The 144,179-nt window shown below is 32.2% G+C and overlaps 2 protein-coding genes and 1 long non-coding RNA gene across 3 annotated transcripts; 2 read left to right on the top strand and 1 right to left on the bottom strand.

Moving 5' to 3' along the window:
- Nucleotides 1–33,592: 33,592 nt before the first annotated feature.
- LOC127706287 (uncharacterized) lies at nt 33,593–42,888 on the bottom strand. Its single transcript, XR_007984355.1, has 4 exons — nt 42,765–42,888; nt 37,612–37,751; nt 35,760–35,876; nt 33,593–33,908 (listed from the first exon to the last, which is right to left on the bottom strand). It is a non-coding gene; the product is annotated as an uncharacterized LOC127706287 (long non-coding RNA).
- Nucleotides 42,889–52,335: 9,447 nt separating this feature from the next.
- On the top strand, nt 52,336–86,358 carry LOC127705529 (putative ankyrin repeat protein RBE_0317). Its single transcript, XM_052209856.1, has 5 exons — nt 52,336–52,395; nt 63,915–64,055; nt 66,312–66,413; nt 67,212–67,316; nt 86,215–86,358. Exons 1-5 carry the CDS (start codon nt 52,336–52,338, stop codon nt 86,356–86,358), a joined length of 552 nt encoding a protein of 183 aa, XP_052065816.1.
- Nucleotides 86,359–100,759: 14,401 nt separating this feature from the next.
- On the top strand, nt 100,760–126,974 carry LOC127705541 (uncharacterized). The gene is made up of 7 exons (XM_052209866.1): nt 100,760–101,160; nt 102,350–102,456; nt 109,801–111,063; nt 114,235–114,268; nt 117,748–118,025; nt 119,828–119,870; nt 126,661–126,974. Exons 1-7 carry the CDS (start codon nt 100,896–100,898, stop codon nt 126,942–126,944), a joined length of 2,274 nt encoding a protein of 757 aa, XP_052065826.1. The 5' UTR covers nt 100,760–100,895; the 3' UTR covers nt 126,945–126,974.
- Nucleotides 126,975–144,179: the final 17,205 nt, after the last annotated feature.

Here is a 144,179-nt window from a genome sequence, read left to right as displayed (position 1 = left end):
TAGACTTGTTTTTCATTTCTAAGTTGTTTTGTTGTTTTGTCATGGTGTTGTCAGTTTCTATTTGACTTATTAGTTTGTCCCGTTGTTTAATTCCTACACTTTTTATAAACTACATTTTGGATGATCAGCCGCCTTTGGATATTTTGACTCGTTCACCTGCTGTTGTCTTTATTTCTCATAGTGAAGATAAAATAAACATTTATAACACGCGTTGATATAATTTCGAATTGAGATCCTGTCATTTAAACAATGATATCGTAGCACACTTGTCAGGCGTTGTGTTTACTTGAATCATTGGCTTTAATGCATATGCTGCAAACGTAAGACATTTCTCAAACAGATGAAAGTTTACAAAAAAGATGTATTTTAACCTGTCCAAAAATTGTGAACACAATAGACAAGTGACCAAAATGGCTATGTGAAGAATAGATATATAGGGTTTATTATCAGACAGATTCAAGATATAATTGACTATTCTGATAAATTCAATGTTGATGGAGCAATCTTTTTTCTTGACTTTTCTAAAGCGTTTGAATCCTTAGAATAGGAGTTTACGTACTGTGCATTAAGAAAATTTGGTCTACAAAATTCCATTATAAATTGGATACAGACTTTATATACAAATATTAAAGGGTGCGTAACAAATAATGGTTGGATCTCTGCGCCCTTTGACATTTATAGGGGGATTAAACAAGGCTATCCGGTCAGCGTTATTATTTTCGTGATTGCAGTAGAAATCTTAGCATGTTGATTAAGACAAAACAACAATATTAAAAAGGCACACAAATCAAATTAGATAATAAAACACATAGTTTAAAGTTAAGTCAACTAGAAGATGACACAATAATTTTTGTTGGATCTAAACAAGAAATTAAAGTATCCCTTAATATAATAGAGATATTTGGTTCTTTACCTGGTCTTAAACTGAATAGAGATAAAACAGAAGGTATTTGGCTAGGAAATCTGATAAGCCAGTAGAGATAAATATGAAAATATAAACTGGTCAACAAACCCAATAAAATGCTTAGGAGTATACTTTGGGCATAACAAGATTGAATGTGAAAAACTAAACTTAGAAAAACCGAGTAATCAATATTAGTAAAGACTACATACATGTATCAAAATTAAAAAAAAATAATATTTAACTTTATCTGGGACAATAAAAGAGAATCGGTTAAATGATCTGTCGTTTGTACAAATTATGCTAAAGGAGGATTGAACATGATTGATATAGACAAATATATTGAATCATTAAAAATAAATTGGATTAAAAGACAAGTTAACAATGATGATATGTTACCGAATTAGAAAGTTATTCCTCAGTTCTACTTTGATAAAATAGGAAACAATTACTTAATTTTCTATATGAACATAGATAAAACACAAGATATAGAGAATTCAAAAAAATAATGTAACTCCCTTTTACTTAGAAATGATTAAAACTATTGTAAAATTGAAAAACAGTAGAATAGAAAAAAATCCATATAATTTTATTGAAATAAGAAAACAAATAATATGGGGAAGCAAATATATAAAATTAAATGGTAAATCTCTAGTCTATAAACAATGGAGTAGGAATAATATAATATATATGAATGACATCCTGGATGGAGATATTTCTCAAAATTTGATATTAAAAAAAACTATCATCTCATTGTAATTGGTTCTCAGAATATACAAAATTAAAAAGGCAGTACCAAAACAATGGTTAAATTTACTTAAGGATGAAAAATCAAAGGAAACAACAGTTTACTTTTACAAAAAATTGGAAATAGTATGTTATAATCATAAAATATATGAGTTACAAAAGGTAACAACAAACGATAGATATAATATACTCATACAATATAACATAGAAACTCCAATAGGTTTTGTAAAGAGGAAACATATTTTGCAAGTTGAAGATAATAATTTGAAAATGAAATACAATATACTGTTTATATTAAAATACTTAAAAGATAATAAATTGAAAATATTGAGGTAGAAATTTTTACATTGAATACTGCCCTGTAAACAAATATTAGAAACATGGAAAATAGTAGATACTCCTTTATGTAATATATGCAATGTTAGAGAGAATTATGAACTTTTCTTTATCACCTGCAAATATTTAAAAAAAATGTGGGAAAGTATTAGATTAATTCTTAATAAACTCAAAATTGGATATCACATTATAGGCTTAGAACACCGTATACTTGGATATAAAATAACTGATGAAAATATTATGAAATTATTTTTTTTATAACAATAGTATTATTTAGTATAAATAAAGCATACTACTTATCAAATAGAAAAGAAAAAGAAGTAAATGTGTTCTCTATTTTTAAGTATGAATTTCTGTCAAAAGTAAACCACTACAAAGCAATGAAACAGGAAGTAAGCTTTACGCTACAGCAAATTGTAAGTATTTGAAAAAAAATCTCCTTTTCCTTCTTAGATAAAACTAGTATAACTATTAAATACATGTTTCAGTGACATTGAACAGCAATAGTCAAAATCAATGGTTATATACCCACAAATTGTAAAATTAAATCCCAACAAAATGTTCTTGTTTATATAGTATTATTATATGGGACGATTTATTAGTCAATTAAAATATACTGAAACGCGCTGTTATATTTCCGAAAAATTGTAAATTGTAATTTATACTTATGTTTATAGTATTGGTATCAATAGGTAACCTTGAACCTATTATGTATAGTAATTAGGGCTTCTAAGGAAAAAGCTGTATCCTTCAAAAATGTATACACAGCTTTAATGAAATAAAGTATAATATGTTTAAAAAAAAAGAAAGTCTATTGATAAGGTAAGCAGATTGTGAATTGGATACCAATTGATGTACAGGTGAATTGTTTGAAATGTAATAGTAATTTTGTTTGCGAGCAAATACCGTGTTACTCTGAACATCTTGTTATGATCTTGTAATTATTATATTTATTTATCGTGGCCTAATTTATTTTGTGTGTCCTTGTAGTTGTTTACATAATAATCTTTTAACTGTGCAGTTTTGAAGGCACTGGAACAATCATAGATACTGATGGAATTATTAGAACTTTATATTTTACTTACATAACGATCCCAGAATGATCATACTAAAAGATGCGTAATTTAAACTTCTACATTGTTCTAGAAGAGTCCGTTCTACATTTTTTTAGGAGTTTCCTTTCTACAGTGTTCTAGAAGTTTCCGTGACAACTATATATACAGGTACCGAAATTACAGATTAGACATTAATAGACATCAATATTCTCAAAAGTTCTCTCAGTTGGATTTACACTTTTATTTACGTTAACTACAACATACAAGATTGTGAATTATTGGACATAATATTCTGTTTGGATTTTCGCGAAGAATTCCGGTTAAAGAAAAGAAAAAAAATCGGACATATATTTTGACATTTAGGTTGACATTTGTATTTGTGTAATACTTCTTGTGAACTTGTGTACAATACATGTACAATACATCTTGTTAAATTTTATTATTGATTTGTGTCTTTCGTTGGCTATAATGGAAAAGTGATTTCTGGCCATGACAGAAATTGGGGGCTCCTCCAGGATCTTGTTAATATCAGATTAAATTTTTTTCAGTATTTTTTTTTAATTAGAATTAGCCAACAAATATCTACAAAATGGCATTTGCCGGAAAATGTTTGAAAACGCAAGACCTGAAAAGGGTTTGATAAACTAAAGAAAGAAGAATTAATGTTGCTTTTTAAATATCCTCAAATGGATTTTAGAGTATCTATGAGAAAACAAATTATAAAAAATTTGGTAATGGATAATTTAGTTGACGCACAAATGTTGGTAAAGAGGCTTTTGAATTGAAGGTCGAAAATGTTGATACTATCAAATTAAAACAGCTGGAATTAGAACATGAACTTAAATTAAACAATTAGAAAAGGAAGATGAATCAAAATTAAAACCAATGGAAAACAATTGGAAAACGTAGTTAAAATAAAACAATTGGAAAAAGAAAAAGAAGAAAGACAGGCAGAACTTGAAATGAAGGAAAAGTCAGAGATGGAGAAGATGAAAGAAAAAGAAAAAGAAGATGACTTTAAATTAAAACAGGCAAAACTTGAAATGAGGGAAAGGTTAGAGATGCAGAAAATAAAAATTGAAATGGTCAAAGAAGATTTGATTTTGATTTGATTTTTAGTGTTTTAACGCCACTTTTAAGCAGTTTTTATTGGTGGAGGAAGCCGGATTGCCCGGAGAAAACCACCGACCTTTGATAGGAAAACTGACAATCCTAGTCAATTAAGATTGGAGTCGAGTGCACCCGCACGAGCGGGTTCGACCTCACAACCTCAGTGTTGACTGGCTAGTGATTACAGTAGTAACTACTCAGACCACTCGGCCACCGAGGCCCCGTGGTCAAAGAAGAATGCGACACTAAAGTACTGTCAAAATCAGAATATTTTGATGCAGCAAAAAGTATACGTCTGGTTCCCAAATTGTGTGAAAAAAAAGTTGATAAATTTTTTTCCACAGTTTAAGAAAATTGCTCAAAATTTTAAATGGCCAAAGCCTTATTGAACTACAATATTGCAAAGTGTTTTTGAGGGCAAGGTCGCTGAAATTTACGCAGCACTTTCATCAGAAAAAAGTTCTGATTATGACACGGTAAAACAGGAAGTTTGGAAAGCTTATGAGCTAGTGCCAGAAGCATATAGACATAAATTTAGGTCTCATAAAAAGTTTGATTCACAAACCCATGTTGAATTTGCTTGGGAAAAATATGATCTATTTGATAAATAGCTTACGTGAAAGAAAATAGAAAACAATTTTGATAATATAAGACAATTAATGTTATTAGAAGAGTTCAAGCAGTGTGTTCATTTAGACTTAAAAACACAATTAGATAACAAAACTGTTGAGACATTAAAAGATGCAGCTGTTATTTCTGATAATAATACACTTTCACATAAAAGAAGTTTCAAAGGTCAAAATTCAAATACTTCGAGCGGAAATTACAAAAATCAAAGTACTGAGCGTACTGATAGTTAGCCTGAATAACAGTCAGTCTAGTTATAATATGTCTAGTTCAACATTTGATACTTTTGAGAAAAAAGTCACTGACTTCTGCTTATTACAAGAAGAATAGTGACCTGATGGCTGATTTTTCTAGACTCCAGAAGAAGAATGAAAGAGATAATAAGCCCAAGTCCAGTGCTTGTACGACACCCCTTGTTACCAATAAGTTGGAATGTCCTGCGAGTAAGGCTTGCAAGTCCAGTTTTTGTGATTACATGGAGAATTATAAACCCTTTATATCTGATGGGTTTGTTTTGTATCGTTGTTTATACTACTCCTCAGCCTATTAATATTTTACGGGACCCTGGAGCTTGTCGGACATTATTGTTAGAAGGTATGTTGCCTTTGTCCGAGGAGACTTCTGTTGGTGCCTCCGTTTTGTTACAAGGTGTGGAGTTAGGTTGTATAGATGTTCCCTCCATCGTATTTATCAGAAGTCAGATTTAATTACTGGACCAGTTATTGTGGTATTCGTCCTAATCTCCATGTTGAGTGTGTTTCGTTATTGCTAGGAAATGATATAGCTAGGAACAAAGTGTTTGCTGAACCAACTGTAACCAATGAACTGGTGATGGATGTTTAATCACCGGAAGATGATGCTAAACTGTATCCAGCTTTTGTTGTTACTAGGGCGATGGCAAGAAAACAACAAAATGAGGATTTATAAGAAGACCAGGATGATTATATGGACCTTTCTGGCACTTTCCTTGCCGACGTTGAAGGTCCCGGTAGTTCAGAAAATTACATAGTAAGACCACCTAGTACTAACAAGCATGTAATTATGTCATGGCCAGACGTGAACAGCCATTCATTAGACATAAGAAAGACGTGGAAGAACAAATTTAAGACCCTAAGGTTCTTCAGCTCCGCAAGAGGGCTCTACCACAGGAGGAAGCAGACGAAGTGGCCAAATGCTACTACCATCAAGATGACATTTTAATGCGGAAATGTAGGCCCCCTGATGCTACCCTAAGGAGGAATGGAGAGTGGTATACCAAGTGGTGGTGCCTAAAATATATAGGCAAGAAATTATTGGTTTTGCCCATGACACCCCCTTTGCTGGACATTTAGGTATAAGGAAGACTTTCCTTGAGATTTTGCAACATTTCTACTGGCCAAGACTTAGAAATGATATCATAGAATACTGCAAATCATGCCATATATGCCAAGTTGTTGGTAAGTCTAACCAGAAAATACTTCCACCAGCACTTTTGCCAATTCCAGCCTTTGAAGAACCTTGCAGCCGAGTACTCATTGATTAGTTGGACCTTTACCGAAGACCAAGACTGGAAATGCATATTTATTGACGATCATGTGTGCATCCACTCGCTTTCTGGAGGCTATTCCGTTAAGGTATATCAAGACACATACTATTGTCAACGCTCTTATCAAATTTTTCACGTTAGAAGGACTTCTTACGTCCATACAGTCCGACCAGGTTTCAAATTTCATGTCAGGTTTATTTCAGCATATCGTTTATAAGTTAGGGATTACTCAGTATAGGTCAAGTGCTTATCATCCAGAAGCTCAAGGTGCCTTAGAAAGATTTCATCAAACATTGAAGAACATGATGAGAACTTTTGTCTTCAATTTGACAGAGACTGGGATGATGGTTTTCACTTTCTACTTTTTGCAGTCCGAGAGGCTGTTCAAGAATTCCTTTGTTTTAGTCCCTTTGAGTTGGTGTTTGGTCACTGTAAGGGGACCTTTGAAATCGGTTAAAGAAAAATGGTTTACTGAACACACTGACTTGAATATTTGAGACTGAGTATCTAGACTTAAAGAAAAAATGTATACTGCCTGTCAAATTGCTTGGAACAATTAAAAATCTTCAGCATAAGATGAAAATATGGTATGATTAAGATGCCAGGGACAGAGTTTTTGAGCCTGATAATAAGGTACTTGTATTTTTGCCAGTCCCTGGACATCCTTTACAGGCTAAATATTGTGGTCCTTATACCATAGAGAGTAAAATTAATGATTTGAATTATATTGTAAAAACACCAGGTCGGCGTAAACAAAATAGAGTGTGTCACATTAATATGTTAAAATCATATTTTAAGCGTATTAATGAAGGTGAGAGCAAACCTGTTGCTACTTTAGCCATAGTTAAATTGGAGAACAATCATGACAAACCAGATATAATTAAACCACCTTTTGATTATAAGACTATGGAACAAACTGTTAGATTGAAAAATGCAGAAATTTTGTCAAATTTAGAATCAAAACTTGCACATCTGACTTTCGATCGCAGAGAAAAATTAAAAACTTTGACATTTTCTTTTAAAAATCTTTTCCCAGATGTGCCAAACAAAACCACTGTTGTTTTCATGATGTTGATGTAGGCGATGCTTCTCCAATTAAGCAACGTCCTTACCGGCTCAATCCACTGAAAATTGATTTTATGAGACAAGAAAGTAAATATATGCTTGACAATGATATTATTGAGCCGAGTAACAGTGAATGGAGCTCTCCTTGTCTCCCTGTGCCCAAACCAGTTAAAACCTTTCGTTTCGTGACTGATTTGCAAAGTAAATTCAGTTTCAAAATTTGATTTCTATCCGACTCCAAGGATAGACGATTGTATTGACATTATTAGGCAAGCAAAATTTGTGAGCAAATTTGATTTATTGAAAGGTTACTGGCAGGTACCATTGACAAAGAGAGCTCGGGAAATATCAGCTTTTGTCACACCAGACGGTTTATTTCAATAAACTGTCATGCCGTTTGGTATGAAAGTGCTCCAGTTACATTTCAAAGAATGATCAATAATGTTATAAAGGTTTAGACTGTCGTTATGCTTATATTGATGATCTTATTGTATGCAGTGATAGCTGGGAAGAGATAGATTGTCACAATCAAATTTGACTGTTAATCTTGGTAAAAGTCAATTTTGTCAGGCCACTATTGATTATTTAGGCCACACAATTGGCGAAGGTCAAGTGAAACCTATTATGGCTACAGTGGATGCAATTTCCAAATTTCCTCCTCCTACAAATAAAAATCAACTTATGGGCATGATTGGATTTTTTTAGGAAATTCTGTTCAAATTTTGCTACTGTTGTTCAACCATTGACTCATCTTTTTCGGAAAGATTCTAAATTCATCTGGAGTGATAATTGTCAAAATGCATTTGAAAATAGCAAATCACTTTAAATTAATAGTCCAGTTCTGATCACTCCAGACTTTGAAAAACAATTAAAACTTGCCGTTGGCGCAAGTGAGGTAGAAGTTGGAGCCGTTTTATAATAAGAAACTGATAATAATGTTGAAAAACCTTATATCATATTTTTCTTAGAAATTAGATAAACATCAGAAAAATTATTCAACTATTGAAAAAGAGTGTTTTGCACTGTTGTCTGCACTTCAACATTTTGATGTATATCTAAATCCCACTATGCATCCTATTCTTGTTTACACTGATCATAATCTTCTCACCTTCATACATACAATGAGAAACTAGAACCAGAGGTTGACTAGGTTGAGTTGATTGTTACAGGAATATGATGTTATTGTAAAACATATTAAAGGAAAAGATAATGTAATAGCAGATGCTTTATCTAGATCGTATTAACACACTGTATGCATACTATGTATTTTTGCATATATTGTTCATGAAAAGTTCTTGTTACACTCAAACATTTTTTAAAAGGGAGGTTGATATTGTAATTATTATATTCATTTATCTTGGCCTAATTTTTTTTGTGTGGCCTTGTAGTTGTTTACAAAATAATATTTTAACTGTGCAGTTTCGAAGTCACTGGAACAATCATAGGTACTGATGGAATTATTAGAACTTTATATTTTACTAACATAACGATTCCAGAATGATCATACTATAAGATGCGTAATTTAAACTTCTATATTGTTCTAGTTTCCGTTCTACAGTTTTCTATGAGTCCTTTCTATAGTGTTATAGAAGTTTCCGTGACAACTATATATAAAGATACCGAAATTTCAGATTAGACATTAATCAATATTCTCAGAAGTTCTCTCAGTTGGATTTACACTTTTATTTACGTTAACTATAACATACAAGATTGTGACTTATTGGACATAATATTCTGTTTGGATTCCCGCGAAAAATTCCGGTCAAAGAAAAGACAAAAGATCGGACATATATTTTGACAGTTAAGTTGACATTTGCATTTGTGTAATACTTCTTGTGAACTTGTGTATAATAAATCTTGTTAATTTTTATTATTGATTTGTGTCTTTTGTTGGCTATAATTTTAAAGTGATTTCTGGCCATAACAATCTATAGTGTGGGATAAAGTATAAAATGCCATATCTGTCAAGATGAAAATAAATGCTCTACGTTTAGGTAGTCTATACTATTTATAAGAAAGACCAGTAAAAATATCGGAAAATATTGCATTTGTATTAACAAAGATTTAAACAAAATATATTTGATACTATTGTACAAAAACAATTATTCTGAATTAAGAATACTGGTTAAATGAAATATACCTGGTTTGTTTTTCTAACAGGATCTCCGTGACGCAGCTAAAGCGGGAGATTTAGAAAAGGTCAGGAAATGTCTTGTCAGAGGTGCAGATATTAACGATGGAGACCGGGTGAGCATAATATGATAGACAGCTTAATAAATCAACTAAACTGTATTGCACGATAACAAGCTAACAAGCAATCGACGTAGAATGAATATAGTATTAATCTTCATTTTTCCCATTAATTCATCTATACTTCTCTCTTTTCTTTTTAAATTTTGATATTCTTGTGATCAAATAGAGAGTGAATATGATAACGGTCATGACTTGCAACAGTCGCTTGTGAGCGTAAATGGTGTACAGAACCAGATTTTAGTTCATTCAGAATAGCAAAACAATTGTTCTTATTGTTTCTCTATTTTTTAAGAATCAATATTGACTGAGGTTATCTTTAACTAACTAACAAGTTACTACACAAAAATGAATGTCAAATCCAGGAGTTGGATTTTACTGCGTTCTCCTCAATGACAATAAGTATTCGTCACCACAATTGTCTTTTTTATATATCTTAGTCAATTTTACTATCGACTTCATCAACAAATTTGTTGGCGTCTTTGCTAGATATATTCGTATGTTTGTTTGAATTTTCAGTCAGTTGCTTTATGTGTCTGTGATGTATGTTTACACTGTCGTGCTGGGTCCTAATTATTGTCACATTAACCAAATATGTATGTTTGGGGTGCCCAATCATTTTTTTTCAATATAATGCAACTGTTAACAACTGTCATACAATAAGGATGTTTTGCCAGCCATTATCTTAGGAAAATGCCTCTACCAAGTCAGGAATATGACAGTTCTTTTTTATACTCGTTCCTTTGGTTGATTGCGTTTGAGTTTGTCATTTTTATGTGCTTTCCCCTTTTTGAATTAAGTTCGGTATTGTTTCTATACTTTTTTCTATAAATATATTGTGTTACATACAAACATTATTCTTCAAACCGATGTTTTAATGCGTATTATTAAAGTTTTTACCAATTTGTTGAAAGATGCAGAAATGACAAAATGTAGCTTCTTTATTTGGCGGTAATGAGGTATACAGATGTTTGTGTTTATTTTATTTTGAATAATTTAATGTAACATATTTTATCCGACGGTGATAGTCTCTTTTCTTTTCATAGATGGATAGATTTTAGTATAAGAACTTAATTTGAATTGCTACAAAATGCATAGTAAATTCTGTTAAGAAAAGTTGATATGTGTTGTTAATTTGTTTTCAATTCTTATCAGGAATTATGCTTGCTGTTCTGGTTGACTAATATAAATGTACCGTTACCATTCCTGGCTACGTTGTTAACATCAAAGTTAATCGATCAGAGCATACTCTACGTAGTGATCAGTGATATGTAAAACATTTCCATTGATCTGGCAGTTTGATTCCAATAATTCTAGAACGACAAGCCAAACAATTTCATAATGAACCAAAAACCAACAAACAAGAGTGCACCTGCTTAAATGTCTAGCTGCTGTTATCATCCCGATTAAATTTCAAAGTATAGGCAAAGTTTTACTACAGGTATCATAAGCAGTGATAATTGGTAATGAGGTCATGGTCTGATCAAAACTACCACACTGACACATACACCTTTTAATGTTCCCATAAAATTAATATAGTTGGCCTATAGCTAATAGTATCAGAGCGAAACAGTCGTTTAAAAGCAGGAACATCTAATATTGACCCATGGACATGAAAATGAGGTCAAGGTCATATAAACATGTAACTTTAATATCATATACAACATATAGCGTACGAACTGTTGCTGGTTGTTTCTGAAATAGTCATACACAATTAAAAGTAAATATTAACCACTGAATAATGACAATGAGGTCAAGGAGAGATGAACCATGGTAGACGAACAGGCACACTTTACTTTCATTCGAGGGAACAAAAAAAGTGATCTATTGCTTACAGTGTGAAAAACAGACCTAACATGCAAACTTAACATTGATCAATGAACAATGATCATGAGGTCACATAGCAATATGCCTTCAATTCATTCGTTCGTTTGATGTGTTTGATATTTTAATTTTGATATTTAATAAGGTACGTTCTGTTTTGAATTTTCCTTGGAGTTCTGTATTTTTGCTATTTTATATTTTAAATCTTTTTCCAACAAACAAACATGCTTATATTTGAAATGTTAATTCCTTATATTAGGTATAATGAGTTCATTGAAACAGATTCCTCTGTTGATACATTGGATCTGTAACAATTGTTCGTGTTTAATTGAAACGAGCTTGCGTCTGCAAAAAAGAGTAGTGTTAGATTCGAAGCGTAGACTCTAATGGAAACTTAATTTATATAAATTATCATTATTCGTACTTGTATATAGTAATTTACTATACATGGATTGCAACATGTCAAATAGCATAATGTATGTGTATAAAATCATAATTGGAAAAAAAAAGGGTTTTGGTAACTTTAGCCTCAAACACGTATGTATATATAAAAATGCATACAGAACTAATGTTATATGTTGCAAAGATCAGTGTGTTATTTCTATATGCAATACAAGAATAACACACGAGTATCTTCTAAAAAATGAAGTTAAATCGTGCTTTGAATGCAAAATAAAGGCAACAGGAGTATACCGATGTTCAATAGTCATAAATAGATTAGTCAAAAACAAATCCGGGTTACAAACTAAAACGGAGGGAAACACATCAACTATAAGGGAAAAACAATAGAACAACAGAAACACTGAACTGCAACAAAAACAAACGCCAACCTACATAGATGGTTCATTTTTGAAAGAAACTGGAATATATTACATATACTACAAATATGTTGTTTCAGTTTAAAATGATAAAAAATTTTATCACGTTGTTTTAGTTTTGAATTTTATTTGTAAATACGTAATTTTGCTTTAAACTTGGGATATAGTATATGAAAGGCCTTATGTCTAATTTTAAAAACTACTCGGCAGAAATATTTGAATTGGCTCTAGAAACGATATAGTCTTTTTGTGCTGAGGTTGAGTAAAGGAAACTATAGTTAATCAATCAATATGTCATGCTCTATCAAGGCATTGTCCGTTTAATAGACCAACAGCAGTGAAGACGGATCTAACCACATGATAATTGTAAATAATTTGTAGGTGGAATAAATGCTAAGATTTACCAGGAGGTTGTCGGTATTCCTATGGGTACCAACTGTGCGCCTCTCCTTCTTAACCTTTTCTAAATTTTATATAAGTCAGAGTTTCTGCAGACACTTGTAAAAAACAAGTAGATCAGACAAGCTACATTTTCTAATTTCATATACCTGTATATTGATGATGTTCTCTCAATTAACAATTCATTTTTGTTTCTAATTAGATCACATTAATATGTAGTTCTGAATTAGATATTTTAAAAACTACAGACACAGCTTCCTGTAGCTCATATTTTGACATATACTTCGAAAGTGACTACGCTGGTCATCTCAGTACCAGAGCCAATGACATACAAGAAGATTACGATTCTGAAATTATATATTTCCTTCATCGTAGCATGCTTAGCAGCAAATATATCACATTTAACCGCGTATGGAGTTTACATTTCTCAACTAATACGATTTTCAAGAGTTTTTAGCTGCTATTCAGACTTTTTAAAACGTCATTGGTGTCTTATCAAAACATTTATGAGCCATGGTCTCAAAAGGTTCCTCGAAACGTACCATGATCTTAAAGACAAATATTCGGTGTCAACCTCACAAATAACAGAGGACGATCTTGAGTTATTAATTTTAGGTGTTGACGTTGTGTATCATGTCATGACTTTTACAGTTGTCTGTTTATTTGTATTCTTACTATTATGTCCCTTATAGTCTTATGACTCCTGACGTGACTATGTATATGTCGATACGGCTTTCGTGTTTTAGATTTTTTGGCTTTACTGATTGTGCTGGATCTAGAGGGGTTACTCGGACGCATGACATTTATATAGCGTAATTTGATTTTGTTTTCCCTCGTATTTCTATTTTACTTAAATTATACTGTATCGGGAACGTGTGTATATGTCGCGTTGTTTTATGTTTGATTATAATGTACTTCATTATGTAAATTACAAACGCTTTTTTGTTTGTTGACGTCTTTGGTAGATGTAACTGTTTGTTTGTCTGGATTTAAAAAAATATTTAGTCATATTGAATATATATGATGTATGTATACAATATGTGCTGCCGGGTCCCATATGATTGTCACGTCAACCAATTTAGCCTGTTTGGATTGATCTCGCAGCATTGTCATATAACTGGAAGGTTCAGCGAGCTATAAAACCACATTAACGCCACAATTGTCTTCGGAAAATGCCTATATCAAGTCAGGAATATGACAGTTGCTGTCAGGTCTTTCCATTGGTTAATAAAGTCGAGCAGATGGTTTTGTCAGTTTTTACGGACTTCACCTTTTTGATTTTACCGTGGAGTTCGATATTTGCGTAAGAACATTCTTTGTATCTAATAATCATAAAGCATGATTTCATGGACAATGAAAATGTCAGTTATCTGTATTGGTATTTGCAAACTACTGCCAATTTACAATACTCCATTAAACATTTTTCAGGCATAGGTCTGTATTTGTTTGTTAATGCTTGGTTATGGTATAGGTTGGTGTGTGTACTGTTCCTATTTTTACGTTATTGGTTTAATTAATATTTTATTTGACAAAACTTTTAAGAATTTTAGTCCTCAATGCTCTTCAACTTCGTACTTTATTTGGCCTTTTTAACTTATTTTGATTTGAGCGTCACTGATGAGTCTTCTGTAGACGAAACGCGCGTCTGGCGCAGATACAAAATGTCAATCCTGGTATCTATGAAGAGTTAATTTAAACATCTGCGGTCATTAACCGTTTTGATCGTCAGATTGTTTTACAATACGAAAAGGCTGTATAAACAAGATCACTTCGTCTTGTTATACCTACAGCAGATACATTTGATTTCCGGATTCTTTAAAAACGAATAAATGTAAACATATAACCTTCATATTTAAGTTGCTTATATTTAAGTAGTATTTAATTAGTTAAGCCTCGTATATTCCAACGTATGTTCGTATTAGGTTTAAACACGTTAACATCTCTATTCATTTTATGACTGCGACTTTGTTTTACAAATACATATAGCTGTTGAAAATAGAAAAGGAGAACTGACAATAATCCAATTGTTACAAGGAAATACACGTTGAATAATTTGCTTTCAAATATTCTGCTTTGGGCGTTCTTGATGAAGGAAAATTCAGAAATTCGCTTCGGACGTAAGCAAATTTAGAAAGGATCGCCTTCTTTTTTTTCTGACTGTACATAAGGTTTGAAAAAAAAGTTAAGTTAAAAAAGAAAATTGATGTTAAAGTAAACACATATTCTTATCTTTATGAATATAAGATATGATATGATTGCCAATGAAACAACTTTCCACTACGTTACAAATGTCGTATCTGTTAGCAAGTTGTTTGTTTTGCTATATAATTTTGACAGCTTTAACTATATCTTATCTTATTTCGATTGCCTTGACTCAGACCTCTTTCTTGCAATCTGCCCGTAATGATACCAACGGTTATACTATGAGTGTGATACAACTTACCATGATATAGCTGGTTATTTGTTAGGAAGAACAATGATAATAAAATTACACGTAAACTGATATATATGGAATAAAAGAAAATGTGATATAATGGCCAATGAGACAACTTTCAACTACGTAACAAATGACGTAGACTTTAGCAGATTGTCTGTTTCTGCTAGTTGTATTTATATTATATGTTTCTCTGTAAACTTGTATTTAGTTTTTAGAGAATAAAGTATCTATCTATCTATCTATCTATCTATCTATCTATCTATCTATCTATCTATCTATCTGTCTATCTATCTATCTAATTTTGACAACTTTTAACATCATATCTTATTTCGATTGCCTTGACTGAGACCTCTTTCTTTAAATCTGTCCGTAATTATATCAATTGTTATACTATAAGTGTGATACAACTTACCATACTATTTTTCGTTTGTATGTTTGTTGGAGTATAAAGCTTCGTTCCATGATATTGGTTATACCATGGCGACCACTTTTTGTTGGTGGAAGAAACTGGAGTAAACAGACAGAACAACCAACTTTCGGGAAAACTGGCAATTTGTCAATTAAAATGGGATTCGAATACACATACCCATGAACATGTTTTATGTACACAAGTTATTAACTTAATCATTATTTACAGTTTCATTAAAAATGCAATTTATAAAAACCGTTTTGAAATTCATTAATCTCGAATTGTTGGCCAATGTTATTTTTTGTACTCTTATCATTTGTATGACATTTTTTTTTTATATTTCTGTAAGATAATATGAACATTGCAAGCTTTTTATTTCAGTATGATGGTACTCCCTTACATGCAGCTGCTAGAGGTGGATTCATCAACATTGTTAAATTGTTATTAGAAAGAGCAGATTTAGATCCAAATAAACAAAATGAGGTACGGGATGACGTTATTTACAGGATTGTCCAACTTTGTTAAATCTACCATGGAATTCAAAGAAGACAAATAAAAAAAGATTGGGTAAAATAGATTGGTCGGATGATATAATTGGTAAATCTTTTGAGACATCAAACAAAAAAAGAAAAATTATGTTAACATTACACATATCCTGAAATATATGGAAAACAAGAAAATGTGATATTATTGCCAATGAGACAACTTTGAACTACGTAACAAATGACGTAGATGTAAGCAGATTGTCAATTTCTGCTATATAATTTTGACAGCTTTTAACGTCATATCTTATTTCGATTGCCTTGACTGAGACCTCTTTCTTGAAATCTGCGCGTAATGATACCAACTGTTATACTATAAGTGTAATGCATAAAGGCAACAGAAGTATACCGCTGCTCAATAGTAATCAATCGATTCATCTGAAACAAATCCGGGTCACAAATCAAAACAGAGGGAAACAACGGAACAACATAAACACTGAACTGCTACAAAAGTAAACGCCAACATACATAGAAACGGACTATTTGATAATAACTGCCATATTCCTGACGAGGTACATGACATTTTAAGAAAATACAACGTGCCATGATATTGTTCGTGTATTTGTTTGTTGGAGTATAAAGCTTCGTTCGGTGACATTGGTTATACCATGGCGACCAGTTTTTGTTGGTGAAGGAAATTGGAATAAACACACAGAACATCCGACTTTATTGAAACTGGCAATCTTTGTCAATTTAAAAGGAATTCTAATACACATCACCATAAGGATGTTTTATGTACACAAGTTATTAAATTAATCCATATGTACAGTTGCATCAAAAATGCGATTTATGAAAACGGTTTTGAAATTCATTTATCTCGAAATGTTGGCCAATGCTTTTTTTTGTACTCTAATCGTTTGAGATCGAATAAAAGAAAAAAAAATGATGTTAAAATTTCAAAAATCCAAGGCGACCAGGTTTTGTTTTTGGAGGAAGTTGGAATAAACACACAGGACAACAGAACTTCTGGAAAACAGGCAATCTTTGTCAAAAAAATAGGATTCGAATACACATCACAATGACCAGGTTTTATGTACACATGTTATTAACCTAATCCACAATTACAGTTTCATCAAAATTGCGATAAACAAAAACGGTTTGAAGTTCATTAACTTCTCGAAATGTTGACTGGTGTAATTTGTTGTACTGTAATCATATGTATGAATTGTTTTTGTTAGCTTTCATATGATGCAATGAGCAGTGCAAACTTTTTAGTTTCAGTATAATGGTGATACTCCCTTGCACTTAGCTGCTAGTGGTGGACATCTCGACATAGTGCAATTGTTATTAGAAAGAGCAGATATAGATCCCAATAGAGAAAATAAGGTACGAGTTGACGTTTTGTACATACTTGTCAAACTTTGTTGAATCTTTCATCAAAATCAATGTCAACATAATTTTGCTTATAAAATCTATACACATCTTGGCAAACTACGTTAATCTTCAGAGTAAAAAAAGCGTTATATATCCAAAATGTTCGAAATGCCAAGACACACTTATACCAAAATCATTGAGATTGTTTTTTTGTGATATCCATTTGACGTGACTCTGTACTTATGTATCTCGTCATACTTTGAACGACAAAATTATTTTTTTATATTAATATTACTTTTGCTGTTAAATTTTTTTTTGTGATATCCATTTGACGTGACTCCGTACTTATGTATCCCGTCATACTTTGAATGACAAAATTATTTTATATCTACCTGTGTGGCGTCAAACGCGCGATTCTACGCCAATACTTAAAACCTTCCATCCTTAATGGGTGGATTTTACATAGATAAATAAAATCGTATAATAAAAAAGCAAAATGAGGATGTTAAATTTTTTGTGCTTTATTGTTACATTTATTTGTTTTTATAGTGATTAAGATGATAACACAATGTTGACGGCTGTACCCCTATTTTTGACATTTTTACCTATTGTGTCTGTTTGTTTTGTTCACGCATCGTTGTCAATATAATGGAATTTGATGCGACTGTCATACAAGTGAGAGGTTTAGCTAGCTATAAAACAAGGTTCAATCCACCATTTTCTACAAAAGAAAAAGCCTGTGCCAAGTCAGGAATATGACAGTTGTTATCCATTCGTTTGATGTGTTCTATTCATCGAATGTTTGACCTAAATTGTTGTTGCTTTCCAGGAAATGAAATATGTTAGTCTGATGACAAAACTATATGACCTAGATGATTCATTGTTTTACATCTTGAAAGTATCATTTATATTTTATAATTTTCACACCTGTTGAATTACTGCTAATTAATATTATAAATTCTAATTCTCATACGGAAGGTTCTATCTAAATGTCATTTTACATCTATCACTTTTATATATATACATTATATGGTATATAATCAAATGCTTTTTAAACCTGATTAGATTAGATTTTATGATATTTTTAGATTACCTCAGACTTTATTTAACGTCAGCAGCAAGTTGATGAACTAGGGTTATGTAAAAGAACATATCGTCCCTTTTCTAAAAAAAATCATCGGAAGATACCAAGACCTTGTTGATAAATATTCCGTATGAACAAATAATACATGATGGTCTTGAAGTATAGAATTTAGGTACTGACATTATTTATCATCTTAACTACGTGTTATATTGTTGATTGACTATTTTCCTGTCTAGATATGTTTTTTGGGGTGGAAAGACCTTAGATTATTCTCTAACACTTGGTTTTGAATTATTTTTTTTTCTTCCGCCAAATTTTTTTCTTGCACAGTATTGTTGTTTCAAAAGTTGTCGCTTAGATATTTGGTAAATGATATCGAACAGTTTATACGCTTTTTAATCTGACACTGTTTAACCGAACCCTTTATTTTGTAAGAGTTATCTCCCCGAACACTGTTTTTTCTTGTTCGGACTACTCCTTCGCAACCGTAAAAGATTAAGACAAATTTATTTTACCAAATTGCTCGTTATATCCTAAGGGAATGGAGAATAATTTTGACCTTAGAAAGCCGGAGACTCCATATGAGAGTTATTTGATATAAGTGATATGTATGTGTTACCGGTAAACCATACGCGATAATTAAGTTAGTAAGTAAGTAAATTTTATTTCAAGACGGCATATATATATACATAATAACATATAAAACACGAGCTCTTGTGAGCTCTTTAACCGACTATCATATAAAAATCATGCAGTTTCATGTAAATACTAATAAATAAAAATAAAAAAAAATGCAAATATAATGAAAGCCAATTAATATTGATTTCTGAATCTCCAGGGTCAATCGTTATGCGGCAAACACCTCTATGTGCATTGAATGAGGAAACCAGCAATCACTGAAATATCATAAACTACTAACAAACTAAAAAGCATAATTAAATAAATAAATTAAGCACTGTCATTTAATAGCAGCTATATAATAATGCATAAAAAAGCAGAGCAAAAGCCCCCCCCCCCCCCCCCCAAAAAAAAAAAAAAAAGAAAAGAAAGAAATTTCAGCTATGAGGCTGCACTGGATGGAAACGGCATGAACTGCTGTTGCATTTTTGACCTCCACACCAGGAATTTATATAATTCCTAAATTGTTCAAAAGAGATCATAGTTCTAGCCTCATTTGGAAGGTAATTCCATACTTGTGCTGCCTCAAATCTAAAAGATCTTTTACCATAACTCGAGGTTGTTGGTCTAGGTCCCTCAGCAGTGTTCACATACCTGAAATTACATGAATTGAGCGTATTCTACTGGTATTTCGTACGCGTTCTGATGGTCTTCATAAATGAAACAAATCAATCGCTCTTGTATTTTTCTATTTTTATTGTATTTTGTCCCCCACAGAAATGACAGGTCAAAGGGCAGTAACTAAAGTTTGACACAACACATGAGTAATAAATTTTAAGTTTACTCAGTGAGTTTAGGTGTTTCCCCAATTCTTTTCCGAACATTTAATTGCATTGCAGCCTTTTTAGAAATATTTGAAATATGTAAATTGAAGTTTAATTTAAAATCAATTGTACCTCCAAGTAGTTTTACCTAATCCTCACATGATATAGAAATACCATCCAAATAAAACACAATCTTGTTATCAAGTGTGTTTTTGCCAAAAGAGATAGCTTGAAATTTCTCTGGGTTGGCCTGCATTTTAATTGAAGAAAACCACTGTACAGTATTACATTATTGATGTCTTCCTCAAGGGCAGAAATTACATCTTGTAAGGAATTTTCAGACTTTGACAAAGTATTGTCATCAGCATAATTATATAAAGAAAAAATCATTTATAAAAATATTAAATAGGATGGGTCCAAAGATGGAACCTTTTGGTGCCTCTTTAAATATGTCAAGCATACCACTTAAATTTTGGTGTACTTTCACACACTGTTTTTTTCTTTGTAAATTAACTATATAACATATCAAGTGAGGATTTTGAAAGACCATAAGCTTTTAGTTTCAGTAGCAGTAAGTCATAGGAGAGATATTCAAAAGCTTTTGACAAGTCCATCAGGATAGCTGCAAGGTATTTTTATTGGTCTTGGGCTAATTTTCAATCTTCAGTCACTCTTAATAAAGTTGATTGACATTCAAAGCCTGATCTAAAAGCTTCCAAAATGGATTGAAGATGTTATTAAAGTACTGTACTATTTGTACTTCTATGGCATTGTCTAAAAGTTTAGAAATGGGCGGTAACATACTTTCCGGTCTATTATATCTTTTTTCTAATACACTATTATTTTTGTGAATATGTGCAACTTGAGCTTTCTTAATATGCTCAGGGAAGGTTGATGATGATAATGATAAATAAACAATATCTGTAAGAGGTTTTACAATAGCAGGCTTAGCAAAATGTAGTAATTTGGGTGACATACCATCTATTCCAGTGGCTTTTTAAACATTAATTTTACGTAATCGTTCCTCAACAAAGTCTTGATCAATAGGGGAAGAGGTAAAACTGTTTTAGTCAAGATCGGGAAGATTATCTTTAATGGCCAAAATACTCGGGTGATCATCATCAACCTTTATTTGATTGCTTCCTTTATACTTGTCAACATTTACAAAATAGTTATTATCTTGTTTTGCAATTAAAACATTATTTTCAGAGAGGACATGTACAGTTTCCTTTTGGTGTACATTACCTTTATTTGTAAGAAAAGGTTTCACTGTTGGACAGAAATTTTAAGATTTTGGGCCCATAGCACAAAATATTGGTTAATAAACTTATTTGTTTTAGTTTTGTAACATAGTTGCGTTGACGTCTATATGCTTCCCAGTTCTTACTACCACTGAATTTTGTTCTATAAATGTCATATTTTGTCAATAGTTTTGGTACAATCTGTTTTGAAATGGTCATTTGACATACTAGGAGTCTCATATATCCCACAAAAGAACCATTTTTTGTGTTTCCAATAGCTACCTCTATACCAATAGATTCAACATCTGAGAATTATAGTTGAATTTTTCTATCAGCTGCAAGATCAGATCCAGCATATGCAATAAGACCTCCACCATGTTGATTTCTATCAGCACGCCATGTTGTAAAATTATCGACAAAAAACTGGGCATCAGGAAAAGATTCATCAAGTTTAGTTTCTGATAAATAGAGAATAATTACGAGATTTCGATGTAATAAGTTTTTAATGGGTTCAAATTTATAACTAAGGCTATTGATATTCAAATACCCACACATTAAGTTGCTGATGTTATGGCTCCAAACTTTCTTTAGCTCTTCAAAAAGATCTTCATGCATGTTGTCATTAGCATGATTTCCCAATGTTTACATCTATCGATTCGGAAAACGTGGTTGAATGACAGGGGAGATAATTCATATCAGCTATTTCCTCGTTGATTGACAGCTCGAAAAATGAATTCGTAAAGTTTGGTAATATGCATGATTTGCAGAATCATGTTATTGGATAGGTCATTATATTCGCATATAGGCATGTTAATACATTTTATGTGGTGCCATAACAGACAATCTTCAGATAATAACCCGCTGATTTTTCTTTGTTGGTTTACAGCATATCCACATGGTTATTTTATTGGGCCTGGATTTTGTGCAATATCACCGCTCATGAGGATAAGTAAGATAAAACCGCATTGTAAAAAGATATTTGTTGCTTTTGTTGCTTGTATGGCATTCTTGATGTCGGTCATTTTATGTTCTGCGACATGGTCAGGGGCAAAAGTTTTTCAGGATTAAGTCACATTTCGTCAAAAAGGATATATTTGTACATGCGTAATATCCCAATTCTTCAGGTTTACATCTATTATCGGTCAGTATATCTGATTTAGGTGGTTTTAAACGTACTAAAAGTCCAAAAACTAGCAGTGTCCAAACGAGTACTTCTTGCCCTGTCGCCATCCTCAATATCTCAGGGTCTTTTGATTTGAGGTCCTTGGTCCATCAAAATGAAAATAAGGTCAAGGTCAAAGGTCAAGATCATGTTATACATTTTAATTTTTGCTTATTATCACTTATCATAAGAAACCGTAAAAGCTAGCGACAAATAATTTTTACTAAATTGTAAGTTACGACACGTGGTTAATCATACATTTTTGGTTGAAAGGGTACGTTGACATTTAATGGGAGTTTTCTCCCCTTTTGTATTTATAATTAGCTGTATGTTGTTATAACTCATTAACCAAATACAGTAGGGACATTGGGTCTTTTGATTTGAGGTCCTTGCTTTATGACATTGAAATTGATGTCAAGGTTAAAGTTAAATTTGACGTTCTAAATTTTGCACGACTATTAGAATCCTTCATGTGATTTATATGTATCATCTTAAAATGTGATGCTTCGTTATGAAAGTGCTAACCTGTCTGCACTGAACATGAAACACTGTGAAAGGTTGAACTGCGATTAGCTATTGAACTAATGATTATTGCCTTAGGAAATTCAGAACATAGCTGAAATATTCTTCTGGTTGTAAATCCCACAATACCTTATGATTTTATACGGTTGATGTTTGTTTCAATTTTCTTACAGATAATGATAATTAAACGAATGAATAAGATTTTTTCCTCCGGTTTTCTTCGCTTATCTGAACGCTGATGACAAACCGTTTTCATTTCACTTCGGACAGTTGTATTCTCATATAATATTTAGATCTGAAATTGAAGAAAAATATATCACCCTTTGATTATTTACTGAATTATTTCATGAGTAGGGTTAGAATCTGATATTTTAAAAACCTACTTGAATTGAATATTTATGATACCCTTGAAATTATAATTTAGTGCATATATATCTATCAAAATTTACTGACACTTTTAAATATTTAGATGCTATATTGGCTATCAATAATGACGACTTCAGTATATACACTAAAGAGATTTATCCTGCTGAACTGATTTTAAATAAAGCTAATACTAACAATGTACACTGTCCTTTCTTGGATATTGATATCTATATCTAACACGGGAAACTTCATATCAAATTAACAATAAAATATATGATTTTTCATTTCCTATTGTTAACTATCCATTCTTAAAATGGTGATGTTCCTTCGGCACCATCTTATGGTGTTTATATATCTCAACTTGTTAGATTCTTTCGTGTATGTAACAATGTTTTTGATGTTAACCAAAGAAATCTCTGTATTACTAAAAACATATTACACCAGGGTTTTCAATATCACAAACTTGTCAAACATTTACCAAATTTTATCACCGGTGCAAGGACATAATTCATTAAAATAAATCAACATGCAGACTTTCAGTTATTTGACATCCCATCTTGTATGGTAATATTCAATTTAAAGCGCAAACATGTCGTCATTCACCTCAAAAGCTAACCAAACCTTTAAACAGACTTATTCAGAGGGGATATCGTTACAATACTGTCATTAAAGATCATATTTTGAATTAAATTGATACACTCATAAGGTATTTTCATCGGAAATAAACATATTTATTATAAAACCAGTTGTTGGCTTGATACGGGTTATGTTCTCCTCGTATATTTTATAATGGAATGAAATTTAACCCCTTACGGGAGGGATTGTGCTTGTTTTCATATCATGAATACATAATCTTTCTATCAGTTTATTTGAGGTCTGGAGCTGGCATGGCAGTAACTGCTAGTAGTCCTTTGTTAATTAATTTTGATCATTGTCATTTTGCTTAGTTTCCTCTGTTACCTATTCTAACATCGGACTCGATTTTCTTTTAAACTGAGTTTTACTATGCGTATTTCTGTGTGTTTGTTTATTCGAAATTGGCTAGAGGTATAGGGGCAGAGTTGAGATCTCACAAAACATGTTTAATCTTACAGTATTTTTGCGCCTGACCCAAATCAGGAACCTCTGGCCTTTGTTAGTCTTGTACGTTTTTTAAATTTTGGTTCAGTTATATGTTTCGGATTTTAGTGTGACGTCCTTTTTTTGCTGAACTAGTATATATTATTGTTTAGGGCCAACTGAAGCCAAACTCCGGGTGTGGGACTTTTTCGCTGTGTTGATAACACATTGGTAGCCTTAGGCTGTCTTTTGCTCTTTAGTTGGGTTTTTGTCTCTTTGACATATTCCCCGTTTCCATTTTCTATTTTATTCAAAATGTTATTAAGCGATATTCATTGTTGTCGATGATACCATAAACTAACTTTTAGATGTTTTTTCTTCATTGAAAAAAATCTTTAATTTGTATTTGAAAGATAAAACACGCCCTAAATAATTTAGTTTTGTAAAGAAGACATTAACCATTCTCCATGTTTGCGGTAAATACTCATATTTGCGCAGCCGCAGCTTTGATCCATTATTTGTTAATATGTTAAGAAACACCCCTTAATGTTGTTTGATACTGTAAATTTGAAAAACGTTTTGAAGTTGACCCTGAAATTAAATATATTTTAGTTAATGTGTCTCAACCTTTTTCAATATATATCAACATGAAAAATCTACTTAATTTGCATTATATATAGATGAAAGTGCAGATTCGTTTTCAAACAATTCATCTGAATCAATTGCTGAATATATCTATGACATTTAAAAAATAAAGAAACTGTTCATACGCATTGGCTCCATATTGCATGTTCAAATTTTGAACTTTAAAATTAATAAATGAAAGTCAAGTGAATGCACATATGTTAATTATATTTAGTTCTATTCATCCGAGACATTTACAGTTATATGTCCTTACAATGACATATGTATAAAAGAAGATGTGTATATTATAGAGAAACTTGCGTAACAACAATAACTTACCAAATAAACAAACAATCAAACAACATGGATTTGGAGCTGAATCAATGTAACAACTGATGTGTTATAACTCGTTGTCTTGATTAGAGTGTGTTAACTATCAAATGTCGTTATTATTATATTGAAGTTTTGTACTCTTTCCTTGTATGTCACTTAAGTACTATGATATCTTATCGGTGGTCTCGTGGTTTTTATATATTCCTCATTTTAAATATAAAATGGGTTGGTAATACGTTTTCCCATTGTTTTTTTTTTGTTTCTTTCTTTTGGAAATTTTTGCTTGTAACATCGTTTAATTCAAACCAACATATCTTGACTCTAAACACGACACTTGTATACTAGAAATGTCTTTACTTTCAAACAATATTTGATTATTTGTATGTTTTGCTCTTCAGAGCTATCATTTCAACTTACCTTCACTAAAGTTGTTTTGCAACAGATTTTTGTGTAAGTCTGTTTGCAGGTTAATTTCAAATCATGTGAACAAAAGTTCATTAATAGTCTTAAACATAGTTTTCATATGATACAGGCAAGTTAATGATGAGGTGATATAGGACAGGTATAATAAAAGTTTATGAAGAGGTGATTTAGAATAAGTTTAAATATTTTTTTTATCTTTTTATCTATTACTGATTGGTTTCTTTTTTACCATTTTTAAATCAGATCGTTAGCCGGTAAAACTAATTAATTTTATCCATATCAACATACATAATATATATTGTGGCTCACTATAAATATTTAATGTGACATAAGAATCATATTTTTCAATTAATACCAAGCTCTGAATTTGTTGTATACAATTTTATTCAGCTAAAGCTTCCCTCAAGGATTTTGGACCTTTTTTTCAAAATTAAAATTGTTTCATTACCGAATGTGATTACGTATTCTATATCGGTGTGTCGTTTCTATCTGTACTATTATTATTCAATTCATTATATTCTATATCAAGGAACTTATTTGATCACTTTATTCGATCACTTTTTTATAATTTTCTATATTTGGTTTTGAATTTAATAAACAGTGTTAATGTTCTTTCCACAATATTTTGGAGTTTCTATATTCAGATTTGTTTCCAAAACAAAGTGGCTGTATAAACAAGTGTTCCAAAAACTCAATCTGTGTATATTTTCAGTAGAAATTTTAGCATTCCAGTTGTCAAATCAGATTAAGCAAATATTTGATTTCTTCTGTATGCTGTAGTATAAATCTACTGTTTTCCAGTATCTAAACAATCGGATCTAAATGAATTAATCCGTGGAAGTAATTACCTCTTTGTATTTTTTGTGTTTACATTAAAGGTCTCTACATGTATTATGTGTATGTCACCGTCTAATTCCGCTTGATAATTTATTAAAAATTAAAATGTAAATCTCAAAGTTTATCTGTAATCACTAACTTTAACTCTATACCAATTTTTTAATAAAGTTGACCTCATTTGAAATATCGAATTAGTTAGTTATGTTTTTCCCAATCATTCCGTTCTGAGTATAATATTTTGAAAGCTTGTTCTGAATCAATGGTTTGTGTTCACAAATTATCAACCTTATTGCCATAATCAGTTTCAGAGTAATTGTGATTAATAAAAAAAAGGGATCTTCAAATTCAGAAGTTGACTTTGCGTATTGTTGGCTGAGAGTGAATAGTTTTTTTCATAATTAAACTATTTCTGAAAAATCGCTCATTTTTATATGATTGTATAAATACTATGAACATATCAACCTTTATATGTCAGTCCGGTTAAACTCTCTTACATTGTTCTGTAAAAGATGGACACATCGTCATAGTCCATTTGTTATTAGGAAACACATATATAGATCCAAACAAAGTAGATCAGGTATGGAATGTTGTTCTTACCAGGAATATCTACGTTCGTTTATTCGGATCAGACAACACGAATGCAATGTTTTTGGAATACAGTCACGTCGACCTGGCACATTTTGAGGGATCTGACACATTTGAGGGGAAGGAAACATTTCTAGGTGTTAAACGCTATTAGAACTTCAGCTTCCGTCATTACAATCAAGACGTCAACGGCAACGACTGATTTTCTTTTTCAAAGTGGTTGAGGGGAAGATACCAGCGCTCCCTCCGGACGACCTTATTAACTTCCACAGATCTAAACAACAAATCAGAGGAACAACATACAATAACTTTGTTACTAAGAACATTATAGACCAACAAGTCCGTAACAACAAACGAGCGGTCATAGTTCCAAATAGTAAGACCGACCAGTTCGAAAACTCTATATTTGTGCGCACTGCAGTAGATTGGAACCAGCTGGAGGACTCAATAGTGTGCGTCAGTACAACCGAGGAGTTTAAATCAGCACTCCTCAGCAAGCGCGACTAACTTGTGCGCAGACCAACCCGTCACACAATAGACGAAAGGAATCTGTGACGTACCCATCCATACTCAGAAGTGGGAAAGACAGATACAGAACAATTAACAACGATTCATTTTAAAATATCATAATGAGACAAAGTAATATGAGTTCAAAAATATTGACATGAAAATATTCACATGGATAGTTTTCATTTTGATTAATAAAATGTTTAATGCACAGAAGAAATCTTTAAATCATTTATTTTTTATGCATGCAACGTACTTGGTTTCGATTAGGCAATATAAAGACGAGGTTATTTGAGATTGACAATATTGTAATTCAACCTTTTATAATATAAGATTAATAGCATTTTTGATTTGTGAAACTATTTCATTATATGCAATGATTTTACCCAAAACAAAAAAACAAAAAATACCCAATATTTTATACATTATTTTAGCAGAGGATACATTGCTGTGTTGACTTAAATTATATTTCCTATATTTCTTATTACAAATCCAAACTTCTTGTTTTTTTGTTTTTTTCAAATTGATAGCAAGACGTGGACTGTATTTGTTGTCGATTTTGTAAATATACATATAAATATGAACAACTGTCATGACATACAGTACTTGAAACCTTAGGCGTTACTGTTAGACGGGAACTTGACTGATCGGTGAATGATCGGTGACGGATGTTTGACTGATCGATGAATGATTGGTGATCGATGACCTATAGAATCCATCAGATACGTCAAATAAGCTATGTGAGAGTAACCATGACAACGGCCAGCGATCGATCAGCAAATTAATTATATGCAAGGATCGACGGATACGTATACAACTAAAATTCTTATGTAAAACGAACTCCACCGTATTTAAATGTGATAAACGCGGACCTCTACGAAGACACCTTTACTCGTTAATTTGTAATCAACATATGATAGTCTTAGAGTTTAAGATTTCAAACATATACATTATCTTAGCTTCCTTGAACATATATGCATTCCCAATTGTTTTATCGTTTGCATTTGCACAAATTGTACAGAGCACGTCTGCTGGATCACGGTGTTTTTATTTTTAAATTTATGTCTTAAACTTTGTTTAAAAATTAAGAATTTTACCCTCTTACTTATTCATGTAAATATAAGGGGTGTTCCTTAGATAGGAAGCTTATACATAAGAAAGGAAGAAAGAAAGAAGAATCAACTTGGTCGCAATAACACATAAAAAAAATATATAAATTACTTTTCACGCATTATATGGTTTTTTTTTCTTTTCTGCCAAATAAATTACATAAGTGCAGAATAATGTCATGCTCAGAATGTTTCTCAGTTCTGTATCACTAAAAGGAGATAAAATTAAGTAGCAATTATGCATTTTAATGTCACTAGATGATGAAAATGAAAATCATAATTTATACCAGTAAAGATACTTAAAGCTAGGGTTTGATAGATTACGAGTGAAATCATTTCTTAGATTAAAAGATTAGCAGAGCAAAGATAGTAAATTGTTGTTCGCATAGTTTGAAATTACCAATATTTCTTCTTTTCATCAAACATAATGCAATGTTATTTGTAACTGGTTATATCAATGGCATCAAGATAAGTTTATTTTGATATATGCAATCATTTCTTTATATGAATAGAAATTATTGACCGCCATTATTTTTGTGTACTTTTTGTACATTAGAAAAGGTTGTTTTTCACAAAATTAAATAAATATCAGAGAAAAGATAATAAAATATTGTTCACATAGTTTGAAATTAGCAATATTGTGTTGAATAAGAATGCAATTATTTCTTCATTTCAATGATGTCATTGTTTAGAAATACTAATATTTCTTCTTTTTATCAAAATTAATGCACTGTTGTAAGCAATCACATATTTTAATTGAATTTGGATAAGTTACTTTTTATATATTTTAATAATATTGAAATTAAGATATTTAAACTCTTTTTTGTGTTGAATAAGAGTTCATTTTTTTTCATTTCATGAAGATTTAATTAAATAAAAACCATCATTGGATAAAATAAATTTTTGTTGGGTTGTTCCCCAAAAAATATGTTGAATTTTGAGGGAAAATATACTTTATATTTTGTTTGCATTATTTTCGAGTGTCCAACATGCATAATTTTGTATTTTATTGAAAATGATACAACGAAATTTTAATGAATGATCATTTCATCTAATTTTTTAGAGCATTTTCGGAAAATTTATTAAAAAGTCGCGATAAACACCGTCTAACCACTCATCGAGTTTGAAAAAAATAGCCTAGATATAAACGACAATCATAATTCTTTAATAATGTCTTAATTTAGTTTTATCTGCATATTAATCTTCTCTTTTAATTCTTATAACTTTGCTGAATAAATAATAATAAAATGTCGAGCTTCTGTACTTGAACGTTTCGTATTTTACCTTGGCGCCATTTTAATTAAATAAAACGAAAATAAGATTCCGTAATTTGTATGAGTTCAACATGTGACGTAGTAGAGTTCAATCCGTCAGAAAGGTCAATCCGTCCGATCCATCCGATTAGTTTAAGATTTCTACTATAAGTCGGACGGATTGGTGACGTGAGTTTGACGCGAACTTTACTGATCGGTGACTGATCGATGACCGCTGATTGATCGCTAAAATAGTAACGCCTAAGGTGGCAAGTACTGTAGGATGTTTAGCTAGTTATCAAACAAGGTTACACCAACTTTTTGTCGAAAAATGTCCGTGCCAAGTCAGGAATATGAAGGTTGCTTACCAAACTATACTCACCTTGGTCAAGTTGAAGTAAAATTGTAATTCTATGAAGACATAAGATAACACTGGAGGTGTTATATGAGGTAGTAAATGCGCAACTGCAACCTCGATATTTATAATGAAAACAAAAAATGTTGACAAAGTACATCTACCCATGAAAAATATTCCTTGTATATTATCTGAGCATAATTTCCTGCTTCGTAGCCAATCATTATCCTTTTCAGCCCTTTTATGAAGGATGACCATTATATTGTTGGGGTCTCCCTTTCCACACGATCAATATGCCGAATCGGTATCACATCCTCCTCCTAAATTATGTTCAATTTATCAAGCATGTGTTCTATTTGTGTTTCTGGACATTTTGTTGCATTTATTTGCGTAGTGCTTAGTTTGAATTCCATGTTACTTAACTTTCACGGAAATTTATGTTCGTATTGTTAATTTCAAATTCTTTTTTGTTGATGAGTTAATGTGGATTAACACAGTTAAATAGAATTTCACCAGCAACACTGTTCATTTTACTTGAATAAGATTTGATAGTTAAACAGAAAATGAAAACTGTCCACTTAAACCATAAAGAGGTTATACCTGTGATTTATTAATCTGTATTTGATTTATATTTTTACCAAAACAGAGAACTTCTTTTATTATTGTAGAAAACTTCTTAACATTTACAGGGATTATAAGAAATCACGGGTCATTTTCATGGATTATATATGATACTAATGTTTTAGTGATTATGCAAATTCCCTGAAAAATCAGGGTTTCTACATCATCCCTGATTATACAAATGCAGTGTAACATATACTGTTCAATGAAAGTTAGTACATATACGTCATAACTTAAATTATAATGGCCTATGTCTCACTGCAAAAATAATCTTTAAAATAAATGACCATGTTGTCGAGTTTGTTGAACACATATTTAGACTATGAAAAAAAGTAAGGGGAGATCACTAGTGGAACATGCATTAAGTTGTGTCTGTTCGTCTTGTGATGTACGTTTGTACATGAAAATGTAGGACGTTATATTGTAAATCAACTTATTTTCGCGAGCGATTTTTTTCATGACTTTCGCGAAAAGAAAAATAACGCGAATATAAATCGTTGCAAATATGTAAAACCTGGATCTTTCCTTATTTAAGAAAATTTGAAAATAACGGAATTTGATGTCCGTGAAATGGGCTTGTAATGGCTAAACGCGAAATAAAGTATCCGCGAAAATATGTTGGTTTACAGTATCAAAAATGAACCAGAAGGATTTTATACTGCTTTATTGATGAGTGATGCAAAACATTTACAAATTTCGTGTCAAATTGTATGCTACGCATGGTGTTTTGTATTGAAATGTAAAAAAGCATTAATCCTTTTTTGATATTTGTGTTACTTTGAAACAAGTATATTTAGAAGATTTATTTGCAATTCAGACGTAGCTTAGTGATAAAGTACTCAGCCACCCATGGCGCTGAGTAAGTGATAGTATCAAAATGTTCAAGTTTAGTTCGCATATTGTTTGATAAGATTGTCAAATTATTTTGATAAAGTAGTCCAATTTTATACTTTGTAATACTTTTGATTTTTCCTCCTCCTTGGCAAAAAGTACAATTGAAAGTATAAAAAAGGCTACTTTTATTTCAACATGTATGTGTACACCTATGATGATATATTCTACATCATTTGGAAATTTCTGTCTAGTCGTTAAATCTGAATAGAAATCACATTTCATTTAACCTCATAATTTTGTAATGGCCATAGCCAAATAGGCACAACTTTTTTGGGATTGGTGGTTTTTTAAGCAGTGTTTGTCAACTTCGTTAGGCCTTCCAACTATTTTGATTCCAGCGCCACTTATGAATCGTATGTAGACGAAATGCGCAACTGGTCAAATTATAAGCCTAATATCTTTTCTGGGGTTAACATACGAAATGCTTTGCAACGTACAAAGAGCCTAAGTATTTTAACATCTTTAGGTCAAGAGTCTACACAGACAAATTTTGTTCACGTGAATTTAATGTGAAATTAACGTGAATTTCACGTGAAAAAATTCACGTGAATTTCACGTTAATCGAGCTTATACGCGTAATTCACGTGAAATATTTCACGTGAATTTCACGTTAAACTCATGTGATTTTCACGTGAAATACTGATTCACGTGAAATTCACGTGAAATTTTGCATGTGAAATTCACGTGAATTGAGCCTTCACGTGAAATTCACGTGAACTTTTCACATGAAATTAACATGAATCGAGCTTCTTTTTTTTAATGAAATTAAAGTGAATTCAGCCTCAATCACACTAATTTCACAGGATTTGAGCTTATTTATGTAAGTCAATTCTAATCTAATACAAATTCTGTTTTGATATATATATAAACATGAAAAATATTCTTCTTGGTCTGGACCATGTGTTCATACTTCCATTCTGTTTTACTTTCTTTGTTTCCAAAATTTTTTGGTCTTAAACAAAGAAGGCAAGCAAATGCATCACAGGATATAAATTATATCCAGGGCACCTTAGTTCACTCCTAGAACTTTTTTGGTTGTGTTGAGTCTCAATCCTTTTTTGTAAATGATTTATGGACTGTGGTCATTTATAGAAGTTGATTTCACTGATGTATATTTCATTTGAGTTGATTTTTATTATGTTTGTATAAGTCATATTGTGTGGTCATCAGTTTTGACATAAACCAATCACATTATGGAAAAGACCTACTTGCAAAAGATGCCAATTCTCTTTAAGAAGGTTTTGAAGAAAAAAAACTAGTTCACCTCGCCACATATTCATGTACCTGCTTAAAGCCAGAAATCTTTTCAGTGGTTGTCAAAAATCTCGTCTTAATAAAAAAAAAATATTCAGAGAATTTGGTGTTGATGGCTATTCTTGATTCATATTGTAATTTTTTTTATAGCCTCTGGTCAATTAAATAGATCATGGCATATCTTTTAGACACCTCTCTTTTGTTGAGGACTGCATGTTAGCACCTTAATGCCTTTCAGGTGTTTTTGTTGTTATATTGCTGGCTGATTGATGTATACCTCATGTCTCATTGTACTAATAAACTAAAATAGAAAGTTCTGTGAAATATAGCTGATATACAAATGTACCATATTGAAAGGCTCTCTGTAATTTACAACCATTTACTTCTTATTTCATATATGCAAAAATAGTTTTTTTCTCATTTTAACACTGATCTTAAGGTTAAGGCAAAATGTTGACAAACAACGGGCATATACCATTAAAAGATCTCAAAGTTTGGCTGCACAATAAGCTAAAAATTCTTGTTATTTCATTTTTTTATATAAAATTCATTTTAAAACATGCATTTTCATTTTTTTACTGTAACTTGTATGTTGACACAATAATTTGAATTTGAATTGTATTATATTCTGAAAGTACTTGTGGTTGAAAAAATATACACAATTGTTAATTCCAGTTGGTTTACGTTTCTTGAAAACACCACTACTATGACTACATGTCTGTTAATAATGTTTAAGAGTCCTCTTCTGCATATAATTGCTATTTGTACCCAAGGATTCCTTCATACATTTGCACTTCTCCTCCTAAGATGTTGCTCCAATGATAAAATCCTGTAATGCATACTTAGCAATCAGACTCTTTGAATACTTCCTACAGTTCCTGTAATATAATAAAATCAGCATGTTTGTTTCTGTAGTCAAGCAAAAAAGATAACACCAATTTAATCTTCAATGATTTACCAAACTTATAATTAGGAGATAACTGTTTTGTATTTTAAGCTCAGACATGATCAATTGGTGATTTGATGGTGATTTACCCAGTAAAACCCAGTAATTCCCACTGGGCTGGGCAATACTCATAAAACCCAGGTTTTTGCCAACCCTGTTTCAGGACATTTTGTAGCTCGCTATGCCGTATCAGTTTTGCTCATTGTTGAAAGCTGTACATATGATCATTTATAGTTGTCAATATTCAGTCATTTGGACTCTGGTGGATAGTTGTCTCATTGGCAATCATACCATGTCAAATTTTATAATAAATTACTTATGAAAACAAACCATATTCATGTATGTGTACTACACATTACCTGTATATATAAGTATACTTAGTGCCTATAGAAACACAACTCATCATTTTCAAGCTCCCTTCTTACAATCTTAGCCCCATTTAAATTACAATACTAACACAGTATGTTTATGGCTCTATGCATTCTGGAAACATCTGGTTACCTGATACTTTTCCAGTTAAGAAATTTGTGATTAGCTTCTATAGGGGTATAAATCAAAACTCCAAATGCTCTGAAAATTGATAATCTTGCAGACTGTACATTTTTTAATTACCTCTGCAACGGAGGTGTGGCGGTTCATTATGGTTGAACTTTGCCATGTTAACAAGTTGTACCTCCAAAACTGTAGGAGGAGATAGCCAGACAAACAAAGTATCCTCATCCGGACGGACAGGGGTAAATTGATATTATTCCCCCTCGACTGTTGCTGGGCATAACTACATGTGCTGTAGCATGTGTTAGGGGACCAGAATTGTGTTTTTATTGGCACTCAGTATAAATTTATATAAAATAGATATCACAAGAGACGAGTAAACACGCTGAAATGTCTTGCATGTTTTACTATTCATGATATATTTCATGTTGATTGTTCTAAACATGCTAAAGATATAATTTTACTATAAGTATATATGATATATAAACTTAACATAACCAATGATCCATGAAAAAAATACTGTCAAGCAAATAATGCCAAGGTCAGAAAAACCAAGCCAGACAGACATGTGCACCTTACAATCATTGCCTACCCCAAATATAGCTGATCTGTTAATTGATTATAGCTTGTATAGTATACAACAAACACAGTGGCAAATCCAGAAATTTTCATAAGTGGGGGCCCACTGACTGCCTAAGAAGGGGCCCGCTCTGGTCAAGCTTCAGTGATTCCCTATATAATCAACCAAATTTTTCCCAGAACAGGGAAGGGGGGAGGCCCCCTGCCCCCCTAAATCCGCCTCTGCAAACAGACCAAAATATGAAACTTATTATTGACTAATGAACTATGAATATCAGGTCATGGTAAGATGAACCCTGCCCAGACAGACATGTACACTATACAATCAGTTGCAGACGAGACAAAAATGGCCTAATTCATGATAGCAGTTATTGTTTAATCTTGGTCAAGCTATTTTGATAATTTTCCTCAAACTACAAGCATAACATATATACACATGGGAATATTAATATGAAATAAGAATTGAAATCTAAGGAAATCCAGAATATAAAATTCTATTCTCATAAATTTACATGGACTGAAAAGGGGTAAACAAATCTAACTACATGCCTATTCCATACATGTATATATAGCAGATTAACTTTTCCCTTGATCTGTTGATTGATAGTGTTTTTTTATTTTGTCAGTTTGCGTGGACTCCTTTTTAAATTTGCACAGGATTCAGCATTTTTGTTATACAATTTTGACAGCAAATACTGTAACAAATACATACCAGTTACATGTACTGTATCTATAGGGTCTCCACTACATGTATATCTAATCAAGTCATTCATTTCATCGAAACATATCATGTATAACTTCACTTCCACTTACATCTGGGGAGCTAATTCTGAAAATTTAAGTTCCAGTGATTTATTATAAATATAAGACCTGAACCTGATCATGCTGATGAACTGTTTTCCAAATAAAAAATGGCAATACAACTGAAAATTCATTTAGATATATGTCAAATTCACACAGGCAATTGTTTTAAATAAATGTTGATAGTGTCCACATGAGGACACAGATGATGCCCCTGCTTGCATATCATATAGTTATAAAGGGACATAACTGAAGAACGGTAAAAGTGATGCTACCCAAATTTGAACTTGATCTGAGTTTTGTGGTAATAAGCATTGTATGTAAGTCTCATAACATTCGGTTGAGGCTAACTTAAGTAGAAAACAGAAACTAAAAATTCAGCAATTTTTCTATTTGTAAACACGCATAACTCTAGAACGATTGTGTATAAGTTTCATAACATTTGGTTGAGGCAAACTTAAGTTAGAGAATGGAAACTAAAACTTTTGCAATTTTTCCATTTCTAAAGAGCATAACTCTAGAACGGTTAAAGTGACGCCACCAAAATTCACCCTTGATCTGTGTTTTTTGGTAATAAGAATTGTGTACAATTTTCATAACATTTGGTTGAGGCAAACCTAAGTTAGAGAACGGAAACTAAAAATTTTGCAATTTTTCCATTTATAAAGGGGCATAACTCTAGAACGGTTAAAGTGACGCCACCAAAATTAATTCAAACTTGATCTGTGTTTTCTGGTAATAAGCATTGTGTATAAGTTTCAAAACATTTGGTTGAGGCAAACTCAAGTTAGAGAACGGAAACCAATTTTGGGACGTACGTACAGACGGACAAGGGTAAAACTTAATGCCCCCACCGCTACGGCAGGGGCATAAAAATATTCACCAAGAGAGAAAACAATTAATTTTTCTTTTAACCAATAAGTGAACATCACTAGCAAAATGACTAGTACTAAATTTCTAGATTGAACTGTTGCGCATTTTGTCAGGATCTTTAACAGCTGAGTAAACAGTATTGTTCTGTTCATTGTTGAAGGTCTTAAAGTGGCCTAAAACTGCTTACATCCCCTTCATTTTGACCATGGCTGATCATGATAGTTTTCTTATTGGCAATTCTACCACATCTCCTTATTTTCAAATTACTAAAAATTATCAATCTGCAACAATTAAATTCTATTTATATACACAGCTACTTTTGCATAGGTACTATTTCTGTACCAAACATATGTAGTACTGGAAATCTACTTTTAATATTCAGTACTATTTTGTAATTTAAAATTAGTGCAATATTTAGGAAACTTTATTTTACAGTAGCAGTGTACATGTACATTGTATATATATTGATTAAAGGTAATCTGATCATCACTATGAAGCAATGTTCAAAACACTCTGTCATTATCAGATATCAAATTTATTTAAAGTCCAATGACAAAGTATATGTGCAAAACACTCAAAACTTTTTTTAAGTACCACAATCTGACAGAATTCATACATATACACAATCAGTGAGGCATAAAATGAAGGTCAAAAAGATATACTTTTTGTTGGATGCTGCATCATCATTATTAGTTAATTGAATGCAAGACATTGAGTACATGTAGTTACTAGTACATAATATTTGAACTTAAAATAAAGGATAATCTGATTTTTATCAGTCTCTGATCAGAAATAAAGCCACACAACAGCGAAATATATGTATCAGAGATGCACATACAATCATTGAATATATGTTTAAGATTAATACTTAGCATTGGCTGTCAACGTACATTTTTTGGTACATGTAAAAATGGACTGTCTGATAGGCAAACTCCACATAGAGATTGGACACTACATGTAGGTTACTTCATTAATTCCAGTATCAGTCATTATCAATAGTCAACTCCTCTGCCCATACCTTGTAATACTGCTGAAAGGGAGAAAACAGTACATTTGTGGACGCAATACTATTCAAAGAGTTTTGCAAACAATTAGCTTATAATATACATGTATTTCTTGCTATATGTATTTATATTAAACTTAGAATTGTACTATCAAATATCAACTAGAGGCTCTCAAGAGCCTGTGTCACTCACCTGTATCCACTGTTGTTTTGAAAATCATAATTAATAGTATTAGATACCCTTTTAATGATTTTATTAAATTTGGTCCAGTAGTTTAAACTAAAAGCAGGTCATCCCATTGTAGTCTTACAACAGTAACTGAAGACCCCTTGTCATTATTAAATTAGTTTTCAAGTTGTAACCATTTGAAATTGATTGTTTACAATTTCCCCTTAGACTGTATGGGATTTGCTCATTGTTGAAGGATGAACTGTGACCTGTAGTTTATGTTAACTTCTACATGTATGTCATTTAATCTTGGGTGAAGGGAAATTATACCATATCTTCTTTTATCTATATATTAGTTCAGGTGTATGAACATATACAAATGATGTACAATGTATATTATTCAAGACTTAAATGTATGGAAACCAGAAAATCCTTCTTTTTTTTTGGCCCCAAATTATTAAATGGTTTACATGGTTTAGTCTGTTACCCCAAAAATTAATCCAAACCTTCTTTTGAGGTATGGAACCTACAAATGACCTATTAAGTAGTACAATTTTATAGTTATCCTACACTTATACACAATTTATTGCCATGAAACATGAAAAATGCTTGTTTTGGACCATAATTCCTACATTTGTCCTCAACAGTTTCAGCTATAAAAAAAAATCATCTGAACTGAAACAAAATTTGAACTTGATATGCAACTTGTCATGGTAATAAAATTGAGAATGGAAATGGGGAATGTGTCAAAGAGACAACAACCCGACCATAGAACAGACAACAGCAGAAGGTAACTAACTAATGCAGCGAGAAATTCCCGCACCCGGAGGCGTCCTTCAGCTGGCCCCTAAACAAATATATATACTAGTTCAGTGATAATGAACGCCATACTAAACTCCAAATTGTACACAAGAAACTAAAATTAAAAATAATACAAGACTAACAAAGGCTAGAGGCTCCTGACTTGGGACAGGCGCAAAAATGCGGCGGGGTTAAACATGTTTATGAGATCTCAACCCTCCCCCTATACCTCTAGCCAATGTAGAAAAGTAAACGCATAACAATACGCACATTAAAATTCAGTTCAAAAACTACATGTATACAATAATCATGAAAATTATCAGATCAATATCTTCAAGCATATATAACAATAAAATGCTCTGCTGGGCGCAGCTTGATACGACCGCAGATGTCGAACCCTGAACAGTTGGAGCAAGTATGGACACAACATTCAAGCTTGATACAGCTTTGGATTGTGATTAAATATTTGACACAGCATAGGTTTCTGACACAGAATGAATGTGGTCAAAGAACTTAAAAATTTTTAATTTACCTATTATGGTCCAATATCTAAAATCTAAATACATACACGGTTAGATTCAGCATATCAAAGAACCCCAAGAATTCAATTTTTGTTAAAATCAAACTAAGTTTCATTTTGGACCCTTTGGACCCTAATGTAGACTAATTTGAACAAGAGGCTGTCAGAGAGACAGCAAACAGGATTTTCCTGCAGAGGTCGAACCCTGAATAGTTGAGCAAGTATGGACACTACATTTAAACTTAAAACAGCTCTGAATTTGGATTGTGATTGAATATTTGACACATCATAGGTTTGTGACACAAAATGAATGTAGTCAAAGAACTGATATATTTCAAATTGGACATTTAAATACCTATTATGGTCCAATATCCAAAATCTAAGTACATATTAGAATCAGCATATCAAAGAACCCCAAGAATTCAATTTTTGATGAAATCAGACAAAAGTTTAATCTAGGACCCTTTGGACCCTGATTTGGACCAACTTGAAAACTGGGCCTAAAAATCTAATATCTAAATAGAGTTTAAATTCAGCATTTGAAAGAACCCTATATATATATCTAATTTATGTTGAAATGAAACACAGGTTAATTTTATCCATAATATTTTCTGTGCAAATGGAAATAACTCAAACTGGATAAATAGTTCTCTAAAATAAGATATGATGCATTTTTTCAAATTATAATCAATAATATAATAACAACTACCAGTGATGACTAATTAATATAAGTTCTCTAAAATTAGATATGATTTAACACTCAAACATTGTTAGAATCAGCATATCAAAGAACCAAAGAATTCAATTTTTGATGAAATTGAACAAAAGTTTAATTTAGGACCCTTTAGACCTCAATGTGGTATTATCTTATTAATAATGAAAAGCTCGACCGTTTACAAGTTCTTAAACAGGAGGGGGGTGGGGGTGACCCATAGGGACTCGCCTTATACCGCCATGGATTTCATTTGATTTGTTTTATTGTCCCATACAAGAATATATATGGTTTCGGGGTGGAGATCTTGACCCTTTACAAGTTTTCAAAAAGAAGGGGGTGGGGGTGACCCCAGGGGACTCGCCTAAAATTTTGAGGCAATTACCCCCAAAATCAATCCCAGCATTCCCTTTGTGATATGGAACCTTGTGGTACAATGTCAGAGAGATCCATACACTAACACACAAGTTATTGTCTGGAAGTTACAAAAATGCTTATTTTTGGCCCCTATTTGGCCCCTTATTCCATAACTCTTGGTACCATAACCCCCAAAATCAATCCCAACCTTCCTTTCGTGATATTGAACCTTATGGTAAAATTTCATGGAGATCCATTCACTTAAACTTAAGTTAGAGTGCGAAAAGCAATGTGTCTTCGGACGACGATGACGACGACGACGCCAACGTCATACCAATATATGACCAAATTTTTTTTAATTTTTGCGGTCGTATAAAAAGGAAACTTATTTTAATTATTTTTCTGTTAATGTAAAGTTTACGGAGAGCTGTCTCATTGGCACTCATACCACATCTTCTTACATTTACAAAATTTATAAAAAAAAAAATTGTATATTGTACATGTATTTGCAGAATTTGAAATTTTTAATTTATCAAATGAATAAGATAATTGGAATCGTTAAAATTCAGAAATATACTTGAAAACAGATGCCTGCGACCCCTGTTGTTTCGATTAGCATGTTTTCTAAAGATATCCGTGTGAAGTTCACAAATTTCACCATGTATTTGATTTGGTCACCTGGTGTGAATTTCAGATAAAATTGTCAAGTTCAAATCTGTGGTTAAAACTTTCCTTTACATATCAGTTATATTATTATCTGGGCAGGGTACCCCCCCCCCCCCCTTTTTTTTATATTATACTCTGAACATTATTGTATACACTTTTTCTGTGGGACTTTCTTTATGTAAAACAAGATAAAAATCTACGTTGTCTCATATTCGGATTTACATCGAAATAAAGGTTTAAGATATATCAAAATCGAACACAACATCGTGTGAACATTTCTATTGATGACTATAGTGAATCATTTTTCGATTATGTATTTTGTTATTACATGAATTACATCTATCCATATTTTGATTGTCAACTCATTGCATACTTCTCTAAAAATGATGTTACTGAAATCAAGAATATTATATCTAATATAATATAACCTCACAATTACAACCCTCTTGCTTTTGAAATTGTTAAAGAACAATTTTAATTTTATGTAAGTGCTTTTATAAACTATAACAAGCCAACGATTTAATGATAGATATATATACATGTATATATGTTTGGTTATCATAATCTTGTATTTGTCCTTTTTCGACTTTTTATTTTGTGTGTTTGATATTCGGTAAAATCGAATTTTATCTTTTGGAAATAAAGTCAGTTTATACAACTCGTATTCATGCGGAACCTAGCATGCTACAATGTCATATGGTTATAACATTGTTTACTTAGTGTTGTCAAATTATTAACGAGTGTCAACATTGTCTTTACAAACTCAGCATGTTGTCTTGATAAGATATCACACACAGAAAAGACTGATCAGACGGATAAGAAATTAAAATCATGCGCGATAACTTGTACTGGCTTACACTGAGGATAATAGTTGGCCATGCTGTACAGTGACCTGTAGCATTCTCATTGGCAATCATTCCACATCTTCTTTTTTATACTGTATCGTTTTGTTGTCATTATTGATTCATACCATTTGTAGTTTTCTGTAATCTAAATATGCTGGAATAAAAAAAATTGACACAATTCAAGTCAATTGTGTTGCTTCTGATATGACGTTAAATCTAATGTCAAAGTGAGGTACAGCCACGTGACCAGTATTAGAGTGTACATTTTGTACAACAGATTAGGTACATTGTATTTGATCTGGCTTTCAGTTACTGCTAGCAAGTCCGGAAACTTGTCAGTGATTGTCTTGTGTCATGTATGTGATAACTGCAAGTCAGCCAAGTGTTTGTTATCTATATAACTTTTGAGTTAATCATAGATAAGATAGTAATACGTATGATTTGAATCATACACAAATAAAAAAAGAAGTGACAAATTTATACTGTATAGACTCAGTCAGAATTTGACATATCCATCTCCATTATTCATAAATATTTTTTAATCTGCTATTATCTGGGAAGTTGCGACACTTAAAGAATTCGATATGAGAAACTAAATCATGAATGCGTCTTAAAAGATTTAAGTATCCATATGAACATTGAAAAATTATAAGCAGGTAATGAACTAATAAGTTGGTATAGTTTAACTTTAGTTTGTTCAAATTGTTAAAAAAAATCGATAGCTTAAGACCCCTTGACTTCGTGAATAACAGAATGCAAGCTACGTTACTGTATACAAATAATAAAATAACTTACAATTCAACTGGAATTTGAAATTAGATGCGTTAGGTCCTATGGGGGCGAACGTGTATAAAAATTATTTGGGAGCGAACGAAAACGATACAGCAAAATCGAAGATGAAAACCATTCTCATTCAGTCATTGCAGATTTCTGTTTATTCCTGCACTATTAAATCATTTGTTTTAGTTACCTGTAGTACATCCTCGAGTATTCATTGATTCATAGCTCCTTGGTATTGTTTGTCTTGTTAAATTAACTGAAACAAGTACTGTTGTTGACAATCGGCTGACAGCGTTCTTCTCTTTAAGACGCGTCATAATCTGTATCTTTCAAGCGTTTTAAAAAAACCCGACTCCGGACGAGAGATTCACGGATATTGTCCTGATCTGATGTTCAAAGTATTTCTCCATGTGAAAAGTGAAAAATATGTACCTGCTAGTTCCCCCATTCCTACTATACAAATCCTTGGAACATATAACAAATTATTTTGTTAATAAGCATCCTTTACATAGGAGCACCTCCACATGGAGCTGTTAGTTAATTAAACCCTTACAACTATTTAATATATATATTTATAAAATCTGGGACTATTATACTAACTTAGTATAATAGTCCCAGATAAAATATAATAAATATAATTTCAATTATGACTGTGATTTCATTGTGTAAAAGAATATATATCTATACAAAAGTAAAATGTTTAACCTTAATTCAATGAGCAAGCCTTGTCTAATTGGCAATCATTTACCACACATTTATTAAAGCTTAAAGAATGTAAGTTTTTTTTTTAATAATAAAGTGTAAATGTAACCAAGGAATTGTATATTTAAATATACAATTCCTTGATGTAACCATTCATTTTTTCTGAATAAAAGCATTAATCTAAGAATACAGGGACGTAAAATTGTTTTGTAATTTTAAAATGTGTCCCAGTGCAACAATTGATCATGCAATCTTTCAATTTCAAAGATTATAAACAAAATTTGCTTCTTGTATAGATGTCATGTTATAAAAAGCAATACAAAAAATTTTATACTGCACTTTCAATATACTTAAAAAATTGATAAACATTCAAATTTACATTTATTGACAAAATTTAGTACATATAAAATTCTTTTCTGTATTCTTACTAGTTTTTATTCATATATGTCCTAATGTTAAACTTATGTGCGATTCAATGCTCACAAATTTTCTTGACTTATAAGTTTGAGGAAAAGTTTTATGCACAGTAAAAAAGGGAGATAACTCATGTTTGGAAGTTAATGATATATATATGATATATATTATCCTTTTTTTCTTTGCAATAATGGGAAGTAAAGAATCTATTACAGTAACAGTAATCTATTTCATAAGTTGGAGTTACCTCCCACATTTTTTAAAAGTATAAAAGTAAAGAAGACATAAGATGTGTGAAAGTAATTAAATTTACTACTTAATAATTATAGAAATATTACTAGTAAATCAATTGGTCCATCAATATAATATAGGCATCTAGGAATTTGAAATAAGAGATACACATGCATACAAAATTCCATCCTAATGACTCTACTAGAGATAAATATAAACAGTGATAGAAAATATAATTCAAAACCAACATGTTTTTGTAGTTGCATCTAACCCACTATCAAGGGAGATAATTCATGCTTAACAAAAAGATAAATATTTATCATTTACAATGATTGTATGTCCAAATGTGTAAATCTTGAGAGACAAAGAATAACAGTTTTGAAATGATTCAATTTTGCAAAAAGAAAATTGGAATGAATAATAGCAAAATTCAGGTGAATTTGTTTCTCATGTTACAAAAACTTAACTCAATAAAGTTAAATTTCTCTTATGAATTCATGGTTTAATTCAGATAAAATGAAACATAACATTTTCACATGAGTTTTGATTCATGTTAATTTCATGTGAAATTGTTCACGTGAATTTAACGTGAAATTTTTCATGTGAATATATCATGAAATATTCACATGAATTTAACGTGAAATATTCACGTGAATTTCACGTGAAATACTCACGTGAATTTCACGTGAAAATAGAATTTTTCAAATTAAATTAAGATTTCCATGGAATATATGATACATATAATACAAGATATTAGAGGTTGACAAAATGTTTGATTTTCGGTTATTTTTTTTTAACTTAGACACCATTTATATTTTTTCACGTGAAATTCACATGAAATGTTTTACGTGAAATTCACGTGAAATTCATGTGAAATTCACGTGAAATGAGATTCACGTGAAATTCACGTGAGCAAAAATATGTGCTGTAGTTTTCCATTCAACATTTATGGTAAATACACGGTTTTACCCGAACCTAGACTTATATCCTATTATTTGCCTAATTGAAACTACAATAATGTAAATCATCTCTCACAAGTAAATTAATACACATTTTTAGTCCCTAAAACTATTAAAAACAAACGATTACGGAATAAATGAATTGAAAAGTGTATAAACAGATATGCTCAGAACTTTACAGCAAGGTTTGCGAGAAAACAATATATATTTCATAATTTTTTTTTAAATATTAGTAAATTATTGTGACTGTAACTTGGAAGTCGACAAATTGTCATTTTGGTAAACAAGTACATTGTAATTTATAAATACAAACTTTTTGAACAAGCTTACTATTCAAAACTTTCTAAAAAGTTATAGTATCCAGCGCAAAAAGTTTTGGCATAAAATATCTCAGCTTTATTTTGTATTTCAAAATCCAAAATAATCAAACAATATTATTAGACCTAAACATATTGCATATAGATCTTGTTCAGGTTAAGTTTTCTTTAAGGCTGCTGACAGTCGCTCCTTCCCGTTATATTATTGACAGTAAAAATTATCTCAGCCTCCTTTTAAACATATCTATTATCACGTTAATCATTGGGCTCCGTCTATTGGTGTTCATATTCAAATTTCATTAACATTTTATCTTGCATGTAATATGTGCAACTGGACTTTAGTCAATAATCTGTAACAAGTAGCAAAGGGTCCATTTGAAAAATGTCAATTACTTCTGTCTCATATGACACACAATCGATATTATATCTGAAACATCTAGACAATTATTAACAACGACTTATATCACAATGATAACATTTTATTTTCATATTTAATACTACAAGTGCATATTTTTGTATGAACAAAGAGGCAAAAGATACCAAAGGGACATTCAAAACTCATTAGTCGAAGAAAAACTGACACTGTCAAGGTAAAACACGGAAAAAAGAGGAAAGACGAACAAGTCCACAAAACACTGAACAGCGGTATACTACTGTTGCCTTTATATAGAAAAAACAAGAATGAGCAACACGAACATCACCAAAGAAATGAGGTTGAAATCATGTGCTCCTTAAGGATGAATAACTTCAGCTCCACATGTTTATCATCCACCAGAATATACTTGTTATACATTTAGTTCCACCGTTATCTTTCTAACAATATCCACTCGTATTGTTTTCTTCTTGATCAATACTTACATCCCTTGCATATTATACAAACATAGTTTATTATGGTATCTGTGTTGTTTAACAGATAAACGCCCCTTAAATTCAGTATGCTTTCTTGAATTTTGTGTTTTAATTTAGTTTGCTTGAAAACGAAATATTTCAAATCTTGAAATACCAGATACCCATTTTAGATCTTATATTGGAGATAATGTTGTAATAAATAGAAAAAAAAACGTGGACTAAATGGAAGGATATTAAATAACATAACATAAAACAAAGAGAAGCAAAGCTTTGAATGTTTTTATATCAAGCAAAGATCATTGTGTTATTTCTATAACCCGTATCGATCATACTAGAATAATACACAAGTATCTTCTGTAAAATGAAGTTCAATCAATTGCTTCGATTGCAACTATACTATTAAACATGTTTGTTTCTACATTGGCTAGAGGTATAGGGGGAGGGTTGCCTTCAGTTGTTTTCTACTCTTTGGTCGGGTTGTTGTCTCTTTGACGCGTTATCAATATTATTTACTGGAATGTATTGACCTTACTAATATTCTTTTAGAATTTGTATATCAATAATATGTATGATTTATTTGATGATATTCCTGTTACAAAAATGGTTCATTTTTATAAGAAATTTGAATATATTATATATAATACAAATAGGTTGGTTCAGTGTAAAATGATATTTTATATTTTCATCACGTCGTCGTAGTGTTGATCTTAATTTGTTTTAATCTTCAGTTATAGAATATGAAGGACTTAATGTCTGGTTTAAAGAAATATACCTTAGCAACAATATTTGAATTAGGTCTCGCCGCGATATAGTCTTTTTGAGCGGAAGCGGCGTAAAGCAAAAACAAATAAACTAATCAATCAATCAATCATGTTCTACCAAGGGAACATTTGTTTAATCGGCCAACAGTTTGTCCACAATGAAAAAGGATTTGACAAATACTCTGAGATTGTTAACTCGTGTAGTAGAAGTAACGAAAGGGTAAAGTACTTAAAAGTAGAATGAACGCTGGACATTTCCTACGGGTTGTCGGCATACTTATGGGAACCAACTGTGCGCCTCTCCTTGTGGACCATCTTAGCAGCAATTTATCAGACTAACCCTCATATGGAGTGTAGATTTCTCAACCCATAAGATTTGTTAGAGCTTTTATATAACATTTTTTTTCATTGGCTAAAAGTTGCCATCAAATCCACAGTTGACATGTCGTAACTTAGGAGGGACCCTCCATTTTGAATTGCTTGGATCAACAAATGTTCGATTACTACAATATTATGGAAAATAAAACAACACCAATCTAAAAATAATTCATGAAGTTTCTCGGAATTTAAGTTTATCTAAAATTTCTACATTTTTTCAAGCTCTAACGTATGATTTCTTTTTGCAATGCACTAGAATCGGAATAACAGTACAGTATTTGAAGAGCTGCTACCGTCAAATCGTTAATTGACGGTGGCAACTCTTCAACTACAGTCTTAATATTCCTTAATTAACGCCATCATTTTTCCTTGGAAAATGTCCATACTAAGTCAGGAATTTGACAGCTGTTTTCAATTCGTTCCAGTGGTTAATAAAGTCGAGCGTTTGGTGTTGTCAGTTTTTACAGACTTCACCTTTTTGATTTCATCGTGGAGTTCGATATATGCGTTAGTACATTCTTTGTATATAATAATCATAAAAACATGATGTCATGGACACCGAAAATCTCAGTTATCTGTATGAGTATTTGCAAAATACTGCCTATTTACAATACTCCATGGAACAATTTATTTAGGCATAGGTCTATGTTTGTTAATGTCTGGTTATGGTATAGGTTGGTGGATATATTGTTCCTATTTTTACGTGATTTAGTTAATCAATATTGTACACATCTGCAGTCATTAACGGTTTCTATCGTCAGATTGTTTTACAATAAGAAAAGGCTGTATACCTACAGCAGACACGTTTGGTTTCCGGATTCTGTAAAAACGAATAAAAGTAAAAATGTAACCTTCCTATCTAAGTTTTTTTTATATTTAATAGTATTAAATTAATTATATATGTGAAGTACTCTTACTTTAAAAAGTGAATAACTACAGTATATCATTAAGGTTCGAATATTTCAATGTATGTTTGTATTAGCTTAAAACATGTTAATATTTCTATTCATTTTTTGACTGCGACTTTGTTTTACACAAACGTATTACAGCTGTTGAAAATAGAATAGGAGAACACTGACAATAGTCCAATTATTACAAGGAAATACAAGTTTAATAATTGGCTTTCAATTATTCGGCTTTGAGCGTTCTTGATGAAGGAAAATCAAGAAATTCGCATCGGACGCATTGAAATTTAGAAAGTATCGCTTTCCTTTTTTTCTTACTATACATAAGGTTTGAAACAAAATTTAAGTTAAAACAGAAAAATGATGTTAAAGTGAATACATAGTCTTCTCTTTATGAATATAAGATGTGATATGATTGCCAATGAGAGACATTTCCACTACGTTAAAAATATCGTAGATGTTAGCTTATTGTTTGTTTTTGCAATATTATTTTGACAGCTTTAACTATATCTTATCTTATTTCAATTGCCTTGAGTGAGACCTCTTTCTTGAAATCTGCCTGCAATGAGATCATTTGTTATACTATGAGTGTGATACAACTCACCATGATAATGTTCGTGTATTTGTTTGTTGAGTTAAACGCCACATATAAATATAATGGTTATACCAAGGCGACCAGTTTTTGTTAGTGCAAGAATTTGGAGTAAACAGACAAAACAACCGACTTCCTCGAAAACTGGAAATCTGTCAATTTAAATGAGATTCGAATAGAATACACATCACCATGGAAATGTTTTATGTACACAAGTTTTTAACATAATCCTCATTTATTTAACAGTTTAACAAACATGCGATTTATAGAGTTTAATGCCACGTTCAGTGATATTGGTTATACCATGGGGGCAAGTTTTTATGTTGGTGGAGGAAGCTGAAGAATACAGCCAGAACAACCAACTTTCGCCTGAAAAACTGGCTATCTTTGTCAATTTAAAAGGGATTCCATTACTCATCACGCAGCGATGTTAAGGCAATTTCGATAAGATTTTGTCAGGGGCAGATAACCCCGTAAGGACCTCATTATGTATTCATTTATTCATTAATGGCGAAAAATCCGTAAGCAGCGTCTATCGATGAAACTGTATGAAATCAAATTACATACATGCCTGTCAACTAAAAACGGGTATTCATATGATGTAATTTGTGTATCGAAACACGAATATTGTATGTTTGTGCTTTAATTATTATGGCAAACAGTTGCAATTGCTGTTTGTCTTGACGAGATTGTCGGCTTTTGGACCCCGCCTCCTTTTGCAGATTAACCAATCAGTGAACGATCGCCGTCAAATAGATGTTTGTAGTTTGCAGAAAGGAAAGAACCTTGCAGCGAAAATTATTTTCACTTCTACGTGAAAATCTAACCAGAAAAGTAAGTGAAAACCACCAAATATGTATTATTTATGAAACATACGTTGCTTGTGTTGTTAATCATTCGCTTCAGAAAGCGAAAAACTGTATACTATTAGATAAAAACGAGTTCAGTGTTGGCAAGCATGATATACACGTGATCAAAACGAAACTATTAGCATGCAAGATTGGTGATGACAAAAAAAGCGATACACTCGAATACACTTTATTGATATTTTGCATTATGCTTGGGAATTCAATGCTGTTTAGTTATGGATATCTTAGCGCATGCGTCAAGCGTAATAGACACGAAAATTTTACTGGGCAAAATGTTTAGTTTTTTAGTCAATTTTTGACTGTTTTTATATTCATTTTGAAATAATTTTTACATCTTATTCTTATCTTGATTAACCCCCATAGTTTTCGTCATAATTTAGCTGGATCTGACGTATTTTAGCCGTTGACTGGAATTTTCTTTTCTTTGACATTTTACCGGGAAACCGTCATTTTTAGCCATTGTTTACCTGGACTACCAAATTTTACGAACTTTTACATATTACATTGTGGAACATATTTTATTCACTGGATATATATTTTTACTGGAAGTTTTACACTGTGCCAACCATAATTTTACCTTCGTTCGGATTTATTGTTGTGCAGTCAAGATAAAAATAGAACTGTTTTCCGACTGTTTAGGTGAGTTTATCTTATCAGAGTCGGTAGACAAGAAGACATATCTTGAAATACAACATGAATCCCAAATACATAATGGGTATAGCTAAGGTTTTGTTACTCTGTGGAAAATGGATGGATGAAGACACAGGAACATCGTCTATCCAAGATCACCCTACAAAAAGGTCTGTGTTTGCCACTGTTCTGCAGATACAAAGGTATGTACATCTTTACCTTAACACCACACACCATGGTAGTAAAAAACACTGGAACATCGCGTTCATACAAAAACCACCATTTCACCTTCAAATTCGTATTCTACTGATAATATCAGGAATTGAACAAAACCCAGGTCCTGTTCAAAACAGCTGCGGGATATGTTGTAAATTAGTCAAAAGAACTGACAAAGCAATACAATGCGATGAATGTGATTAATGGATCCATACACGATGTACATCTGTTGACAATACAACGTACGCTAAATTACAGAACACAACTGATCAATGGTTCTGCCAAAACTGCGTTGCATCATGCGGAATTTGCTCAGGCAACATACATAACTGTGACCCAGCAATTGAATGTGACAGATGTAAAACATGGATTCATAACTCCTGTGCAATAGTGTCAAATGATGAATAAAAAAACATACAAGCAACAAATTGTACATGGATTTGCCCATTATGTGATGAAAAAAACTTATCAACATCCTACTCAAGTACTTCATCAGGCATAGAAACCAACAATATCGTTGATACTCTCACAAACAACAAAGAGACACTTAGTAATTCAAAATGTACTTCAGATAAAAACAGACACTTTTATACCAGTAAGATCAGAATGGTTTCCATCAACATCAACGGTTTAAGAGGGAAAAAACTTAAACTGCAGGCATATTTACAAACTGAAAACCCCGATATATTAGCGCAGCAAGAGACCTAAATCAACAACAGCATTGCAACCAATGAATTGATTCCAGACACATTGGGCTATGATATATACCGCAACGACAGAACAGGCAGTGGGTGAGGCACAATGTTACTCATCAAAACACACCTAGACTCAGCGCCTGTGAAGATCCTCGAAAACGGATCAGAATCTATTTGGAGCAAAATAGTCTTGCAAGGAAAACATCATTACATAGGAAGCTGGTATAGACCACCTGATGCCCCTTTGGACCAAATACAACTACTAAAGGACCAATTGGATAAAATCAAGAAATTAGGAAAAGCAAAGAAACAACCATGCATTCACGTCTTGGGTGATTTTAATTACCGTAAAATAAACTGGCAGACAAAGCTAAATAAAGATACCAACACATGTCTAAACGGTAGTGAAGGCCAAGCGTTAATAGATATACTAAATGAGGCTAGTGCTGAACAACTCATCCTGTTTCCAACCAGGGAAAGTAATACACTAGACCTTATAATTACAACATTACCAGGGCAGTTCACAGATATCCACTCACCTGATCGGTTAAGCGACCACGACATTGTCATGGGTACTCTGCGATGCACAATTCAAAGAAGAACGAGACCAGAAAGGACCTTCTTCCAATATTCAAAGGGAAACTACAATCAAATGAGAGATGACTCAATGGACTTCACCAGAGACAGATACTTCAATGGCCATCACAACAACAGGAATGTAGAAGAAAACTGGAACATGATAAAAGAATTTATACTAGGAACCACAAAAATAAATGTACCAACTAAAACATCAAAAGGAAAACAGTCAATACCATGGATAAATAATAATATCAAGGCCATGATCAAACGAAAAGACAGAACACACGCTAACTATAAAAGAAACAACGGCATGAGAATAAAACGAAAATTAAGACGCACAATTAACAAGGAAATTGAAACAGCCCACAACAACTGCGTCAACAACTTAATAGGCGATATAATACAAGATTCTAAACCATTTTGGAAATATATTAACAACCAGAAGGCAGACAAACAGGGAATACCACCACTTAAGACTGATGATAATAAGACCGCCGATTCAGACCAAAAGAAAGCAGAGGCATTGAATACGCAGTTAACAAGCGTTTATACCGAGACAGTATATGAATCTATTCCATACCAAACTCCTCATGTAGACAAAATGAGAAACATCATAGTAACAACCAAAAGAGTGGAGAAGATACTAAAAAATGTATCAAAAGCGATGGACCCTGATGGTATACATCCCAGAGTACTTAAAGAATTGGCACCTAACATATCAGAGGTAATGGCTTACTTTTTCCAACAATCCATCAACAGAGGAACCATCCCAGATGAATGGAAAAGTGCTAACATATGCCCATTATTCAAGAAGAACGACACAACCATCCCAAGTAATTACAGACCAGTATCCCTAACATGTTTCACTTGCAAACTACTAGAACATGTCATTTGCTCGAACCTAATGCAGCACTTTGAAGATCACAACATCCTAAATAGCCGACAACATGCATTTAGAAGAAGACACAGCTGTGAAACCCAACTTATCAACGTAATACATGACTGGGCAACTGCCATTGACAACAAGAAACAAACGGATATATTTATTTTGGATTTTGAAAAAGCATTTGACACCGTACCGCACGAACTATTAAAAAGTAAACTTCACAAATATGGCGTGCCGAAAAACATCTTTAATTGGATTAACGCATTTCTATCTACAAGATCTCAGTGTGTGATAGTGAATGGGACTAAGTCCAAAACATCGACAGTCCTATCAGGTGTACCTCAAGGAACGGTTCTTGGTCCCATCCTATTTCTGGTCCGTATCAATGACATAGCAGAAAATGTAACATCAGAAATAAGGCTGTTCGCAGACGACTGTGTATGCTACAGAGAAATTAAAAATGAAGATGACTGTGCAGAACTACAGAAAGATATAGATACCCTTGGTAACTGGGCGACTATTTGGGGTATGAGATTTCAACCAATTAAATGCAACATGATGACATTGAGTCGCAAAAAGAAAATTACATCATTTAAATACACTCTCAAAAATACGGAACTCCAATTTTTAACATCTATTAAATATCTAGGAGTAAACATCACAAATGATCTACACTGGGGAAAGCACATAGAGGAGATATGCAATAAATCTTATAGGACATTAGGCTTACTAAAAAGAAACCTATCAACATGTCCGCTTGAAGTTAAACTCCAGGCATATAAAGGACTGACACGACCTGTCCTAGAATATGCAAGCACTGCCTGGGACCCACATCAACTATATCTCCAAGACCAACTGGAAAATGTACAGAAAAGAGGGCTAGGTTTATAACATCAAACTACAACTACGAACCAGGAAGTATGACAGCAATTTTAGACCAACTGCAATTACCATCACTAAAAGACCTCCGTACTCAAAACAGACTGATCTTTTTCTGCAAAAGTATACACGGTCAAGCAAACTTACCTTCTGACCAACTGAAAAAACCATCAAGGACAACCAAGAACATGCACAGCCAACATTTCCTTAGACTTCAAACAAAAACAGACACATTAAAATACAGTTTCATTCCAAATACCATTAAAGACTGGAACCAACTACCTCCGGATATCTTCATCAAAATTCAGACAGCAGAAGAACCAGCTAAAACCTTTAGTGAAATTGTAAGGGAGGCCCCACTTAAGTAAATTACTTGACGCACGCGCGGTGTATTAATATCCTTGGATGTATCACCGTATTCCTATCAAGATCAAGATCAAGAAACTAGACTGCAACAAATATCTGAAATTTGAATAATTTATCGAATCCCGTCAATAAATGAACAGAATATCGAATGAAACAAGTTCCCTGCATTATACCAAGAGCCCATTCTCAACATTTACCCTTAAATTCGTTTCTAACTTTCGTTTCGCAGGTATCCTGCCATTCCTTGTTGGGTACGTTTGCAGTGGCGGATCCAGAACTTTTCATAAGGGGGGCCCGCTGACTGACCTAAGGGGGGCCCGCTCCAGTCATGCTTCAGTGATTCCCTATATAATCAACCAAATTTTTCCCACAAAAGGGGGGTCAGCACCCCCCCCCCCCCTCCCCTGGATCCGCCTATGATTTGCTCCACCGTTCACTTCTCTCCGGAACGCACGTTGCTGGACTAGAGCCATGATCTCTACTTTCAAAGCATCAAGCTCTTAATGTGGAGCACAGGGCTCACAAACTTGCTTAAAGGAACCCTAAACACGTAATTTGGAGCTCGACCACATATGGTGTACCCCCCCCCCCCCCCTCACCATTAAATCAGTGTGAAGTCCATATTATATTATTTTCTGCGTATTGCTGTTGATATTTGTCAATTTTGAATTTTACATGGTGGTAAAGGGACAATTTTATGCAACGTTTTCTTTTTTATTTCACTTGTTTTTGTGTTAAACGTTTTACCTTCTATGTCTCGTGTTTGGTTCGATGTGTGTGCTTTGTGTTTCCCCTTATTTTTTTTCCATGTTTCCTGTGGTACTCTTTATGTTTTCGTGCTTGTCAAAAAAGTTTTGCAATTCTATTGAATATTTATGGTTCATGAACATGATGTATGTAATAAAGGCCTTTATGACAATATGTCCATTAAAAATAACTGCAGACGGCTGAGAATGCCGAGTAACAACTTCTAGTACTTTTCCTTAATATTTGAGATGTTGTTTCTCATGTTTTGTTTTTCCTTATAAATTTAATTTTTATTTTCCGTGCTATGTTTTTGACATTTTTTTTTAGTGTTTCAGTGTTCCTCCCCCTCCTTAACCATTCTCCTTAAAGTTTATAGCATTAAAGCAAAAATTAAAATCTGGGTAATTTTTTGGACATATCCTGGACCATGCGTCTTTCTCTGGAAAATGCCTGCACCTTGAATAAATTATCTTGGAACCAGTATTTTTTTATAAATCATTACCAAGTCAGAAATATGACCAATTGCAAGTTTATATACTTGCTGGTTGAATAGAACAATTTTTAACACAGTCCAAATAATATTATAATTTCTTGAAAGGCTTTGTTTATGATTAAGTGGGACGCCTTCCTCATATTCCTATGACCGTCATTATTAGGAAGGAATCGTCATTATTAGGAAGGAATCGCAGCAAACAATTAAAGAAGCAATAATATTAGACTAATTAATATGTAGTTTGCTCATTATGACTTCCCACATTGACATATTCTTTTTATATATATAATAATTATCAGTATTTAAATTAAATAGAACACTGCATGCACTTTCTTTCTAAAAATAAAGTATTACATCAAATATCTGAACTGTAATTAAATCCATTACTCAAAGCTATATCCCCGGTAAACAGAAGGGACCCATTTATAAAATTTTCTTTGGGAGACCACTAGTCCAAGAGGCAGAAAAAAGTCCCGCTTGTAATAAAGTCACTTATTCTGTGACAACAGACCAGTGTGCGAATGCAAGAAAGTACGCAAATCACATTATCAATTTATAAATAGAGAAGGCCACAGCTCTTCAGGAACCAATAGATTAAGGGGGGTCTCATATTCTTATTGCTCTGAATGTTAGTCTACCACAAGCCGCTGAGACAAAAAAAAATTACAACACATACAAGTGTTATGGACCAAGAAGTGTAACAGTTAAAACAAACCAGACACCATGAACAAAAATTAAACAAAAATTGATAATCATAAATTAAATATCAGCTATCACACATACTTGAAAGAAACATATTTTTATTTGGAGCTCTGCCTAAGAATCATTGCTGGTGAATCATTCAGACAATATCTCTAAACAGCTTTCACCAATCTTCATGAAACTTTGGTGAATTGTTTAAATTTATTGACAAAAGTTTTCTTTCCATTTCTATTATGTATTTTTGATATCTGGTTTTAGAGTATTCATAATTCATTATTCATAATAAAGGGTCGAAATTTTCCCGTTTTTCGGACAATGACTCAAAAACGCTTTAACAAATTTTCATGAAACTTTGCTGAATTGTAACGTAAGCTCCTTTAAGATTTTTTTTATATATTTTAGATTTTACTTATTCCAGTTATGGGATTTTATTCATAAAATTTATTCATGAATTGTGCCACTGTGTGCAAGTTTTTTTTTATCTTTATACCCCCACTTTTAGTCTTTAAAAAAGTGGGGGTACAAATGTACTGTTTTACTTCTGTCTGTACATCCTAAAGTCAGTCGGTCCGTCCGCCCCATGAATATTTTATGTCACATCTTTCTCAGGAACATTACAGGGATTTCTGAAATTTCAGGTTTTAGAGTTTATATGAGTCAGCTATACCATGTCATGCTTTTTCAGATTCATCACTCAACAACTTCCTGTTAACCTTATACTTTAAGGGTATGGGGGTATAATAAGTGAGCAGTAAATCACAGATTCACTTGTTTTTTATACGCCCGTTTATGGGACGTATTATGGTATACTTTTGTCAGTCTGTCCGTCCGTCCGTCCGTCCGTCCTTCATCAACATGTCGGACATTAACTCAAAAATGCTTTAACCAATTTGCATAAAACTTTGGTGAATTGTTTATATCTATTGATGTAAGCTCCCTTTTGAGTTTCATAAATTTCTAATATGACATTGAGAATTAATTGAACTTTATTTGTTTATAGTCTCACAACAGAAAAGTATTGCACATCAGCACAGTGTATTGAACAACAGCAAGAAATCTTTAATTGAATATAAATTCAATTCATACAATCAATTTTAAGTTCTTTGACTACATTTATTCAGAAACCTATGATATGTCAAATATTTAATTACAATCCAAATTCAGACCTGTATCAAGCTTGAATATTGTGTCCATTTTTGCCCCAACTGTTCAGGGTTGGACCTCTGTGGGCGTATCCAGCTGCGCTCAGTGAAACAGTTTATTTAGATTTGGGGGGGGGGGGGGGGGGGGGGGGGGGCGGGGGGGGCTGGCTTATTGAGCAGTACTCTCATCATTATCATAAAAATTAATTTAAGCCATAAAGACGAGCTAAGATGACAGCACGCGTATCGTGTTCATGGCACAGCTCTTTATTTGCATAGGATGAAGCAATTCCAGAAATCTGAGAAAAAATAGGCATTATATCTACATGTGTATGAATAAAATCCTGATATCAAATAAGGGTTGTGTGGCAGACGTAATTTCTTTATTTTAGAAATTATATGAATCATTATACACATGTTTATGCTCCTTATTTTAAAAAAAGTATCTATTTGTAATTAAATAATTACTTTATCTTTTTTTTTGTTTAGCTCACCTGTCAATTACCATGATTACAAGATAAAATATGCCATTCCAGCTTTGATAAATATAAAGTAATGGTTTGAATTTGGAGAGCTTTATTATTTATATAGACAGGTAGATTGTTTTGTCCTGCAATTAGCTAACTATTGTACAATGAGACAACTCTACTCAAGAGTCCAAATGACGCAGAAATTAACAACTTTAGGTCACCTTATGGCCTTCAACAATGAGCAAAGCCCATAGCCCGCTATAAAAGGCTCTGAGGTGACATATGTAAAACATTTCAAAGGAGAAAACTAATGGCCTAATTGATGTAAAAAAAGAAATGAATGAAAAAACACAGCAACAAACGACAACCGCTAAATTACAGGCACATACATACAGAAAATGGCGGGGTTAAACATGTTAGCGAGACTGGCTTTCTTCCTGTTTTATAATTTGTGCAAATAAATTTCTGTTTTCTTGCATTGTAAGAATATTGTTTGATGTAAATTCAGAAATTATTGCCATATTTTTATAAGGCAACTTTGAAAATATCGCAATTATAAGAACTCACATTCTGAAATCTATACATATAATTTATAAGTAACTGTACAAGTATGTAGATTTTTCTGAAATCACAATTATTAATCTCACATTTTTGTCCATTTTTCAAAAATTGCATTAATAAATGTACCCAATAATCATGATAGTTTTTTAATTTAATGAAGTATCTGTACCAGCAATAAAATTTATTTACACAGACATGACAGATATTAATACAATAATATACTGAACTTGCTAGCTAAAATTTCTTAGCTGTGGATTACTGATATTGATATTTAAGTATTCCTGTCATCATGGTCATAATTTACATTTGGAAAAGGAGATACAAAACAATATAGTTAAACATAATACATAAATTTAATATTTATTACATAATACATCTTATAGGCACATCTGGGTTTTTCATTTAATTTTAAAGTTTTATAAAAGTAGTACCCCTTATTAAAATGTGTGGAAAATTAAATTCTTGTTCAAATGTTGAATGAAGACATTTTAAAATAAGGACATGGGAGTTATTAATTTATTTTGTTAGCATTTTTAACAGTAAATTCTTGAAGAAGTATGTTTGCACTAACTTTTGATTGCTTTTTGCATGTTGAAAATTTCATTTGATATATATCATATTTGCATTTTCATATTTCAGGGAAAATGACCTGCAGTGAGACAGCAGTAGAAAGTTACTTATAACTCATCTTGGCCATTATGGAAGATCTGATTAAAATTTGTGTAGAAAGCCACCAAATATGTCACATGAAAAGTAGAAAAAAGACAGCAATTCTACATAATATACTAAGCAGAAGCATTGACTGTTTCAAGACCAAATCGCTGCAAATGAATATGAATTTATTGTCTTGATGCTGAGAGACAGAGGAATATTAACTGGACAATTTAGCTTCTTTTTCATCATCATTGAAGTTAATGTTTACCATCTTAAAGAGCTTTTACCTCAGTTAAAATGAATTCTAAAGATAGGCAGTTTGGAGATTTGTGAATTTTCTTACAATTGGAGTTTCAAAAAAGGATTTCATTTAAAAAAAAAATGTATTTCACGGATGTAATTTGTCGTCTCTTTCATGAAATATTTGAAAAATCTGCAATATCTAACCAAGTGAGATATCTAAAGATCATTTGCAGATAGAAATATATATCATATTCAGTTGAACTGTAAAGAAGGAAATATTCATTTATAAGACTTATATGAGTGTTTTGTTATTTTTATGGCAAGTACAGGGAAAAGATAAAGTAATTTGATTTAAACATTAATCCTACCTACAGATATACACGAGATATACATGTAGGCATACAATTCACTGATGCACCACAAATGGAGTTACATGTAATTTTAGAACTAAGAATATGACATACATGTATGATTGCCAATGGAACAACTCTCCATTAGAGAACAAATAGTCATATATTGTCCACCAGAGAACAAGAAAATCATATTTTATCATGATTTATATTTCAATTTCATTTCATAACACAGAATACAGGTATACAAAAAGTTCAAAAGCATAAAAAAGTGTTTTAATTGCAGTTGTTGGTCATATTGATGTTGGCCTTCAATACTGAGCAAGACCTCTGTAACCGGTCACAGAATGTTTGAACAAGACAATTATAATGGGTATTTTCTTTGCTTGCATTTATACCAAGTAGCTGCCATTTTTTACATATGTACATGTACATGTACATGTTTATCTAGTTTGTCTATACTTAGAAATCAGAAAATTTAGCAATGTTTTCATATCTTGTCTAAATTGTAGAAGGTCCAGTAACAACAACAATTAAAATTGGTAATACCATTGTATACGTTTGGCAAAAAAAAAATATAAATTTATTTAAATGATGGTATTATTTAATTTTGAATCCAGCATTTCCTGAAACTGCAATAATTAATCTCACATTTTTTGTCCTGGCATTGTTCAATAATTATAATTTAATATCTTGGGAATAAATTTACTCGAAAATTTCTGAGTCTTTTTGAAGGATATATATATAAACTTGGAAACTTGTGATAGAATATTTTCACAGTATAAGAGATTCTTATATCTAGCAGGTTTAGCAAAAGATGTTGGGTATACATGTACGGCAATGAGACAGCATCCCCAACACAGACAGAAATTGCTTTTTTCTTGTTTTGAATTTGATATAATAAGATGATGTGGTATAATTGCCAATGAAGTTTTGATTAACAATTAAGTCATTTTACTTTTTGTGATTGGGTCCGGTAAAGATTAACCACTGGTTATACCCTTGTCAATGATATTTGGTAGGCATTATTTTTTTTAAGCGTTTACATATCATTTTAATTTCCATGCTGACTATTTTGTCCTGTCCTCTATAGATATGTCATTATTCATTCCCCTGAAACTTTTGGATTGTGTACACATGTATATATATTGTTTGCGGTATACCATTTTTTCCGCAAGTTTATTTTCTGTTTAGTGTTAAATCTAAAATAAAGATCCATTTATTACATCGGTGATCCGTTTATTTGGCAATCGCCAATGGCAGTCAGCAGGGTTTAAGAACATCAGTTGTTCGACCTGTCAGTCAAATGCGTTTTGTTGAAATATACTTTTTCACTCTTTTGGTCTTTTGGAAAATGTTGTTTGTGCTGTATTTAGACCCCTCTAACAAGAAATGTGTTTTGCATGCACACGTATAAAAATTGCGGTTTTTATCCAATGCAATCATAGGTTTGAACGTTGTTTTCAATTTAGACTTGTGTATATATATCATGTATATATCTATATACACTTCATAGGTTTGAATGTTGTTTTCAATTTAGACTTGTGTATATATATATATATATATATATATATATATATATATATATGAGTCTAAAAGATTGTGTAACAATACCGATAAATAGATGGAAAACAAAACACTAAAAAGTGTTGAATATCATCGCACAAAGATGGAAAAACTGAACAGATGATATAAATTATACAATAATTGCAAATATTTCGGCTCAACAAATGGCCTTCCTCAGTGTTAAAAGTTTTAACAATACTGATATAAAATGTATAAGGTGTAAACATAGATCAATAATAATACAGGTAAGTTTTGGTCGATTGATTTTAATCCAAAATCCTGAATATCATAATATAAACATTAGACTGTAAATTTAATTATTTCTTTCTATTGATTCCATATGGATGGAGGACACCCATTGTTTTTATCTAAAACTTCTCCCGATTCTCTCTTTGCCTATTTTGCCATGTACAATCCTGTTCGATCCTGTACATAATCCTTATACATTATATATCAGTATTGTTAAAACTTTTAACACTGAGGAAGGCCATTTGTTTAGCCGAAATATTTGCAATTATTGTATAATTTATATCATCTGTTCAGTTTTTCCATCTTTGTGCGATGATATTCAACACTTTTTAGTGTTTTGTTTTCCATCTATTTATCGGTATTGTTACACAATCTTTTAGACTCATATAATTTTCCCTGTTTGTGTAGTATTGTCAATTTTGATGATCCAATACCTATTAAGTTTACTGGTTGGTAGATTCTTATAGACTCTATATATATATATATGTAAAAATTGTGATTAAGATTTCTGTATATTTATATATACTGGTACATAGAATTTCTTTCATTCTGACAGAAAAGAAATACCATTCAGTTGCTTCCAATCTCAGCAGGTGATGGGAAATAAGTTTTCTGATTTTAAGATGAACCTTAAAATATTATGGCACTTGATAATAAAAAAACAATTGATTGATTGTGCTGAATGTCACGTAAGCACTTTTGGCTATTTCTTGGCTGTCCATTTGTATAGGTGGACACTTTGGTAGGCAGGAATTTAATATGAAATGAACGGCAGAAACAAATAGGTCACTATTTCCAACTTCATGGTACAATTGTATACTATAAGGTTGAGAAATTAAGATGATGAATATGACAAGGTTGCTGATTAAATCATAGGTACATGTACATGTATCTGAAACTAATCGGTTGTGGATTTTTTAACAGATGCAATTAAAATTAGTTGTACTATACATGCTATATGCATCCAATATTTGTCAAACTGGTTATTGCTTTATGATATAGGGTAATCATAAATCCTGAGAGCTCAAGGTACTTTCTTTTTTAGTATGGGGTACTCAATGCCACACTTCTAATCCTTACCCCAAAAAGGAAGTTTGTTCAAATATTAAAACTTACTCATTCTAGGAAAACGGAATTATATCCCCCATGTTAATGCTGGTGTGTGCTTTTGAATATTCCAAACAATATTAAATAAGAAAGAAGGAGGGCAGAATATTTTACCAAGTAACTGTAAAAATGTTAGAATAAGTGAAATATTGATCCAGATGGGATGAAAGGAATATTCTGTTCAACAAAATGCAGGAAACCACTGGGGACATTTTTTTTTCTAAAAGCAAGCCATACAAAATACTGGCCTGGTAACTGGTGAAAATTCATATTCAATTAGAGACAAACAAAAAAATCACCCTGCCCCCACCAGAATAAATTCAAAAAGACCTCCCAATCATGATTTACAAATTGATACCAGTCGCACTTGAGATGCAGGAGATATTCAACTAGTAATATCTGAATATTTATATATGCAGGCAGGAGTTCATATTTGTAATTTAAACATCAATGATAAAGAGCAAACACAAAAAGACATGAATTTTGGTATATTTAAGTTCTTTGTAAAAATGCAACTTTTTTCATTAAAATGTTAATGTTTCCAAATATAAAAGCACTAGAAGAGACCTAGTATGCTATTAATTTATATAATGAACTTGCACTTGCAAAATGAGAACTACACTAGGACCCCAGATGCGGATTCCGGATTTGGACAAAAAAGGGGGGCTGCGTGTCCCAACACTAATCGAAGTTTGGAGTGTGACATATAAAAGGTGTATATATTAACTATAAATTGGTTGATACACAAGGGGTCAGAGCCCACCTGAATCCGCCTCTGCCATTTGCGGTAATATACACAAGAGGTGGATATGCAAATATTAACATGATTAATGACAGAAGATGTAAACATTCTATTTTATGAAAATCCAGCCTGTCACAATTAAAATTCTTTGAAAAAAAAAACGTATTCTGAATTGGAACCTTCAATTAATTAAGCAAGCAATAAGAGAATATTTGTTTATTCGCTCCATCATGACTTTATTAAAGAATTATATGAAACGCTTCACGGTGAGTACAAAAAATACACTTAGTTTTTCCGTCAGCCGATCCGACTACTGTAGGGTCTTTCAAACGTTTTTCTCTCTCAGTTCAAGGCGATAATGCTACTTCATGTTACATTAATAGAAAAGGGCAGATGCAAGAGCTTTACCAACCCATTCAATTCTGGTATTGGTAAAAAAGGCCACTTTTCAAATTTTTCAAAAAGTGCTGTGCCTAGTTATATAGCGTTCGTGTAAAAGAAATTTCACAATCCGAAGTGCCAAAAAGTCAATAAATCGAAAAAAATCTCCATGTTTTATTGTTTTATATTTAAATAACCTCTATTAAAAACTAGGCACAGCACTTTTCCAGTAAAATAAGTTATCCTGATTACAGGGAGCCCAAAACCAGGGCGATCCGATTTCATCTTGCACCTGCCCTTTTGACTTTTTGGGGAAATGTCCTTACTTTCAGTTTGAAGTCACGTGACACTAGTGTATTTATATTTTTCTATAAATAAAAGTTTGGAATGTAATTCAGAATAGACCCTTTTTCCTCCGTTTACGCCTTTGACGTGCATTTTGGCCTTTAGGCAGAGAAAACTTACTTTGAGTTCAATATGATTTTTCCTGTGTATAATAATGGGAAATTTCTTGAAACGCCCTTAACGTCGCTGCGCACTATAAAGATGGTGTATGTACACAAGTTATATACTTCATGCATGTGTACAGTTTCATCAAAATGCAATTTTTAAAAACGATTTTGATATTCATTAATCTCGAATTGTTGGCCAATGCTTTTTTGTACTCTAATCATTTGTATGAAATATTTTTTTATACCTCTGTAGGAAATTACGAACATTTCAGTATTATGGTATTTTTTACAGAATGGTGATGCTCCCTTACACTCAGCTGTTAGTGGTAAACAGTTCGAAATAGTTCAGTTGTTATTGAAAAGAACAGATATAGATCCAAACAAAGAAAATAAGGTAAGAAATGACGTTCTTCACAAGAGTGTCCAATTTTGTTAAATCTTCCTTCAAAACCAAAGAAGAGAACTGAAAATAGTATTATTAAAATATACACATATACACATTCCCCATCCCCCCCCCCCCCCCCCCCAAAAAAAAAAAGATACATCCAATAAAAATAAAGAAAAGAAAAATGATGTTAAAATTACAAATATCCTGACACATATTGAAAAAGTAAATGTGATGTGATTGCCACTGAGACAAATTTCAACTATGTCACAAATGACGTAGGTGTAAGCAGTTTGTCTGTTTTTCAATATTTTTTTGACAGCTTCAACTATATCTTATGTTATTTCGATTGCCTTGACTAAGACCTCTTTCTTAAAATCTGCCCGTAATGAGATCATTTGTTACTATGAGTGTGATATAACTCACAATGATATTGGTCGTGTATTTGTTCGTTGAGTTTGATGCCACGTACAGTATTAATGGCTCTACCATAGCGACCAGGTTTTGTTGGTGGAGGAACCTGGAATAAACACACAGAAGAACAGAACTTCTGGAAAACAGGCAACCTTTGTCAATTTAAACGGGATTCGGATACAAATCACCATGAACATCTAATCTTTGGTTGACATAGTCTGTTAATATCTCTGAAATACGAACATTGCAAGCTTTTTATTTCAGTATTATGGCGCAAATACAAAATTTCAATCCTGATATTTATGATCAGTTTATTTACAACCACTGGGTCGATGCCACTGCTGGTGGATTTTTTATTCACCGAGGGTACCACCAGCCTAGTAGTCAGCACTGCTGTGTTGACATGAGTTATCATTGATATGGTCATAATTATAAATTAACTGTTAACAAATCTTTGAATTTTTTAAATACTAAGGCTTTTCTACCTCAGGAATAGATTACCTTAGCTGTATTTGGCAAAACTTTTAGAAATATTTGTCCTCAATGCTCTTCAACTTCGTACTTTATTTGGCCTTTTTTATTTATTTTTTTTATTCGAGCGCTAGAATTTCATTAGACACTGATGAGTCTTTTGTAGACGAAACGCACGTCTGGCGCAAATACAAAATTTCAATCCTGGTATTTATGATGAGTTTATATATAGTACTCCATTACATACAGCTGCTTAAGGTGGATTCAACAACATAGATAAACTGTTATCAGAAAGAGCAGATATAGAGCCAAATAAACAAACTACGGTACGGGATGATGTTCTTTACAGGATTGTCCAATTTTGTTAAATCTTCCATCAAAATCAAAGAAGAAGAATACTACAAATAAAAAAAAGATAGGGTATAAATATATTGGTTAGATAGTATATAAATAAACTCATCATAGATACCAGGATTGAAATTTTATATTTACGCCAGACGCGCGTTTCGTCTACAAAAGACTCATCAGTGACGCTCGAATACAAAAATATTAAAAATGCCAAATAAAGTACGAAGTTGAAGAGCATTGAGGACCAAAAATATCTAAAAGTTTTGCCAAATACAGCTAAGGTAATCTATTCCTGAGATAGAAAAGCCTTAGTATTTCAAAAATTCAAAGTTATATTTATTTATATCTATATATAAATATATTTGTAATTGCTAAATCGTTTGAGACATAAAAATACGAAGAAAAATGATGTTAGAATTACACATATCCTGATATATATGGGGATAAAAATGTGATAGTATTGCAAATGAGACAACTTTTAACTACGTAACAAACGACGTAGATGTTAGCAGATTGTCTGTTTCTGCTATAAAATTTTGACAGCTTTTAACATCATATCTTATTTCGATTGTCTTGACTGAGACCACTTTCTTGATATCTTCCCGTAATGAAACTAACTGCTATACTATGGGCGTGATACAACTTACCATGATATTGTTCGTGAAATTGTTTTTTGGAGTATAAAACGACGTTCATGGATATTTGTTATACGATGACGACCAGTTTTTGTTGGTGAAAGAACCTGGAGTAAACAGACAGAACAACCGACTTTCGGATCCAAAACAGGCAATCTTTGTAAATTTAAAAGGAATTCGAATACACATAACTATAAACATGTTTTTTTTTGTATACAATTTATTAAATTAATCAACATTTACAGTTTCAACAGAAATGCGATTGAGAAAAACTGTTTTTGGAATTCGTTATATTCTCGAATTTTTGAACAATGCTATTTTGTTGTAATCGTTAATATGACAATGTTTGTTTATACACATGCAGGATAATACGATCATTGCAAGCTTTTTATTTCAGTTTTATAATACTCCCTTACACGCAGCTGCTAGAGGTGGTTTCATCAACATAGTTAAATTGTTATTAGAAAGAACAGATATAGATCTAAATAAAGAAAACAAGGTACGGGATTACATTTTTTACAGGATTGTCCAACTTTGTTAAATCTTCCATCAAAACCAAAGAAGTAGAGAACGGGAAATATTTTTATTAACTATACAAATCCCAAGAAAAAGAAGGGTATGACTAGATTTGTCGAGTAGTACAACTGCTAAATTGTTTGAGACATCGAATAAAAAGAAAGACAAATGATGTAAAGATTTCAAATATCCCAAAACATATTAAAAAAGAAAATGTGATATGATTGCCGATGAGACAACTTTCAATTACGTAGATTTTAGCAGCTTGTGTATTTCTGCTATATTATTTTGACAGCTTTTAACATCATATATTATTTCGATTGCCGTCACTGATACCACTTTCTAAAAATCTGCCGGTAATGATATCAACTGTTTTACTATGAGTCGCACCATGATAATGTTCGTGAATTTGTTTATTGAATTTGATGCTATGTACAGTACTAATAGATATACCAAGGCGACCAGGTTTTGTTGGTGGAGGAAGTTGGAATAAACACACAGGACAATGAAACTTCTGGAAAACAGGCAATTTATTTTAATCTTTGTCAAAAAAAATGGGATTCGAATACACATTACAATGACCAGATTTTATGTACACATGTTATCAACTTAATCCATATTTACAGTTTAAACAAAATTGCGATAAACAAAAACGGTTTGAAGTTCATTAACTTCTCGAAATGTTGGCAGATGTAATTTTGTGTACTGTAATCATTTGTACGAATTGTTTGTGTTAACTTTCATATGATGCAATGAGCAGTGCAATTTTTTTTAATTTCAGAATAATGGTGATACTCCCTTGCACTTAGCTGCTAGTGGTGGAAATCTCGACATAGTGCAATTGTTATTAGAAAGAGCAGATATAGATCCAAATAGAGAAAATAAGGTACGAGTTGACGTTTTGTACATACTTGTCAAACTTTGTTGAATCTTTCATCAAAATCAATGTCAGCATAATGTTGCTTATAAAATCTATAAACGTATCGGCAAAATACTCTAATCCTCAGAGTGAAAAAAACCTTGTATCCTAAATATTCGAAATGCCAAGACATACTTATACCCAAATCATTGAGATTTTATAGGAATTAAAGATGATTAATCAAGTACGATTCGTTTTCTTAGTTTAAATTTATTTTGTTTTCCAATTGCACAGATACATTAATACAAGGATTTATCATTCATGAACGCATGTATATACAACCACTACTTACTTGAATAAAGTCTGACAATGGGAGTCCTCGATGAATGTAGATGTAGTATTATGCAAAAAAATATTTACACACTCAGTTAATTAAATTCACCAACAACTGAACATAAACCCGCTGCATTTGTTTGCACCTGTCCTAAGTCAGGAATCTGATGTTCAATAGTTGTCGTTTGTTGATGTGGTTCATAAATGTTTTTCGTTTCTCGTTTTTTATATAGATTAGACCGTTGGTTTTCCCGTTTGAATGGTTTTACACTAGTCATTTTTCGGGTCCTTTATAACTTGCTGTTCGGTGCGAGCCAAGGCCCCGTGTTGAAGACCGTATTTTGACCTTTGAGTTGTCTCATTGGCACTCATGCCACACCGAGTCTGATTAAAATCATGCAATTTTGCTAAATTTATTTCTAAATAAAAAGATTTAACCCATAAACCAATGATATATATATTTCAAAGTGTTCTATTTATCGAATGTTTGACCTTAATTGGTATTGCTTTCCAGAAAAGGAAATATGTTAGTCTAATGACAAAAACAGTAACCTAGGTGATTTATTGTTTTACTTCTTGAGAATTTCTTTTATATTACATAAGTTTCCTTAATTCACTTGTTGAACTACTGCTAAAAAATATCATAAAATCTAATTCTTATAAGAAAGGTACATTCTAAATGTCAATTTTACATCCAATACTTTCAGAATAAATATTCGAATTCATTCTATAATGTATTATCAAAAGCTTTTTAAACCTGATTAGATAAGATTTTATGATATAATTAGATTTTTTAAGACTTATACCTCAAACTTCAGCAGCAAGTTGATGAACCAGGGTTATGTAAAGAACGTCTCGTCCATTTTCTAAAAAAAAATTCATCAAAAGATACCAAGACCTTGTTGATAATGTTCTTTATCAACTTCACAAATGATACATGATTGTCTTGAAGTATACAATTAAGGTACTGACGTTATTTATCATGTTACTTATTTTGTTGATTGACTAAATATGTGTTTTTGGGTGGCAAGACTTTCAAAACAATATCGAACAGTTTAAACGCTATTAAATCTGACACTATTTAACCGAACTCTTAACTTTGTGAGAGTTATCTCCCCGAACACTGTTTTTCTTGTTCGTAATACTCCTTCGCAACCGTAAAAGACGACGATAAATTTAGTTTACCAAGTTGCTCGTTATATCCTAAAAGTATGGAGAATAATTTTGACCGAAGAGATCCGGAGACTCCATATGATAGTTATTACCCCTTATGCTTTTGATATAAGTGATATGCATTTGTAACCGGTAAACCATAAGTGATAAGTAAGTAAGAAAGTAAGTAAATAAATTTTATTTCAAGACGGCATATATATACATAACAGAAAAAACTGAGCTCTTTAACCGACTATCAAATAAAAATCATGCAGCTTCATGCAAATACTAATAAAAAAAAATAAAAAACATGCAGATATAATGAATGCAAATTAATTTTGATTTCTGAATCTTCAGGGTCAATGCTCATGCGGCAAGCACCTCTGTGTGCATTGAATGAGGGAACCAGCAATCACTAAAATATTAAAAAATACTAACAAACTCAAAAGCAACAATAAATAGATAAATTGAGCACTGGCATTCAATAGCAGCTATCAAATCATGCATAAAAAAGCAGAACAAAAGGCCATAAAAGAAAAACAAAAACGGGAAGAAAGAAATTTCAGCTATGAGGCAGCACTGGATGGAAATGACATGAACTGCAGTTGTATTTTGACCCCCACTCCAGGAATTTATAAAATTCCTAAATTGGTCAAAAGAGGTCATAGTTCTAGCCTCATTGGGAAGGGTATTCCATACTTGTGCTGCCTCAAATCTGAAAGATCTTTTACCATAACTTGTGGTTCTTGGTCTAGATACCTCAGCAGTGTTCACATACCTGAAATTATATGAATTATTATTTCAACAACTAGATCATGAATAAATAAAGGACATTTTGTTAAATTATTTTAAAGGTCTCCGAAACAATTGAGCGTATTCTACTATTTTTTAATGATGAAAGGTTTGAAATCTTCAGGAGTGTTTCGTACGAGTTCTGATGGTCTTCATAAAGAAAACGAAGTGCTCGCTCTTGTATTTTTTTCTATTTTTGTCGTATTTTGTTCCCCACAGAAATGCTAAGTAAAGAACAGTACTAATGTTTGACATAACAAAAAGTAAAATCACAAAAATACTGAATTCCGAGGAAAATTCAAAACGAAAATCCCTTATCAAATGCCAAAATCAAAAGCTGAAACATATCAAACGAATGGATAACAACTGTCATATTTTTGACTTAGTACAGGCATTTTCTTATGTAGAAAATGGTTGATTAAACCTTGTTTTATACCTAGCTAAACCTTTCACTTGTATGACAGTCGTATAAAATTCCATTATATTGACAACGATGTGTGAACAAAACAAACAGACATAATAGGTAAAAATATCAAAAATAGGGTTACAGCACTCAGCATTGTGTTATAATCTTAATCACTATAAAAACAAACAAATATGTAACAAAGAAGCACAAAAAGACATATAAACAAAGTTAATAAGCAAAAATGAAAGACAAGGATATAAAAATTTACCATAGCACAATAACAAAATGACGGGATGTATAAGTACAGAGTCACGTCATATGTAACAAAATACCACAAAAGGCATATAGACAAAGCACATTAGTAAAAATGAAAGACAAGAATACAAAAGTTGTACCATAAAACAATGACACAATGACAGGATGTATGAGTACAGAGTCACGTCATATGTAACAAAGAAACTTAAAAAGGGCATATAGACAAAGTACATTAGCAAAAATGAAAGACAAGAATACAAAAAATGTACCATAGAACAATAACACAATGACGGGATGTATAAGTACAGAGCCACGTCAAAAGGATATCACCAAAAACAGACTAAACAGTAAAAGTAATATTCATAAAGACATAAAAAAAGAGAATATATAACACGTTATTAGGAAGATAAACAACGTCGGTACCCATAATCTATACTTCAAGACCGTCGTGTATTATTTGTTAAGTTGATACGGAATATTTATCAACAAAGTCTTTGTACCTTCCGATGACTTTTTTTTAATAAGGACGAGACGTTCTTGACATACCCCTGGTTCATCAACTTTCTGCCCAGACACTAGTGACGTTTTACAAAGTATGAGTAGGAGCTGCAAGCTCTTGAATACCGAATAAGTTGGGAAATATATATCCCATATGCAGGTGAAGTTAGTATATTGCTACTAAGGTTGGGGAAATTGATAATTTCAAAATTAAATAATCTCGTTTGTCATAGATTCTGGTACTGAGATGACCGTGTATGTCAAATTCGTGGTATAAGTCTAAAAATGAGGCGGAGAAAGCCGTGTCTGTTGTTTCTTTAATTTCTAGTTCTGGGGGATATATTAGTGGAACCCAATCAGAACAGTTTGGATTGTTAATGGAAAGAACATCATTAATATCTCTGAATGTGAAATTAAATGACCCGGCTTCTTTGATCTTCTTGTTTTTGACAAGTGTCTGAAGGAACTCCGATTCATATGAAAATAAGAAAAGGTCGGCAAGGAGAGGCGCACAGTTCGTTCCCATAGCAATGCCGACAATTTGTTGACAAAGTCTACCTCCAAATTCAACAAATATGTTGTCAATAAGAAACTCCAGAATACTGACCACTTGTTCGTCTGTGTAGCATGTTTTACCTTTTTGTTCGCTTTTAACAAAATATGCCGTATGGTATCCCAAAGTAACTAATGTATAGCGTATGCTACCATTTTTATGTTGAAAAGCACTGTGGATTATTTCTTTTAGACGATTTTTCAATTTCACATACACAGGGTTGAAAAATCAAAAGTGTTGATAGAACTAATGTGAGAAAAAGATCGAGATTTAAAATTAATCCAGAAGTTCTTTAGAGTTTTTTAGAATCCACATATGGTTAATACCACTACGCGAGTAAACAGTTTCACAGTATTTCTGAAGACCCTCTTTCACTGCGGACAGATTTTTTGTCAACCTAATGGACAATTATTTAGTCGAACATGCAGATGAGCTGACAATGTACCGTTGTTTGTACGGAATTTTGTGAAGCTTAGGTATCCAATACAAACAAAGTAAGTCCTCCGATTTGTTGTACAATGTTATGTTCATTGAAGCCAAGAAGGACTTATGATTCGCCAAAATCTCATTCTTGTCAAATGCTATGTTTTTGTATGTGGGATTACCTGTGGGATTTATTCCTAATTCTTTTACAAGTTACTCATAGTAGTACGATTTACATACAAAGACAATAGTATTTAAAGTCTTGTCTGCAGGAACAACAACATACTTATAGTGAAGAGATGATAGTCATTTCACAGCCTCTTTGTCTCTGAAAAATGACTTTGGTAGATCATTCACACAGTTTGTCAATTTATGAATGCGACGTTTTATCAGAGTAATAAATGTTAAGTTTATTCAGTTTGTTTAGGTGTTTCCAAATTCTTTTCAAAACATATAATTGCCTGGCAGCCTTTTTACAAATATTTGAAATATATAAATTGAAGTTTAATTTAAAATCAATTGTAACTCCAAGTTGTTTTACCTCATCCTCACATGATTTAGAAATACCATTTAAATCAAACACAATCTTCTTATAATGTGGGTTTTTTTGCCAAAAGAGATAGCTTGAAATTTCTCTGGGTTGGCCTGCATTCCATTTGGAGAAAACCACAGTATTAAATAATTGCTGTCTTCCTGAAGTGGAGACATTACGTCTTGTAAGGAATTTCCAGACTTTGACAAAATATTGTCATCAGCATAATTATATATAATATTTTTTACCAAAAAAAAAACCAAATCATTAATAAAGATATTTAATAGAAAGGGTCCAAGGATGGAACCTTTTGGTTCCCCTTTAAATATGTCAAGCATATCACTTACATTTTGGTTTATATTTACACGCTGTTTTCGCTTTGTTAAATAACTATATAACATATCAAGTAATGACCATAAGCTTCTTTTTTCAGTAGCAGTCAGTCACGGAACAGACAGTAAAAAACTTTTAACAAGTCCATAAGAATAGCTGCAAGATATTTATCTTGGTCTAGGGCTATTTTTCAATCTTCTATCACTCTTGATAAAGTTAACTGACATCCAAAGCATGATCTAAACGCTAAACAATATTATATATTAAAGTACTATACTAATTTTAGAAATGGCCGGTAACACACATTCCGGTCTATAATTTCCTTTTTTTTGTGAATAGGTGCAACTTGAGCTTCCTTAAGATTGTCAGGGAATGTTAATGATGATAATAATAAATTAACAATATCTGTAAGAGATTTTACAATAGCAGGTTTAGCAAAATGTAGTAATTTGGGTGAAATACCATCTATTCCAGAGGCTTTTTTTAACATTAATTTTACGTATACTTTTCTCAACAATATCTTGATCTATAGGGATAAAGGTAAAACTGTTCTGGTCAAGATCGGGAAGATTATCTTTTCCGGCCAAAATACGCGGGTGATCATTATCAAGCTTTATTTGATTGCTTCCAATATTCCGACATTTACAAAATAGTTATTAGATATTTCACACACCTCCGCTTGTTTTGTAATTACAACATTATTTTCAGAGAGGACAGTTTCCTTTTGGTGTACATTGATATAAGAAGATGTGGCATGATGGCCAATGAGACAGCTATCCATCCAAGTCACAATTTGTTAAAGTGAACAATTATAGGTCAAAGTACGGCTTTCAACACGGAGCCTTGGCTCACACCGAACAGCAAGCTATAAAGGGCTATAAAAATGACTAGTGTGAAACAATCCAAACAGGAAAACCAATATAAATAACGAGAAACAATTATAAATAACATCAACAAACGACAACCACTTACCAACAGGTTCCTGACTAAGGACAGTTGCAAACAAGTATGGCAGGTTCAAACAGGTGCCAACCTTCACCTTAACCTAACATAATAGTGTAATATCACCACATAGAAAGACACTCTATAAAATATCAATTGAAATGGCTTAACTCAACCAAAAGACATATTAACAAAAACAGGTAAATATACACTGAACGAATAAATTTGATCTATGACACAATGTGAATACAAAACTAATCCAAAAAAGGGGTGGGGGATGAGATGTAAAACAATATCAGAAAGACAACTATAACCTCGGACAATATGCAGTTAAATAAAATAACGTACACAGGTTAATACAAATAATTTTGATGTAAGGATTACATGGAGCACGGAATCATTTTACGAAATAAATAAATTTGTTGTACTTAGTACGAGAACAGAAGTGAAAATATATCTTCATACTGAATACTTACCTTTATTTGTAAAAGAAAAGGTTTCACTGTCGGCCAGACATGTGTTTGGACCCCCAAGCACACCTCTCTATAAAATATTGGTTGATACATTTATTTTATATATTTGTAACATAGTTGCGTTGACGTCTATATGCTTCCCAGTTCTTACTACCATTCATTTTTTGAAATTTATTATACCGCATTTTTTTTTATCTATAAATGGCACTTTTAAGTTCAGCATTCATATATGGTACCTGATTTGGTAAATTTGTTTTCTTTCCTTCAAAGGTTCATATAACAAAGAAGATGTGGTATGATTGCCAATGAGACAACTCTTCACAAGAGACCAAATGACACAGAAATAAACAACTAAAAGTCACTGTACGGCTTTCAACAATGAGCAAAGCCTATACCGCATAGTCAGCTGTACAAGGCCCCGAAATGACAGATGTAAAACAATTCAAACGAGAAAAACTAACGGCCTAATTAATGTACAAAAAAAATAACGAAAATAAATATGTAGCACAGCATTAAACGACAACAACTGAATTACAGGTTCCTGACTTGGGACAGGCACATACATACAGAATGTGGCGGGGTTAAACATGCCGGCGGGATCCCCCCTCCCTAACATGGGACAGTAGTGTAACAATACAACATAAGAACGAACTATAAACATCAGTTGAAAAAAGGCTGAACCCATCAGATGAATACACATAGAAATACATCTAACAAAAACACGGTGGACGTGGCCGGGTACTTGTATATCCCAACAACAAAAAGACATTAAGTACAGATCTGATAGTACTCGCAGTTACTAGCAGCTAGTTCAAAGCCAATAACAACTAATAAAAAATCATGCATCTTGGTGCATTTAGTGTAAAGACGTCATAAACAGTCACAGAAAAAAATGACCTTGTGCAATGCCAAGATACAGGTATCGACAGATTGTGGATCCATGAAAGTGCATATGTATATAACAATAATATTTAGTTCGCTTTTAATTCACTGATAGCAAAAGCAAAAGCAATATTAATACCAATAAAAACAATATTCGAGGATCTAATTACAGTATTAAAATGGCAACCCTTTAGAATAAGTTTATTCAAAGGATCGATAAGTATTTCAGGATCGTTTCTAAATTTCCGGGCACGGTAAACAACATCTCCGTAACAATGAGGATGTGTTATTCCGTTTTCTATCTTTACAACCAAACTGCAAAACCAAATCTTTATATCTATGGATAATTTAGTAAAAGTTTTAGGTAATTTGTGGTAACGGAATCCCTGACTTAATAATTTATCAGTAATACATAGATAACGTTCATTAAAATCTAGAACGTCACAACAGACACGGGCATAGAGAACGAGTTGTGAAATATAAACACCGTTAAATGATGCCAAAGAAACATCACCATCCAAAAAAGGAAAATTAACAATAGTGAACGAAAATCCGTCCCTTTTGTCGTAAAATTTAGTGTGGAGTTTCCCGGTAAAACTGAAATATCTAAATCGAGGAGGGGACAGTTATCACCGTTTACATTTGATGTATTTAAAGTAAGTCCCTTTGGGTAAATTTCGGCAGTATATTTAGAACATTCTTGATTTTTTTACGAACAATTATCATCAAGGTAAGTATTGTTGAATCAAAAGGCAATTTAGACGGGTCTTTACTGAGTTTGGTCATCAACTGTGATTCATAACAGTACAACAACAAGTCTGCTATTAAAGGGGCGCAATAAGTGGTTGCTTGAAAAATTTCCGTAAAACATGTAGCTTTCATAATGCTGTTTTTGAAATTGAAAATATCACAGCTTTCTTTTATCATTGCACTCTTATCAAAGTTAAGCATGTCATAATTAAAGTCACAAATAAAAATATAATTGTCATATTTGGATATAATTTTGTCAATAGTTTTGGTACAATCTGTAGTGAAATGGTCAACTGACATACTAGGATGCTTATATATCCCACAAAAGAACCATGTTTCCAATTGCTACCTCTATACCAATGGATTCAACATCTGAGAATTCTAGTTGAATTTTTCTATCCGCTGCAAGATCAGATCTTACATATGCAATAAGACCTCAACCGTGCAGATAAGTAAAACCGCATTGTAAAAAGTTATTTGTTGCTTTTGTTGCTTGTATGGCATCCTTGTTGTCGGCCATTTTATGTTCTGCGACAGGGTCAGGGCAAATGTTTTTTCAGGATTCAGTCACATTTCGTCAAAAAAGATAGATGTGTACATGCGTAATATCCCAAGTATTCATGTTTACAACTATTATCGGTCAGTATAGCTGATTTAGGTTATTATACATCCTTGGCTTTCAAATATTCGGCTTTGAGCGTTCCTGATGAAGTTAGATCCAGACGCATGAGAATTATAAGGTGTTGTTTTCATATTTTTTAGATGGTTTTAATCGTAATATAAGTCCAAAAACTAGCAGTGTCCAAACGAGTACGCCCTGCCCTGTCGCCATCCTCATTATTTCAGGGTCTTTTGATTTGAGGCCATTGGTCCTCCACAATAGAAATAAGGTCAAGGTCATGTTATAATTTTGATTTTGTATTATTATCACTTATTATAAGAAACCGTAGAAGGTAGCGACAAATAATTTTTACTAAATTGTAAGTTACGACATGTCGTTAAACATACATTTTTGGTTGAAACGATACGTTGACATTTAATGGGAGTTTTCACCCTTTTTTATTTTAAATTAGCTGTATGTTGTTATAACTCATTAAACAAATACAGTAGGGACCTTGGGTCTTTTGATTTGAGGTCCTTGCTTTATGATATTGAAATTGAGGTCAAGGTTAAAGTTATATTTTGCTCTTTGCTGTAACTTATTATTGGTACATGATACAGTTATAGGGTCTTTTATATTGATTAGCAGACTTTTGACCTGGAAAGAGGTTAACCGTAAGGGACCTTTTGTAAACCGAAGTTGTCATTTTTGCAGTAGTTTCATTTTAAATTAACAAGAATATGATATTTTTTAAAATAAGTGTAAAGTAAGGTTTACATTTATCCGAATGTAACATTTTGTAAACCAGAAGTACATACTTATCTCCTTCATTTTAGCAAAAGTATATAGAAACCATATATTTTTAGAAAGACCAGAATTGACATTTTAAACGGAAAGTTAATATTTTTCGATCAAAATATGTGCATTTCGCGATGGAAAGACCTTCTTCAATATTTTTTTTTGTTAATTCATTCAATCTATATCGAACCGAAGTTAAGAAACACTGAACATCAAGTACACATTATTACCTTTCAATGGGGATCGGGGTGCCTATTATTTTGAAAGTATTTTGGGTACTCTAATAATATAATTGAATTAATTACTATATCAGGAAAGTTGTGAAGATTATAAAATTATTACAATAGAAATAATTTTGAATTTTTTTTTGTTGGAATTTTGGAACTGATTGAAAGATTATGTCTTCATAATATGAAAATGAAGCACAATTCCTCCCGTAATGGATTAAGTCTCATTCAATCATAAAATATACGAGAAAAACTTCACCCGTATCATGCCAACAACTGGTTTTAAAATAAATCTGTTTAGCACAATGAAAAGACTCCATGTCTGAATTAACAAATTTGCTTGGGCAAATATCTCTATATTGCCCTTTTATATAACTAAGAATTCAAAACTGCAGTGGATTCAATACAGAATAACACATCCAATTTTAGACACGAATGAACTTCTCATTATAAATACAAGTTAAAGATACGAATAAGTGTAGTTTTGGGTGCGGAGCGTTTGAAACAATAGAACGTATGTTCTGGACTTGTCCGTATATATCAAAATTATGGGAAGACCTTAACTCCTGGATATTTGAGAAAATAGAATATTGATTTAGTTTTATTTTGTATTCTAACAAAAACCGATAAAAATGACATAAGTAACTTAATAATTCTGTTAACAAAATTCTATATTTATAGAAGCAAAGTATCATTTGAACAAACCAATATGATAGCGCTAAAAATTATTTAAAAGGAAACTTTTTAATAGAAAGAAAAATATTTTATAAAAAAAAAAGACTCAGGATTTAACCCTAGGTTATAGTTGTCTTTTTTATCTTTTTTATTTAATATTGTGTTTATATTGTGTCATCAAATGTATTCGTTCAGTGTATGCTTACTTGATTTTGTAAATATGTCTTTTTGATTAAGTTAAGCCATTTCAATTGAAATTTTATAGTGTGTCTTTCTATGTTGTAATATATACTACTATTGCAGATTAGGGTGAGGGTTGGCGCCTGTTAAAACGTTTAAACCCTCTGCATTTGTTTGCACCTGTCCTAAAAAGGAACCTGTTGTTCGGTGATTGTCGTTTGTTGATGTGGTTCATAAGTGTTTCTCGTTTCCCGTTTTTTTTATAAAGATTAGACCGATGGTTTTCCTGTTTGAATTGTTTTACACTAGTCTTTTTGGTGCCCTTTATAGCTTTCTTTTTTGAGTGAGACAAGGCTCCGTGTTGAAGGCCGTACTTTTACATATAAATGTTTACTTTGTACACATTGTGACTTAGATGGAGAATTGTCTCATAGGCACTCATACCACATCTTCTTATTTCTAATCAGTAGGTTAGAGAACTGCTGGAACCCCAGGAATTCTTTATTGTCACAAAAAGAAAGATAAACAACAGACACGATATTTATTGTATAATTAAAAATACGTATTCTCTATCCAAGCAGCCTTTATCTGGATGGTAGATGCTCTGTCTGGATTTGGTCTTCCCCTGTGAGACGGTTGTGCACACCAAACATTTCTTCTCAAGCATATCTCTAGGTTTTACGGGTGTATAAACAAACGAAGTACGATTGTAAGTTGGAAAAATATCCCAACACAGAAAATATCAAATGTCCCTCCCACTTGATTTTTGCATATGCTAATCATTGTAGTTATCAACAATTCTACTTCGTTGTCCACCTAGTGTGTTGTCTTTTTCATCCTTAAAATATTTTCAATAACCACATTCATTGCCAGAAAAGGATGAAAAACTAAATTCTGCACGACATCCATATTGTTTACATTAAAGAGCTCCGCTAGGGGAAGTAACTAATTGTGTTCTAGCGTAAAGAAGACAACAGAATCTTGGGAAATAAATTTTGACAATCAGACAAAAAAAAAAACCAATACGAGATTGAAGCTAATGCCTGAAATTTATATTTTTAAAGTATCTATTTTTGCAGTCATTGTGATTGTGCGGTTCTGGTAATACAAAATATTCGAAATTGAAATTGATTGAATTTTTAAAAAATATATAGTAAACATATAGAACTTCGAAGTGCCAATACATAATACTGCAAGTAATTTTCTCAAATTTGATTATACATTTCTATTTTGATTGACTTAATGTACCATATTTCATGCATGAGATAAATATTTAAAATATGTCTCGTTTTGGAAATTTAAGAATTTGCCTGATTCTTAGGCAGACTGGCACTTAATTAAATCTAAAAATTTGGATGTTATTTAGATAACTTTTTTTTAAAAAAGCACGTGAATTTCATGTGAAAAAAATCATGTGATTTCCACGTGAAATTCACGTGCGTTTCACATGAGATTCATATGAATGTCACATGAACTGAGTTCACATGAACTATACAAAACGTAGAAGGTCCTATTCATGCACCATGCTTTTCCCTAAATCAAGAAGCCAGCATTTGTTGATGGATTCTTTTTAATCAAATATTTTGAAATGGTCCACCAGGTTAGGGTTAAATTCCAACAGTTTCACTCTTATACTTGAATGAAATATTTTTGGTTCTTCTGCTTCTTCAGGTGGTACATCTGCAGCACACAGAAAATTTGACATCCTCCCTGATCTATGTCCAACACCGGAAAATCCTACTAATACATCCAATTCATTCCTCAAACCACCTACATACTAGTATTCTGGTTTAACTGTAAACCATCCTACTTTCCTTGTATTTGGACGATGTGCAGATTCAGGATTCTTCACTGTAATTCCTTCCTCCCTTCCATCAGCACTACAGATCAACATACGCAATTATTTCCTCTATCTACATAGTTATTGTGGCCTACGATCAAATATATTTTTATTCAAGGGAGATTTGATTTGTTAAAACGGTCTTTATGATTTTCTAAATATTGTTTAACATTTCACAGTGGTATCATACTTTAACTTTGTTTCAACCTGTTTTTTTTTCACTTTTGACCTTAGTTATTTATCCCTTATAATTTGTATTATCTACGTATTTGCATTCAGGTATCACAGATCAAAGTTATTCGTTCATTGTGTGTTAATTTTCGTTTTTTGATTGAGTTAAGCCTTCCAATTGATATTTTATAGTGTGTCTTTCTATGTTGTGATGTTTTACTATTGTTTCAGAAAAAGAGAGAAGGTTTGGTACAATTAAAACGTTTAATCCCGCTGAAAATGTTTGCACCTGTCCTAAGTCAGGAATCTGATGTACAGTAGTTGTCGTCTGTTTATGTAGTTCATACGTGTTTCTCATTTCTCGTTTTTATATAGATTAGACGGTTGGTTTTCCCGTTCAAGATTAGGTTTGTAATACTGATATTACATGTATTTAATAACAATGAAAATTTTAATACTTATCAATATAACATTTTGTTAGTAATTAGATACTTAATTGTATTATCTAGCTATGTCGGTATTTCTTCTAAATCCAACTGAAACCAAATACATAGTGTAAGTTAAGTTGACCCAAACTGGGTGATAAGTTATCTTTACACTCACACACGAATAGAACAGAAAAAAGTAAGAATTACAACTACAAACGATAAGACATATGACAATAACAAATATAACATCAAAACTAAATACAAGAATTTTGGATAGCAATACCGTGACAAGTCTTATAGCAAAAACTATTAATTTCTGAACTTTAACAGTCAAATTTTTTAACCGCTATCTTTACAGATGTCTGCATTAGTTAAGTTATTTTCGTTTTGCTTTTTTTGTTTTTTTGTTTTATGTATGTCACTTCAGCTTTTGTTTAACGATATTCCAAGGATTTCGCTTTATCTACCTTGGGATCATCCAGTTTCTATACGAAACATTTTTGGTTAAATGGACGAAATTATTGAACCGGAGCGGAAGCTTTAAATAACATCTTTATAATCCATTTCCAATTTAGCGTTCAAGACAATATAAACAGTGCTACCCGCAAAAGGAATGGCAGAAGGCAACTTTTCATCATTTGGTAAAATAATTAATTAGTAAATTTACATGTACAGTAGGCAGCATACGATGATGCTCTATTTGAAAATTATTCGGGGAAAGAACTTTTAACTGTTGACAATATGGGACAATATCCTACTTTCTACCTAGCCGTTCGGCTAAAGCAACAGCAGCAATTTCGTCAAATTTATCAATCATGTCCTTATGATGGCAAAATGTCGCATTTTTAAAAATCCTACTTCAATAAATACATTGTTCTCACTATGACTTTTAAATGAAAAACACCAATAAAACTACTTTGTTTTGTATTTTGCTGTGCATATACCGATTTTGTGCCATTGATGGATATCCCATATCCGTTCTTTTCCATTATAACCATTTTCAAAGTGAGTTGCAATTACAATCAGTTCAACATTTTTTCTTCTTTCACAACACTTTATATTTTGCATGTATTAAAACATGAAGACAAGATACGTTTGTGGGAACCTCCGGATATACCTTGTTGCCTGTTCTATAGGTCATCAGATATCCCTTTTTCTATTCCTGTTGTCATCATCCCACATGTATTACTGTATTGGAAGGATTCTTGCTTTACTATATGCACTGCATACAGTGTTTATCTTTAATTTTCGTAGGTGTATCAAAGTAGAGTTCAGGTAGAAATGTTTTTGTATTTCTTTTTTTGAGTAATATATGACATCCAATATCTGATTCTAAGGAAAGATGATCAAACATACATTTTTATAATTATATTTTTCACTTTTATTCTCCATTTCATTTTTATTTATCTTTTATCAAATGATATTAAGATGAAAATTGCTGTTTTTGAGTCCAATTTTGTTCATACAACTCCTAATGTTCCAGCGTATTTATACATCCCTGGCTTGTAAATGTTTGGTTTTAAGCGTTCCTGGTGAGGGTAAATCCAGAAAACAGCTTCGGACGCATGAAATTTATTACGTGTTAAAATCATCAAGTATTGCTGTGTAATTCGACTTTACTTCATCTTATAAAGAAGCAACAATCACATACTTTGTTTATATATGTATTGAATTGTAACTAATCCAAAACCCTTGTGGCCCAGCTGAATCATATTACCGATATTTGATGCAAATAGGGTAAAGTCTAAATTTGATGGCCAGACATAAAATAATCAAACCTCTACCTGTTGTAGGGAAAATGGTAGATAAATCATCAAAGTGCATGACAATATGGACTGACGTCTGTATAAAGAACCTGGTATATAAGAGTGATAATTTTGGCATATTCCTAAATCTATTATTACATGTTTTTACCTTTAGCATTTGACTGCCGCAATATGTCAAATCTCCTTGATAAAAGTTGCAGTGTATCGATCCACAATATTAACTTCATTGCCTGATAAGATGGTTAGATTCTTGTGAAAAACTTCCTAGGTCATTTTCTCTTCTGTTTGTAATTGCAATGATTATTCCAATTACAATCTGCTACATGCCAAGAAGCAATTGTTTTTGAATCTTTGAATCTTTGAATTTTGCTATTTCCTAGATTTCTTTTGGTCTTATAACTCTTCAACTGTTATGGGTTCTTATACATCCTTGGCTCTCAAATATTCGGCTTTGATCCTTATCGGTGAAGATGAATCCGAAAATGCGCTTCGGACGCATGGAATGTATAACGTGTTGTTTTCCTTTTTGGGAATGCCCTTTAGTGTAATTGGATGAGTACAAGGTTGCATAGCACGATTTTAGCCTGGAGATTGATCAGTCATACTCAATATCATAAAGAGTACTAGGTGACAGTCTTTCAGGTAAATGTGTGTCTTACATGTTCAAGTTCATGCTTTCGCAAATTTTGTTAAAATAACACTGATCTTCAATTGGCATTCCTTTCAGGCTCCCCACTGAGTCATTCAAGCTCAGTGTTACACCGGAGGTTTGGGTTACCGAGAACACAGGGGAAACATACTGATAATTTAGAGCAAGCACTTGAGCATTTGCTTCTTGTTTACAAGCTGTATATATGTACATAGTCTGTTTAACTGATTCAGGACGATTCAAGATATCCAGCCTCTTTACACCGTTAATATTGATGAAAATGTATTTGTCAAGCAAGATGTACATCAAGCGTTCATTCCTGTAGAATATGAAATGATCGAATTATGAAAAGCTAATGTATACCTATAGTATTGCACGAATAACATGTTTCTACACTATTTTCATCTTATGAAATTTCATTGTCAGAAATGTAAGTGTTTGGCCAATCATGAAAAATATCATCATTTCGTTTCATATCAAAAAAATTCATATTTTCGGCGGTTTGCCTAGAAGTTTGTAAAATTGGCATTTTTTCCCACTCTTCATCTCAACAAAAGGTTTTGTGTAATGGGCATATAGGCTCCTCTTATGTATTTATTCTGGAAAGATGTTCTATTACAAGGCTTCTGAATGACAAATTACGTATACATATAGATAGTTCTTCTACAGTACAGGGTACTTAAGTTTTGTTAATGGACATTATCTGTTGAATTTCATATACACATTCATATAAGGAAATGCTTGTACCAAGTCAGGAATATGAGAGTCGTTTTCCATTCGTTTGATGTGTTTGAGCTTTTGATTTTGCCAATTGTTAAAGGACTTTCCGTTTTGGATTTTCCTTGGAGTTTGGTAATTTTGTTGTTTAACTTTTTTCATATGCTATGGCTAGGTGATCATAGCAGTGGACAATTTATCTTAGAACAGACGTGAGTGTGATTTACAGACCACCATCTTTCTCTTTCAAACTATCTTGGTGTGTTTTAAACTCTGATAAAGTGTTGTTTCTTTTCACTTTTTTAATTTCATCAGTTGGACTGTTAGGTTGTACAAGAATATACACATATTTTTATATTTTAAGTTTTTTAATAAATAACAACCAATTCGTGAAGAGCTCTTTTTAGAAAAGCTATGGAAAGGACACTATGCAAAATTTAGAATGCCATCAAGCAGGTTGTCGTGTATATGTATTTTTTTAAAGAACACCTCCGATGTTTGGTTTGGATTGTGCTGTTCAATTTTTGCTTTTCTGTGTAATTATTTTTTATTATTTGTCTTTTCATCTTTCATTTTGCTTGGTAATTGGCTTTTTTTTTACCTCTTGTGTATCTTATTTCGTTTTTAAAAATTCCCATATACAATTTAGTGATTAAACGTAAGAAATGACATTTGAAAATAGATAAACAAAATGTGTATATGTAACATTCAGAAACGTGTCCTTTCCCTAAATCATGTCCAATTCACCGAACGTGTTCACAATACGTCACTGTACGCCCAAATGGCTAGCTTGTGTATGAAACCTAAACGTGGCCTTTTCATAAACGGCTAATATGCTTCATATTTTAAAACGCACAAGCGAGTGACTTTTAAAAAAACACCCAAAATCGATATTTTCACAGGGACCTTTGACCCGGTCTCCAAGTGCACAAGAAGACAAATATTTCATGACTATTCAGAATAAGAATAAAATAACTAGTAATACAATGTGTAGGATTTTATAATTTGGGCTATTGTTTCTACTTTTGTCAATCATTTATTAGACTGAAAATGAAATTTCCAGTGCGTCCGGATTCTTTGTAAAACTACAATTGTATGCATTTTATTTTATCGTTTCTGTGACTATTCAGAAAATTTCGGCAATTGTCAAGAAGTCTTCAAATTTGATTTTGCTTTTGTAACTCAGTATCGTTTTTTTTTTAATCAGACGGTATAAGGATGGACATTCAAACCTATCCAAAACCTCAAAATATTGGTTGCAATAAGAATTTATATACAAAATCACTACATATCTTATTCATTTATAAGTGGCAGTGTTTGGCCTTTTATATTTTTTTATTGGTTTCCGGGTAACCCACTTTTCATATCGTCCTGAATATGCATGACATATTTGCCACGTTAAGGAGGCAATACATAAATCGGCTTTGTTACGTGATATATTTACTGCTAGTTTTAAATAGAAGTCTGTCTCAAAATATGTCCTCTTTTTAGATATTTTATTTTTAAGTGGAATATCATATTATTATAGTAGTATCTTCGACTACACAGGTTTTCTTTTAAAGAAAATGACATGACCGAAGATTACATTGTATCCTATGCATGCAAACTAGGAGGAAGGTGGTAGAACCGATACAGTTGTCATTGGGGGGCAATAATCTAATATAGATACAAATAACGTGTCGACAGATTTGCAGATCGTGAAATCGTTATTTAAGGACAAATCTCTCGAGTTGTCGACTTAAGATTTTTGTCATATAGATCAATATGCAGATTTTTTCTTGTTAATCATGTTTGACATTTCCATTTTCTCTCTGTCAACAAGATAGGTGGGATATAAGGATCTAAGGGACTCCCGGTGTAAATTTGTCAATGGAAACAATGTTATGTTGCAAAAGGGTAGATACATTGTTCCTACAACGGGTGAAATACGGACCTCCAGCCCTTAAAGAGTTAGTTCGAGTGTTATATAAAGCGCAATGTTTATTTCTTAATATCTGTACCAGGTTTTATGTCTAATTCACTATGATAAAGATCAGTGTATACCCATTAAATACATTATAAGCATACAAAACATAATTTATATCAATATAATTGAAATGCTTGTATATTAAGGGAAAATCACACAGGCTTATACAAGCTTATACATCTGTTCTCAAGACTTTTCTATATACACATGCATATATATGTAGGACATTGATAGTATTATTTGTTTAGTTTTGTGTTAGATGTTTGACTGTATATCAATACATTCTTTGACCTTGAGTTTGATCATGTGTATGTATTGAGAAAGGCGATATTTATGAAAATAATGTTATTATGATGTTCATTTACAATAGCTATAAGAAGATGTGGTATGAGTGCCAATGAGACAACTCTCCATCCAAGTCACAATTTTCAAAGGTAAACCATTAAAGGTCAAAGTACGGTCTTCAACACGGAGCCTTAGCTCACACCGAACAGCAAGCTATAAAGCCATTTACAAGTCTGAATTGATTTAATGCTCCTTTTGCATGCTTGTACCAATATACAAATGAATCATTTTATTTCAGATCAACGGCGACACTCCATTTCACACAGCTGTTAGAAGTCTAAATCGCAGCATTGTCCAATTATTATTAGAAAGAGGAGATATAGATCCAGATAAAGTAAATAAGGTATGGAATCCTTTGTTAAATTGGTTCAGTCAATCGTGAAATTTAATGTCCACATATTGATCTTATAAAATACTTTACACTTTCTTTTTATTCCTAATCCTCAAAGGGAAACATGGAGCAATGAAGCGACAGTTATAATTCTGAAATGCACATATCGTCTGCTCATTTACACTCAGAACAGAAAGGGTGCTTTAAAAGAAACGAAATATAAGTAAATAGTGAAATGATCTTCTTTTATTTGATTTGATAGATGCCAAACCATCGGAAGAAAGATTCATTTTAAATAAAATGTTTTTAAATATATCACGCCTGTCATCCTTTATTTCGAAAGATGTTAGAACTTTCCCGAGTTTAAACATTGTACATCACGTATATTATGGATGTGGCCTGTTATCGATTTCATGCATGAAGATATATTTTTTTATCACACTGCATGGAGTGTGATACGAAAAGGTGATACGAAAATTGCCTTATTTTGATTGGCTTATCCAGCATCATCAGACAATATTACGACATTTTCATTGGCTATTCTTTAAGGCCACTGATAACTTTCGTAAGACTATGTATATTTCGTCCATCAGTAATATTTTTATGTCATGATTGATTGTATAAAACAAATGACAGCAATATTGGAACACAATGAATTCAATATTTTGTCCGCATCAATTTAGAGTGCCAGAATGCTCTCGTTTAATTCAAAATATTGAATCATAAAAAAAAATCAGTAGTTTCGATAGCTCAGACTGACTCATATAACACAATTATTTGTCAGAATCAACCCAAAACTGACCATATTTGCACTTTATTATGTAAATCTTATAGTCGCATAGTAAATCAGTAATACTATTATGTCAGGAATGATTATATAAAAAAATGACGGCAATATTGGAACAGCATGTTCTCTTTTTATTCCAAATAATGAATCATTAAACAATTTCAGTAGTCTCGATACCTCAGGCTGACTCATATGACAAATTTTTTTGTCCGATTCAACCCAAAACTGACCATATTTGCAATTTATTATGTAAATCGTATAGTCGCATAGTAAATCAGTAATATTTGTATGTCAGGATTGATTGTATAATACAAATGACAGCAATATTGGAACACAATGACTACAAAATTTTGTCCGCATCAATTTAGAGTGCTAGTATTTCCTCTTTTTATTCAAAATATTGAATACTAAAAATATTTCAGTAGTTTGAATACCTCAAGCTGACTCATATAACAAAATCATTTGTCCGTATCAACCCAAAACTGACCACATTTGCACTTTATTATGTAAATTTTATAGAACACAATGAATACAATATTTTGTTCGCATCAATTTAGAGTGCCAGCATGTTCTCTTTTTATTCCAAATAATGAATCGTAAAAAAATTTCAGTAGTTTCGATACCTCAGGCTGACTCATATAACAAAATTATTTGTCCGCATCAACCAAAAACTGACCATATTTGCAACTTATTATGTAAATCTTATAGTCGCATATTAATTCAGTAATATTTCTTTATGTCAGGATTGATTGTATATTACAAATAACAGCAATATTGGAACACAATGAATACAAAATTTTGTCCGCATCAATTTAGAGTGCCAGCATGTCCTCTTTTTAATCATAATATTGAATAGTAAAAAAAATCAGTAGTTTCGATACCTCAGGCTGACTCGTATAACAAAATTATTTGTCCGCATCAATCAAAACTGACCATATTTGCACTTTATTATGTAAATTTTATAGTCGCATAGTAAATCAGTAATATTTTTATGTCATGATTGATTATATAATCTAAATGAAGCAATATTGGAACACAATGACTACACAATTTTTTTTGGATCAATTAAGAGTGCTAGCATGTCCTCTTTTTATTTAAAATATTGAATAATAAAAAAATTTCAGTAGTTTCGATACCTCAGGCTGACTCATATAACAAAATTATTTGTCCCCATCAACTCAAAACTGACCATATTTGCACTTTATTATGTAAATCTTATAGTCGCATAGTAAATCAGTAATATTTTTATGTCAGGATTGATTATATAATACAAATGAAGCAATATTGGAACACAATGACTACACAATTGTTTCCGCATCAATTTAGAGTGCTAGCATGTCCTCTTTTTATTCAAAATATTGAATGATAAAAAAATTTCAGTAGTTTCGATACCTCAGGCTGACTCATATAACAAAATTATTTGTCTGCATCAACCCAAAAACTGACCATATTTGCACTTTATTATGTAAATCTTATAGTCGCATATTAAATTAGTAATATTTGTATGTCAGGATTGATTGTATAATACATATGACAGCAATATTGGAACACAATGACTACAAAAGTTTGTCCGCATCAATTTAGAGTGCTAGCATGTCCTCTTTTTATTCAAAATATTGAATCATAATTTTTTTTTAGTAGTTTCGATACCTCAAGCTGACTCATATAACAAAATCATTTGTCCGCATCAACACAAAACTGACCATATTTGCACTTTATTATGTAAATTTTATAGTCGCATAGTAAATCAGGAATATTTTTATGTCAGGATTGATTGTATAAAACAAATGACAGCAATATTGGAACACGATGACTACAAAATTTTGTCCGCATCATTTAAGAGTGCAAGCATGTCCTCTTTTTATTCATAATATTGAATCGTAAAAAAAATTCAGTAGTTTCGATACCTCAGACTGACTTATTTTACAAAATTATTTGTCCTTATCAACCAAAAAGTGACCTTATTCGCACTTTATTATGTAAATCGTATAGTCGCATTGTAAATCAGTAATACTGTTACCACTCTGAAACTGAATGTTGAGGTTGTATCGTTGGTCGGGAGTGATAATAAAGCAGTTATACTATGAACACCAAATTTCTTAATTTTAAAACACATTGTTTGTTTGCGAGTCGTGATTCCATTGTATAGAATACTAAGTATCGTTCAGTAGGATTCAATAACAATATCCGCCGTCAACGATGCACTGTACATCTACGATTCGGTTTCAATTATGATTAAAACAGTTATAGAACCAAACTGTATTGTCCTCTCCATTTTCTGTCTGAATTTCTGTCCAGATAGTATCCCAGCGGGTAAACATAATTCAAAAATGAAAAAAAAACAAACAAACAAATATAACTCACTTAAAGATCAATTTGAGATTTAATAATTTAGGAACTCATCTCCTTGTCATTTGTATTTTTTTTTATCTCGTAATGCAAACCAAAAATTTGTTATTTACATGCATACCAACAAAAGTGGTACTCGGTGTGTTAACATGTAACAACAATTAGTGTAATTATTTTGTAGCGTTGCTTGCTAGTTAATACAGTAATATTGTGTTTAGAACAAATAGTTCAATAAACTGAAATCGTCTTAAAGAAGAATTCGTTCTAATTTACCTACTTGGGTTGTTATACTTAGTTCTTATTTGGCTTTTTGATGTTTCTGATTAAAAGGTCACTGCAGAGTCGTTTGTAGACGAAAAAATAAGGCGTACAAAATAATAAGCCTTGTTTCGTTGATGAGCTTTTTTTTTTAAAATACAGCAATACCGAATAAACTTGAAAGGTATGGATGATATTAGATACGGCTTCTGTTAAATATTGGGCCTGGTTCATATTGAATTGTCGAAGAAACCGCATAAACGTGTTTCAACGATAGAATGTCATTTCGTTTCAGAAATTACTAATAATTGCGCATACCCTAATAAGATAAATAAATCTAGACTACAGGTTTACATACCTAGAAAATTATCCAAGTTGTAACATATTATTGATCTAGATTATTCTGCCTCCAGTATTTATTAAATGGAAAAAAAAAAAACACACATAATCCATAAACATATATGTATACATATTATTTATAAACTATGAAAGATCACTTAAAGACACAAATACCTATCAATTCATTCCCACTACAAGAAAGACGTGCTCAGACAATGACTTCTACAATAACATGAATAAATCCGAACGTACTTTATTGAAGAGTTTAAAGTGCATATACCACTATTCATAAATACTCCGTTTAAAGAGTAGATTGCTTTTTGATCTTTAAATTCTGCCTTCAAATTATTGGGTAAGACGGCGATAATGAAAGGAAAACATCACAAATGTAGACTCTGAAGATTTGTTTTCAATATTTAAGATGTATTTTAAGTTAGCAAAGATCCAATAAATACGATCCATTATTACATGGACAGTTAATCGGACTTATTCTATATTTTGTTTCAAAACATTATTTTGTTTAAATTTGCTCTTTTCGGTATACGGCCATAATTTTGTAATAAGTGCAAACATGTATACAATGGGAATATTTTAAAAACTATAGTGTATTGATTTCAATCCAGGAAAATAAGACACCAATCGATGTTTTTGAGGCAAGCAATAGGAATTCAGAAACAAACGAAACTGGAAGAGCAATACAAGACTTAATTAAGGTACACTTGACGTATAAATATTATATATACATATATGTTATTTTATTACAATTATGAATATTAATTGGGAGACTGTATTATCAATGAGTCATGTGCTAATCTAGAATTGTTATCAACTGCAGAATCAAACTATCTACACTGTGTTTCCTTGATTGACGTGTGTTTCAAGAGGTGGGTTTATTATCACGATCACGCATTTAGTTATCATTTACACTTGATATGATACTGGAAAAAACAATCGACAAATGTATAGCAAGCTGAAGAAAATTGAATACAGAAACAAACACTGATATTAAATAGAAAAATAAAGACGGCTCATTCAAAATTTCCAATATTATTGCATAGAAATTCATTTAATGTGTTTCATTGCAAAACAAGCAGGAAAGCAACTAAAGCCTATGCGTCTGTAAACAATTGTTACTTACATCCGTCTGTTTATGCACAATTTTCATTTCTTTGATACTTTTTTGAATTTCTTTAATACTAATCTGTGATTTTTTAGAAATCAGCTGTATTCGACCTAAAGAGGTTTGAATGTCATTGTATGACCTAGATTTGTACAAAACCCATTACAAATGGTTTTGAAGCTGTTTGACTTGTTAAAAAATATTTAAACGCATACCAATTTGCAATTGTTTGATACCCATTGTTCGAAACTACTGCTTGTTGACCATCAGTCCTTGAGTAGCATGTGTTATTTTTATTGAAATTGGTAGCGTTGTATATATTATACTGTTTGTTTAAGGTGAGATTGATATACCTCTTCGACTTTTAAAATGTCTGCCGGCAACGAGAACTAAGTTCCTGAGATAAGGCTGTAAAATAGATTGTGACCGCTTGTTGTCAGGTCTTATACTATGCCTGTTGTAATTTAGATCAAATGACTATACGAGCGACAGAAATAAATAAAATCATTATTCTTCTTACTTTCAGTGTCATATCTTAGGTAAGTATACTCATATGCAAATAAACACTGATTCAAAAATAAAACGGAGACAATGCAACACAAACTCTATCAATACTAACTAGTATAATATATATTTGTCAATACTTTGTTTTAAAGTTTAATTGGTCTTACAAGACTGTGCAAACATAAACACCTGTATGACAGAGGTGGCAGTTGTTAGGGTAAATACTCATCTACTGCCGTATATGTAGTACACTATTTCTGGATGGCATTTGCTGCTGAAGTGTTATATAACTCTAAGGTAAAAATAAAACAACAGTTTTACGGCTTTTTATTTTACTTTTGTAATATATGTTTACCTCATACTCTCTCTCTCTCTCTTGGAGTTTGATATTTTTGTTATATTTTTTTTGAATAACAGTTTAACGGTTTTATTTTCATTATTGATTTTAAATATGTGTATCTCACTCTCTCTCTTTCGATCGATGAATTTATATACACGTATATAGAAAACAAAAATAACAAAGATTTGAATCCATCACATTTATAAGCGATTTGACAGCTTTAAAAGATCGTCAGATACACTTTAACCTGTATTCATTAGTGGATTGACGTTAAAAATAGTGTGTCGCCAACATATACAAGGGAGACATTCTAACATTATGTAAACTCTTCAAAACCATTAAATGAACTATAAATAGTATATGAGGATTTAAAACCCACACGAACTAGATACTTTGTAACAAGCTGTTTGGCTTGATTCCTTTGTTCCGAGCATTCGTCATTATCTGACAAGAAAAAATTACTTAATAATATGGTATCATTCGGTTTAATAGGCATAATTGAATTCAATGATGAAATGTTTCAACATACGAAGAACGACTTGAACAATTTTTCAGACAAACGACACAATACCGTAAAGGTTGCTTCACTTCTAAGTTTGATCGTTGGAAAGACCCATACCTTACTAAGATACCTCACAATTTCGGATAGCTTATCCGCCAAAAAACATACAATGCACATGTCTAGGCATTGAATAATCATTTATCGTACAAACCCTTAGATAATGGTCGAACGCTATCGATTTTCCAAACTGGACAAAATGAGGTGAAGACAATACATTAATACGTTTTGCATCTGCTTAAACTATTTACTAAGTGTGATTCTAATTTATGGTTGAATGACGTAGTAGGACACAAATTTGATCGTTAATTCAGAAACGTTTAAACACAAACAAATGTTGAAATTGTCATAGCAATGGACGCATGCTTTAAAATTGCAAGGATGAACCAAAGTGGTACACGTTTATTCAATTCAAGCGTTTGAAGGAAAAAGTGTAGCACAGACCAATGCAAGAAATCGTAAACCGTGTTAACGCTGCAGTGGGAAAAATTAGTACCAAAAAATTGCAGAGGCAGTATGCCATGCATCTAAAAAGGCGGGACAAGTAATGCTGACATATATTTGCAAAAGAAAATTTACTTAATACAAGAGTAAATCTTAACATTAAATTGCTGAGGAAACTAGGTCTGACACTGACGGTGAAGTGTAAATTGGAACATCACAAGTTAAGTATTTCTATAAAAAAAAAACAAAAAACAAAGCTATCTGTGTAGCACTCAATGTAGAAGGTGCTAACTTGAAAATGGAGCCGGAAACATGATATGCTGTGATAACAGAGAAGTGTTTCGTCAAGTTCTTCCCAACTCAAAAACTGTCCAAAACTGATTTATTATTGAAAACATACACTGTGGAAGATTTGAAGATACTGTGCATGGTAACTGAAATGTTGCATATAGAGAGACAGTTTACAAGGATGTATAAGCGAAACTGTCAGGAGAACAGCACTTCACAAAGCTTGATTTGACTCAGGCACATTTACAACTTCCGGGTTATGAAAGCAGCAAGGAGATGGGAACCATTAACAGACATACGGGATTGTACAATACCAATTATCGTTTGGAATTGCTTTCGCTCCATCTTGGGTAAATGCCGTTATTTCACATTAAATGAAGATAAACCACTTGCCTTTGTATTTTTATCACTGAATGCAGCTAAAACAAACACATTCTGAAATCGACAAAGAAACATTGTACTTTAAATTTCCTCAAAAGGGAATTTTGTAAACTGCATCGGCAAGAATAAAAACATATCCTTTGAAGAGCCAGACTAACTAATGAGAAGATTTCATATTGAACTAATTGAAAGCTTACCAGTATAAAATAAAGAGTTACAGAGCAAAAATGAGAGATATCGTAAGGTGTTGAGAAAACCAAAATATGCCACAACGAGCTCAATTAATTCCTTGGGAATGGCCATAGAATCATCCGTAACTTTGAACAAAGACGATAATATTTGTACAGAACAAAGTTATTCTGCTATTAACAAAAAGGTGCACACGGCTAAAATAGATAATACAGAGATGGATGAACTCATTACCTGTACAGCTGGTTAACTTGATGACCAGACTTTATGACAGGTGAAAGATAACCTGAGACAGGACAGAATTCATGTTAAGTTAAAAAGCAAAATTGGTTCTAGGACTGAGTTTTTGACTGTAAACTTTATGACAGGTCCAATATTGAAGTGAACTCTAGACAAAGGTGAATTTGCTACAACCAGTAACTTTTGACAAGCGCTATTTTTAAAAGCAATCATTGGTCTAGACTAATCTATCCGAACCAGACCTGTCCCAATGACTGACATGAATAGTTTTTCAAATAGCAGAATTGTCACTAGGACAGTTTAACATCATACCTAAATACAGGTCTGGTCTGGTCTGGTGAAGCTATCCTGTACACAGGTCTGATCAAGCTGACCTGCCCTAAGAACAGGTCTGCGTCATCCGTCCTGATCTCAGGTCTGGTATGTAGAAGTCATACAAAAGCAGACCTAGGTCTGGTCTGGTAAGGATAAAATTAACATGCTGGTTTGCTATACGTTTTTAAAGTTAACTTCCACAGCAGTCATAAGGACTGGCGTAAATTAACTGTTGCAGAGGTTAGGACTGCATCCATCTGTATCCTCCTCTCAAGTGATTGGACTGCGCTGACGGAATACGTATAGGGGTTGATGACGCCTCAAAATGGAATATACGGGGAGATTTGTTATTAAAATAAAAAATGAGATAAAACAAAAAGGATCCTTTGTTGTCCAATAACATATAACTGTTCAATAACGGATTAGTAAATTCGTTAAATAGTTAAGGTTTGAATCAATTTGCCTGTATACTTATTGTTCGGTAAAGTTTTATGGTTTTGCAAGAAAAGAATAACCGTTAAACGAACATGATGTAAAAAAAAACAATCGCTAAACATCATTTTAAAAACCTTTTTGAGATACTGTACATGATTATGCACAACCGCTTTGAATATCAACTGTTCCTTCGATTCAAACAAACAATGCATAGACTAATTCACAATAAAGGTATTTTGCTATTGCTAATGTGCCGCCTGTAGACGGTTAATGGAACAATTTGATAAGGACAATAGCAAAAATCATAGACTAACTTGATATAGCAACTAATATAACCGTCTTAAATTGTATTTCTTTTCTCAATTTTAAAAGGAATATCACAAGACACCAATTTGAAATTAAAATCCCCTTTCACTGTTGCAAATTGGATTTAGATATACTTGAGCTTGGATTAAACTAAATCAAATATATGTATTATGCCCTATAGGTGAGGGTTAAATTTACTTATTGTGTTAATGAAATTACAAATTTCGATTGAAATAACAGACACGATGAAGTCAGGATATCATAGATATTGACGACATCGTATCAACATCGATAATCACTCTTAACATACGTTGCTCCCTCTTTAGTTTTCTATGTTGTTTTTTGTGTACTGTTGTTTGTCTTTTTGTGTACTGTTGTTTGTCTTTTGTTTGCTTTTTTGCCATGGCGTTGTCGTTTTTTTTTCTTTTGTCAACATTCAATGATTGACTTCCATTGCAACCAATAGTTCAAAACAATCTATTAACTTTTTTTCCATTTAGATTTTCTCTCCCTGCACAATAATCTCAGTTACGGGTAAATGAAACAAATACCAAAAAACATGAGAAATTGCATACGCTATAGACAGTTTCTTGGTAATACCATAGTCCTTTAAGCTTAGCTGCAAGAAAAAGGTGAGACGATATCAAAGAGCAACTCTTAGGTTGTCAGCCCACTACTTAAAACAAGATCATAGCTCACAAAAACAACAACAACGATAAACATCAACAACATATTACATTAAATACTAAAGGGACAAATAACGACAAAATATTACATACAATACATAAGAACCAAACCACAAACAGACGGGTTGAACCAACATACTTCGGAAGGGTCAACAATTTCTAATGTACGTATGGCACCGTCTTGTGGTAAAATAAATATTTGGTGGAATAGGTTTCCATTGTTATTCATGTGGTTTGATAAACACTGGTTTGGTGATTTATTTAATCAAATTCAACATGAAAAGAAAATACTGATGTACATAATAAATCTGATAACAGGTTTTCCTCTTTTTTTTTTGTATATTGCATCCTTAAAATGAATCAATATTAGGAATTTTACACTTTTGTGGTGTTCGTTCGCTTAGCAACTTTTAATTATTTCATTTATCAAACTAAAAATAAGTTGAAATTATATGAAATAGTATTAGCCGCCTTATGTTAGTAAGGATATCTTAGATTTAAAAAAAAAAGGTATTAGTTGGAACCAAATTATAAGCCAGATATACTTGATACTATTTTACAACCACTTGGTCGATAATCTAATCATTGATGCCTTGTCTATTCAACTGCTTGTGGAAGTTTCATCCCATAAGTTATCGCCAGTTGTTCCAGTTGTTTTGTTTACATAAAATAACAATTGTACGCTGCAATTTTACAGCTGATCAAATGTTTAGTGGTTGGAAACACCAAGGTTTTCTATCTCAGGATGAAGACTGGCTTCGCCGTGTTTTGCACAACTTTTCGATTTGCTTTTTTAATGCTCCTTAACCTCATTGTTTATATTGCCTTCCAACTGTTGTGTTTCAAGCGTCAATGATGAGACTTATGTAGGTGCAATTGGCATCTGGCTTACCAAATTATAAGCATTGTAACATGGATGAGGTTTCATAACAACTACACTAAACTAGGTAGATCAAACTGCTGGTAGACGTTTTTTCGCCGACAGTGCCACAAGCACAGTAGTCAGCACATATGTGTTGACTTGAAATATCATTGATTTGTTTATTTCTTGTAAATTTTCTTTTTATAAAGTGTTGAATTATTGTCAACAGTAAGTCTTTTCTAATTAAAGTCTTACATGTAGATTGTTTTAACCGTATTTAATATAATGTTTCGGAGTTTTTGGTACTGGCTGCTTTTTAACTTTCGCATTTGAGTTTGCCTACCAAGCACCTGTGTTAAAACTGGCATGCTTTATAAATCTTAATACATTAGTGTTTTTAAAATTCTCATACCTAATTTCACTAAAGACAAAAATGAATACTTGTGATTATTATGTAATCTACGTGTCAAACAATATGAATACAACTTAGAACTCTTCAGGTAGCCAAATATTTATAAATCTAAACAATGTCGACATATATCTGTCGGTAAATTTTGATTGTTTTACTTGTAAAATAATAGTTAACTGTGTGATGAAAACAAGACGGGAGACAATTCATGTGTCCGTCGAATTGACACCGACTGATTCTTAAACAGTTACCATTCCCCTAATCATTTTTTTTTAATCATGAGTTCTATAATTATACTTTTGAAATTTAGCAATGGTAACTGACTCAACAAAAATGCAACAGTATTAATTGTCTTGTATTTAGATTTCGAAATCTTATTTCCATATGCGTAACTTTACTCACAAGTGACGATTGTTCGATCTTTATTGTTTAATTTCCTTTTGTGGACAGTGATATTTCTTTTTCTGCGATCATATTACCAATCTCGTTCGATATGCCCGTGTCTGAAAGTGTAATACCACCATTGATTTCCCCTATTAGTCTTTGTTAAATTTGCTCTTTTCAAAAAAATGTGCAGAATGTATCTTTGTTTCAAATAAAGAAATACTTAGCATGAGTAAAGTTTTATCCTGTCTAGTACTATAGACAAAATTTCACATAACATTTCATTGCATATAAGAAAATAACCATCACTGGAAGTTAACCAATCAAATGTTCACCCCTTTTTTTCCTGTGTACAAGCTTCAGTAATCATGTAAACTCAAGTTTACAAAATATTCTATAGAAACCACAAATTAAAAAATAATGATGCTTTGAAACACCTAAGATATAAGTTTATGACTCAGAATATTTGTATTGCAATGAAATGTAGGAATAATTTCCTACAACTGTCAAATTCAAGAGAATATTTCTTTCGACCCTTTTTCGTATTTAACCGGATGTGACGTACTATGATTTGGTGGTATTACACCTGAAGTGACATTTGATATTTCAATCAAGGTAAATTATATAGAACTGGTAAACCACTGGTCAAATATAGATGCAAGTATTTAGCAGGAACCTTATTACAAACGGGATAGCACATCCTAACTATTAATGTAAATTTGTCATGATGTGTTTATAAGATGTAATTGGCTTAGATCCAGCTTTCAGTAACAGAGAGTACTCTTATCACGTGTATTTCGTGTCATTCGTTTCTTTGTTTGTTGTTTTGTCTTGTGCTTATTGCTGTTTCCAATTGATTCTAACCTTATGTGTTTATGTTGTGCTGTAACATCACTGTTGATGTAATAAGAAGGGTTTAACACCCAATAACACGACTCAACCCGCCTAATTCTGATCCGTCTATCATTTGAATGAATTAATATAATGTCATATCATGTCATGTCAGAGACTTTTATATCTTATAAAGATCGGTACAAGTCATTTGGTTTCTGGTGTGTTGGTGTCTTATTGTCAATCACTCTATATTATCTCATGTTATACTATAATATATATGCAAATACTATATTCAAACAGTCCTAACAATCACTAGGTTACATTAACTTAACAGAAACTATCAACGATCTACTTTGTTTTATAACTGTCCTTTATCAATTGTTATGAAATAAAACACTGGTACCTGACTTGGAACAATCGCATACGCATGTGACATTGATTATGATATTTGAGCTTATAATCGCAACTTTCACATTTCGATCATTGGAATAACCAGACAGTACAACATAGTTATGTACTAACATTCGGGGAAACGTTCAGTGCATAGTGTGTGTTAAGGTTTGCCCAATATGCAACTATTTTTGTTTTCATGTCTTCTGTATTTTTCTTTTTTTTTCATAAATCGCTGCAACATACTAACTTCATTGTTAAACAGCAGCTTGTTTAGACGAATTTTACTTACTTTGTATTTACAACACCCTACGGTTAATTTAAATCTTATCTTTCTCTAATGCTACTTTGTTTTTAACTTAAGGGGGCAAAACGCATTCAAAATTCGTAAACTATGCTAATAATGTATTTTCCAATCATAGAAACAGAATTTAGAGCAGAACTAAGAGGTCTTGGTTTGGCAACAGCGGATGATCTTAAGGAACTTGGAACTTTTAAATGTTTCTGGAACAGAGTATATATTATTGGGCCTTATTTTTCTGGAAAAAGTTGTCTGGCAAAACTTCTGGTTGGGGATGCATTACCACAAGAACGAGAATCAACGGATGGGATATGGATATATATGGGAAGAGCCGGTATGGATCTAAACGGCGAAGAATGGATTGTTATTCCTAAAGGTGAGATTGTAAAAGTATTTGTAACCAATTTTATTTTTTCGTGTAACTCTTATCTCATCTTCATTCGTTGTTTTCACAAACAATTTATCAATCTCAATAAAATGAACAATGCACTAACAAACATTGGTTTCAGCCAAAACTGATATGTAACATTATGTATAATGTGATATCTGAGTTTGTCTTAATATGTGAAATTGAAGAGAACAAACATCACACAGAAAAACTGGAATGGCAATCCAAATAAATAATTATCTGACTTAATCAATGAAAACATATGCCAATTGCCCCATGTGTCTTATGTTGTCATGTATGTAATCATCAGAGTGATGATACACTGTTTAAACAAATGGCTTTGTATAAAATTATGATCAGCGAGTGGCAAGTACTAGTATAAAATTTGTTCATGTTGATATGGAGCTGAACTAATAATTGAAATGTTAAACATTTTCAAGATTTAGTCAATTTGATAGTGCAGATATATATTAATAAATTATAACAAATAGGTCTTTACTATTTTCTTATGTTTTATCCTCAACTCAATACTAACAATAGTATTTATACAGTCACATTTTACTCTTAAGGTAAAGCTGTTCAAGAAATACTGGTGAGCATGATGATGACTTTGTCAACACCTGAATATTTAGACACAAGAAACCAGACAACACACTTAGATGAGTCAGAGAAAAACCTCCATGGGAGTGAAGTTACTAAAAGCAGCGGCCATGTAGAAGTTAAACTTTTAGAAAACTTTGCTCAAAGTAACGTGCATGAAGAACGCATTTCAGAAAGTTATCCAAGAGACAGCTGTGATGCTCACGATTACATTTTTACAGCTTGTCTTTCCGAGGAAAAATGCCACATCTGTGATACTGGTGACGAATCTAAGTTGCAAACTGTAATTTCAGCAGAAATAAGTGTTCAAACTGTATCCGGTAAAAACGCATTAGATGAACCAAATGCAAAACAAAGTATACCTTTGAAAAGAAAAAGTAAAAAAATCGTAGCTGATACAGAAAGCCATGCTTTTGGTATTTGTGATGCAGCAACCAATACATCAGGGTTATTTCCTGAAGAAAGTAGAACGTCCGCTGTAGATGAATTAGAACACAGTCCGTCAGAAATTCTTTCAAAAGAAAGCAGTACATCAGATCATCTCCCAAAAGAAGGCATTACGTCAGAAGTTCAACCTAAACAAAGCAGATCGTCAGATTTGATCTTTGAAGAAATGTATTCACCAGCTGTTGATGAAGCAAACTCTATTGCTTCAACGGATATGCCAAAAGTAGGTAGCATAGCAGTTGAAGTCGCTTTAGAAACAAATAAGTCTAATGATTCTGTTGCGGGAATAAGAATGCAAAGATTACAGGTATTACATACACCGAATGACTATTTTGATCTCGCGACGAAGTCCGATTCCGGTACTGCTTTATATCCAAAGAAAGAAAGAAGTAAAAGTAATAAACCTGTAAGAGAAAAAATCAAAGAAAAGTTAATGAAAGAAGTGGCCAATGAATTGTCGCATGACAAACTTCGTGAAATGGTAATCAGCTCTATACGAGAAGGGAAGTATAAGCAGAATATTATCCCTATTGATATCTGGGATTTTGGAGGGCAGAAAGATTACTACATGACTCATCAACTCTTCATCACGAGCAGAGGAATATTTGTGTTGGTGTTTAATGGTAGCCTTAATCTGCATAAACATATGCCCGATTTATCATTTGTACCAGGACATTTCGGCAAACCAACCATCGCAGGTGAGGTTAATTTCATTCAAATAAAATACTGCTGTAAATAAATATATCCACAAATATCACATAGATAAACAAAAGGGTGTTAGTAAACCTCTAGAAATATTTCATAGATCATCGATGTTAGTAAACCTCTGGAAATATGTCTTAGGCATGTGGCTTACTTGGAAGCTTTTAAACCATGTGTTTCGAGTGGTAAAGTTGAAATTTTCCCTTCACACGTTTTATGGACGCCATAATGAATTGGTTGCCTGTTATGGAATATATGTATCACAAATGACCGAAGATATGTTCCGATTGCAATGTGAAACATAACTGCTTATTCTGAGATTATCCCCAATTTTGTTCGTGTACCTTATTAAAGGTAAACATTTTGAAAACCGTTTACAAAGGACCAACAAAGAAAACAGCGAAATTAAAAGTTGATTCGGCTCATTAAGGCATAAAAAAAGCAAATCAACTTGTTTAACAAAATGAGGTTTATTTACAAATGTTCAGTCTTTAGCTTTCTACACTGTTCATAATCTTTTGTTCGTTTTTCCGTTTTCTTTGTATAAGTGTTGTCGGTTTCCTTTCGTTTTATGAATTTTGATTGTAACTTTGGTATCTTCCATTTTTTTTATGATATCCGTTTCTGTTGTGACGTCTTGGGTGTCAATGGACGTAAGCTATATATAACGTGTAAATTACTAAAGTGACATGATTTATAACACACTTTCCTTAAGTTCTCCATTGATAGATGTTGGCAAAGTTTACCTAGTGGATTTGATTTTTCTTTGTATGTCTACATTATTCATATACCTTCTCACGCATTCAGGTATCCATACCTCCTTTGGATTTCAAATGTGTGTAGCTGATAAAGTTGCAATTATTATTTGTAAATGATTAACTGTCGGCATAGCAGATACAAAATGAACAGCGATGATGAGTGGATGTTTAACAGCATAAAAGTGATATATTCATATTTCATGCATGCCTATGTTATACATGTATAGACACCTTCCCGTTGAACTTATTTATTTACTTGATATTCTAAAGACAAATATAAGGGATCTTCTCATTAAGGTTGAAATTATTTTACTGTATGTCCAGTGTCTCATGTACATCTATCATATATTTAACCCTGAATCTGACACTAAGTTATGTGTTATTGTATTTAACTATAGTTTGTTTATGTTTATAATTTTCTTTTCAGTTTACCTTCTGCACTGGGTGAACTCAATCCTGACATACTGCAAGCGTTCAGATGATGGATTTCCAAGAATTGTGTTCGTTGCAACACATAAAGACAAGATCCGTAAGGTAATGTATTTTTTTGAATATTGAATTAAAGCAATAATTGTGTGACTTGTTGCGTTTCAAGTTTAACAAGTCTCGCGTACCAAATTATCAGTATACTATTTTTAATGATATTTTACTATAATTATTATGAATGATTTACACTTGAGTTTGTCATATTTGGTTGCAGAAATATTATCCTTAGTCATTCATTGTACAAACATACACATTGGATGTTGGATGTGTACAGTTTGATATTTTAGTTTAAGATGCATGATTAGTTGTTATTGGCTTTGAACTTGCTATCAGTAAATGCGGGTACTCTCAGATCTGTACTTAGTGTCTTTCTGTTGTGTGGATGTATAAGTACCCGTCCATGTTCACTCTGTGTTTTTGTTAGGTTTATTTCTAATTGTATCCATCTGATGAGTTTTTTTCAACTGATTTTTATTGTTTGTTCTTATGTTGTACTGTTGCACCACTGTCGCAGGATGAGGGAGGGTTCGCGCCTTAAAACGAGTTTAACCCTGCCACATTCTGTATATACCTGTCCCAAGTCAGGAGACTGTAATTCAGTGGTATCCTTTGTTGCTGTGTAACATATTTGTATTTGTTTTTCGTTCATTATTTTGTACATAAATTAGGCCGTTTGTTTTCTCGTTTGATTGTTTTACATTTGTCATTTCGTTTTTTAATGCGACTATGAACTTTGCTCATTGTTGAAGGACTTGTAAAAGTTTCCATCAATATATTTTCTACTTATTCTCTTTTAAATAATGAAACATAGAACATATACCTGATTAATAGTAAGGTTCTCATTAATTTGTAAAATATGCATCCATTTGCTAACACCAATTGAGGGTTGAATTGTACCTTAACAAATTGACTTGTATAATATGCTTGTTGAAAAACTTGAAGACTCGATGAAATTACCTTTCAAAATCAATGTATGTCTAGGAATATACAAAATACTCTTAATTGAACTTTTAGACTTTAACATCTGAAAGCAGTCTTTTGGGATGGTTTTTTTCAAAATATTTGTTTCTGCTATCAAATTATTGTTACAGACTAATTTTTGCAAGATAAAATGTTGAGATATATCACTTGTTTCGTCTATAATATCATTGACAAATATCAAGTTACTTCTTATCCAATTTTCAAAAATAATAGTTTTGTTTTCATAATTATTCAGTTTGGTCCCCCTGTTAGAGTGTTTTTTAATCTTTAATTTTTAGTTAATTTTAATTTTGTCACATTAAAGTTTTTGTTATCGTCGGTTAAAGTCATTAAGTCAAAAGGCTATATCCTGCTATAAGTGATTAGCATAGCATGTTCTCGAGGTCACGTAGTAAATACTTTTACATGATGTATATGTTTTATTTTTGTTAACAAAGAGTTGGAGAATATTTGGAGATTATTTAAGTCAGTTGGAGAATATTTGGAGATGATAGGTATATAAGGTTAAGTTTTTTCTTATTCTGGGCAGATCTAGGGAGGACCTTTATAGATTCATAGAAAGTTGTGCTATACTACTATTCATTTGTATTTAGTTTTGATGTTTTGTCAGCACAGTATTGGACACTGTTGCGTGGTTTTTGTCCGCTCAGTATTTGACATTGATGCGTGGTTTTTGTCTGCACAGTATTGGACACTGTTGCGTGGTTTTTTGTCCGCATAGTAATGAACACTATGCGTGGTTTCTTTTGTGTGTGCACAGTATTGGTCACTGTTGCTTAATTTGTTTATACGGAATTAAATGAAATCCGTTTGTGGTAACTTGTGAAAATGATGTACCAAGAGTGCCTGAGTGCCTAACCTTTTTGCTATGTGAATCTTCGAATCATATATTTTGTAAACTGTATATTATGTAAATATTCCCTTGGAAAGGATTTATAATAAACGAAAGATTTGTCGATTTACTAGTATATTTTTCATTTAACAACAAGACTACGCATCACTGGATTATCTGTCGTCAAATTGTCCGTTATTTCAATGTACCCGGCCTGACCTGAAAGTTTTATGATACTCGACCGCCATGGCATTTTTGGTGTCAGAAGTGGGATCCAACATGAACAAATAGTGGCTTTAAATATTAAAACACATCGGTAACCAGATAGTGCTACTTTCGAATGTGAATATTTCTGACGTGTAAGTGTTTCATCAAATAATTTTGTTTCGATTATTCAAGTACGTAATGATGGGCCACACAAGAAAAAGCGAACGAGGTAGAAGCCGCATGTATTTCTGCAGAGGACAAACGAAAAGAAAGATGGAACCCTATTCATGTATGTGATTATTCCGTCATTTCAGAAGATGAATTGGAATTTAAGGATATCAGTGCACAAAAAGTGTACTCCAATGTGCCAAGTTTTTATATTGACAGTGTAATATAAAATTCCAATACAGAGCTTGAGGTGGAACCATTACCGGAAGATCCTTATACAACATTTTATCCAATTTTATACAATGATGTTTCGGACAATGAAATTTTCATAGATGAAGAGGAAAATTTAGATAATTTGGACAAAACGTTTTATGATATTTCTCATGAATTCAAGCTAGCTGCGGATGATGCAAATTAATCAGAAGACAACGAAGACAACTCTGGAAATGGCATTATTTCTATAACAGATACTTTGATATCTGATGATATGTGTAGTTCTTCTCGGGATATTGTAGATGAAACAATTACAACTATTATCATCGCAGTAACGCGAAGAGACTTTTCTTATTCCACTGGGGTGACAGAAACAGTACGTGAAAACCGTATTCATTATTCAAACGGATTGAATCTAGAAGAAATAGACTTTTCCGCCTTGGCTATAAATATCGTTAGTGAAGTCAATGAACATTCAAAAATATGAAAATTAAAGATTTACAAGTGCAGACAATTTATAATGGTGTTATTGTTGGATTTTATTTGAACATTTAATTTATTTTATTTAGTAAGTGATTTGATTGCCTTATCATTACTACAATATCTGAGTTTCATTTTATGTCAGCAAACACATTTACTGTTAAACAGTTTCATTGTGTTTTAAATGGGTCCTTATTGATATGTACTGAGCCATTTGTCTTCATTGTAGAGATAGTGAATAATTAGTGTTGAAGTTTAATGTGTGTGTAAATGATAGTAGTAGTTGCATTTTGTTTTATTTAGTTAAAATAGAAATGATAGAAGTAGAGTTCTATGACTGGGTCTGTCATCATTTAGAGGGGAAGGAATGTTATAGTGTTATTTTATCTTCCACTGTAGTTAACTTTGTCATATTAAAGTGTTGGTTATCGTCGGTTAAAGTCATTAAGTCAAATAGCTATCCTGCTATAAGAGATTAGCATAGCATGTTCTCTAGGTCACGCAGTAAATACTTTTATATGATGTATATGTTTTATTTTTGTAAACACAGAGTTGGAGAATATTTGAAGATTATTTAGGTCAGTTGGAGAATATTTGGAGATTATTTAGGTCAGTTGGAGAATATTTGGAGATTATTTAGGTCAGTTGGAGAATATTTGAAGATTATTTAGGTCAGTTGGAGAATATTTGGAGATTATTTAGGTCAGTTGGAGAATATTTGGAGATTATTTAGGTCAGTTGGAGAATATTTGGAGATTATTTAGGTCAGTTGGAGAATATTTAGAGATTATTTAGGTCAGTTGGAGAATATTTAGAGATTATTTAGGTCAGTTGGAGAATATTTGGAGATTATTTAGGTCAGTTGGAGAATATTTGGAGATTATTTAGGTCAGTTGGAGAATATTTGGAGATTATTTAGGTCAGTTGGAGAATATTTAGAGATTATTTAGGTCAGTTGGAGAATAGATTATTTAGGTCAGTTGGAGAATATTTGGAGATTATTTAGGTCAGTTGGAGAATATTTGGAGATTATTTAGGTCAGTTGGAGAATATTTGGAGATTATTTAGGTCAGTTGGAGAATATTTAGAGATTATTTAGGTCAGTTGGAGAATATTTGGAGATTATTTAGGTCAGTTGGAGAATATTTGGAGATGATAGGTATATTAGTTTTATATTTTTCTTATTCTGGGCAGATCTAGGGAGGACCTTTATAGATTCATAGAAAATTGTGCTATATAAATATTCATTTAAATTTAGTTTTGATATTTTGTCCGCACAGTATTGCCCACTGTTGCGTGGTTTTTGTCCGCTCAGTATTGAACACTGATGCGTGTTTTTTTTTTTTTTTTTTTTTTTTTTTTTTTTTTTTTTGCACAATATTGGACACTGTTGCGTGGTTTTTGTCCGCATAGTATTGGACACTATGCGTGGTTGGTTTTTTTTTTTATGTGTGTGCACAGTATTGGACACTGTTGCTTGATTTTTTTAATACGGAATGTAATGAAATCTGTTTGTGGTAATTTGTGAAAGTGATGTACCTTGAGTGCCTGAGTGCCTAACATTTTTCTATGTGAATCTTCGAATCATATGTTTTGTAAACTGTATTTCATGTAAATATTCGCTTGGAAAGGTTTTATAATAAACGAAATATTAGGATTGCTTCATAAAAAAAAAGCTATTAAACCAAGAGTTCCAGGTGATCAAGTAAAATTAATTCCTTCGAAAATTTAACGGATGCTATCATGACGGGTATATACCATTTGTCCTAACCGTAATCCAGTCCTGTTTTCCCCGGGTTTGTACTTACATGAGCAACACGACGGGTGCCACATGTGGAACATGATCTGCCTACCCTTCCGGAATAACTGATATCACCCCCGTTTTTTGATGGGGGTTAGTGTTGCTCAATATCTAGTTTTGTGTAGTGTTTTGTTATGTGTTTTGTGTACAGTTTTTTTTCTTTCTTTTTTCTTTTTTCCATTTTTCGTATTGTTTTTTTTTTTTGCCATGGCATTGTCATAAAATTGAGAATGAAAATGGGGAATATTTCAAAGAGACAACAACCCGACCAAAGAGCAGAAAACAACCGAAGGTAACCAATGGGTCTTCAACACAGCGAGAAAATCCCGCAAACTAGTTCAGTGAAAATGGACGTCATACTAAATTCAAAAACATATAAATGAACTAAAAAACATACAAGACTAACAAAGGCCAGAGGCTCCTGACTTTGGACGTCTTAAAAATTAGGCGGGGTTTAACATGTTTTGTGAGATCTCAATCCTCCCCTATACCTCTAGCCAACGTAGAATAAACAAACACACAGAAATACGAACATTAAAACTCAGTTAAAAAGAAGTCCGAGTCCGATATGAGAATAAGTATCAAAAGAAACAAAGCAAAATGAATATGATACATAAATTAACAAAGGACTACTAGCAGTCACTGACATGCCAGCTCCAGACTTCAATTAAACTGATTAAAAGATTATGTCTTCATCAAATATAAACTGTTGCAAAGCCAAATTAAAATCGAAGTTATAAAAAAAAGAGAGGCGAAAGATACCAAAGGGGCATATAAATTCATAAGTCGAAAATAAACTGACAACGCCTTCGCCAAAAAAAAGAAAAACAAAAAACAAAAAACGAAAAAGTCCAATAGTCAAACAATACTATGTGAAGCACAATAAGAACACAAAGGACAGAGCAACATGAACCCCAACAACAAAAAACGAGGTTATCTCAAGTGTCCCAGAAGGGTAAGCAGATCCTGCTCTTCGTGTGTCGCAAGCATTAATAACCGAAAATTCCAAAATGCCGTGCCAAATACGGTTAAATTTACCCATAATTACCCCTATTAAATGTATATACATTGTAACAAATGCGTATGGTTTCAGTATCAGTGCACAAATCACATGTTCTGAATACTTTTTTGATTTTCCTCTATGCTGGTATATTTCTATTTGGTAGAGGAATTTAATACATCGTTTAAGATGGATCATCAGTCCAATGTCCTCAGATAGAGTGTTTTTATATTTTGCCAAAATTTAGATTTTACTATGTTTTGTTCCTAAAATGTAAAAAAAAAAGAGTATGTGTAACCTTCTATTTTTCAAACTACTAGTCGAACACAATTTGCTTAAATTTGAATACAATATTCATGGAAAATACTGTTTTGTGAATATAAAAGGAATTCTATGAGATAGCATTTTGAGATCAAATATGCGATAATAGGTTTTATAATATGCTTTAAGAAAAGAAAAAGAAAACATGTCACCAAACTTGTTTTCTAGCTCAAAGTAAGAAATGGAAATTTCTTGAACATTCCTATATACAAATTATATCGCCTTAAATGGCTAACAATCCAAACAGAAAAACCAATGGTCTAATCTATATAAAAAACGAGAAACACCTATGAACCACACCAACAAACGACAACCACTTTACAAGAGGCTCCTGACTTTGGACAGGTGCATACAGATGCAGCGGGTTTAAATGATGTTTTAACAGGCGCCAACCTTCACCCTAACCTGAAACAGTAGTGTAATATTACAACATTAAAAGACATACTATAAACTATCAATTGAAATGGCTGTATCTACCTGAACTACAACACAATATTTTAACGAATTAACATTTGCTACGGTCCAAATTAGACGCATCTTTAAAGATCTTAAAAGTGTGACAGTATGAACTGTTTATAGAAGCTATAAAGGGCGAATTAGCAGGCAACAATATGCAACGGATGTTTAAATCTCATAAATCTATACAGAAATGCTAATCAAAATAAAACTTGAAACGAAAAACGCATCACACGTCTGTTCGAATTCACTTCAATCATAATGTCACAATAGGGAATAGGACAATCGGTTAATTTAGACAACTTGTCCGGTACCTCAAGAACTTAGACCGCAAAACCTTTTCGCCAGTGTGTGAAGACGAATACCCACCGTGAAGCTTAACCGATGTTGTGGTTCACCATTAACCTTATACAGAGTCAATTTCAGTCGTTCTTCCTCATAATTTTGATGGAGCATTGTTTGTGTCAATAGCACATCCCTGTTAACAAAGTCTGTATCATGCCAATATGAACGAGTGTAACTTATCAAATGAGAAATGCAATGTAAAACTTAAAAATTGAAAATTGTCTAAGGTAATTGTTTATTGGTAATCGTTTTCACTAAGACATCAAGCATATTACTTGTTCAGGAAATGTTGACTTTTTCCTACGGAATTCAAACACGGATAAATATATATTAATCTCCCCAACTGTTGTATGCGATAGAGCTAATTATGTTTTTGGTTCCTCTATATATGTTTGTCCCTGTTTGCTTTTGCAAATATGCTCACACTTGCGGAAACTCATAAAATCTTTGGGAACATCACAGATTAATGAATCATGATAATGTGTTGCATTATTTTCTTTGATGTTCTACCTTTCACGATTGGATGTAGTATAACAAAGTAACTGTGAAAAGAATGTTGATTTTTACTTTCACCGTACATTTTTTCAGAATACTGAGCAACACAAACAGAAATTGATGACAGTCATTCAAGACATATTTCAATCACACGCAGGGCTCAAACATCTTGAATTCAAACCACTGATTTTCGTCAATGCTATGAACGAAGCTGATCCCGAGATCCAAGCATTACGTCAACGTTTGATGGATAGAGCTAAAGAGCATCCGCGATGGGGTGAAAACATGCCAACAGCCTGGGTCCCATTAGAATTACATCTAGCCCAGAAATCAGAGAAAGGTGTTAACATCTTGACAAAACAAAAAATACAGATGTTTAATTCTCAAAATGAGCCGATGGTATTGACAGATAAACAGTTGGAAACTTTCCTTAAAGTACAACATTCCCTGGGTAAATTACTCTACTTTGACGTAGCCAATCTTCGAGATTTTGTAATCATTACACCAGCATACTTGGTGGAAGTTCTAAGATCTATTGTAACAGAGAAGCAATTTTGGCCAAAAGGGAAACAATTTCAAAGTATTTTCCATACCATGCAGAAAACAGGATCGCTCAGTCGTGACGACATTGATGTCCTGTGGAACCAACAGAATTTTAAGCATATTCTGTCATATAAAGATTTCATCATTGAAGTTTTGGTTCATCTTGATATACTAGTTGCTGAAAGAAGGATCACAGAAGATTTGAACACTTCACTTCATGAAGTTTCCAAATTCATTGTTCCATCAATGATTACAAGGCCAAACAATACGAAGTACCTGAAAAAATGTTGTAAGACTGGAACTTCAATCTTGCTGTCTTACAAATTCACTAAGAAAGTAATACCGCCAGCCTTTCCATACAGATTTATTGCTTCTTTTGTAGACATGTGGGGAGTGAAACATTATAAAAACAAGAAACGAATGCTTTTCAGCGATTTAGCAGTTGTGAAAGTAGACGACAGACATGATGTGGCAGTGCAGGTTATAGAAAATAGAGTGGTTGTGTCACTTATCCATGCAGACAAGAAAGAAAACATTGTCCCAACAATTGCAACTTCGGTCCAAGAATGTCTGACTGCAGCTATTCACAGAATTTCAGAATTTTACTCAACTCTTTCAGCAGAGTCATTTGCCACAAATCAAAGATCGGATTTACATATTGTCATGCCATTTGAAATAGAGTTTGGAGTTCATTGCAAAAAAACTTCATGTTTTTTTCCTCATGACAAAATACCAACAGCAGCAAAATGGCAATGTTCAGAACACCACGTACATCACGATGTCAGCTGTTTAAAATTATGGTTTTCAGAAAAGGTAAGATAAACATCTAACTTTTGCCTTTTTGTTATGTTATTATGAGATGTTGAACTTATTCCGAAAACAAATGCAATAAAGCTGACGTACGACATTGCACGACAATGTTATCCATTTAACGTCACCATCTGCCTAAACAAAAATAATGATTAAAGAACATTCAGTTTTTTTTTATTACAGACACTGTACATTACATTTCAAACTGACCATTATCCGTGCTTCTGTTTTGCATTTTACGCTCTGGTTATTACATAACCCGTTCAGTCATTGTTCATTCAATGTAACGTACGTAATTTAAAAATTCATCGCTTTGTTGTTTTTTTTTTTATCGAAAATGCGTTCATTAAGAATAGTTCGTTTTGCCTGTGGGCGTTTTCCGTTAACTAATAACCGTTTATTGTGGATGAAATCCGTGTGTCTTCCTTGGAAAAGAGAGGCGAAATATACTGGGCAACACGAACGAATATTCGCTCATTATGCGTTTTTTTCTGTAAACTTGTATATAGTTACACTAGGACTTATATATCTATTAGTTCCTGGTTGTATAACATGACTCTTTAAAGCCGCAGATAATGAATATCATGTTTTTAATTTTATCCAAACCATTTACTTGTCTTCCTGTACCAATTAACTTAGAGAGAATTTATTTTGTATTGTGATCTAAAAGACTAACAATAAATATGTCTAAAGTGATATGCCTTTCTGATTATTTGATCTCGTTATATTACTAAGGTCCTAGTATGAAAGGGACAATTAAAATAATATAAATGCTATCAATTGTACAGCACCAGATCTACATTTCGACAATTAATGTCTCTTCAATGATGTTTGAGGCCAAAATGTTTGAAAATTTAAATTTATTAAAAAACTGAATAGCTGATCAACCCAAAAAGGACAAAACCGGTCAATATTGGAAAGGGTAACTCCTAACCCCATCTTTAATCAATAGTGACGGACCTCTTGTAAAATAAATGATGCAAAACATTTAACAAAACAGGTTTTAAGATTTCATTGGACATGCTCTTATTATTCACGTACGAGAATTGGATCATTTCTATTGGGAGATTTTTCTAAAACGTGCATTTCGTTTGTTGTCAAATTGTTGTTCAACTTAACTTCTAATAAATATGATTATAAATGATCCTCGATTATGAGTCACATGTTGTCTCCTTTTTGACAGATACAATTACAAAAGCCGATTAGGGTCATTTTTTATTAATTTGTTTTTTATGTGGACTTTTATCTTGCAATTGCGAACCTTAGTCATGATAAAATCAATTTACAATCAGTGAAGTATCGATTTAAATCTAAACACTTTAAACTTTAGTCTACGGTTATCGACTTTAATCTTGATGGTTTCTGGATAGCGTCAACATTAATCTTGATATTATATCCTTAAATCCCAGATTTATCAACATTAATCTCCGAATAAACGAAGTTCTTCTTGAAGATTCTGACTGATATGTTCAAAGTTAATCTTCGGATTATCGACTTAAATCTTGAAATTTTAGACTTTAATGATTTGTCACTAAAATATGTACTATACGTACAAATTGACCAAAAGAAACCAAATCGGAACGGTTAGACTGAAGGACAATGTTTATATAAATGTTCATCCATACTCGTGGTCGAGAATAAAGATGAAACAGAGAGGGCAACGTACAACAAGCATCATTTCTTTTTATGTATGACAAGATCGACCGAACGTCATTTCAACTTAAGCAAAACATTATCAATAAATTGTACACATCATATACAACAATAAAGAAGTGTAGCCCTAACAAACGTCTTGTAAGGTTTGTAAAACCCAACCACGATTGAGAACAAACTTATACATCAGACCTTACTGCACTGGTTACCGAAATTTTGGATACACCTAACCAGGCACTTCATATCTGAGAAACATGCTATATGCCCTCAATTTTAGAATTAATTCATACATTTATGTATTATTCAAAATTATCAGTAAATTGTGTGTTCTACAAGGATCACCAGTCCTTCACCTTTCATATGATACCCTTATCACTAAAATATATGTTACATAATTTAGGATTTACACCTACTCGTAGGAACTATTTTGTTTTAAATATGTACTACTTTCAAGTTTGTTCTTTTTTGACCGAGCCCGATTAGGTGGTGTTACATCTTACAAAGTCTATCCAAATTATTTTTGCAAAGAATTCCGCTCAAGCCGGTGCTAGGGGCCGTCTTAAGCTTGCAGTGAGGTGAGAGTATTTTTGCTCCGTGTTGAATGAAGGCCTCAATGTGACTTTGAAATGAAGAACAGCAATAAAAGCGCTGTTCCTTTGCTTTTTGTGTGTGTTTTTTTTTTTTGCTATGCATGTACTGATTTTTTGTCATGGATGAATACACCATATCCTTTGTTTTTCTAATATATATATAACCCTTTTCCTACCGTCCGTCCCTTCCAATTTGGTAAACTCTTGCGTTCGTGTCATTTATCAAAAATCTTCAGCAGTTCATATAATGTATCCGTCTGAAACACTGAGTAGCTCACGTCATTTATCCGAAACCCTGTGCAGTACATCACATAGTTCACACTTCTACAAATACGTAGATATCATAGAATACGTTTCAACAGTAATAAAGTTACTATGACCGACATTTAGAGCTTTGGTGACACTGGATTAATTTTACAGTTAGATCCATGTATTGTTGTCAGTAACTCCAAGATTTAACATGTTAAAATTTATACGTCTTAGAGTTCAGTTAATACTGGTTTGATTTAAATTGATTTGTTTTTTAAGATTTAGGTTGATGACTAGTTTAATCAGTACGTGAACATCGTCAATGTAACGTTTATCCCTCATCGTGCGTTCATCTTCCGTGAAACGCACAAAACTCAACGTGCTTGCAATGTACACTGTGCATTTTACATCAATTTCCCGTAATCATATCGCGCTTGTCTGTATCGTCGGTGCTTGCATCGTATTTGTGTTCTGTTTGAATGTTAGAGTTTCTGTTACATATGCTAACAACTATGGTTTCATACGTTTACTATTTGTATATAGTTTTATACGTATACCGTTTGTTTATAGTTTTGATTATTTCAAATCTCAGGTGAACTGTACATGCACCTATCGTTTTACATTTTCAAAATCACTTTGATTTTTTTAATACATTTGACTATTTGTATATTTTGTCTTGTAGATGCCTCGTGAAAAGTGTGACGCATCTTGCAAAGGTATGTGGTTTATACTAACAATAGATGTTGCTTTCAATTTTAGTTAGTTTCAAGTGTAAACTGTGCATACACGAAAGTATAGGTATATTAGTAAACAATAGTTGTGTATATTTAACGAAGTTGTCAATTGTTGAAGCAAACATTCAAGATGATGTGGAAGCCCTTTACCGTTCCATCTGAAGGTAACTTATTTATAATTAGAAACGTAGACCTTGTCTGAAACGGGGTTTAATCAGATTTGTAACCTTTTTTATTGTCTTATAAGCTGAAACTACAACAGAAGACTGAACGAAAAATTTACTTAATATTAGTTTACTTTCTAATACTTGCTTTGACATATGTATTTTATTGTATAAACTACGAAAATTTGCAAATTTGTAATTAAACTACAGAAATGGGTCAAAGATCTGTCATCAACTTAATTTTCTCCAACAATTTTGTTTCATAATATGACACACGCCAACCATTGACGAGATTCCTGACTTGGGACAGACACGTTCCTTTTATCTTATGTTCTTCACAAAGTCCTCCACGGCGTAGCATCTGCGTCACACGGTTTTGAAATAATAAAAAAAAAACACATAATTCTAATTAGTGCTGCGGGATTTAACTAGTGTTTTGATTTAGCAACCCTTTGTCTTTGTTATTTCAAGTTGTGAATTTATAAAAGTTGATAAACAAACTTCCAATAAACATTGATGCATACAAATTATTTGAGTTCAACGTAATGATAATTTCAAACAAGTACATTAACATTATCATATCATATTATAAAATGTTACAGGTATTGAGAGCAAGGTTAACTTACTTTACCTGCTGGTATGTACTGAAGATGCGTCATACTATATCGTTTGCATTTGTAATGACCAATTACGTTATTTATGTTACGTTTAATTGTTTCCCTTTGATTGCACAAATTCTTCTTGGGATACCAATATTACTTATATCCTATATTAGTATATACTATTCGATAACAAAATGTGTTGACCCTATCCTATTTAATTAACTTTACGCTTGTATCGATCTAATTATATGTAAAACAATACAACTAAAGATACACTGCTAATTTCATCATTTCATATATAGTTAAACAATTGTAAACAAAACATGAAAAAGAAATGGCTTTCTTATTAAAACTGACACTGATTGTAACTGTATCCTACTATCAAGTAACAAATTTCATTTGACTAGTGATTTCTACGGAAGCGTATTAGCGCCACACAACTTTTTTTTGATATTTCTTCCTACGTTTGCGTTATAACGTAAACCTTTGCGAAATAACGCAAACCTTTTGCGTTATAACGCAAACATTTGCGAAATAACGCAAACCTTTGCGATATAACGCAAACCTTTGCGACATAACGCAAACCTTTGCGATATAGCGCAAACATTTGTTTTATCTTATTTGTTATTTAAGATTCGAAGGAAGCAGCAGTTATTAATTGAGGAGGCTGCATATATTAAAATATATCTTCTTTGTACTCATTGCAAAGTAAAATGCTTTACTATTTAACAAATAATGAGCAGGATAATAGATATAAGAAGATGTGGTATGAGTGACGATGAGAAAACTTTCCATCTAAGTCATAACTTGTAAAAGTAAACCATTATAGGTCAAAGTACGGTCTTCAACACGGAGCATTGAATCACATCGAACTTTAAAGTCCCCCCCCCCCCCCCAAATGTTATACATGATAATACATGTACATATATTACAATGAAAATTGAGTAAATTAAAGTTATACCGAAGAAAAAAAAACAACCCTGCTAATATAGCTATAGCCGAATATAAATATACTTCCAAACTAAGATCTCGTTTGAGGATTGTGAAAGGTTGGTTAACTACCCTTTTGCAATAAATGAATAAAATGAAGATGTTTTATTAAGAAAATTATGTTCTCTCTATTTAAATTGCTACCAAATTACCACACTAGATTGAATATTTCATGACTTTTTACCAAAGAATTTTTATCATATTCTGAGATTTTAAAAAACGATTTCTTACATCAAAATTTAAAAAACAAATTCTTATTTAATAATTCATTTTACAGCAGAAGAATCATTTTGTCTATTTGACTTGACAGTTTTACAATTGTATGACATTATTTTTGCTCTTATTTTCCTAAATCAAAATTTTAAAATATGCCTATAACATTTCTATTTTCTTGTTAAATTATATACTTTTCTGATTCCTATGCATATTTATTATAATGACTTTGTCCTTGTATTTATGGTTCTTTTCCTAACTAAATCACAACAGAAATTTAACGACAGACGGACATATATACAAAACTTAATGAATAATTGAAATCAAGATGTTTGCCTTATAACGCAAAGGTTTGCGTTATTTTGCAAAGGTTTGCCTTATTTCGCAAAGGTTTGCGTTATATCGCTAAGGTTTGCGTTATAACGCAAAGGTTTGAGTTATTTCGCAAAGATTTGCGTTATATCGCAAAGATAAGAAGAAAATTATAAAAAACAAATTGTGTGGCGCTAATACGCTTCCGTAGATTTCCAATACAGGTACATCATTTTCAATAATAGATAAAATTGAAACACTCTTTATCTATATAAATGCCTAGACACATTTAGTAACTGTACATTTATATCATCAAAACGTATGAACCTAGTTTAGGCTGAAATTGCTAAGCTATATGACGTACCTAATTTTCAATGTAAAAAAAAAAGAACATAATCATGATAATGGAACTCTCAAACAGTATGAAAAAAAAGTGTCACTGTTGATTAATCGTCTATACTTTGTACCTGAGTACAAACAGTACATCCCGAGTAAAGAAAAGTACATCCAGAGTATAAATATTACTGACTTTCCAGGTCCTTTTTTAGTCATATTGCTCTTCAACTTTTTCGGTTTTGATATATTATTTACTTTCAAATATTCTGCTTTGAGCCTTCCTGATGAAGGTAAATCAAGAAAATAGCTTCTTACGCAAGCAATGTATAACGTGTTGTTTTAATTTTTACCATACATGTTTAATAGATAAGTGCAGTGGTGTATGGAAAATGTGTCTAGCTTATGATACTATTAGCCTGTTATCTTCAATGATTTGGTTTTGTTTTCTAATTCGCACTTATTGAATCAGTATACTAATTAAATATGTCCGGCAGTCCCATATACATTCAACTGATTAATATTTCTAGTTGTGAATAATTCAGCATATGTTCAAACATACTAACTTAATAGTAACAATAAATTAACGGTCTTCAAATCCTAAATTTATAAAGACGATAAACAAAAAATCGACAATGAGAGTAACCGGGTGAGAAGGTAAGGTATGTGTTTCTCTTATCTCTTACTAAAATCTAGAATTTGTTATTTTGGGTTTAACTTTGATTTCCAATTGTTTTAACAAGAATAATTCTATACAGGAACAACTGTATTCATTTTGGTTTGATAATTGAATAGACATAAATTATAAAGCCTCTTATATAATGTTTTGTCTTTAATTTGTCAAGAGGGTTAGGCAGACTGGAAATAGAACAATCTCCATCAAACAAACACCTAAGACGACTGGCTTCTAGTCTTGAAGTAAAAGATTGTCGCGAATTGTTGATAAGACTTGGATTAGACGCTAAAGTCTTGAATGATGTGCAAGACAAATTTGCTCCCTCTGCTTTTCATGAAAATGATTTCAAATATACAGCCATGTTAAGATGGAAGGGAAGTGTGACTGATTCGTCGTTCACGACAATTCAAGATGCGTTTGATGAAACTGACAAACACTTACTGTGTGAGGTATGAATAATCGTAAGCTATGTATCATCTCATTTACAACTAAATATAATATAGATGAATATTGACTTAAAGTCATGTTTTTTACACTAAATCCAATGGATGTTGGGGGTGTACTTATTGATATTCTAGTCTCAGATGCATGATTTCTTTCATTAGTTGTTATCGGCTTTGATCTAGCTGTCAGTAACTGCGAGTACTCTCAGATCTATAATTAGTGTATTTCTGTTGTGCTGATGTATTAGTACCCTTCCACGTCTACTCAGTATTTGTGTTAGAAGTATTTCTATTTGTAACCATCTGATGAGTTAAGCCTTTTTCAAATGATCTTTTTAGTTCTGATTTTGTACTGTTACACCACTGTCCCAGGTGAGGGGATGTATTGTCGCCATCTAATTAGTTTAACCCCGCCACATTATGTATGTGCCTGTCCCAAGTCAGGAGCCTGTAATTCAGTGGTTGTCGTTTGTTGCTATGTAACACGTTTGATTTTCGTTCATTATTTTGTACATACATTAGGCCGTTAGTTTTCTCGTTTGAATTGTTTTACATGAATTTTGTCATTTCGGGGCCTTTTATAGCTGACTATGCGGTTTGGCCTTTGCTCATTATTGAAGGCCGTACGATGATCTATAGTTGTTAATGTCAGTCTCTTGTGCAGAGTTGTCTCATTGTCAATCATAACAAATCTTCTTTTTTTTTAACACAGTGTGCAACCAATGCATAGCGGTAAAGATATGTGATATGATTGAAAATGCGAAAATTATACAAATATAAAGACCAAAAGACAGGGACAAAAACAATTTCAGATCGCGCTAATGCCTTCAATAATGAGCAAAACTGAAACTCCATAGAAAGCTATCAAAGGCGCAAACTTGATGGCAGAAAGCTACCTTCTACTACCACTCGATTACAAAGCTTGGCTTGAAACAGACGAGACAGTATGGTTTATACACACAAAGTTAAATAGCTTCGTTGAACCTTCATATATAAATACATTTGAGTTCTGGCTTTCTGATTTAACGTACGAAACCTATCGTTTCATATAGATTATTTGTTTGAGTGATTCATGTCGATTGACATAACGCAAAGGTATTATGGTGCAGAGGAGCATGGTACAAATGACTTTGAATCTCGATGAGGGATGGATGGCTGTTTAACATCCAGTGTCAAATTAAATACATTTTATGAACGAGCATATGATTGTGTGATATGAAATATGGACCTGCTTTAGTCTTGACTGACATCTTGAGCCAGATATTTTACGTGCTAGTTTATCACGTTATAGTGACATGTCACCCTTCATGGACACATTATTCCGACTCCGATCCGACCCGTCTTTCCTCTTACTCGTAAATGTTGCAGGCTTTGCAGAGAAACAGCAAATACCAATCTACGATTCTTTTGTTTGACCCGGCCAAAGTTCGAACCCACAATCTCTCACACTCAATGCGAGCGCGCTACAACGAGCCCTCCGAGGCGGTGAATATCGATGAATTTTTTCTTTCGAGTGTGCGTCTTGTTAAAAAACACGACTGTATCTACTTGTATTATGTGCTTGTTTGTTCTTCATACTATACTAGATATACAATGTAACATGATTATAATGTTCAAATTTGTTTCTATGTGATTTAAAATCTATCATGTGATTTTTTTCTTCAAGAGAACGACTTATATTTTTTGAATTACATACCTCTCAACAGCTTATATATTTGTATGCGTGTTGTTTGTTCATGTTATTCATAGAACATGTATTTGAACAGTTTATTTTTAATTGATATCTAAATTCGCTCCTTTAATTTCAGGTGTTTAGAGATGTAAATGTAGATGACGTACTGAAGAGGTTTGGTAAGTGTTAAATTATTTTCATATCGTGTATTTTTTTTAGCACATATAGGACAAATTTGTGAATCATTACATAATAGCTCATTAAGAATTCGACAGCCAGGTAAACAACTAGCGAAAAGACGATTTCAAAGGAATTATCTCAATTAGACTCACAATCAGTTAGATAAAATAGGTTTTTATTCATGCAACTTCATTCTAAACAGAATATGATAATTTTAACATAGGTATAACATTGATGGTGGGCCTGACTCAACATATATCACCTCTATTAACCGTTACCTAAAAATATAGTCCCTAGCGTTGGCAGAGTATTACTTTCAGATATGTTTTACTCATCTTCCGAACTTATTTCTTCATGCTTTAACCCTCATGTAGAGGGATGAAAGCACATTGTGAAAAAATTGGGCAATAAATGTTAAGGTAAAGTACAAATTTATTTCTTCATGTGTTTTGACTCATGTAGAGGAACGAATTCACATTGTGAAAAAAGGGCAACTAATGTTAATGTAAAGTAAAAATTGAGTTCAACTGAAAATGTTAAACAGTTTGTATGTATAAACTGTCAAACGAAATTCATAACCTTTTCAATATGAAATGGTCCATATTTTGAGTCATAGATGAAGAATTTACTATTATTTTGATATAATTTGTCCCTAATGTAGTACACCACAATGTAAAAATATTATTGAGAAAATACAGTGTGATTTATCTAATTTGCAATTATTGTGCTATCGAGCCATTGTACTTCCCTTTATGCATGCCTTTGTGCTGTAAGAATTGATTAAATACATTTTGCATGTGTAAAATTATGAAAATCAAGGTATTTGAAGTGGTATTCAAAGGAAAGGGAAAAAAATCAAAAAAGCAACAAAAATCTTCATTCGACGAAACAAATAGATGTATCCACTGTAGATTTTTTTCGTTTCTAGACAAGGTCCTGTACCTTGATTGATTTCTTTGATATATTTATTTCTCACAAAATGTGTATTTCCTGGTCATCAACATCAAAACCAGTTATATGTAAATCGGAAAAATGAACAAATAGAAATATGTTGTTTATGAAAATACATCCGTAAAATATGATCCGTATTAATTATGTTAATATAAAAAGTCCTTCTAATGAATAATGTCCTATTCTCCCAATTTGCACATTTCGTTAAAGATGTGGACCAATGTGGTCTTCTGTTTTACAATTCAAGATGGAGGAGACATCCTAGCTACCTTAACAAACAAAGTGGTTTGACCATTTGTTTATTTACGGACATCATGTTCTCTAAATAATAATATTAATAATAATCTTCTACGTATTCGTGGAAACGACCAATTGCAAGGGCTATATGTGTAACATTCAAATGCAATTAATTTGTATTTAAGTTCAATACTATTTTGATTCGTAATACATAGCATACTATGAAAGTTGAATTGTTGTATTTGACAAATCCGTTCGGAATTTTGGCTCTTTGACTTCATACATGATTTGGACTTATTGACCTTTTTTATAAGAGCCTCGCTGGTGAGTCTCATGGAGACAAAATGTTTGTCTGAAATACGTTATTGTAATTCTGATATTTATGATGAGTTTATTTGCATTGTAAACCAGCCTGTAACTATGGGGAGGCGTTACTTTAAATTATATAATTTATCATTATGTGATTTCTTTAATGATAACATAATAAGCTGATATCTCACTTAACAATTTGACACGTTGTTTGATTGCCGTATTCGTTGTTGTACTGATGAGCTATTTAGTTTTGTCCTATTTAAACAAATAATGTCTTAAAAATACATAAAAAATAAAAAAAAAGAAAGAAAAACAAACAAACATAGTAGTCAACAATCAGAGGAAACAAAATGAACAGTACAGTTCATAATTGCATGCATCCGAAGCTCCTATCTAGATTTACCGTCAGCAAGAACACTCAAAAGCCGAATATAAGAAAACCAAGGGCGTAAACAGGTAATACCAGTAACAGAAAGGCTTATGACACAAACGGTAATAATGTAGAAGCACAGAAGCTTTGTATTTGACCTTTGTTGTGATACTGGTGAACAATCAATAACACTACAAACCAGCAAAAGTCTAAAATGGGCACTTTTTGTACTCGAATGTACTGTTTTTTATCCGACCATTCTAAATTGGTTTGAATTTTTTTCTTGATATTACTTGACTGTTGTCCTTACCATACGAAACATGCCAAACAGTTCGAACTTGTATTCGACCCTGCTTTTACTCATACCGATAAGTCAGAAATCATACTCGACCAGGCTTAAACGATCTTAACCCATTCTCGACCTGTACTTAGCCAGTTATCATCCTGTTTTCAATGTTTTACACTCGACCATATGACTTGAAAGTCTGAACAATACTCGACTGTAGTCTGAACCTTACTTGACCAATGAACCTCTACTTAATAAATTTTGAACAATAAATTATCTAACAAAAAAAAAAAAAAAAACACTAATTCTAACATTGATTTTTCTTATCCAACAAATCACTTTCTTATCAAATACCTGTTGTTCAAATTTCCTTTCAAAGGAAACAACGTTTGAAAAACTGAGACTAAATAGATAAAAAATAAGAGAGAGATTGAGGATAGGTCGATAGATTTTATTAGTTGGTCGGGTTAGGTTTTAGAATTGGTCGAGCATGGTTCAGACTTAGGTCGAGTATGATTCCGACTTTTAAAAAATGGTTACGAACTGGTCGATTACGAGTTCAAACAGTTAATTGTCAGACTAGAGTCACGAAATATCGTGTAAAATTTACGAACAAATTCAGAATAGTCGAGTAAAAATCAGTAAAGTCGAGTGCAAATACTGTCCATTTCAGATTTGTATTGGTGTGTAGTGTAAATGATAGTGATTAAGGTAAGGTTTGCAGGAAATCTGGATTTTTTTCTTAGTGATATTATACCAATATGATACATCATTTTGTTCAGGGAGGAGTACCCAATCATTTAATGAAAAAAAAATCGAACATCGCCCGTCCTGTTTTTTCAGGTGAAAAGCTCAAAATTCCGATTATTGACGTTTTTTAGGGAAAATTGTATTTGAATTCTTCTGAAATAATAATGTATGCGAGTGACTATAAAAAAATAAAACTGAATAAAACATGTATAAATAATTGTGGTCCATTCATTAATAATAAATTTTAATTAAAAAAATCATAAAAAAGTTCCTAAAAACAAGATTTTTTTATTTTTGGGTTAAAAAAAACCCGTTGCCATGGCAACAAAAAGCCAAAAATATCCCTTTTCCGGGTCCACCGTTTTTGTAAAAAAACTGTGAACTTAAGGATTTAACTATTTGCATTATAATGAGCTAATAAAATTGGTATGTCCCCGAACTCGTTTTTACGGAAATGGGCGTTATGTGTTCATCTTGTCATTTCTGTAAAACACAAAAATATTTTTTTTTGTTGATCTCCAAAGAAGAAAGTCATCTTTAATAGCATCTTTTTACAAAGAATCATTTTGTCTTGTTACACTTTGGGAAAAAAAAACTTAATTCAAGTAGTTTGGGGGGAGGGATAAAAGTTGCTGCAAGTTTTGTTAATTTGATATCGATTTTACATATATCCATATTGGTCAATCATTTTTTTTCCAAATTAAGTTAAGAGGAGGGAGGGGGGGGGGGGGGTCAGTGAACAAACTGTGAATTAAGTTTTTTTTTTATCCTACATTGAACTTTTGATGTCGTCCCTTAACTTTTATGCCCACAACTATCAGTCGGAAGGGGAGGTGTTTAAATTTGGTCATACTTGTGTATTAATACATGTACAAGACTCTGATTTTGAAGGAAACACTTATATTCTTTCAGTGCTTCAAACTGTAATATTTTGAATCTTAGGAAAGCATTCAAATTGCCATTAAAAGTAATGAAAATAGCTTTATTTCCCCATGTTTGGTAAACTGTTTCTATGCAGCAATTGGATGAAAAGACATCAGTTTTGACTAGTAAAGTCATTTACAGCAGCCGTGTTTATTCCATTAGTTTAAATCTAGACATCAACAAATGTTATTCAAATATTTATGACGAAGCAGGGGAAAGCCTTGCAGGAGAAAGATAGATTACTAGCATGATTTGTCCAATTGTTACACATGATGTTCAGATTTGGGGTCTTTGACCAAACAAACAAACTACATGCTCCTATACATGATGAAAGACGAAACAGACGATGGCCTGGGAATAAAAATGACCAGCCGTATATGTATTGTTCATATTTAAAATAAGAAATGTAGTTATGTAGACCTGTGATATGAAAATCTTCTACATACTTTCAATAAATTAAAATCAGTTCAATGAAGTTCACAGGAGTAACGGCACTGTAGTTGAGGAGTCTCCACCGTCAATTGGCGATTTGATGTTCGCAAATGCAGTTTTACTGTCGACGCGTAGGGGAGACCGTAAAACGGAAATTTGCGACCGTCAAATCAAAATTGATTGTGACTACTCTTCAACCACAGTAATGTAATTCCGATTCTAATGCATTACAAAAAGAAATAATACGTAAGAGCTTAGAATAAATGGGGAATGTGTCCATGGGACACTGATGATGCCCCTCTTGCATAAACATAAAACATTATAAAGCATTACGTATAAATTTTATAACATTTGGTTGAAGCAAACTAAAGGTAGAGAACAGAAACGAAAAATTGAGAAAACGACCTCATAAAAATACTCCAAGCGTCGTCACTACTTCATTATGATCTCTTATATATATAGAGAAAGACTGAAAACTAACAATTTCCCGGATTTTATAGTGAGTCCGTGCATGTGTAGAGACACATGTTACCATCCTTGTTTTTAGATAAATTGATTCAAAGTTGACTGATATGCATATAAGTTTGTTTGATTAGAGGTTGTTAAATGTCCGGTGGCAAATACTTCAGGCATGTTCAGGACTACACAATACAATAGTTGTGTCTGAAAGACATATTTTTAATGCATCCATAAAAGAAATTACGATAAGAAACATTCCGTCAGTTGTAAAAGTGATTGATAAAATGGCATATATTTCGAATGATGTAAAAGTGTGGGTTGTGTGCGTATTTGCGGATAAACCTTGCAAACTGTACATTTGAAAAGACCCAAGTTCAACATTCTGTCATTCGTAAAAATTATGCAATAAAAATATCTGAGAATATATATATGCATCCTCTATAAGTAAAACACATGGCGCATTATGTAAATTCCAACCATTTTAAACGAAGTTGACTAAAAGTATCACAAAAATGTGCCGTTTTTCACTCAATTCTGCGTTTCTATAATTTGTATTTATACTTTATGAAAAATCGGAAACGGCGTGCATCAGACTTACAAATTCAATGAAAGAGACAGCTTAACAGTCAGGGAAAAAGTTATCGAGGTTCTTGAAGAATAAACAACACTTCTATCTTGTGAAAGGACAAGACGGGGACTAGCCATAAAAACACAAGATATTAGATCGATTTCTATTGAAATGAGCTTCCCATACATTAGTTTTTTTTAGGTTTTACGGCTACAAGAGAAAGGGGACGGGAGAAAGGAGAAAGGAGAAAGGTATACCCTGTCCGACCCCTCATAAATCTAGAACTGTAAAAGTGACGACATCAAAATTCAAATTTATTCTGTGTTTTTGTGGTAAAGAGCATTGTGCATAAGTTTTATATATCAGTTGGTTGAGGCAAACTTAAGTTAGAGAACGGAAACCAATTTTGTAAAAACGGACGTACACTTTGATAAGTACATTCGGTTGGACGTACAAACAGACAAGGATAAAACTCAAAACCGTTTGCTACGGCGGGGGCATAAAAATGTACATTTATGAAATAAAATAAAATTCCGCGAAATTTTATGAATGGTTTTTGCACAAAGACGTTTTGGCTTAACGTGACGTCATATAAATGAAAACTAACAAACTGAAGGTCATAACGTTACTTGTACAATTCTAATTTTGATAAAATTACATCAAAACGGCGATTTTGAGGTAGGTGTTGTTTTATTTTCGATAATATTGTAGTTATCGAACATTGGTTAATCAAAGCAATTCAAAATGGCGGGTCCCTCCTTTTTTCAATTATTTGAATTCGAGTTATCTCCCTGTGTACGCAAACCTTACCTTAACTGTAATACAAATGTAGTGATCATTTAAGTTATGTTTTCTGAAAATCTTGGGATTTCTTTTTATTAAACAATGCTCCTCTGTTAGGTAACAACCTAATCAGAATACAATTGTACAACACATTTTCTACTGGTAAAATGAAATACAGCAGTTATGTAATGATTTGATTTGATAAAAATAATCAAAATCTAGGTATTTATTTGACCTTTTTGTCTTTCTATGCTTCAATTTTAGTATAACCAAACTATTTGGCAGCATAACATGCAGATGTGCTTGAACGGGACACTTAGGTTTAATAATCAGCACTTACCAAATTGGTATCTTACAGTTTAATAAATACTAGAATTTTGATCAATCTGGGAGAGAATGTTAAATATGTACTGTAAATCAATGTGACGTTTATTTAGGAAAATTAACCTTAAATGAGTTTTTGCTATGATTTGTATGTCCTTTTTTGTCAAACAGCTTTCTAATAGTTTCGATTTATGTATTTTAAATATTCGGCTTTTGGACGTTCACGATGAAGGTACAATCAGAACAGCGCTTCGGTCACGTGATATTTATAAACTGATGCCTTCATTTTTTATGATAAATTACTTTTTCCCCGGAGTACAGTATTTATATGATTTGAAATATCCAATATATGGATGTGAATGAAATTATCATGAAGTGTACCCTTACTTTCAGGTATTCTAGAAGATCAAGCGAACAAAACACCTACGATCACTACATTACAGGAGCTGTCCAATCATATAGGAAATAGCGGCATACAGCTTGGAGTAGAACTTGGATTGCAGAGCGCTGAGATTGAAGGAATTCAGAACGATCACAGCTGTAAGCTGTTACATCAGAATAAAGAAATATTACGAGTTTGGAGCCAGACAAAATTTCCAAAGCCAACAATTAAAGAACTGATTAAAGTTTTACAAAGAATTGGCAAAATCGATTGCCTGCGGGAAATATCATTTTAAACAGTTCAACAAGATGATAATAAAAACCATGACAACACATTTTAAATGTAGAGTATACTAGGATACACAATATGATAAATTGACTTAAAAGGTATTGTACGTGGTCATGCTTTTCTCAGGCTGTTTATGACTTTTCCACACTTTATCCGTAATGGGTGTGATAAATGAAACTTCAGTCTGGGGAAACCTGAACTCATTCATTATTTCAAAATTGGCTTTGGACTAGCTTTCAGTAGCTGTGAGTATTTCTAGATCGGTTCTTTGTGTATTTATTTTTAGTTTTATAGTTTTAATACATTGGGTCAAGTTCGTGTTAGCAAATATTTGTAATTGTATATATTGATTTGAAACACTACGCCTTGTTACTTCATGCTTTTGCTTTGTTTTTGATTTTACTATTATTTGATTTTATGTGTTTGTTTATCATGTTTTTCCACCTCTCCTTATACCGACCTTTTGATTTTGATCTGATTGTTTTATATTTCTACCGATACTTTTGTTCTGCAACATATATATAACATATTTGGTATATAATATCAAACAATTATTGAAACTCACCCATTTTAACTGAACACTTTTCAATATGAGAGTTATCTCTGTTTTTCTAGTAATCGCTTCTCCTCAAAAAGTGTAAAAGTTATCGCTCAATTGTTTTCTTCAAAATTTGTGTTACTTTCTCAGGATGATTTTTTTTTAATCGACCGAAGCCGTCTATGTTAGACATATATGGTATGTCAACGTAACTGAACAACAATAAAACATAGAGACCTAGAGGCTTTAGATATCATGTCCTTGATGAAAATGCAGGAACTTGATGTTCAAATTTCAAGGCCGTATTATTAATTTTGAACTGTACGTTTTATCGTGTAGACCGCGTTTCTAAAGACGTCATAAGTCAAATGCTTATGCCAGACCAATAACGACGGTGATATTTTGAACCGAGCTTACTTTTCAACAAATCATGCAAGAAATTAAGCAAAGCTAAATTTTTTTTTATTCAAGCTTTTTCTGGTTATTGTCAATGGTTTTTGAAATGTCATTAAACAAATCTAATGATATCCTTACAAATATTGATCTAAATTTTCAATTAAATTAATTTTGAAAAAAAAATAGTAAGACAGTTTTACATGGTTTGCTAAAAGACATCTCTTCTTTCACATATAACACCTGTCTCGTATTACTGGGACATGATAGAGTCATAAGTTTTTATATTCATTAGACTGGACGACAAATGTAACTGAAGACAAGCATACAGAACTGACCTTGTGACAGGAATTAGCTTTTTCCCACTTATTCTCTGTAAATGTACCTCACAATTGCGTATGTTCAGAATCATATGAACGGGAAGTGATATTTTGCCAACCAGAGGTAGCAAATTATCTCCTAAGTGCAAGCAGACATAAGGAAATCATACATGTGTTGGCTCAGTGTAAAGAAAGCTATCATATAACATAAGAATGAACACTTCTTCACCGGATATAGCCAACTATCGGCAATATTTCAAACGGAAATACATGGAAATCTTATATTTTTGGAATCACAAAAAAAATCAGATGGCATTGGAAGTGACTTATTCAAGATTTTAAACCAAAAATAGCTGATCAGCTCCAGTATTCCAAAGAAAAGAACAACAAATTATGTATTTTTGGCATCTGTGTAAGCTTAGTTATCTTTTTCACCTTTTTTGTTTGTTTCAAAAGGTAACTTTTTTTGTAATGTAAAAAAAAAAATCATATCTGTATAACAGTACATTTAAATCTTAATCATCATCACATGAGGTGGAAAGACCTTCAGTTGTTCTCCAAACAATTGGAATTTAATTTTATTTTGATTTTTTCATTTGATTTATTGTTCTTGTTGAATTTAATTTCTTTGCTCTTTAAACAATAGAACATATATCGTGATATATATAGAACTGGTGTATATCAAACGCTTAATGTACGTTTAATATACTCCTTAATAATTCTTAGTTAGAATAGTTATGTGAATGTATTCAAGACCATTATAATAACTATTAAAATTAAAATCATAAATATGATGTCACCTGGATAAAATATTATGTATTTTAGAAGAATGTATTTAGTGGTGTGTGTATGTTTTAGAACAGTTTATAGGATATGCACAATACCTTGGAAAAAGCGATCAGTTTTTATCTTCAAATCATGAATGATTAAATGCGACCTTATTGTGGTACGTTATGGGTTAATTCATTTCATCATGCATATTTTCATTTTTACAATTAAAGATTTAGGGTAAAATCATGCATATCTACCAGTTTAAAATGCACAAAATAACAATATTTTTGCTTAGGTTTTGCAGGTTTACATTGATACAATCAAATATCATTACCGTTATTTCATCGGTTCGATTTAACTAGGTTTATGATATAGTTGACTTGCATCGTGCACTTTAAAGTAATATGTTATTTCCTAGTTACAAATTTGAGTTAGAAATCACCTTCATTATTCCAAAATTTCATTTTAATATTTACTACATTCAAACACACTTAAATCTTAATTTTAGAAAAAAGACAAACAACCAAGATTAAGAACCAATACGAACCAACAAAAACCAATTTTACCAGTTTAAATATATTTTTGACAAATGTTGTTTATGATTTTTGTCTACGTATACAAAACCGTATGTCAGAATCATGATTTAAAAATTACACACAAATACACGTTTTAATATATTACAGTTGATATATATAGTAATACGCACATTGAATTGGTCGAATATGTGGACCATATATAGCAGGTAGATAGTGTCATTTCGTAAGGAGTACATTCTGAGTGAAATTGTTTTATTAATTGTTTATTTGGTTGACCTTAGGTTGATGTATCACTGTATTTGCTTTTTTTAGACATGTTTAAGCTTTTTATTAATCAGCAATAAAATAACAAAATACTGTTTTTTTTTCAATACTGTGTTTAAAGGCGACAGATGTGTATTGATGTTCAAGCCTCTTCAATCAACACACACAATCAGAATAACAAAACCTGTTGTGTCGCTTTTTAAAACTCTTAACAAAAAAAAATTGTACCCAGCTATGTAGGTCTGCGCCGATTTACAAATATAAGCTCACGCAAAACGTTCCAATATGGAATACAGATCGATCAGTAAAAAGTACAGATCAGACGCATTTTAAGGGTATTTAACTAATCAAGACCACGAAAATACGTCCCTTATGAAATTCGATACAGGTACATTTACAGGGCTCGTTAAATATTCAAAGGTTCAGTCTTTCGATCAACCAATACATTACATCTCTAGACCGGCGTCTAGAAATTGACAAGGAGGTCGATTGAACACAAAATATTACGAACAAAGAGATTGTTTCGGCTTCACAATTGTGATCTCTCCATTTCTATGTTGCAACAATCCAGCCATGTCAGCATGTTGATAAAATTGAGAATGGAAATAGGGAATATGGTAAAGAAACAACAACCCGACCAAAGAGCAGAAACAGCCCAAGGCCACCAAGTGGTCTTCAACACATCGAGAAACCCCGCACCCGGAGGCTGGCTTCAGCTGGCCCTTTAATAAAAATGTGCACTAGTTCAGTGAAAATGAACGTCATACAGTATATCATGATTTTATGTCAAACAATCTATCCTGGGGTAATAACATTACGCAATTATGAAGCCGGAACAAGAAAGTTAATAATAAAAAAAATATTGTTATTTTTTATTCTTATCTAAATTAGTATGAATAACCATAGACTAATGCTGGTCCCAATTTTTTATCCATCCTGAGGTATTAAAAAAATTTAATTTTGACGACGGTACAGAATAATCAGGAAAAAGGTGAAAATATTGACACAACATATATATAAATACAACAAATAAAGCAATTTGAAACCTTTATTCCTTCACTTTATGCCTGACAATCCATCTAAAGATACAAAAAGCACTTATTTATCAGGCAAGTTCATGCATATTATAAACAAACGAAGTATTAGCACCTTTTCTCAGAATGATCAGGAAAAAGGTAAAATATGGACACAATATATAGATGAATACAACAAATATGGCTATTTTGAAACCTCAATTCCTTCACTTTTATGTCTGACATTTTAAGGTACAACAGGTACTAATTCATCAGGCAAGTTCATGCATACGATTTCAATTTATGTACAACTATTCATTCTGAGGTTCCTAGAGAACAGAATTTTAATGCCGTTGTAAAATATTCTAACACGATGGAAAATATTGGCACCTTTTGTTTATGCTGACAGCGCATTTTGCTATTTAAATAACAAATGCCTTCAGTCTTATGTATAACAACCAATGTTAATGTACAACAAGTACTCTATTATCAGGCCAGTACAAGAATAGTATTTAAAAGAAGAAATATTGTCACCATTTATTTGCATCGACATAAGTATTATTAATCTTAGACTTATAGAGCTCTGAAATGTGTAAAACTATTGATCCTGAGGTACAGACAAACACATTTTGAATGTCATTGTATGTTATTCTAAACAAATGAAAAACATTGACAACTTTTGTTGATGCCGGCAACACATTTCGCTATTCTAACTTTCAATTCATTTCCTTTAATGTCAAACAATCGATCCTAAGTTATAAAAAGTACTCAATTATCAGGCCAGTACATAAATATAAAAAAAGAAGAAATATAAACATTTTTCATTGATGTCGACATACGTTTTAGTTGTTTGCCATCTCTTTTCAAAGGTGCAACACCAGCGTAATCAGATCGTAGTACTTTTGTTGTAACTGAAAAGATTTTTTGGGTTTTGTTTTTGATGTTTCATATTGACCAGGTTCGTTTATTGGTATATAACAGATATTTGTTTTCAATATATTTCCAATATTATGTACGTAATTCTTTTTGTACTGTTTGTTTCAACTATATTATATTTTCTAGATCTTTCTTCCTTTTTCTATAAGCTTTGTTTTTCTTGTTTATGAGCTTACGCAGTTTGCCTATTACTCAAGGTAGTCTATGTTTGTATGTGATCAGTTGTGTTGTACATTTTTTTCTATAGATATCAGATTCTATAGAAATTGTTGTCACTTTACTAGAAACATAAGTAGGAAGGCGGAGGGGTGAGATATAACGCCACATGTTTAATAAAGGCAATAGTAGTATGCCGCTGTTCAATAGTCATACATCGATTTAACTAAAACAAATCCGGGTCACAAACCAAAACTGAGGGAAACACATCTACTGTAAGAGGAAACAAAACGGAACAACAGAAACACTGAACTTCAACAAAAACAAACACCAACATACATAGAAACAGACTTTGTGATAACAACTGCCATATTCCTGACTTGGTACAGGACATGTTAAGAAAAACATGTTGGTTGAATCTTATTTTATGGCTAGCCAAACCTCCCGCTTATATGGCAATATTAAAAATACCGTTAAAATGACAACATTACGTGACAGGAATACAGTACAAATAAATGCAAGAACATTCAAGACAGAGAAATACATAAACAAATTTACAATAGTCCATTTAAACATGTTAACCACAGAATAACAATGAACACCAAAAATTAATTCACGACAGAACACAAATGCAGCACAATAGAATAATGAGCTGTGAGTCACAGGAATGTATCAACGCCACAAAAAGGGATGTCACAGGTATATTTCTAAAAATACAATATGAAATTAGGATGAAGTTTGTAATGGTGTTATTTGATGTATTTTCTAACCATTACAAGAATATTAATATAGAAGTGTGTTAGTAATGGTGTAATTATTTGTACTTTATAAGAATGTCGGTTTTTCTTCTAAATCAAACTGTGTACAAACAAATAAATCATGTGCATATAGTTGCTTTTAACTAAAAATCATATAAATGAACAAGGTGATTAATATCTTTACTTTTACAAACATATAGAAAATAAAAATAGAATTAAAACCACAAACGATAAAACATAAAACAACATCCAACCAGAATTACAAATGGAACATCATAACTGAATACATGAATGTGGGATGTACAAATACCGAGACACGTCTAATAGCAATGCGAATTTACACACAGCAAAACAGTCATATTCGGGAATAGGTCACGTTCGGTACTTAGAAGACCAGACGATGTAGATGGTAAACACAATCTAAGACGTGGTAAAAATGTCGTTAGTTAGTTTTACCCCGACGCATTTCTGCACCTGTCTCAGGTCAAGAACTTCTGGCCTTTGTTTGTCCTGTATGTTTTGTTTTTCATTTTGGTTCATTTATGTGTTTCGGAGTTTAGTATGACGTCCATTTTTGCTGAACTAGTATACATTATTGTTTAGTGGTCAGACGTAGTCCGCCTCTAAGTGCGGGAATTTATCGCTGCTTTGAAAACCCATTGGTAGCCTTGGGCTGTTTTCTGTTTTTTGGTCGGGTTGTTGTTTCTTTGACGCATTCCCCGTTTCCATTCTTAATTTTGTAATATCTTTGTTAAAACAAAATTAAGCCGAACCTTTTTTTCTTCTCATAGCATTCAATTCCAAAATGAGAGGACATGCTTTTAATGTTCCAATAAAACAATAAGTTTAAGGCAGTTCCAGAATTGTTTTTTTTTTTTTTTTATTTCCGCAGTTTTGTTATGCACTGTTTTGGGGCGTGTTTGTCTTTTTGTCGTCTTTGTGTTATTTGGTAAAGGAATTGTCAGTTCATCTTCGACTTATGAGATTTTATCCCACAAGTAATTTAAAGCAAGATTTTCTTCCTCAATTAAGAATAAAATCCTAATAAACCATCCCATTTTGTACCTGTCAATTATATGTTTGACTTAAAATGTGTGTTTTGTCTCAGATCCGTATCCCATTAAGTCATGACATTCAAATCTGTCCAGCCTCAAACCTGTATTCTTTTCGCAGATCTGTGACGACATGACTCATATTATTTATTCAAATTCGTGTCCTTTACATAATATTGACTTTCAGTAATGTAACGATACTTGGAACAGGCACAAACAAAATGTTAAGGGGTCAACCCCATTCCTCAACCAAGGACCGTCACCACAACATAACACAACACTTACAAATCAGTTGAAAAGGGCTAGCTTAATATATTGGATCGGTACAACACTCACAAGTCATCTAACAAAAAAATAAACACAAACACTATCTTGTTTTCTGTTTTGTTTAACCTTCAACCCTTTTGATTTTTTGTTACAATCCGGGGGTCCCTGGTTCCATCTCTATCTTACACTAAGACGGAAATCGGTCAGCAAAACTTTTCCAGCATATCCCTATTTTGTACTCCTCTACTTCTCCCAGTTACTTCCCGATCTTCCCGTTCTTTCCGACCCCTGATTCCTGACTCTTGAAACTTATTCACATGTGCTCTTATCCCTGTCAAAACCGTCTATGTACAAAATTCAACACACTTACTTTTCAATTCAATGACCTTAACTTATATGGATTTAATTCGAAGATTAAGTTCGTATTGGTGTCTTCGGCAACTAATATTTTTCCTCGTAGACGTTTTGATAATTCTGACGTCAACACATAGGACATTGCATACCTTGTTGAAAGGGACAACGATTTTGTTTTTTCTTCTAAGACGCAAGATCTGAGGATATGACAAAGATTTGAGGCTAAACAACAGATGTAAGGCTGGACTATATATTTTAGGTGGGACAATAGATTTAAGGCTGGATAATAGATTTGAGGCTGGACAATATATTTGAAGCTGGACAATATGTTTATGTCTAAAAACACATACAGTGAATTGCAGTCTATTTACTAATGGCTAAGCACTAAAGCCTTAAATTTTCATTAACCAATCCATTTTCCAATTCAATGTTCTCAAACCTTGCAAGATTTTATCTAAATAATGTCACAAGAAAATATAGCCGTTCAAAAAACTTTTCAGTATATTTGAGCTTTTTAAAGCATTTCAGATATGCATATTGATTTCTACCTTTTAAAATTTTGATTATAGAAGCTTTAAACATATGTAACTCCTTAATCTAATGCTTAGTGGTGTCAGGCTTGATACATTTTCCTAGACCATCCTGCATCATTCTCACAGCCAAATGTAAACAATAAAATGTTTGCTCACTGTTTGCATAACTGCTAGGTAAATATACACAAATGACTTCCAATACACATGTAAGAGTTGTCTCCCATACCCAAATTATTCCACCCCTTAAATGATACATGTTAAATGTATACGCAGGTCGTCAAAGACAGGACATATTATGATATACCATAGTCCTTCCTTTCATCCGTCCGTCCATCCGTCCTTTCGTCTATCGACACTTCGAATTATAATTCAAATTGACCTTATATTAATGTTATGTAATTTTAATACTACATTATAATTGACAAAAGAAACATTCTTTTCGATTTTGTAATTTTGTGGCCTTAGATTTAGATAAATTTGTCACATGTTGTACCGTAACTGGAATTTGTGCTGATTGATTTACTGGAAAATAAACATACGTTAAAATTAGTAAACATAACACACCGTCTCGATTTAATCAAATATTCCAATGTCACTTAAGAGTTAAGGGACTTTTATTTTCATATAAATAAAAGGCCTTTTCTTTAAAATGGCATACACTGGGTCTAGTATGCTTACATCAAATTAATACAAACATACTGCTGTTGTTGTTATTGTGGAATGTAGAATTGTGTAGACCCTCTTTTGATTTTGACTGTTTTTGGGTTTATCATTTCAGAGGTATGGGTATTGTTTCAGTCAAATTTGACGCAATATTTCGACGCCTCAGGCTATCTTCACGCATCTTATTTTACTTGAGGATTCGTAAATAAAATAAATATATAATGGCGTTGATTTCTTCTTAGAGTTGGTGTGTTTCCCTCGGTTTTGGTTGGTGACCCGGATTTGTTTCAGTTAAATCGATTTATGACTATTGAACAGCGGTATACTGCTGTTGCCTTTATTAAGCATTCAAACATATTCTTAGACGTTGACATGTGCAGCAGTGCAGTCATTATATTGGGTGTCCTATAGAAAAATGAAAAATACAAAAAAAAAAAAACAAATACAATAATAACTTCCAACCTTGCAATGAACGTCAGCAGTCAATATCTTTTAAAACATCTGTATGCTTTATACTATATGGATAAAAGGGGTGTGTTGTTAGAGTGACCGAGAGACAGTAACCAAACTGGAGTAACACTAATCAATTTGACAGATAGAGAATAAGTGCATTTTGTTATATCATTTTAAAGAATGCAAAATAATTCATTTGATTTGTTTTTGTTGATCAGCGTTTATCGATAATATGAGCATCATCATGAGTTACCGTTTTGTGAAGAATTCAACCATTTTATAAATTAGAATGATGTTCGTACATTCAATACTGTCTGAAGCTGATTACATGTATAATACTTTCACAGATTGAGATGAATCGGAAAACCAGAAATAATTAACAAATGATAACCGTTGAAAAAAATTGTTCAATTTAGTGAATAAATTTCAAAATTGTCAATTTTTCTTAAACATGTTTAAACTAATGAAGGCTGTTGAGATACGAACCTGCTTAATTGGGAGATAAATGTCTCAAAAAGGTGCCAGGGCCGTATGGACACAGCCTAATAACATACAGAAGAACAGCGTTCCAATGTCACCTGGCAGCGCACATATTTTATCTGTCCAAACGCAATACCTTCCCAAAACTGTTGATTCTTTTAATTGTTTTAATGAATATCCTTCAATAATTGTAAGAAACAGAAAGCTAACAATGTTATGTTCTTTATAATTATATTTCGAAGGGTCTGATCTTTTAAAAAAACTTGATCAGCAATGATTAGCAAATACTTCCCAGACCTTGCTGATATAAAGCTTTGATATACATTTCATAAAGATTTATCAAGAATTGTAGGTGTGAGATTACTAAAAGAGAGCCGATAGATACCAGAAAGACATAAGTCCAAAATCAACTGACAACGCCATGGTTAAAAAATAAAAAGACAAACAGACAAACCATAGTACACAAAACACAACATAGAAAACTAAAGATTTAGCAACATGAACTAAAAACTGGGGGTCATCTCAGTTGCTAATAATGCAATGTTCAAGTTAAATTATATTTCAAAAGGAAATAAATCATGGGAAAAAATTACCAATCGATCGCTTAGTCCTTCAGTCCATATTTCAATATAATGACTATGTTTTTTTTTCTGTCTAACCAGACCAGACTGAAACGCATTTTATTTTTTTTTCATAAAACAAAAATGTTTCACTTAGATCATGTAGGTACAGGGTTTGATTGTGAACGTTTTTGTTTTAACAGTTTACAGGATAAGACCATTCGATGTTCAAAAATAGTTGTGCATACACTGTTCCATTCTCAATTTTACTAGAGACATGAGTGTGGACAGGATTTAGATTTTCTTTATTTTTTTTTACAAAATAATTAATTATTTAGACTATTCAATATTTATAGGGTTAGGGTAAGAATAAATAAAATATAATTTTGCGTTTCAGTCTGGTCTGGAAGGACAAAGCGATCGATTGGTAAACTTTTTGAAATATAATTTAACTTAAACATTGCAAACCTAACCCTAAACTTTGCATATGGAGTAAATCGTTTTTTTTCCAAATTCCTTCAACAGTGGTTAAAAGGAAAAACTTTTGGAAATACATCTACTGTCATGATTAAGCATTTATTAAGGAGACTATCATCACAATGCAATTGCAGTGATAATTATCTGTATTTTTAATACAACGAATAGTTTTTTTTTTAATGTGGTATTAAACAGAAATCACAATATCAAAGGTTTGTAGAAGGACTAATGACAGATATCTTGTTATATTGTTAACACATTCTCTGACAATCTTAAAGTTTGATAAGAAATCTGTTATATGGAAAGACAATCTTGAATATCGATAGTTCAACATATTTACATTTTTTTTTAAGACTTGGATAAATTTTCACATCAGAATTTTGTGAAGACGCATGTACATGACGTGTTGCTGAATACCATATATGTACGTCAACTTTTATTTTTGCTTTTTGGTTGATATCTCAAATGAACTATTCCCAAATCGCTGTTTATCTAGATTATGAATGATGTAGATTTTTCTGTGCAATAAGGCTTCAGTGCCTTCAAGCAAAGTTTATTATAAAAGGTAAAAATATTATTGAGAGGTTTAGCTAGCTTTAAAACCAGGTTCAATCCACCATTTTCTACATAAGAAAATGCCTGTACCAAGTCAGGAATATGACAGTTGTTATCCATTTGTTTGATGTGTTTGAACTTTTGATTTTGCCATTTGATTGGGGACTTTCCTTTTTGAATTTTCCTCGGAGTTCAGTATTTTTGTAATTTTACTTTCTATTTAATCTGAAAATTATGTGAAAGTCAAAATATTGTTTTATTATGTTGCTGCAAAGAGCTTTTTTCGATATCTTTTACGAGGTATATTAAAAACATAACTGGTATAAGAAAATAAAACAAATACAATGATATAGACACATGTACAGTTACTAAAGGAGAGTAAATGAAATATCTAATTTGAACTATGTTGAATACCACCTCATTTAACAGATTGCGTCTAATGAGTATCATGTTCAAAATACCACAAATAAACTAATAATAAAAATAGTCACATTCAACGTTTCCTAGGGGATTTGTTATTGGTTTGCTGAACATTTAGTGTATCCCACTTATGTCCTGTTAATCATTGTAGAATATATCCACGAATATAAGACTCCAAATGGTAAAACATTATTGACAGTGGCATCACCTCATTGGTTGCAATAATTTAAGCTTAAGCAATACAGTAACGTTGAGGTCATGATTTTTATGGCAACATTAAGGATCCAGCTTATGAAACTGATTCAGTTATTAGGACAACATTTGTTTGCTGCCGAAAAACTTCGGAAACTCATAAGATATATACTTATACATTGTGCTCCGCTATTGTAATCAACTAATTGTAAGACGATATTATTGGTTATTAATCTATTTTTGTATACGTATGTGCTAACTGAAATGTGTTGTATATCTAAATCTGCCAAAAGGCTGTACTGCTTTTGGAAATAAAGTATTGCTTTTACGATTTGAGAAATATTAGAAACTGTACTCCATTTGATGCAAACAAAAGCCGACATGTATGACGTAGAAAATTATAATAAGAAATAATAACTTATAATATGACGCTGTTTTTTTTCCAATGTTGAATTAGTAATACATTCCGTCAGCTTATTCGCATTATGTTTTGGAAAAAAATGACCTAGCCTGACAATAGCTGGAAAAAAAGTTCAGTCGATGATGGAATGAAAAAGAGTATCCAGTCCCATGAACTAAAGGAAAATGTAGGATTTGGTTGTGAAATCAGTAAGAATAAATAATTAAATTATCTAAACCGGCTTTACACAATTTTTTTTTTTATGAACATGAGTAAAGCCTTTGAAAGACAATAACAATCAAAACCAAGGAGTAAACAAAGACTCATCAAACCAAAAGACATTTACAACAACAGTTAAAATAGATAGGAATTAACACGAACTCCACTTAAAACCGGGACTTAAATCAGGTTCTCTGAACGAGTTAGTAGAAAATTGCGATAGCTGGCGAATATTTTGCATAGAACAAAGCCTTTGAAAGACAATAACAATCAAAACCAAGGAGTAAACAAAGTCTCATAAAACCAAAAGACAATTACCACAACAGTAAAAATAAAAGAAAAACAACACGAACTTCACTAAAAACCGGGAGTGAAATCAGGTGCTCCGGAAGGGTAAGCATTTCCTGCACCGTATACGGCACCCGTCGTGTTATTTCTTTGTTCAGTCCGGTAATAAAGGAAGGTAACTTATGACTGAGGAAGAATATCAGATATAATTTCTGTCATACTTTTGTCATAATGGCCAATCAGCTCATGATGGCGACCATAAAATTTCTTGAGTGGTGACTTTAATTTCACTGATTCATAGCCCTGTCCAAGCATCTTTTGAGACAGCAGTATTGTTCGCTCAACAAAATCAACGTACTTAGAACTAGCCCTGGAGTAACGTATCAATTGGGTGCGGGATTTCTCGCTGTACTGAAGACCCATGCGTGGCCTTGGGTTGACATGTACATTTTGGTCGGGTTGTGTGTCTTTCACATTTTACATATGTCTTTTCCTTGTTTCTTTTACAATTTTTTTATATATTTTTTATGTTAGAGCCATGCGGGTTCTTCTTTGTAGAGGGAACATGTTGGCAGTGCAGGCGGCTTTCTCGCGATTCTTATACAACGTTTTGTTTTTTTGTATTATTTGTCTTATGTTGTTTCCGTATGAGTGTCATGATCTTGACTTAAATTGTTGTTTTTTTTTCAATTGTAATTTTCATGATAATTCTAACATGCTACGACGAAGTAATTTTGCAGATCTAGTGTGCGTTCGTCCATTGTTGTGGGATATACGTTGTATTTTTATAATGTATTTATTAATTTCTTCGTGGTGAGTGTTGTTGCGTTTGACTGTGCTGTATATCTCTGTTTTATTTAAACGGTATATTTAACAACTGCCATACAAGCGGGAGGTTTGGCATGCCTTAAAACCAGGTTCAATCCACCTTTATTTTTCTGATTAATGTTCTGTACCAAGTCAGGAATATGGCAGATGTTAATCTGACAGTCCGTGTTTATGTTTGTTGGCGTTTGCATTTGTTGTAATTCGGTGTTTCTGTTGTTCTTCTTGTAGTTGATGTGTTTCCCTCGGTTTTGGTTTGATGCCCGGAATTCTTTTCTTTTTATCGATTTATGACTTTTAACAGCGGTAAACTACTGTTGCCTATATTTGACACATTCTCTGTTTCCTTTCTTTAATCTATTAGATTTCAAAAGTTATGTAAACAGAGTTAGACATAAAGAGATAAATCTGCCCATATGAAAGTGGTTGTAACCCAAATATCGATTAATGTGTTATTTTAAACATAAATGTGTTTACGCAGATTTATTTTTTAGCAGATTTAAACACAAGCATGATTGACTTGGATATCGAATGTGATCTAATACTTATTTTATGTAAAGAAATCACCAATTTTCTTTTAGTATTTCGGATGTTTCGAAATTCCCTGATTTCCAATTTTATCCCTAGACTAAAGCAATTGTATAAGCTGATTCCATGGTCAATATTTCTCCATCTTCGTTCATAAACGCATCTTATTACTAATTTGCTTGTTTTTTCTCTGAAGTAAAAAAAAAAATGCGACCATGTCTAATACCATTATATGTTGTACATATGAACAATAAGCATTGTTCTTTAGGTCAATGGAAAGGTAGAATTAATTTTGTATAGATATAGTCTAAAATTTATGAGAGAAACACATTCCACCACTTTATAAAATGCAAATTAAACGATATTCCTCTAATCCTGATAGTTAAACTTTAAATATCAAAGGATGGAATTTACTAGTTTTAAAATTAAATGGGTTTATTTTCTCGAATTGGAAACATCGTTTAACACTTGATGTAATGATACAATCCATATTTCACAGTCGAGTCGCTTATCAATAAAAATTATTACACGCAAAGATCAAAGCAAAATTTAAGAAATAGCGATAATACAAATTATTGTTAATTTACGAATTTTCCTTTAATCTCATGCTAAAAACTATATTTTCAAAGGTAGACTTAAAACGGCGGTTAGAAAAGTGATATTGCACGGTAGTTTATAGAAAAGTGATTATGCACGGTTAATTTTAGAATATCTAAAAACCGTTATACTTTGTGACGTCAACTAAATATCATGATATTGTTTTAAAAAAGTGTATATTTTGATCAATTGATTAAAACAAAATCATCAAAATATTAAAAATGTATGAAAAAAAACTTAAAATATAATTGAAATCAGAACAAAAATGATAAAATTGTCAAAGAGACAATATTTATAAAATTCCAACAAAATGAAACGATCGAAAAAGGAAATATAGTGTACTGACGATTTTGGTATAAATATAGTCGGCAATTAATAATATAACAATTGAAGCCTTTTCATTCGGTCATTTCAGGATAAATCGACCTCATACAAAGGCTATACATGTATTTGTATATTATCGCTCGGAACGAAGGGCGCACGTGCCGTTGTCAAGGTAAACATCAACGACGACATGGGCAAAACAGCAATAAACAGATTATCAGTGGTCATCTCAACTTGATTAAAAGTCGCACTTTCGCCGTACGAAAAAATCAATCTAGTTGAGATGACCAACGATAATCTATAAATATTTCCCAAAATAAAATGTTAATAACTTTTCAAAACGTTTGATCAATTGGTAGAAAAAATACATTCGGATGGAAATGTTGGAACTTGTGTAGTTCAGTGTCTATTTTTTTGAACATTGTTTTGTATATTTTTTTCAATATGAATATAACAAAGAGTCAGGGGTGACTAATATGCTATTATCAGCTAAACAATCTACAATTAAATAATTTTCTTTTTTTTCTTGCTTTCCTCCAAGATTTCCTACTGTGACTTTATGCAAAAAGGCGACCATGACTGTTGACGTCACATATAAAGAAAACAAATTTCCGCAAGAAAAGATTAACCTTATATAGATATCGTATTAAAAATCATTAGAGAAACAGATTTTACCACTATATCTTGTGTAAAACGATACTTCTCCTCTTGAGACTATTAAATTTTAAACTATTAAAAAAGATGGCAAGCCTTCGCGTTTCAAATTTGAAAATTTAACTGTCTCGAGTGGAGATATATCGTAGTACAAAATATATGGTTGTAGAATCTATATATCTGAACTAAAGTAAGCATTTGGAATTGCTGAATAGTTAATTGCCAATTATCAACTTCCAGTTTTATAAAGTTTTACAAAATGAAAGTACACCTTTTAATTACGGATATAATGAAGATACACAATTCACTAGGTTGCTTCTCTATTGACAGACAAAATGAAGGTACACTATTCAATAAGTTACTTCTCTTTTGACGAACAAAATGAAGGTACATTATATAATAAGTTACTTCTCTTTTGACGGACAAAATGAAGGTACACTTAGGAGATAACTGTATTGTATTTTAAGCTCCGACGACATCAATTGGTGATTTGATACCGTCGGAGCTTAAAATGCAATATTGTTATCTCCATTCTAATGAAACTGACAGAAAACAACGTTAAATCATTCAGTACAAATCTGTCATACGTTGTCTGCGCTTGTGTGCACATTTTCATAACATCAATTGTGAATTGATGCCATGAAAATTCGTGACGTTATCCAATAAAAATGAACGTCACAAACGATGTTGCATTAGAATATTTCATAAGTTGCTTCTCTTTTGACGGATATAATGAAGGTACACTATTAAACAAGTTACTTCTCTTTTGACAGACAAAATAAAGGTACACTTAGGAGATAACTGTATTGTATTTTAAGCTCCGACGGCATCAATTGGTGATTTGATACCGTCGGAGCTTAAAATGCAATATTGTTATCTCCATTCTAATGAAACTGACAGAATACAACGTTAAATCATACATTACAAATCTGTCAAACGTTGTCTGCGCTTGCGCGCACCATTTTATTACATCAATTGTGAATTAATGCCATAACAATTTGTGACGTTATCCAATCAAAATGAACGTTACAAACGATGTTGCATTAAAATATTTAATAAGTTGCTCCTTTTTTGACGGACATAATGAAGGTACACCATTAAAAAGTTGCTTCTTTTTTGACCGACAAAATGAAGGTACGCCATTTAATAATTTGTTTCTCTTTTGACGGACATTAATTTTCATTTTCAATGAAGAACAATAAAAACTATTATTTTCTTTTCATGATGTTAGTAATATATTATTGTTCCAAATCTATTAGCTACAGGTGTTGTTTTGTTAGGCTTCAATCTTTTGATAAAGATAGTTATTTTTTCAATAAATATCGTTATCACGTTTATCGATTAACATGTTTTTTTATTAGATGTGTGCAATTCATTAGTTTTCAAAATCTATTAGTTACAGGTGTTGTTTTGCTAGGCTTCAATCTTTTGATATAGACAGTTATTTTTTCAATAAATATCGTTTTCACGTTTATGTTTATCAATTCACATGTTTTATTAGATGTATGTAATGTATAAGTGTTCCAAATATATTAGGTACAGGTGTTGTTTTGTTAGGTTTCAATCTTTCGATATAGATAGTAATTTTGTCAATAAATATCGTTTATCACGTTTATTAATTACGTTCGGTTTCAGATAATTTTTATTGAGAGCAGTGGAAATTTTCCGGCTAAGAACAAGTTTAACATTGGAACAGGGAAACAGCTCGTGTAAAAA

This window comes from Mytilus californianus, unplaced genomic scaffold (genome assembly GCF_021869535.1).
Source record: "Mytilus californianus isolate M0D057914Y unplaced genomic scaffold, xbMytCali1.0.p SCAF_6, whole genome shotgun sequence".
Lineage (NCBI taxonomy): Eukaryota > Metazoa > Mollusca > Bivalvia > Mytilida > Mytilidae > Mytilus > Mytilus californianus.
The sequence above is the reverse complement of the archived record's forward strand: the minus strand, read 5'-3'. Positions and strand labels throughout refer to the sequence as shown.

Coding starts and splice junctions, on each gene's coding strand:
- LOC127705529 (XM_052209856.1), top strand. CDS start 52,336: ATGGACCCTGATGGTATACATCCCAGAGTACTTAAAGAATTGGCACCT. Junction 52,396..63,914: donor TGGCACCTAACATATCAGAG/GTAATGGCTTAC, acceptor ATACCTCTGTAG/GAAATTACGAACATTTCAGT. Junction 66,414..67,211: donor ATCTAAATAAAGAAAACAAG/GTACGGGATTAC, acceptor TTTTAATTTCAG/AATAATGGTGATACTCCCTT.
- LOC127705541 (XM_052209866.1), top strand. CDS start 100,896: ATGAAAGAAGTGGCCAATGAATTGTCGCATGACAAACTTCGTGAAATG. Junction 101,161..102,349: donor CGGCAAACCAACCATCGCAG/GTGAGGTTAATT, acceptor TTTTCTTTTCAG/TTTACCTTCTGCACTGGGTG. Junction 114,269..117,747: donor GTGTGACGCATCTTGCAAAG/GTATGTGGTTTA, acceptor ATTTGTCAAGAG/GGTTAGGCAGACTGGAAATA.